The sequence below is a fragment of the Canis lupus genome, chromosome 17 (assembly GCF_011100685.1).
Source record: "Canis lupus familiaris isolate Mischka breed German Shepherd chromosome 17, alternate assembly UU_Cfam_GSD_1.0, whole genome shotgun sequence".
NCBI lineage: Eukaryota > Metazoa > Chordata > Mammalia > Carnivora > Canidae > Canis > Canis lupus.
The window spans coordinates 38,540,097-38,683,871 of NC_049238.1; the positions used below are offsets into that span (position 1 = coordinate 38,540,097).

Below are 143,775 nucleotides of genomic sequence, written 5' to 3' on the forward strand. Positions count from 1 at the left end.
GTTAGCTCTCATGAGCTGGTAAGAGCTGGCCGCCTACTGGGGCTCATGTCTACCCTTCACCTTCACTTTCTGTAGGGGGAAGGGACCCTCAACAATAGCATGGCTGGAGTGCCCACGGAGTGCTTAGGATGGACCAGGCACCATTCAAAGGGCTTTTACATTTTAGAAGTTTAATTCTCACAGCAACTCTGTGTGGTAGGTAGAAATGTGGAAATAGGCATGGGTGAAATCACTAGTCCCAGGTCATACAGCTGACATATAGGAGAGTTGAGATAGGAACTTCACTGGTCTCAATGTCCATAATCTTAAAAGGACACTGTTCTCCAAAACTTCATTGTCTGATACAGCAACCAGAAGCCATGTTGGCTATTTAAACTGAAATTAATTGAAATTACATAAAATTTAAAATTCAGTTCCTCCCTCCTACTAGACACATTTCAAGAGCTTGAATAGTCACATGTTGCTAGTGGATACTGCATTAGACAATACAGATACAATATATTTTCATCATCACAGAAAGTTCTATTAGATAGCACTGCTCTAAATCGACTATGATCACACATATTTGCTTGGATATACAGATGATTTAATGGCCTTTGTTGACTGTAGTAACATAAAAACTCAAAATATGCAGTTTTATGTCTCTTCTGCTCTGAGATAAGCAAATCCATTCACTTATTCATTCATTCAACACACATTAGCTGAGTGCCTACTATGTTCCAGGACCCACGCTAGGTTCTGGGGATAGAAAGATAAATAAAGGGATATGGCGCCTGCCCTCCAGAAGCTCAAAATCTGATGGAGGAGGCAGACAAGTAAAAAGGCAATTATAACGCCATGAGGAGAGTACTCTGGCGGGGAGTTCAAGGATGATGTGAAGGACTCAGACAGGCACCAGCAGAACCTAAGCATTCAGGGAAGGCTTCACAGAAGGGGTGATTTCCTGATTGGATGTTGAAAGATGAATAGGAATGGTCAGGTTTTAGATATTTTAGATAGAATGTCTCAAAATTTGAAAAGAAGCCCAGGAGAACATGGGTCACCCTTAGGGGCCCATAAGTGAGTGGGTTTGAGTGATGTCTAGGATGCAATGGGAGTGACTAGAGCAGAAGGCAGGTGTTCTCAGGTGGTATGCTGAAGGACAGATGTGGGGGAGGGGACAAGGGAAAGAGAAAGAATTTCATTTTGAATTTGCTGAGCATGATGTGCCTGGAGAACATTTGAGAGAGCATCAATATGCAACTGATGAATTATTGAATTCTACATCTGAAACTCATGATGTACTACATGTTGGCTAATTGAATTTAAATTAAAAAAAAAATTTCTGCCTCAAGGTGATTAAACAAAGGGCCTGGCTGGGCTCATGTAGGGAGTGTGTGCAGAGTAAGAGAAGGAACCAAGAATGACCAAGATGAACAAACCCAGCCCCAGGAAATGCCGACATATCAGGGGTAGGAAGAGAAATGGGGTCAGGGAGGAAGATGAAGAAACCACATCAGAGGATCATCCTAAGGAAGTGGTTTCCAGGAATCCAGGGCTGGGAGTGAGAACTGATCAGAGAAGCCAAATAACATATGGACTAAAAGCTACCCACCAGAGTTGACCTTGTACGAGTCATTTTAGAGGAGTTTAGGCAGCCAGCCTGCAGCGGGTTCAGGAAGAAATGGAAAGTGAAGAAAAACAGATAGTAGCTACAAGAGACAAGTTCTTTAAAAAAAGAAAAACTTAGCTGTGAAGATTATGATCAAAGAGTCCTCAGCATGTTTGTGGATGGCACTGAGGAAGGCAGCGGGTGGAGGAATGTTAAGGATCCAGTTTGAAGAGGGCATCACAGGTGAAGCAAGGCCCCGAGGACATCAGAAGGGCAGGGGTCCAGAGCACAGGTGGTGGGTTAGCTCATGCGAGGAAAAGGGCTCACATTCCACTGGTGTGAGGAGGAGGAAAGAAGGTCAAGCACAGACAAGACATGAGTGAATATGGGAAAGGGACTGAGGGCATTGCATCTTCTGGCCTCTGTTCTTCTATGAAGCAGGAGTGAGGTTCGGCTGAAAGCAGAGGACTGGAGGACGGGAGTCAAGGCCTGAAATAGCTAGTGTGCAAAAGGGAGAGACAGTCAACCAGGGGCACATGAAACACTTCCAGGCTGCGCCCAAAGGCGAGCTGAGGTTGGCAAGGAGTCTGTAGAAGTGCCTGTATTCAGAGAGGCACTGTTTTCCCTGGCTGTGCTCAGCATCTCCAGGAGCAGCAGAGGGAAAACAAGACAGCGGAATTAATCCAGGGTTGGGACTCTGCCAGGCAGGAAGGGAGAATAGGTAGGTAGGAAGGAGCACTGATGAACTGGCTTATTTGGAAGGAGGTCAAGACAGAAGGAGGGTGAAACACTAGAGTGTACATGATGTCATCGAGTAATCTGGGGTGGAAAAAAAAAGACAGAGTGGTGAAAAGGTAGGAAGCAATGACCAGAAAGTTAGACATCAAATATGGAGAAATTATGGCCAGAGAGGGTGTTAATGGAGAAACTGGAAAGACATCTGTCGTTGAGTAAATTAAGAATCTGTGAAGCAAGCAGATTAGATGATTTTTGTAACTGCACACTGAAGCCCCAAATTTGAGGCAGAGGGGATGGAAAACAAAACCATGCATATGGGAGGATGACCAGCAGGTGACAAAGAAGGGCAGAGGGTTGGAGGAGGTGTTTTTTTTTTTTTTTTAAAGATTTTATTTATTTATTCATGAGAGACAGAGAGAGAGAGAGGCAGAGACACAGGCAGAGGGAGAAGCAGGCTCCATGCAGGTAGCCCGATGTGGGACTCGATCCCAGGTCCCCAGGATCACGCTCTGGGCCGAAGGCAGCGTCAAACTGCTGAGCCACCTGGGCTGCCCTGGACGAAGTTTTACAGGACAGCAGAAGAGTGATCATTTGAATGTGTGGTTGGGTCCCTGGGAGAATGTTGGTGCCATCTCTAGTCTTGTTAGTAATGAAGGCTTGGAAGACTTGTCAATCTTCCTGTGAAAACTTCTGGAGAAGGGGGTATCCTTGAAGAAGAGCCAAATGCCAGGTATGAGCATTCTGCAAAGAGGTAGCACATTCATAGAGCTTTGGACCAGTTCTGGGCATATTTGCAGAGCCATTGGAGAGGTTAAGAGGGAGGCAGCAGGTAGTTCTGAGGATGAAGGGGGGATGGAGAAACTAACTCTTTAGGCAGAGATGACAAATGGGGCTTGGAGGTAGTAGTTAGAGTTGCGGGGTCCAGGGTGGCATGGAAGTTTTTGGTGACACCCCCAAATGGAGAGCTTTGCTCAAGGATTCTCCTAAAACATTGGTGAAAAATTTAAGACCCCAGAAGATAACAGAACAACTAGACTGGCTGATCCTAAGACCTTCGCTTTTGGGTGGAAACCACAGAACCTCCCAGGACATAATTGCAAGTTGGTCACATCCCCAAGGAGATCCTAACCTAGGCATGCAGAGTCCAGATTAGACATTACTCCTGGTGAAAAAAGCAGAAGCCCCAGGGCATGGGCAGTGAAAGAAATGAAGCAAGGGAAATTATAATTATTCCTTACTAAGAACAGAAATTTACTGGGGGCCTATGATCATGTCTAAGATGATAAAGACCATCCAGGCACATGTAACCAAATAAAACCCCCAAAATCACCTCCTCTGAACTCATGATCATCAGGTATAGGTGTTTCCAAGTTTCTCTCTCAGCTTCACCCCGCTAAGACTTCAATCCTGGTTGGTCAATGGCCAGGAAAATCTCGGTTACTGTCCAAGTCACACCCACATCACAGGGAATCAGGGCTTGGCAGTGGGGGGTGGGGAGCAGGAGACACTCCTGTGTGTTTTAGAAATAGTTTCAGAACACTTGGAATCCAGACCCTAAAATGAAGCCTCAAGTGGCTAAGGGCAAAGCCCTACCTCTTTGTGCATATTCATCTCATTCTCATATTTACTAAGGGGTTTTGATTCTCTGAGTAGAACCTAAATGGCCTGAACATGGCCCCTTCTTCATAACCCCACACTAACCTGAGGAAACTGGGTATCACCAATCCTAGTCACATAAGACCTGAGTATTCCAGACCATGAGTAAGACCAGCAGCCCCAGAGAGACCTGCACAGATAGGTGAGCAGCCACTTGAGATTTCAGGCACCTGCCACCCTCAGCTCAAACGTAATCTCTTCCATGACATCCTTCCCAATGCATCACACATACACACACATGCACATGCGCCACATACCAGACACATGCCCTCCACTGAAGCCCCCATATAGTTTACCATTGCATTTATTAAGCTTGTTTAATTGTTTACATTTTGCTTCCCCCGCTACATTTGAAGCTTCTTTATCCCTAGGGTGTTCCACCCCATAAATATTTGTAGGATAAGTTGGGCTAGGCTGGGCTGGGATAGAGTTCAATTAAGTTGAACTGAGTTTAAATGAATCAAAATGAACTGAGGAACACAGAACAGTGCATTCCCACAGCCACAAGAGTGAACATTATCCGGCCTTCCTCATCAAGGGTCTTCCCCCAAACCCACCAACTCCAACTTCCCCCAAACCCAAATGTCTCCCCAATTCTCCAGCCATGGTGCCCAGCCCACCACCAGACAGGTCCTCATTGCTTCTTATGGAACAGAGCTGGCGCTGGCTCATTGCTGGGCTCGGCCATGACCTGCATGGGCTGGTTGTTCAGGGCAGCCTCACGCATCTTGTGGTACATGAACTCATTCTGGCGGAACATGCGCAGCTCCATCTCCGTCTGCACCCGCATAGCCTGTGGGACACAGACACACCATAAACAGTGATGACAGGCCACTGGGACATACTGGCTTCTGATCTTCCTTGGCTCTTTTCAAAAGGGCAGACAATGGAGCAAATAACTCCTAGTTACTGAGATTCAGCTGTATCCACTGAGAGGACACACGGACACACACTTATACACACTGACACACACACATACTCATCCTCTAGGGGCCTCAATGTCCTGGGACTGGGCTTGGTTTGTTAGGGAGAGGGAGTCAGACCCCTGAGAGAGGAGCTCAAGGGACTGTTCTCAGCAGAGAATGTTTGTTTGCAGGAACTGGATTTGAATCCTGGATCACACACACATAGGTCCCAACTAACATTGTGGGACTTTAGGCCAGTGACAATCCCTTTAGTGCTCAGTTTCCTCACACATAAATGGGTGAGATTCCTTAATACTTCATAACAGACCAGAAAGATCATAGTGTGTGACACCTAGGAAAATCCCCATGCACCCATATTTCTATTCAAGAAATATTTCTCAAGGGCCAGTCATCATTGATGAATTGAGAATACAGCAGTGAATGATATACTAGGCATAAAGTCAGTCTTCTCAGACACTTTATGACAACAAAGTCTGTCCTCTTTCCCTGTACCATACTGCCTGAGTACAGTCCTTTGAACCCTGTCACCCTCAAATAAACAATGCCCTTCAAAGCACAAAGGAAGCCAGCAATTATAAAGAGCATGCTACTTGCTAGGCACTGTTCTGAGTGCTTTTCACACATTAACTCACTGAACCCTTATCACAGCTCTATCCCTTTTCTCCATTTTACTGATAAGGAGACTCAGGCCCACATATTCCGTGTTTGCACTCACACAGCTGGAGAGTAGTGAATCTGGAGTTCAATCCCAGTAGTCTGATTCCAGAGCCTGTGCTCCCCAGCTCCACTCTACAAAGCACATCTAATGTACATGGCTGCACCCACATTGCTGGGTAGGCTTTCTCCATCCATACTTGGAGCATCTCAGACTTCAAACCTCAGCTGTGCCATCCATTCACTATGTGACTATAGACAGGTTACTCCCCTTCCCAGGGCCTTAGTTTGCTCAGATGTAAAACAAGGGGAGTGGACTAAAGCATTTCTGAATTCCCTTCTGGTTCAGTGGGTAATCTGTGGACTTTGCAAAAGCAGAAACTGGAATCCAGCTCCCACCCTTAGAGAGAGCTTAGACCAGAAAAGGAGGCCCAGCTCTGAAATGCTACTTGCCTCTAAGTCCTTGGTGATGGGGTGGGAGGGTCCATGGGTCACCAGGAGAATGGCATAGGCTTTACAGATCATCCCATGCCCCACCTCAATGTTACCAGCATGCCAGTTGGTCAGCCCTGCCCGCATCACGGCCATGCCCAGTTGGGCATTATTGGGGTGGTAGAGCTTCCTGTGAGGACATAGCAAATCATTGTAACAGATAATCCCAACTTTCCTTACATTTGCACAGCATCTGACGACTTACCAAGTACCCTTACTGACTTGGTCCATCTGCTCTCCCACCAGTGCTGAGGCATCTGCAGCCCATGGAGCAGAAACTGAGCCACAGAGAAAGGGAGGAATTACCAAACACTCCCCAGGGTGAGCCTGTGGGAGTGAGACTCTGCCCTGGGCCAGTAAGCCTAGTCATCATGGGCAAAAGAGTCAGAGGACCCTGCAAGATAACAGGAAGCTGGGAGCTCTCGGGAACACCCCAGCCCTCTTCCTGGAAAGCAGAAGTTCAGGGGAATAAAAAGAACTTCAATGTCCTTCTTGGGACAGAACTGTATTCTCATCTCCTTGAGAATAGCTCCTAACAGAGCTTCCTTCTGCATATTGTACAGTTTTCCTGACTTTTATATATGAGTAATGTTCTCTAAAAAAAAAAAAAAAAAAAAAAAAAAGTAAAAAAGAGCCTGCTTGTACCAACTTACTCTTTTGGCCAAAGAGCCAAAGATACAAAGTCACATGCCAATATAGACATGGAAGGCGAAGGGCTTTGCATTTTGTAAGCAAAGATGCCTGACACTTCTTTTATTTATTTTTATTTTATTTTATTTTAATAAAAGAAAGGTTGCAGGATTGCCTGTGCTAACTGCTAGGGGGACATACCTTTCCAAGCCCTTGAAATCAAGGTGGACTTAGCCGTAAGAAAACCCAAAGCATTGGGACACCTGAGTGGCTCAGCGGTTTGGCACCTGCCTTCAGCCCAGGGTGTAATCCTGGGCTCAAGTCCCACATCAGGCTCCCTGCATGGACCCTGCTTGTGTCTCTGCCTCCCTCTCTCTCTGTCTCTCATGAATAAATAAATAAAATCTTAAAAAAAAAAAAAAAGCAGGATGCCTGGGTGGCTCAGCAGTTGGGTGGCTGCCTTCAGCTCAGGTAGTGATCCCAGAGTCCAGGATCAAGTCCCGCATCAGGCTCCTGCAGGGAGCCTGCTTCTCCCTCTGCCTATGTCTCTGCTTCTCTCTCTTTCTGTGTCTCTCATGAGTAAATAAATAAATCTGTAAAACAAGAAAAAGAAAACCAAAAGCAGAAGATGCCATCCAAGTGATAGATGAGCTGGAGGATTTGGGAAAGACCAGGGATGACAGATAGGCTTCATCTCAGGAACCAGCCCTGATGATTTGGTCATTATGCTTGGAGCACTGTGGTAAAAAGGCTCATTTGTAAAGATAAAGAGGACCACGACCAATTCCTGATGCCTGCTGTGGGTTATAGGAGGGAGAGATAGCAGTGTGTGTGCCATCTATTTACTATCCCTGGAATAGACACATTTCCAGGAGACTTCCTGAGACCCAGCATTGCTACCTACATATAGCCGTCCACCATCCTCCTGGCATAGTACGAGGCCTCCTCAAAGGCCTGGAGGTAGGAGAGGACCTCGGAAACAGTGCTCAGCATCCGCAGCGTGTAGAGGTTTGTGTCAGCAAACACTGGCTCCTGCTTCTGCAGGCATTCCCGGCATAATTTCACCACCTGGAGGAGACACAGGACCTGTCCATTACCACTGCACCACAACACGCCCTGCACTCACATAAGGGAGCATCATCACGACACTGGACACTCATTCTTTTAAAGCTGAGGACACTGCTGATAGGGGTGTAAAAGCAGTAGTTTGTGATCTGAAGAGCAAAATGGTCCTATTTCTCTACAGTGTAGGGATGAGGAGGGTAACGGTGTGAGATATGGGTGACATGCCAAAGCGAGGCGTTCTCATCATCAGTCAGTAAGTAGCAGAGAGTTATGAAAGGGAGAGACTGATTGATTGATTCCCACAGCAATGCAATGACATAGGGACTACTAGTACTCCCATTTTGCCAGATAAGGGAACTGAAGCACAGAGAGGGTAAGTGCTTTGCCAAGTCACATAGGTAGTAAAACATGGAGTAAGAATTCAAGCTAAGCAGTCATATTTTATCTTAACCATCAATCCTGTGATTCTCCACCTTAGCCAGGCTCTGGAATTATCTGGAGACCTTTTGCTGTTAAAAAAACAGCAATGTCTGGGCCCTACCCCAGACCAAATGAAACCAAGTATCTGGATGAGGGACCCTGGAATCCATAGTTCAAATAAACCCCTGGGTGGTCCTTATGCATGGTAAGGTTGACAATCATTTCCCAATGGAAGTGTACAAGATGAGCTGGCAGAGAGGTAGGCTCCCAGGAGGATGTTGCATTGGTCCTGGTGAGGAATGAGATGAGCCTGACCCGTGTTAGCTTGGAGTCAGGCTTCCCTGATTGACTCATGTTTACACATAGGCTTAGGTGAGTGAGACCAAAGTGAGATGGTCTCTAGATTTTAGTTGTTCTCTGTTCTCCTCTTCTTCCTTTGCCACTGCCATGGGAAGAAATGCCATACAGTGCCTTCCGTTTCAAATGAGCAGAAGCTAATTTTGCTCTCAGACTCTCCCAGAGCCCCATGTGACAAAATGTGGGCTGGCAATCAATCCATCCTGAAGACAATCCTCTTAAACCCATGGGGCCAGTGTCCAACCTGACACCTGGCCCCGGTACGTTTGAACGGAGGAGGAGAAATGAGAAAGAGGAGAGAAAACAGAGGAATGGAACCAGTGGAGCCCTCCAAATTGCTCCAGCTTCTATGCCATGCCTCTGACATGGGTTTTCCATGTTGTACAATAACACTCTATTGATGTCTCTCCATCTGAGAGAACCCCTGGGAGGCAAGGAGCATGTCTTGTGTTGTCACCCCACTCGGGATTTGAAAATGTGCAATGAATGAGTAAATGAGAAGGATGAAGATAATGGAAAAGCAGATAGAAATAAACATAAATTAATCTCTCACATTGCCCTGCCTTAGTGGCTTCCAAACCCAGCTACAAGCCCGAGTTGTTTTTAAAGAGCTTGGAAACAAAATACTGATTCACAGTCTGTTGCAGATTGGATGAATCACATCTGAGGGGGTGAGATGCAAGACTGTGCATTTCCAACAAGCTACCCAGGTAAATTTGATGCAATGCTCTGCAGGTCAGTGTTTGGCAGTGGGTCTCAACTTTGGGTGCCCACTGAGATCACCTGAGAGTTTTAAAAATCCTAATCTCTGGGTCCACCCCAAGAGATTTTGGTAAAGTTGTCCTGGGTCAGTGTCTGAGCATCAGGATTTTTCGGTGATTCTAATGTATAGCCAGTTGACAACTCCCATTGCTTTGAGAGCCAAGGTTGAATGCTCAGTTAGTAGGAACTGAAAACTGTTACCAGGGTATGCATTCAATTGCAAAAAAGAAACCAATCCACATGCCATCTCCATTTCTCCACCTCTGATGCCAACCTGAGAAATCACAGATCCCCCAGGGACCCCTGTCAGTCTGCCTGGGCTCTCCTCAGACACAGTATCAGTAGGTTGAACAATCACTTGAGAGCACATCTATCTAAGAGGTGCTAAAGGCTTAAGGGCAAGAGGAGTCCAAACCAAGGGATATCCTAAGAAGAACAACCTGCTTGATAGCCTCCCCATCTCCACCCTACCCCATTTCCCCCGCTTACCAGAGAACCTTTCTGCCCTCTTCCCCATCTCATCCCTATGAAAATGAATTCTTACCTCATGGTACAGACCCTCAGAACGAGCCTTGTCTATTTTTTCCAGTGTATCCTTGGAGAATTGTATCATCTCCTTTACCACCTCCTGAGAGGGCTGGGAAAGACAGGGACAGTGATTTAGAGACCTCTTCACAAAGAAACCCATTGCATCTCTGAATAGCTGACATCTTTGACACTCAGTGTCGTGCAAGAGTGATGCCTTCCTCATTCTGAATGTTTCATTTCTGTACATGTTGCTCCAGATCCCTATAGCTTTTGCAGCTCCCTCACCATGCTTCTGACTCATGTGCATTTTTCACTGACCAAGCTCTGGAGCCTTGCTGCCAGCCAGTTGTTTTCTACCTTATGCTTATGTATGGGTTTTTGGACCCCAAGGCAGAATCTAACATTGATCTCTGTGGTATTTTCTCTTGCATTTTGTATTTTCATTCTATCACTCAAAATATTTTCCATTGTTTCTCTTTACTTCAAGTTAACCACATGTTCCTCAGTCACGCTCTTGCATTTTAGTCTTCACTCAATTCACTGATTTAAATACTGACCAACACAGGTCTGGGAACAGAAGCCTATGGCTTGACCAAAAAAAAAAAAAAAAAAATCCTACTCTAGTTTGCCATTGGAGTTCATTAAAGAGGAAACCTATGGCTGTGGGCATTCAGATCCTTCCAAAGTATCTTAGCATCCAGTTCCTATTTCTTTGTCTTGACCAAATTATATCATGAGTTTGTCATCTGTCTCTGAAATCTGGATTTGTTAGGCTTACAGCATTTGCCAGAGCAGTCTAGTTATCTTATTTTTTAAAAAGATTTATTTATTTATTTATTTGGGGAAGAGAGGGGCAAAGAGAGAGAGATAGAGATAGAGATAGAGATAGAGAGAGAGAGAGAGAGAGAGAGTTTTAAGCAGACTCTGCGCTGAGCAAGAAGCCTGATGCAGGCTCCTTGAACTGACCCTGAAATCCTGACCTGAGCCAAAACCAAGAGTCAGATGTCTAAGGTGCCCCTATAGTGATCTTATTTTTTTTAACGAGGTTTTAATATTTCAGGGAAAGAGGTACCTTAATTAAAATGCCCATGAGGACATTATAATTTTGAAGAAAGAGTTCCAGACTTCTCAATGTCCAAAGAAAAATTTATTTGCTATGCTCATCTATATCAGAAATTCTTCTGGAATATTTTTTTTTTTTGCTTAGGCAAATCTGATAAAACTTTTTTCCAAAATGAAAATAACTTTATTATTTATTTGGACCATAAAACTGACATATGGAAGCTGTAAAAAATTAAAATATATGAAAAAAGCATGGAGAAAAAAATAGAAATCCCTGGAATCCACCCAAAGATGAACACAGCATTTTGAGGAACATTTTCCAATGTATATATACAGAAATAATATTGAAAATATTTAACAACTGATATAGGAAAGACACTGACCAATCAGAACAGATACCATAAAGAGCACGTCTTTTATGGCCTTATCAGTATGTGCTGGCTGAACTGCATTCCTGTAGGTGTGCACATGCATGTATGTATAAGCCAATAGCACCAAATATTTCTTCTAACTGGAATAGTACCAGATTTCTGCCTTGAGTTTGTTTTTTTCACTCAGTAAATATAGATATTTTTCCCATATCAATATAAAAATATATCACCACTTTCAATAATTGTAGAGTCTTCCACTGTATAAAGGCCAGAATAATTTATCTAACCAGTTTTCCAGTTTTCCAACTTTTTCACTATAAGGAGTTGAGTTCAGTGGCTCCATTTAGATTTGCCACTGACACTGTTTTGTGAGGTCACCTTCACTGAACTACTGACAAGTAACAGGAGGATGGGTATCTTAAAAATACACTACTTTAAAAATACACTACTCTTAAAAATACACTACTTTAATGGATGGATTCTCTTAAAAATACACTACTTTAATGGATGGATCAGGCTCTTCCCTCAGTCTCTCAGCTGTCCTGAGCCAGTTCTGCAGTGTCCACTTTGCAGTATGAGAGGCTCCTGGCTCCTGGCCAGGATGGCTTGCTTCTGGGTCAGGATCTTCCAAAGAACAAGCCTTATATTTATTCTTCTACCCACCTCACTTACTTCAGCTTCTGCGGAGTTCTTGATAGCCCTACAATTTTGACTATCCTTGTTTCCTTCTGCATTTAGTCTCCCTGGGTCCTTCTGCATATCTACCTATACTTGTCACATGGCCTGACTCCAACAATTGATGCATCCACCACTGCTGTGACTCCTGTTCACAGGCCTCGCTCCGGACCTAACCTTTGTCTTGACCACTGGTTATCATTTGGCCCCAGAGTACTACTTAGTCTTCTGTTAACTCAGACCTTGTCTTGACTTCAGACAAGTCATTTAAGTGCATATTCTCTTTCCTAAACTCATTTGAATCAAGCGCCTAAGTGAGAGAGGGCCCATGTCTCACCTGGTCATAACTGGTAAGACAGAGCTCTGTAACTGGTAATCCAGAGGTATACCACCAATCTGTCAATCCTAGACTTCTGGTGTCATCCATAGTTTGTTGCCCCAAAATTGGCTCATAAAATCACATCTAGCTTATGACCACTAGTCTCTAATTTACTGTAAGTTCCAATATCTTTAAAACTCAAAATTCAGGGGATCCCTGGGTGGCGCAGCGGTTTGGCGCCTGCCTTTGGCCCAGGGCGCGATCCTGGAGACCCAGGATCGAATCCCACATCAGGCTCCCGGTGCATGGAGTCTGCTTCTCCCTCTGCCTATGTCTCTGCCTCTCTCTCTCTCTCTGTGACTATCATAAATAAATAAAAATTAAAAAAAAAATTAAAAAAAAAAATAAAACTCAAAATTCATAGTGAATCTTCTGGAGTAATCAGTAGCTTGCCGGATAGAGTTGGAGAATACCAAGTGATCAGATGTTAATAAAAAGTCTAGTTCAATTTGATATTGTAAGGAAGAGGTGTTACTTCAAGCTTTGGAAGTGAATCAAATTTTTTCAAGGAGGTAACTGCCAAGATTCTCAAAACAACCTGGCTAGAAGGTTGTTAATTACATGTGCAATATGTGATAAAGCTATTCTGAGAAAGGAAATGGGGCTGCTCCATTTGGCTCCACTTTTAAGAGTAAAGGTAGGAGGAAAACATGATCTGCAGATAGGATTTAAGGAACCCTGTAGAGAGAGACTCCCCTCCCTAGAAGCACAAAGTAAACAGAAAACCAGGAAGAAAAGAGTGAGGAGCTGGAGCAGGGGGAAATGCCAGTAGAGGAGGAACCAGAGGACGACTAGAGGAGGAAAGGGAGAAGTCAAAAGAGGGGGAGGAGTCATCCAAAAGGGAGGAGCCACTGGAGGGGGAGGGACTAGAAGAGGAAGAGAAGAGTGAAAGAGGGATGCTGGTGCCCAACCTTGAAACACTAGTAGCTTCCTATTGTGAAAACCAGGGGTAAGGACCGGGGAAAGCAAAAAAAAAAAAAAAAAAAAAAAAAAAAAAAAAAAAATCTCAGCAATCTAAACAAGGAGACTCCAAAGCTATGGTTGAGAGGAATGTTCTACATTTTGGTGTTATTTTCTCATTTTTAAAAATATTTGGTTTTGATTTTTATCCAGGTTATAATATACATTTAACTTTGAAAGGGAGAAAAGAGTCTGGTCTCTTAATTAAAAATAAAGTAGTGGTGGGAACAAGATATGAAACAAATACTCAGGGCCACACATCAGGAAGGTGGACTGGCTGGCTTGCCATAAAACACACGTTATCCCACAGGTTCTAGAAGGTCAGGCTGAGGGTGAACACAGAAGCTTATTCTTTCCTGTCACTCCTATGGTACTGTGCTTGGTGCCCTGCCCAGACATGCCAATATACCTGGAATACCAAACCTTTGATTCTGTGAAAAGAAGGTTGTTCCTACAAAAAAAAAACAAAAAACAAAAAACAAAACCATATTAGGTGCACCTGGTGGCTCACTTGATTAGGCATGTGCTTTTGGCTCAGGTTATGATCCCAGGGTTCTGGGATGGAGCTCTGCATTGGGCTCCCTGCATACTGGGGAGTCTGCTTCTTTCTCTGCCTTGCCCTTCCCATGCCTCCACTTCCCCACCCCAGCTAGTGCTCTCTGTCTCAAATAAATAAATAAAATTCTTTAAAAAAAAAAAAAAAAGCCCATATTAACCCCTGGTTCCCAACTGCCTGGGAAGGGTGACTCTCAACATGTCCACACCAAGCATCATTGATCTGTTGCTTACAGCCTTCCCCTCCTCCTCCTGTTTGTATCAAGCCTGACTATGCTTACACAGGCATGTGTGTGCATGGATCTGTGTGTGTGTGCGTGCGTGTGTGTGTGTGTGTGTGTGTGTATGAGAGAGAGAGAGAGAGGGTGTCCTTTTATTTTTTATAAATGATAGCATACTCAGTGTTATGGGTTGAACTGCACCCTCCCCAAATTCATATGTTGAAGTCCTAACCTCTAGTACCTCAGAATGCAGTCTTATTTGGAACTAGGTCATTGCAGACTTAATCAGTTAAGATAAGGTCATAATGAAGTAGAGTGGGCCCTTAACCCATTACGACTGGTGTCCTTATAAAAAGAATACCAAGTGAAGAAAAAGGGATACACAGAGGGAAGACATGAAAAGGCAGAGAGAAGATGGCCATCTGAGAGCCAGGGAGAAAGGCTGGAGCAGAGCCTCCCCCTCCCCCATAGCCCCCTGAGGGAACTGACCCTGCTGACACCTTGATTTCAGACTCCCAGGCTCCAGAACTATGAGAGTATACTCACACTCCTCAGAGGAAATCAACTCTGCTGACACCTTGATTTCAGACTCTCAGGCTCCAGAACTGTGAGAGAATACATTTCTTTTGTGTAAGCCACCCACTTTGGGGTACTGTGTTATGAAAGCCCAAGTCAACTAATGCACATGGCAATTTTGGCTTCTTAATTCTTTTCCCTCAAGAAGAGAGTTCATTCCATATGTGTACACAAAAATCTGCCTCATAAGTTTTAGTGACTGCAAGGTAATTTAATTTAAATATTTCCCTATTGGTGGTTATTTAGGTTTTATTCAATTGTTCTCGACCATGCTGCAATGTATTTCTTTATACACATGTCTTTGTGCACATATGGAAGTAACTCTGCTAGGTAAATTCTTAGAAGTAGAACTTCTTGGGCAAAGAGTTTAAAAAATGATATATTAAGAATAAAAATAAGTTAGTGGCAGGGTATCTGGGTGGCTCAGTCAGTTAAGCATCTGCCTTGGGCTCAGGTCATGACCCCGGAAGCCCCATGTCTGGCTCCCTGCTCAGTGGGGAGTCTGCTTCTCCCTCTCTTTCTGCCACTCCCACCCCTACTTGTGCTATATCTCTTTCTTCTTCAAATAAATAAATAAAATCTTAAAAGAAATAAGTTAGTGGCAAAAAAAAAAGTCTAGACTGGCCAGAGGATGAACAAAAGAAATGAACCAAGTGGGGAAATAGTATTACCTGAACATTAGCACTAATACCACTGAGTAATGAATTGACAGTAGTCCCACCATCTGTACCTAGAAGTCAGTTTTGCTTGTAGTTTTTCTTTGCTCTAATCAGAGACAAATTTCTGCCCACACACAGGATGCAGAAGTTAATTAAGAAGTATATTTGTGTATTTGTATCTTAAATGCACTGGTGCACTGTGGGTTATAGAGAAGTGCTTGGATAGCCTCCCCAGAGGAGTCCAGCTCCCGGTTAAAAACCTACATGTACAGACCTGACCACAGACAATCACAAAGGCTCTACCTAGCAAGCCTGTGGGGGAAAGCGCCCTCCCAACAGTCTCTGAAGACAGTCCAGTCAAGGACCCAGGTGCTCCCTGCCGCTCATGTTTCTTTGCACAGTTGCATTCCTAGCCAGGGGGTCTTTATTCCTTGGTTTCTTTATTCGAGGCCTTGGTCACCTCAGATAAAGGTCTGAAGTGACCTCCAGAGGCCTCTTTACAAGGGAGGAGGAGGAAAACTTGGAGACTCTCTCTAACTCAGTACTCACTACTTTTCCATGCCTAGCTTTCCCCTCACACCCTCTCCCTCATCCTCCCCACCTCGGGGTCCATGAAAGTGCTGGAACTCTTTGTTCTGAGCCCTTCAGCAGTGAGAAGACCACCACATCTGTGCTGATCCACCTGACCCTTGGGGGAAAGTGGAACAGAAGGAATCCAGGTCTAGCCTTTTGTTTATACCATTGCTGGGCTCTCTCTCAGCTTAGCTGAGCTCCTGACATCGCCCTCTGTAACCCTTCAGCCGCTCAACAGTCTCACCATCAAAGAGTCAACAAGCTACTTAGGAGTGAAGCATACTAACCAATCTCCACATTGCCCCATCTCTACATTACTCATTTCCAGGGGACTAGGAGTACATTTATGATAGCCAGGCAACCAATCCTTTGCCTATCTGGTCTCAATATATGAAATTCTCAGCATTAGCCGCAAAAGGGCAAAGAGAGAAATTAAAATTTACTCAGTGCCTACCCTTTATGCCTCTCCCTTTACATATATCATTTTGTTCAATCCTCATAGCAACCCCTTCTTGTGGACACCATCATTCCTATTTTACAGATGAGAAAACTGAGCAACTTTCCAAAGAAAACTCCTGGCAAGTGGTAGCCCCAGGACACTAGCTGGGGACCTGTCATCAATGCTCTGTCCCCCATCCCATAGCAACTTTCCAACAGGTACAGGCTGGTTCTCTGGGAACTGACAGCCAGGGTGCACTGATTAGCTCTGAAATCCACCCTTGCCGGCTCCTGGAGAAGATGAGTGCAAACAGCCCAGGAGCAGGGCTACGTCTACCTTTGGGTCATCTTTCACCCCCAGGAATAGGTCATCCTTCAGCTTTTTCTGGCAGTGTTCACACGTGCAGTCAAAGTAGTACTGCTTCTTTAGCTGCTTCTTGCGGTCTTCGCTGAGGTTAAGGAAGTCGATATAGGACACTGTCAGCTCCTCTCCTTCTGAGATCTTGCCCAGGGCCCGAAGCTCAATTCTAGAGAGGGTAAAAGAAAGAGTAAGTCAGATCCAGGGCTATCAGAGTGGGGTTTCTGCTCTTCAAGGTGTCAAGGAGTTGCGTCTCAAAGACAACTTCCACCAGCACTCCAAGAAAATTCCTATTCCCCCCAAAAAGGGGAAAGGTGATCTAAAGGATAGTTGTCTGGATAATCCTGCTCTACTCATTGTAAACAAATCTTCTCCATTCAGTTAATTGCTCTGAAATCCAATTCAGCAGATTCCCCAGAGAGGGCTGGGCCTGGTCACAAAGCTATACCTAGCTTCTATGCCTGCAATTACCCCTGTACATTTAGCTACTGATTGCCTGCAACAAAGGAAGGGAGAAACAATAAAGCAAAGATTCAAACAAGAGAAGACTCGATAGTAGTTTTGCTTAGTTTGGAGGCCACTCTCTCATGAGAAGTACATACACTCAGTTGCTCACAATCGTGGCCCGTTCTGAGTCTAACTTTAAGCCCCTGCTCCCCTGTCTTTCAGTCCATTGGTTCTGGCCTACATTATGTCAGGAGACATGCCTGGAGATCACAGAAGCAAATAAACAAAGGCTGGCTCTGTTAGCCTGCTGCGTTGTCCACTTTTGTATTTACTGGGGGACATGGATTTTGGTTAAATGTGGTTAGCAAGAACAGATGGCATTTCCATCCCCTTCCAGCCTAGACCTGACCCTCCCCAATTACCTACAGCACTATCACCTTACCAAGTAAGAGATACAGAAGGTACTGAGGACAAAAGTCCACTGCAAGCTGTCATCCAGCTAAGTCAGACAAGCAGATCGGCCCATGGGCCTCTCAGCCATGCACCCTCCATAGGGAACCCAAGAGCTCCAGAAAACAACCAATGAGCCCAGCAAGCTGGATCCTAAGGTATCCTCTTATATCTCCCCAGGATCTCCTCACTGCCCAGTGGAAAGCCATCACCATAAGAATGAGTGGCACAATGCACAGGGCTGGGGAAAACATCTGCAGACAGATTCTGTTTACCTCCCAGAGAGCCTGAGTCAGACAGCAGGTAAAAGACAGCCCCTTCCATGTGCTCTGAAGTGACAACCAAGCAAGCAACTGTTGAATGGGCAGGGACATGTGTGTCCAAGCATCTGAGGTGACCACTTGAGGCTAAACAGCCTTCTCCCAAATTGGGGTACACTGACATGTCAAATAAATGTGATAATATATATACAAACAATTCATAGAGAGCCTAGCAAAGTCTCAGTGCTTGTTCATATGCCTTTGGGACTTTGTTCTTTTGTTCCCCACCCCAATTTGGGATAGCAGCTGTTACTGCAGTAATAAATGGTGAGAGGGGGTGAAGGGCTGTGTGAATGTCCTCACAGCTCTGCTTAGAATTCTCACAGTCCCAGCTGCAGGGGATCAGCCTCCCCATTTCACAAGGGAGGGCGCTGCCACCCAGAGAGGGGAAGGAATTTCCCTGGAGGTCCCACAGCACTTTGGCAACAATACAGATCAGAAATCAAGTGCCATTCGTGCTTCACCTCATCATACTGCTCTCCCTGGGCTGTCCTCAGTCTGCCTCCCAGGTCTACCATGCTCAAGAAAGGAAAGATCAAAGCCCTTGATTTTAGAGCACTGCCAGTATTCTAAATAGTTCCATGTGAACAACTCCTGGGCCAGTGTTGAGTGTGGATTTTGGCATCTGATCCTTATGGGACAAGTCAGCAGTTCTGCCCCCACCAAACCCTTCTATAGGCACAGCTCCATCATGACATTCAACAGTGAGTCAGTGCCAGCTGAGTTAGGATTTCTAGTAGCTTTGCTTCTCATCATGATTCAGCCAATTCTTGCAAGGTCTCAGAGTATCTCAAATTATTTCAATCATGTTAGAGAATTTTCAAAACCAAATTAATTTGAAGTCACTTAAATATGAAAATATACAAGCCCCATTTTTACCTTAGTTGGAACTCAGGATCAGGGGTGACTTCCACTCCATTCTCCCACTTCCATCTCTAATGCCCTGCAATTCTAGAGTTCAGCTAATTGAGCCACACATAAGCAATTTATTTAAGCATTTCTTGGAGAGATTAGAAATGCAGCCCAGAGTCACAGAGACTTAGAACTAGGAAGGTCCCTAGAGACGTCTCATCTTGACCTCTGCTCTATAGATGTGGAACCAAACACCTAGAAGATGAAGGGAATCATCCAAAGTCATGTGCAATGCAGGTCAACACAGACTCCAATGCACCAACCACTCCTACCCCTGCCTACCCAAAGACCTAACTCCCACACAGAGTTTTGTTCTTAATCCAAAGAGCATTTCAAGTACTTTCAAACCAAGCCTGAGAAAAGACCCATCTGGAGCCATTAATTTGTCATTAAGAAAAGTCAAGGCAAAATCTAACCTAAACCACTAGTTGGCCAGAATCAGTAAACAGAATACTGTGAATAAATATTTATCAAAAATATCACAGTTATGGGTGCTATTTTCAGAAGCCAGTCTGGGTGAGAAGTTGGGAGTTATAAACAAACACAGTCCTTTAGTAGTTCAATAATATCAGCAGTCCTTATTTTTATGATAAGCAGGATTTTGAGGGACAGTGTGGGCTTTGCTAAGGTGATGTGGACTAGAAGGGATCGTCATGCTTTGGAGTTGGGGGAGAGAGAGAAGTAAGGCGTGAAAGATGGGAAAGAAAAGAAGCAAAGAAAGCAAAAGAAAAGCAAAGGCACAGCAGGGAGTGGGTGGGTGAGGAACAAAATGATTCATATATATGCATTTAAAATACAGCATTCAGACAAGATGAGACTCTGGGGTGCGGAAGGACATTACAGCCAGAGAGCAGCCACGGAGTCTCAGGAAGGGGAGGCCCCAGCAAACCAGGCAAGTGAGGGAGATGGGTCAGAGGAGCAGGGATGCTGGCGAGGACTGACCCACCTCATCTGGGTGTGAAACATGGATTTCACTGCCTCATGACTGAAAGACAAAACAGACACCCAAATGGAAATCATTACCATAGGCTCATCAGTACAGCTAAGAGGGAGCACAGCATTCCAGCTGATGCAATCAAAGCTCTGGCCATCCAACCACCTTTTTATCCCAGCCCCTTCCAGTGGGGCTTACTTGACAAGACAGGCTGGTATAGTGGAAAGTGCACTGGATTTGGAATGAGAAGTTCTGGGTTCAAAGGTCCTCTCAGCCTTTCCTGGGCTCAGTGTCCTCAACCTGTACCTGGTAATGGGACTGCCATGAGACAGTGCATTTAAAAGTAGGTGCTAAAAAATGTAATGGAATGCTATTGTTATACCATTAACAAGCACCTTGGCCAAATAAGTGTTGCCTCTTTGATGTCTATCTTGGGGACTATGTGAACTGCGTATGGAGACTGGTTAAGTCACACAGATAGTATAAAAATGTATTGGGGTTAGAATTGGGTTCTTTCCACTATGGCAGGCAGCTAGGCCATGACTGCAAAGTCACCTTCTCTTGCACAACAGCCAAGAAGCCAGGTAAAATGTGGCTGCTCAAAATTAGTGGATGCAAATAAGCCAGAGCAGACGCCAGAAATGATCTGAAGAAAGAGCTCCTAGGTTCCTGTGGCTGTCACACATACCAACAAGGGGAGCCCTGGGTCACCACTGCTTGGAGGAATGGCATCTTGAAAGACCAGCCCCATATGTGGCTGAATTTGATCCTCAGTCATGCCAGTGACCCCAAGAGGGTTAGGAAGGGAAATGCAAATATTGGGGGGAAATGATCATCTTGGTCCCAAATAAACTTCTCTGTCTTCAGTGACTTTCTCACCTGCTTGAGTGCCTGGTGTTATACAGGCCCTTGCTTCCAGAAACAGGAAGGAAAAGGAGAATCAGAGTCCCTTCTAGATTGGGGTTTAGGCTTGATTCCTGACTGAGAACCAGAAACCATGGTCTCTGGTTTCCAGCAAGTTTTTTGGGGAAACCTGCTCATTGTTCATGGCTTGGAGTTAACTTGCATCTGTCATAAAAGCTTGTCTCTTCTCTAAGAGCAAAATAAGTAATATTGCTTAGGCATCGTTCCCCCAATCTCCCCAGCCCTGAGCCATGGAAAAGGAGGGTCTCTTCCTGTTTGCTGACTTCTCCACTTGTGCCCACCCCCAAGACACATGCTTTGTCCTTCTGTCCCCTGATCTGTGCCTTTGGAGTAGGGGGTGGCGGTGGGGTTTGGCCCCTAAGGGGCTTCATCACCCTGGGTCATTTGTTCTCTGGCTTCTGGTTGGAATTTGGCCAATGGGAGGAAATCAGAAGGTTGGAGGAGAGAGAGTTTGGGGTATTTCATCTCCTGGCTCCCTCTCATCCTCGCAATGGTTCCAGCAGTGGCTGCTTTTGCTACTAGTACAGCCAAGCTATTGGATGGGGAGTAGAGAGAGGAACCTCTCCCATGGCTGTACTCTCACCAGCTGCAGAAATAGTACAGTACACCTGCCCGTCTAAGTCTAGAGGTCATAATGGTTATATACTATTGCTAGACTCTGGACACCTCACCATTCTTTGTTAGTTTCTTAAACTTTACCCTTATTTCTGTAGATTGTCCTGTTATTAAATTCTCTTTGAGTAAACTCTGAGTGTGCCTTCTGATTTCTGCTGGGATCTTGACTAATATATGCTCCTGCCAAGCACCTTCTCAGCTGGTGCTGTTCTGTGGTGACCTTTAGATAGATAATCTCAGGCTTCGAGCTTTAAAATAGTAGTCAGAGGTTTACCTAACACATCTAGGCAGCCTCAAGAAATATGCAAAGATTCAGAAATTACCCATGTGGAAGTCTTTGCTATTTTCTTCATTACCTTTCTCCTATCCACAATGACTCTAGAATGAAACTTCCCCGTCAAAATTCATGCTAGTTCGTTCCATAATTTGGTTTAGGCCAAGTGGAGAAAATGCCATAAGGTCTCCCCATCCCCATCACACCATCCTTAGTTAAAGACATACTCACTTGCCATTGTTGAATATGACAGTGCAGTTGGGCCAACAGTCGTGGTTCACCAAGCCCAGGTTGGGGAAGATGCCCACACCCACTGCCTGTAGGCCTCTCTGGTCACTGAGTGTGAAGCCATTGCAGCTAATCTACCCAGAGAAAAAGATGAAAGAGCAAGTTGACACACATAGGTCAGGGACAGAACACCACCTTGGCTGCTGAAAGTTCAAGAAAATATAAGACTCAATCTCATCCTGGAGATGCTTAGAGAGTCTGCAACAAAACAGTTCATCTCCTGTTCTCTAGGTCACTCCAAAGGACCCTCAAGATGAGCACCATACTTGTTAAAATGCAAAGCCACCTCGGAAGTTTTGGGTAGCTGTATTCTACAAAGGCCAAAGACAGAAATGTTGGTTCTGAGGAGTCTCCCCCTTTTCTTGTGTCTGGGTCTCACATGAATCTTCCCCAGTTTCTACCTTGGTTTCTCTCTGTGCCCTGCTCTATTTTACTCTGTGTGTGTAGAGCCGGTGGGTTATATGGCCTGAGCTTGCTGATCCATAGGCATCTACCCCCACCTCTTGGACTCATGGCTACAAGAGGTCCAGCTTTGCTGCTCCAGGACAGCAGTCTCCAAAAGTCCTTCCTCTCTTTCGCTAATGTCCATAGCCCATGACTCCAGGCTCTCCATTATCTTGCCTGCCATATCTGAGAAAAGGAATGGTCTCATTTCCAAAGTGACTGGTGAGCAATAAGGGATGGTGACTGGGTCTTCATTTTCAATATGAACAGGAGAAAAAGTAGAAAATGTCGATAAACAGGAAGGTAAATTTCCATCCAAATCTACCGCTTGGAGATAACAAATAGTTTGTGTGTGGGGATGCCAGCTTCCAATAGGGTAGGAATGACTTTCTAGTAAGCAAGGCCAGAAAGGCAGAAAAAGTATGAAAGGTCTTTACTTTCCCCTGTCCTCTCTAGCCCTTCTCTCAGCCTCCCCTCCCCGCTCCACCTGGCAGCCTCTGAATACTTCTTGGTTGACCAATCCTGCCCCTGCCACATTATGAGGAATCATACCACGCCAAAGATGTGCGAGATGTACTGCATGCTGAACTGCTGGCCCTGGGGTGGCCAGTACTGCAAGAAAGTGTCCACGTCCAGCCGTAGCTCCTTTTGTTCCTCCTCCCCAAAGTGCTCCACGTGGTTCTGCAGGTCATCCACAGCGACCAGGCAGCCCTCTGTGAGCCCGGTGCCCTCTCTCTCCACCCGCCACATGATGCGGGCCGCCAGCCTGTGGAGAGGGGCAGGTTTAGGGAGGTCTCAGTGCATCCATTCATTTGGCAAACACTTGCTAAGGACTTACAGCATGCCAGGCTGAACTATATAGATGGAACTACATAGATGGAATCTCTTTTATCATGGGAGCTTTTTATAGTGGGAGAGACCCAAGTTAAAAAGATAATAATTGAAACCGAGTGTTAAGTGCTATGCAGAGAGTAAAATAGGGTCACATGAGAGAGACTGGCTGGGGGAAGGGAAGCCAAGGTGATCAGGGGAGGTAACACGAAGAGGGAGCACTCAAGCTGAAAATGGAATGAACAGAAGGAGCTGGTTCTGTGCACATAGGGAAGGAGCAGTGAGTACAGAGACCCTGAAGAATGATGGAGAAACAGCAAGGAGACCAAAGTGGCTGCAGCACAGGGAGTGAGGAGTGGAGAGCAAATATAGGTGGAGAGGTGGGAAGGAACCAAGTCACATGGGGTCTATGCGACCATGAAAGGGGTCTGGGGACACTGAGGTGTGACAGCCTGGGTCTTTCCTGATAGTATGGCTCACTGAGATGGGCACTGGTGAAGGAGTCTAACGCCTGGGTTTAAGTCCATTTCCAGTTACTGCATGACCCCGGGCAATTCATTTGAAACTCCCTGAACTTATCCCTAAGAGGGATAATGCACATCCTGTGACATGGTATGTCATGGATGTCCACATCTGTGTGAACTTAATTATAGTCTCAGTGATTTTTTTTAAACACTATTTTTTTAAAATTTATTTATGATAGTCACACACACAGAGAGAGAGAGAGAGAGGCAGAGACACAGGCAGAGGGAGAAGCAGGCTCCATGCACCAGGAACCCGACGTGGGATTCGATCCCGGGTCTCCAGGATCGCGCCCTGGGCCAAAGGCAGGTGCTAAACCGCTGCGCCACCCAGGGATCCCTAGTCTCAGTGATTAAAGAGAGAGGTAGGAAAGATGATCTAGGTGGGGAAACAGTGTAAACCAAGGCTTGGAGGCAGCCAGAGGCTAAGCAGATGCAGGAAACAGGGAGGGGCTGGCCTGGCTGGTGTGGAGGGCTCTGGAGGAGGAGTGGACGCAAGGTGGGACAGGAGGGAGCCCTGGAGAGCACAGGGCATTGAGTGTGAGACAGGGCTGCACTTCACCTTGAGGACAGTGAGGGTCCCCTTGTTAACTGTTAGGCAGCCCATGCCCACAAGATGAAGCCTCTGACTGAGGGACATTTTGGCAACTCTCAGCTACTCGTTGAATTCATGCTGGCCAGGCACCTGCGAGGGGCTGGTGACCCAAGGCAGATCCAGTACCCAAGGGGCTCCCTTGGCAAAGAACAGGCCCACTTCTGCTCCCATTTGGATCACAGAGTTATTTCTGGAAAGATGCCCTGCTGGGGATCCCAGGTGCTTAGGAACCCAGGTATCCCCACAGGACAGCACTGGAGAAAATAAGGCTCAGGTAGGGTGTCTGTTACCTGTAAATATTAGGGAAATGGTCCCAAAGCTCAGAGAGTAAAGAAAAATGGGTAACAGATTTCAACTCAGTATCAGGAGAAACTACCAACTGGGATTATGCAGATAAAGTGAGTGAGCTCCCCATCACGGAAGGTAACGTTTACTTTGGGCTTTAAAAACTAAGTAGGATAATGAAGAGATATCTGCACTCCATGTTTACTCCAGCATGATTCAGAAGAGGTAAGATATGGAAACAACCTAAGTGTCCATGAATGGATGAAAGGATAAAGACGATGTAGTAAAAAACATGTTGGAATATTATTCAGCCATGAGAAAGAAGAAAATCCTGCCACTTAAGACAGCATGGATGGACCTTACTGGGGCATTATACTAGCAAAACAAACCAGACACAGACAAAAACTGCATAGTATCAGCTATATATGGTATCTTGAAAGAAAGATGAAAGAAAGAAAGAAAAAAGAAAGAAAGAAAGAAGAAAGGAAGGAAGGAAGGAAGGAAGGAAGGAAGGAAGGAAGGAAGGAAGGAAGGAAGGAAGGAAGAAAGAAAGAAAGAAAGAAAGAAAGAAAGAAAGAAAGAAAGAAAGAAAGAAAGAAAGAAAGAAAGAAAGAAAGAAAGAAAGAAAGGTCAAATTCATAGAAACAGAGAAAAGTGGCTGCCAGGGTCTGGGGAGTGTAGGAAACAGGGAGAGGCTAGTAAAAGCACCAACTTTCAGCTGTAAGATGAATAAGGTCTGGGGATCTAAGGTAAAACATGGTGACTGTAGCTGGTTAACACTGTATTGTATAATTAAAATCTTCCAAGAGAGTAACACATAAATGTTCTCACTTGAAAAGAAACGGATAAGTATGTCAGGGGATAGATGTGATAATTAACTAGATAGGGGATGTCCTTTCACGATGTACACATATATCAAGTCACCATGATGTACTGTTTAAATATCTTACAATCTGGGACGCCTGAGTGGCTCAGTGGTTGAGCGTCTGCCTTCAGCTTAGGATGTAATCCTGGAATCCTGGGATCGAGTCCTGCATTGGGCTCCTGCATGAGCCTGCTTCTCCCTCTGCCTGTGTCTCTGCCTCTCTCTCTCTCTCTCTCTCTCTCTGTCTATGACTTTCATTAATGAATAAATAAAATCTTTTAAAAAATAAGTAAATATCTTATGATCTTATATGTCAATTATACCTTGATAAAACTGAATGTTTTAAAAATTAAAATAAAGTAAAATTACAAAAGAACTTTTTAAAAAGAAGCAGTTGTTCAACAGATGGAACTAAGGAGGATGGGGAGGCTGGCAAAGCCATTTCACTTTGTGGTTTCTTAAAAATTAATAAGATATGATGATTCCATTCTGTCTTTAACTTTGCACCATACACACCCAGTGAAAATGCTCCCAATTTCACCTTTCTCATCTCCCCTGATCTTCACTTCCTAAGCACAGACCTGTGGCCCTACCTGGTTGTGTCAACACAGATTTCTGGCCATGGCCACCTAGCAACACCACTAACTATTGCAAATGCCTTTCTCATATAATGAGTACAGAGGATGGTGTACAGCACCCAGGGACTAGTAGGATATGGTGACTTGAAAAGCTCTGCCTTTTTTCTTGCTCTTTTTTTCCCCCTTTGCTCCTTTGTTTTGTTTCTTAAATTCCACATATAAGTGAAATCATATTGTATTTATGTTTCTCTAACTTATTTCATTTAGGATAGTATACTATAGGTCTGTCCATGTCATTGCAAACAAGATTTCATTGTTTTCCATGGCTGTGTAATATTCCTTCATATATATTTATATATATAAATATATATATAAATATATATATAAATATATATAAATATATATATAATATATATATAAATATACCACGTCTTCCTTGTCCACTGATCAGTCGATGGACACCTGGGCTGCTGCCATAATTTGATGATTGCAGATACACTGCTGTGTAACTATAGAAAACACACTGATGACTACCAAAGGGGAATGGAAAAAATAGGTGATGGAGATTGAGGAGGGCATTTGTGATGAGCATCAGGTGATGGATGGAATTGCTGAATCACTGTATTGTACCCTTGAAACTAATATTACACTGTATGTTAACTAACTGTAATTTAAATAAAACCTTTTTTTGAAAAAAAACTGTAGTTTTTAAAGGTAGCTGCTGCTATTGAGCTCTAGCTCATTTTGCCAAATCTTCAGATTTTTTTTCAAGAGAAACCAGAAATCCTAATTTTTTAAATGTGGAATTTCCCAATTTTCTAAACATTGGCAAAACAAATTTTTAAAAAAAATTTAAACACTAGGGAACCATTGAGAACATATCTGTAGCCAGCTCCAGCCAGTGGCTATGGACTGGAATGTCTGCTGTACACACCCAGTTCTAGATGAGCTCCCAGATACAGTAGTGTCCCTCTCCAGTCTCTTTGAGACTCTACCCTGATCTGTGCTCAGCCTAGCTTCCTTGGACCTGGAAATGCTTGTCACTAAGGCCTTCCCCGCCTGATTTGGGAATTCTAAGGACCACCCCCGGGGCCCCGCTCTGACCTGATATTCTCATTGGGAACCTTCCCATATCTCTTGATGGCCGAACACTCATTCTTGTGGTTCAGCCAAGCATCCTTCTGGCAGGTGCGGTCACAATAGTGGGCAAACTTGCACTGTCCACAGTGATGGAGCTTCTCCTGCCTCTTGAAGCAGGTATGGCACACAAAGTTAACAAGGCTGGAAATGGAAGGAGAAACAAATGATTGGGGTGGCACAGCAATAAAGGACCACACTAGATATTGGGTCCCTACGTGGGGGACACTATTGCACCCTTCATATAAGCCTTCCAATTTAACTCAGTAAGTATAGATTTATGACCCCTACGCAGTAGGCACTGAGAATACCTAAGCCACCAGAGGAGCGAGTGAACCTACATGAGGACGCTATGAGAGCAGACCCATGGGGTGTTCCTGTAACACACTGGAACAGACACTTGAGAAGCGCAGGAAGTCTTCCAGGCCAAGGGACTGGGTAGAAATTCTTCATGGTCCCCTTGCCAAAAGCCACAGGTCATTGGCTCCATGGCATGGGAGGGAGAACTCTGTGTCACATGACTTTCTCATTCTTGAAATGTTATGTCCCTTTCCCCAAAGAATAAAACTCATAACTATCTACAGTATGATGGAACATGAAACATGATACAGTTTACACAAAATGGGGTCTGCTGCATTGTGATACATGTCACAGTTCTGTGTGTTTTTGCAAGAGTAATAATACGAGATCACTGATGTAAGTGAGGTTATCCACTGTATTCTCCTGGCTCAGGGAGCAAGGGGCAGTGACACAGATCATGCCTGCCCACTCAATGGGAGATGGAGAGAGGCGTACAAAGAGGAGTTTCCTTACCCCATGCTTCCAGCCCTCAGTGTTCTCAAGAGAGAGCTGTGTCTCCCAGCTTAGAGCCGGCTTTCAGGTAGAAGAGGGCATAGGTTAGCATGAAGGAAACGTACTTCAAGACATAACCTGACACCCAGAGTGAGTGAAATGTTGGTATGATGCACAATATACCAATATCTCTGCAGTGTGGGAAAAAGAAATCCTGGCCACTGGAGCAAAGAAATGATGAAAACAAGCTCAGGAGTGTGCACAGAAGCACTGAGATCCCTGGGGGAAAAATGGGGTATGTAAACTCATGCTGGAGTTTACAGTCTAAGGAGGGATCTCAAAAGAAGAAAACGGGATGCCAGAGTGGTTCAGCAGTTGAGTGTCTGCCTTTGGCTCAAGGCGTGATCCCAGGATCCGGGATCGAGTCCTGCATCAGGCTCCCTGCAGAGTGCCTGCTTCTCCCTCTGCCTATGTCTCTGCCTCTCTCTCTCTGTCTCTCATGAATAAATAAATAAAATCTTTTTTAAAAAAGTATAGGAAAACAGGGGCTTTTAAAATCACACAATTCTAGAGCCTGAAGAAAGGACTTTCAATAAAACATACAAGTAAGGAAATCCCTGTGTCCATCGCTGACCATGCCTTTTAAAATTCCCATAGTGAAGAAGAGTACACTGCTTCCAAGAACAGTTAGTCCACTGTTGGCCAGTCCTAATTGTGGCAGATTTCCTCCTTGTGATAGGCTCGAATGTGTCTTCCCGAGAAGCATACTCCTGTCATCTAATTTGGCTCTCTGGATGCTTGTCCTGTGGAATATGTCTGGGCAGGTCAGTGCTTCAAGAATTTGAAGACCATGGCTGTGACTCCCTTTCACTTCTCCTGTCTACATCAAACACTCCCAGTCTCTTCAATAGTCTCATTCTGGTCTCCGATGTACCCACAGAGGGTCCCTACAGCCGAAGGAAGGTGGGTACATCAGGACAATCAAGCAAGATCCAGCAACCAATGCTAGGGCATCAGGCTCAAGAATCAGCCCAAAAGCTAGGCCCTGTAGTCCTAGGACAGCATCAAGAAATGGAGAGACAGAGAGCCAAACTGAGGGCACTACACAGGCTATTGCTGCAAGCTAGGTCCTGGGCTTCCTGAAGTGCAGTGTTCAGTCTCTGGGTGGCTACCTTAACAAACTGCTGTGTCCTCATCTACTGTGAGACACCTTGCTAATAATTTGTTATTAATCATGAAGTGCTGATAGGCATGGAAAGTTAGTAGTTATTTGTAAGTTCAGAGCAAGTTTAAGGTTATCCCCATACTAATGTCTCCTCACTCCCATGCCATCCCTTAAGCTTTCCCAAAGAGAGAGGAAGAGTAGACTTACACTAGCATATTTAGAATTGCAGATTCTGCAGCCCATCATAGCTCTGCCACAGAGGGTATTCCCTGCTTGTGAAGGTCATTTGCCATGAGCGCTCCAGTAGAACAGAACACACGGGCAGGGACCCTGACCATTTAGTGGAATCTCCAAACCCCTAAAAATGGGGAACTATGAATTTCTCACATCCACCTCAAGTCAAGATGGCATTCTCTGGCAGGAATGTGAAAATCATCAGCACAGACTGAACTGCTGAAGAGCTCAAGTAATCTGGATCCCCATGAGGCTCCAAATTCTGTCTCCTGGCCTCTCAAGGGTAGATGAGGGTTCATAGTGCTTTATAATTATGGTGCCCAGAACAGAATATGGTATCCAGGTGTGGTACTATTCACACTTTTTGGATCTGGACTTGTGAATCCCATTTATAAATAAATGGAATTCAAAAATTCACAGTTAAGATCAGGTTACAAATCTAGGCATTAAAACCTCCCAAGTTTTCTTAAAGGTGCTGTAGCCAAGTCAGAGCTTCCCTCCATGTGTCCATATGATGCTGTGTTTTTAAAATACCTTTGAGGCATAACTGACATACATTTCTAAAATCTTTAACTTGATAGACACTGACATATACACATACCTGTGAAACCATCACCATGACCAAGACAGTGAGCCTAAAATTTCTGCGTGACATTGAATTTTTTTTAACCTGAAGTGGGTCTTCCCCTTGAACCCTAGCTGATAGTATTCCAAATGGTCCAGATCATTTTGAACTTTCATTCTGTCATCACTTACATCGGTATGCTGAGGCTTGAGTCATTTGCAAGGCTGAGACCAAGTCTTAGGTTCAGAAGGGGAAGGAGGAGCAGACGCCCACCTCTAGGGTATCAAGCCCCGGACCAGGAATACAAACCCAAGGCAGGAAAGAAAGGGAAATGGTCTAGAGAGAAGAGAGTTAGAAACAAACACAATCAGGGCAGCCCTGGTGGCTCAGCGGTTTAGCGCCGCCTTTAGCCCAGGGGTATGATCCTAGAGACCCAGGATCGAGTTCCATGTCGGGCTCCCTGCATGGAGCCTGCTTCTTCCTCTGTCTGTGTCCCTGCCTCTTTCTCTCTGTGTGTCTATCATAAATAAATAAAATCTTAAAAAAACAAACAAACAAACAAACAAACACGATCATGCTGGCTGTCACTTGTGACTTGTCCTTTAGAGCTCTATGCCTACCTGCTCTAGGGGTGCCCATTAGGGAACCACTCCCTATCGGGACTGCTCTACCATTTTACACCCAAACTAGTAATTTTTAGAATATTCAAGCATAATATCCTCATATTTTTATTTGTACACATATATTCACATTCGTAGACATATTTCATGGGGAAACTGGAATTTGTACCTACCAAATATTACACTTTACTGTTCTCACACTGTATTTCACATTTTAAACAGAACCACAAATTCCAGGTGGTCACCTAGAATAACAGAAGTTTTGCTGCTTCATCTTTATGCGCTCTGCTTATTTCTAATATATTTAAGCTTCAGGAAGAGATAGTAGCACAAGGGCTGAAGACATGAACCACGGCCTGTGCAAGTTCAAGTATTTAAGAATCATAATAATTTGCTTTTGCAACAAACAGGCAGTGGAGGGCACAAGTGTTAGGGGCTAACCATGCAACTGCAACTGAGAGTCCTCTGGATTAACTTCAAGGCAGAATATAATGTTTATTAAGGGATATGTGATTTCAAAATGTGCTAATTTGAAGTTTATGCAACAGCTATTGTTTTGACCTGAGACCAATGTAGATTTTTTTTTCCCCAAGGAAGAGCATTTTATCCCTGACATTGTATAGAATTGCTGGTGTATGGTGATAATAAAAACCAAATCTTTTAGTCAGGTTTTTAAAAATTAGTTTTATTGTTGTTTTTAAATTCTGGGAAGGCAACACCCCCTTACTGTCTGCCCCAGGGATGGACCTCTGGCATTATCCTCTCCTTGGTCCATGTTGTCTATGAAGCTCAAATTTTCTTAGCCTGGCTCAAAGGGAGACTATACATCTATCCTGGAGCCTGCCTCCAGGATCCCATGAACTGACTTAATACACTTCTAATGGGGCCTGATTATAGAATAATCTATGTGCTATGAACTATAGCTATAATATGTCCACAAAAAATTCTAGTGGGAAGGTCCTCATATGAGTCTTCCAAGTTACTAACAACCACTTTGGCCAGAAGAAGATTGGAGATAGAGCTCCTCTGCTGCAGTGTAAAGGCTTCACCCCAGACTGGGTGATGGAGAGACGTCTGCAATCACTATACAATCAATTTTCAGACCTTTAATCAATTCTGCTATCAGTTCAGCAATGTCTCATGAGAGTCTCTGCACTTTGCTCTAATGAATTTTTAGTTGCTTTTCATAAAAAGAAAATGTGATTAATTTGGCATGATTTTTTTTCTTATAGGAACCCATAGTGAGTTCCAGACGCCAGACACTAAACCATACAAACTATTTTCTACAGGCTCACACACTTGTTTTATAATCCACTCTACAATTTTGCTAGGGCCTAGAGTCAAGTTTTAAATCCTGGTGAAAAGCATTGTGAGTTATCTCCTAATTTAGATCTCCTTGGGATGAAGCTGCCCTTTCTCTCCATCACCTCACCTGACAATAAGGCTTAGCCATGAGGCTGGAACTGAGAAGGAAGGAGTGTGTGTTTGAAGCAGACCTGGGCTTCTCGAACCTCAATGTACATACACATCACCAGAGACCTTGTTAAAACTCAGGTTCCAATTCAATAGGTCTGGACTGGGGCCTGAGATTCTGCATTCCTAACAAGTTCCTGGGTGATACTAAGCTGTAACTTTGAGCAACAAGAATGTAGAAATGAGAGCAAACCTGCTCCTTCTAGTGGGATATGCATGAAAAAGTGTCAGGCAGGCAGGAAGGGGAAGTTTAATTTAAAAAAAAAATCCTGTCCCTCTGCTCTCCACCTCCCTTATTGGTGACAGGACAAGGATTATGGAAGATGAAACCTGGAGTCAGAGCTGAGTTCAGCTCCTGATTCCAGTATCTATCAGCTGTGTGATCTCAAGCAAGTACCCTAAACTCTCTGAGCCTTTGTTGCCTTAGGTGAAAATGGGAATAACAACACCTTGATTTTGAAATCTTTCAGACAGATGAATATTACTTTTCAATGAAACATGCTTACTATTTTAAGAAATGTGGGGCACCTGGGTGGCTCAGGAGTTGAGCATCTGCCTTTGGCTCAGGTCGTGATCCTGGGGTTCTGGGATCGAGTCCCACATCAGGCTCCCTGCTCAGTGCAGAGCCTGCTTCTCCCTCTGCCTATGTCTCTGCCTCTCTCTCTGTGTCTCTCATGAATAAATAAATAAAATCTTTAAAAAAAAGAAATTCAAGCAAAAGAAAATACAAAGAAAATCCCACCACTCTCAGAGTGATTTTGAAGATTAAATGAAATGTAAAATAGCCAGCTCAAAGAGCCTTGCACCAGATGAGAGCTCCATAGCTGTCAGCCTGGTCCACCTGCCCATCTGTCACATGGGGAAGTTGGGCCAAGTGATCTCAGAGCTCCTGCTTTCTTCCAGGATCCACTAATTCTCAGGCAGCCACCAGCAAGGAAGACATCCCAGCTAGAGGAGAACCCCTGCAGGAGGGGCAGGTAATTCTCTGACAAAAATACCTCTCTTCCTTCTTACTTCCCCCAGTGAGAAAGAGTATCCAGAAGACAGGAAGTCCTAAACCCACTTTTTGGATTCCAAGAGAAAGGTGCTTCTTCCAGCCAGGCTTAGCCAGGCTTAGCCAGGCTTAGGCAGATGACCTCTGAGAAGTTCCATTTCTCTTTTTCCAGTGCCCACAGAGGATATTAACTCCCACTTTCACAATGCTCTGCAATTTTCAAAGAGATGTTGTATGCAATTCCCCTTTGTTAAACCTTCACAACAACCCTTTAGAATAGTGACCACGGTCCTACCAGGGAAATTATTCTTATAGGGATTCCCTATGTCTGCCACTGCACCCAGAACAGAGGACAGAGGAAGCCATCAAAGCCCACTTTGGGCTCTGCCTCCAGCCCTGAGCATGATTTGCCCTGGCCAGTGGGTCCCCATTAACTCCTTGCTCTGCAGCCCTGCCCTGGGTTATGTCATCTGTCAGAGTCAAGAGGCTGGAAGGGCTGCTGCTGCTTAGCTCCTTGTATGGAAATAATCAGTTACTGGATAGATAAATGCAAAGAGAAGGTGCCTGTAAGGTGGACAAGCCCTCTAAAAATATAGCCAGAAAGGACTGAACCAACACGGGCTTTCTGGACTGCTAAAAAACTCAGTCTGCCAGCAGCTCTCCCCTCAAAAACCCAGGGGAAGGGAGTGTGTCTTTAAGAACACCCCATCCCTCAAGAAAAACCCAGAGGATTTTACAATATTTTAAATTCTGTCTCTCCTTCCTTCCTTGTTCCTTCCACTCTACTTTCCTTTTACAAGTATTTATTGGGCATCTACTATGTGCTGTGCATTGACTTGGTAATTGAGGGCCTTAAAGATAAACACATAAACACATATGGGCAAGATAAGGCATGTCACTCAGGAGTGCAGGTAACTTGCTGCAGGGTTCAAGGAAGGGAGACCAGTGGGGGACTTAAGGAATCTGAGAAGTCAGTTATCTATGGGGAGGAGGCACTGTCTGTACTCAGACAATGTCAAGTTCTTCCATGGAGAAGCTCTGGCTTGAGTCAAAGACATCCATGTTGAGAGGGTGAAGGCACATATAGGAGACAGGAGTAGCTATCTGACAAGATCATAGGATTCACCACACTGGGAAATAATGCTGAAACAATGACCAGACACAGGGGGGACCTGGAATGTTACTCTCAGTAGTATGTCCATATTCTGCAGGCAAAGGGGAGCCACCGAAGGCTTTTGCAGAGAGAAGACACATGCCCAGAGTTGGGAGGCTCATTTTCCTTGTCCCCATGGCATCTACTTAATATTATTTTTACATGGCCCATGTCAACCCTTAAGGGCATCGCTGGATTCATGTTTGTACTACACATAACTTAGCATAAGAAGTTAGGTGATACTGTTTCCTTAGGTCAAAGCTAGGTATTGCCTATTTATAGGGGCATCTCTTCCATATTAAAGTGGTATTCTCAAGATTTCCTCTGCCACAACTCACACGACGAAGTTCACACACCCAACTCACTCCTGTCTGCATTTCCCACCCTCTGGCAGTGAGCATGCCCCATTTCCCATGTTCAAAACACATCTTCAGATGCATAAGACTGAAAATGATATCATTGTGGGGACAACCTGGTATTTGATCTAATTTATATTGAAAAAGCAATTATCTTCAAACTTCTGCAGTTAAGGATTATTTCAAAAAATTTAGCAATACAGCTCATGACAGGTCCTATGACATTTCATGTGTCTTGCCTCTGCAACTTAAAATGCCAGACTAAAGACATATTTCTAAGGGTGCCTGGCTGGCACAGTTGGTAGAGCATGTGACTCTTGATCTCAGGGTTGTGAGTTTAAGCCCCACTTTGGGTGTAGAGTTTACTTAAAAATAAAACAAAATAAAGACATATTTCTAAATCTGCTATGGTTATCCTCAACAACAAGTGCAAATGTTTGACAACTGTAAGTTGAATAATAAACAGTGATTCATTCATTTTCTGAACATCAAGTGTAAATGTTTAACACTGTACCTTGAATAATAAATAGTGATTCATTCATTTTCTGAAGTAACTGTTCAGGAATTTCCCTAATCCCTTTATTAAATGATTTCTATTAATAGCACCAGTTGCCCCCACCACCCACCCACCAGCTGTTATCAGTGTGTATGCCATGCTAATCCTGGTGTTCCCACAAACCCACATAGAATTACCCCAGCTAAAAGCCCAGCTGTCCCCAGTGGACCTGAAGCTCATAACTGCTCCAATTTTCAAAAAAGCCTGGCTAGCATTAATTTCTTCTAAAGTATTCTACTTTTTCTTATGTTCTTATCTTTGTTTTTTCCTACACGTGTATGCATGATCTCCTGGACACTTTCAACTCTTTAAACAGAATCACTTAGGATCCAGTCTAGTTTTTATTTAAAGAAAATTTTTTTTTTTTTGTAAAAGTTCACTATCCTTGATGATTCTTAACATCTTCTGTGATGAGTCGGATTAACATGAAATTCATTTTATCAGTTGTGATAAGCTGAATAACAGCCCCCCAAAATGTCAATATCCTAATCCACAGAACCTGTGAATATTTTACACTACATAGCAAAAGGGACTTTACTTAATTCTTAGATGACGTGAGCTCTAACTAGCACTACCCCCCAAACACATACCCCATTTTGACCAGAAATATGACTCTCTAACTTCTGCTCAAGGTTCTCACCCTTCTGTCAATTAAAAAAAAAGGTTCAGTACCCTTTGTCTTGCAGACAACAGTCCAACAGTTCATTATTTGTAGATAGCTATTAGGAGAAGTTGTTCTCTAATATTATTGTAAAACATGCTTCAAATTCCTATCCTGGTCAAATCTGATTCTATGCCAGATTGGCCCAGAATCCATTTAGTTGTGGCTTTTATGTAAAGATAATGATGATGATGGTGATGGTGATGATGCTATTTTATTCAAAGTGTAATAAATGATACCCCATGGACCTTAGTCTGTAGGTCAACTGGGTTAACCAATTGATTTTTACAGTTTGGAAAAGATGGAGGTTCTATTTCAGAGTACTGGAAGAGTCCTTCCATGACCAACCAGCAAAAAAGATAAGGATCGAATCTTGTTGATGGCCTGAATCACTCTTAAGGCTAAAACCATTTCTCTTCTTCTTCCCCTTAGCATAAAATGAACTAAATAAACTATAAAAAGGAAAGTGAAGGAATGCAATGACAATAAGTAACTAAAATAAAAATAAACTTTAAAAAAAGAAACTTAAGTTTGGATATAATTTTAAAAGATATATGTAGACAGAAAAATGAGTAGTTTTTAAAATGCAAGATATGAAAAATTATAGAAAGTCAAAAGTAACTGAGGACAAGGGGTGCCTGGGTGGTTCAGCTGGTTAAGTATCCAACTCTTGATCTTAGCTTAGGTCTTGATCTCAGGGTTGTGAATTCAAGCCCCACATTGAGCTTCATGTGAGGTATGGAGCCTACTCGATAAGTGAATTAATTAATTAATTAATTAATTAAAAGCAACTGAGGATTAGAAAAGAGTTAAAATCATAAGAGCTAATAAACCAAAATGATGCTGAAGGATTCAAACAGTTTAGAAGTTCTGAGCAGGAAACAACCTTGATATCCAAAATATGGCAGTTGCTAAACTGATGTTTAACAGTCAACAAAAAGAGTACTATATAGTCATTAAAAATGCTTTAGAAGGATAATGGTTTGAAAAGTGGCTCATAATATATTGTAAGGTAAAGAAGTTACACAACAGCCCACTTTTGTGAAAGGAAGAAACGTATACATGAATTAAATTGAACCTAAGATACTGTCAATATACTAAATATATCATTTTTTAACCATTAAAAAACAAATTCTCCCAATTAAACCATGAGCCACAGATTGTACAATACATCATGATTTCAGAGATGCCTAAAATGAAATATGTATCCTAAAATTAATAAAATACATATTGTGTCATATTGCTTTCATTGTAAAATAAACTCCCATCCTCCCCATATTTTAATAAAATATCTTAATTTTAGGGAAGCATTTCCCCATCAAGGTGTACATTAATGTAGTGTTTCTCCCACTACCATCACCATACCTACAAATCATTGGAAAAATATTTTATATGCATCATATTTGCATAAAACAATTGTAAGGAGTCAGTTATACTCCAAAAACAGAACAATCATATAACAGAATAATCAATAACATATGCCAGTATGTTAACAGTAGTTTTCTCTGAATGTTAAGGTTGCAGAGAATTTTTATTTTCTTACTTTGGTTTTTCTATAATTTCTACATTTTTTAAAATAAGCTAAAAAATCTGAACAAGGCAATATCATGAATTCCCAGATTAACCCCACTTCATGTAGAAATAAGCAGGATTACTCAAGTTAAGGTATCATGGGGGCTCATATTCTGTGTTCTCCCCAAAACTGGGCACACTCAGAGTAGAGAGCATGAAGGGTAGCAAGCAGTTTTTTATTTTTTTAAAGATTTATTCATTTATTTATGATAGAGAGAGAGAGAGGCAGAGACACAGGAAGAGGGAGAAGCAGGCTCCATGCCGGGAGCCTGATGTGGGACTCGATCCCAGGACTCCAGGATGGCGCCCTGGGCCAAAGGCAGGTGCCAAACCGCTGAGCCACCCAGGGATCCCTGGTAGCAAGCAATTTTTAAGAATTCATTTACCATCCTTAGGGCTGATGTCACTTGAAAAGATCATGCTCATGAAAGATAGCTCCTTGGTAAATTGACCTTATCCACCTGCTTCACCTTCATCCCTTTCCAGCCCGACCAAAAACCCCATAAGTGATGGCAAATACCTGTTCTTTCAAATACCAGTTTTTAGAAAAAAAATCCTTAGGCTAATTTGGAGTTCAGGAAGGAGTTACCCAATTGATTAGCTATACCTGGCAGGGATTGAGGTAGTGTTACATATTTGCCCAACCTAAAATGATTGTCTCTGTACTCTTGCTCCTTTATCTTTAAGTTTCAAAAAAAGTCACAATTTTCCAATCAGCAAAATTCAAGAGGTTGTCATCAGACTAAGGGCTATATTACAGGGATGCCTGGGTGGCTCAGTGGCTGAGCATCTGCCTTCAGCTTAAGGTGTGAACCCCGGGGTCCTGAGATCAAGCCCCACATCAAGCTCCCTTTGAGGAGCCTGCTTCTCCTTCTGCCTGTGTCTCTGCCTCTCTCTGTGTCTCTCATGAATAAATAAATAAAATATTTTTTAAAGAACTATATTATAAAGGCCTAGATTGTTGCTGTTAATGCTAAACTAAGTCTATCCTAGCAAAGACAATGCAAATTTGCAAGTCAACATTACACACTACAGCATTATATTTTAAAGCTACATGTCACATACATTGTGATCCAATAATTCCATTCCTAGGATACATACCTCATGTATCTGTCCACCAAGAAATAAAAACAAAAATTGCAACCACAGACAGAAGAATGGAAAAATAAACTGTGGTACATACAAACTGACACAGTTGACTCATTTTATTAGTTACACAAAACCATATGCATGAATATTTAACACTGAGTAAAAAAAGCAAGTGGCATAAAGTCAAATATATTATACCTTTGTTTCAAAGATCAAAAAGAAAACACAAAAACTAAATTATATGTTGTTCAGGAATATGTACACATATTACTCAAAAGGCAGGGGAATAATAACATAAAATTCAGGATACTAGTTACCTTTGGAACAAACCCGGGACTGAATAGGGAAAGATAGAGAAGATGCAATGTAATTGCACACTCTAGTTAAATAGGTTTCATGGAATAGTTTCATGGGTGTTCGTTTATTGTTATGCTTCATAATATTCATGTATACTATATATGTCATATATTGTTGGAAAGAATTTTCACTTAATGCAGTGCTCAACTAAAAATAAAATCTTTCCTCATGTTTGTGTTTGGAGGGTAGGGCAGAAAGCCTGGCTTGCAGTAACACGGATTAGAATGTGCCTCTTTTGTGAGTGACTCAATCCTACCTCCCCACTCAGGTTTCTTATCTACAGTGGCTGTGTCTCATGAAGTGGCAAAATGGAAGGACCCGATGGGCAAAGGTTTCCTTTGCTGCCTCTTTAGGCTATCCCAGGTATACCCAAAGAGTAGCCCCCTCATTTTTGCAGTGACAAACTTGGGAAAAATCACTTTTTAAAAGTATCTCTTTTTAATTTTTTTCAGTCAATTTAAAATCACCCCAATTTTTATAATAATAATAATAATAATAATAATAATAATAATTATACAACACTTTGTTAGCACTTTATCTGCAATGTATACTAAATTTGTTTTGTAATCATTCCTTCAAATTAATGATTTACTTACAGTAAGAAAAACATATAAACATCCCAAATATTCAGTCATAAAGAAGTGGTAGGAAAGCAGGCAGCCATTAAATACTATGTTTATGAAGAGGACATAGTAACAAAGAAGTAGCTAAATTATTAAATGTAAAACATCATAGTTTCTGTAATAAAATCCCAGCTGTGTAGTACAAATGAAACCTATGTTTTAAAATAAGCTGGAAGGAAATATACAACAACGTTTAGGGTTAGTACCTTTGTGTGAAAATATATTTTATTTCTTCCTTAGTTTTACTTTTATTTTTTTTATTTACTTATTTTTTTAGTTTTACTTTTAAAATGGAAGGAAAACCCACTCAACTCCAAACGCTCTTAAAAGGGATACTAATTGACTATATCGACTTTTAGGAAACTAGAGACACCAAAGGAAGTATTCTACATAAGGCAATGTGGCAACACAGTGACAGCACCAAGATCATTGTTCAGAGGTTTTGTTTTCTAACTTTTTAGTCTTAATTCTGAATCCCACTGACTCCTTAACTGCACTCACCTCCAGCCACAAAACATACACAAATAAACTAATAAAGTAAGACAAACTCCCTGTTGAAGAGGTATTACTGTCACCTCAGCCCCCTTACATTCCTCAGGTGACCGTCAGCCATATATTCCGTTCACTATCTTCTCCCTGAAGATCCTGGTAGGCAGGAAGAAATGAAAATCTGAATGCTGATCAAATTATCCTTGGAAAGCAGTGCCCATTCTCAGGATGGTGAGTACAGTGAGCCAAGCACAAAGCCTAGATTACTAGAGGCCATCTTGATTCAGACCACATCAATGTCAGGCAGGTCACCCCAACTTTGGGCTCAGAAAATATTCTTACAATTTAATCACTTGGCAAGGTGTTTTGTTTTGTTTGCTTTTTTAAAATAAAGCTTTAACACTAATTTAAAACTTTGGTAGTCAAGTGGGCAGGCATATGGTTGTTATATGGGAATATAAATTTAACAGAGCCACTTTGGAGAGCCTATTAAAATACAAACAGTACACTCTATGACACAATTCCTCTTCTAGCCATATGTCCTGTAGAATAATCACACATGTGTACAAGTAGACATTGTCAAGGATATAACTGCAGAAATGTTTGTTTTAATGAAAAGCTGGAAACCACCAAATGTCTCTCAATAGGGAAGTGGATAAATAAGTTTCCATGTATTTATTGGGTAGAATATCTACAGGAGTTAAAATAGGCAATCCACATAGCATATTGATCAACACAGATAGATCTACATGTGGGTAAAAGAAGTAGATCTTTGAGGATTTAAAAGAATTATCTGTAGACTTATAGTTCTCATAAGGATACATATCAAAAATATGTTTAGTGAAAAGAGCAAGTTCTAGAATGACATCTCAAATATGATGCCACTTCTGTTAAGAAAAAAAGACAAACTACAGCTATACATTGTGATATATGTATATAATAGTGCAAGAACATTCTAGAAGTAAACACATTAAAATCATAACACCTATTACCTCTGAGGAAAGACAGAGAAGATTGGGATTGGCAGAGGAAAAGATAAAAAGGGATTTCAGCCTCTTGGTAATATTCTAATTTTTCAAATGTAAATGGATTTCAGTGTTACTTGTGTATTTGCAATTGTTTTTTTAAAGTCTCAGCAATTACTTTATGCTTTAATATACTGATTATACTCAAGAAGCTAAAAACATGGAGCCTTCTGTAGGAAAATGTTTCCTATAGACCACACCCACCTTTCCATTTCCCTTCCCTCTGCCCTCCCCACACACAGCACACCCACTCAGCCACGTTCCACATTCAATATTCAATGTACTGTGAAAAAAGTGCCCCAAAGCCTTTGCTTATCTTTACAACCCTCCTAGGGACCAGAGTAAATCACATTAACAATGACTCTTTGCAGAAAAAAAAAGATACCAGAAAACAGCTGTCAGAAGTGCCATTTTGTTAAAAATGATCACATGGATTCTATCCCTTTCCCTTAGGATTTTGAGAGCAAAGGATTTCAGAGTTTGGCATGAGCCACACCAACAGAAAAGGTGGCAACACCCCACATTTCATACCTGTCAAAAACTACTGCGGAATAAGCCCGCTCAGCAAAGATGACATCCGCAGCCCAGAACTCCTTAGTGGCCTTCAGACCTCTGCCCTTGCCCTCAGAAGTGAAGACCTCCACGTTCTCCATTCTCCCTATTGTCATCTCAGAGTCCCTCAGGCAGCTCAGTGGATATATCACACTGAGCCAAGTCCCTTGTCCTTGCTATTTCAGCACCTTCAGCATCCCAAAGAGCAAGCCTATAAATGGACAAGCACCTCCCCTTCCCTACCCCCTCAGCTGCTGGGCCCTCACCTCCCCCTCTGCCACATTTCCTGGAGGTGGGAATGGGGCGGAAGAGAGGACAGTGATCTGACAAGGGTCTCATTCATCACCTAGCAAAACTGACAAGGCAGAAATGACCATGGGCTGGTGTGCCTCTCAGATTGGGTCTGAAAACTGAAAAGTTCCTTTGCAAGAAGCAGCTCAGTCCTGGATGGCAGTTGTGCTCAGCTTTAGTTGGAATAGGGAGCACTTGGTCAGTATGGTATTTTTAGCAGCCAGATGCCTCTGTCAATCCAAAGCAGACAGCTGAAATGGTCCAAGAGAAGAGGTGATGCTTGCTGCTCTGGGAACCTTCAGCTGTCAGGCTTCTACTTTCTCAAGTGTGATGGGCCCCTTGTCGCCTTCCCTCTCCTCCACAGGCAGACTGTTTGCAGAATACAGCAGATGCCAAACTGACGCCCTTGGCATATACATAACATTATTATTTAGGCTACCAGGGGCATTTCTCTTCTTCAGTACTACCTGGGGCTCCCACAGCACTCCCACCCAGGGCATGAAGGTCTGGGAGCTCCCTGATGATGCAGGTGTGCTGGATGCAGGCTGTATTTGGAGAAGTGGCAAGCTTTGGCAATGAAAAGCCTCATTTCTATCCTTTTATCAAGTCTCCCTTAAACATGTGTCTGCTGCCAGGAAAATACCAACATGCTCTGTCTTTCCTCTTTCCCAGGAATGAGGGCATTGGAGGGGCAATTCTAAAATGTCCATTGACCTAAATGCCACTGTTCTTTTTCTTTTTTCCTTTTAAGTAAACTCTACACCCAATGTGGAGCTTAGACTCACAACCTGGAGATCAAGAGTCACATGCTCTACTGACTGAGCTAGCCAGGTGCCCCTAAAAGCTACTCTTCTTGATTGCCAGACAGCTGTTACTAAAGTTGAAAAGACAAATACCATATGATTTCACCTACATGTGGAATCTAAAAAGCAAAACAACAAAACAAAGCAGAGACCCACAAATACAGAGAACATACTGGTGGCTGCCAGAGGGGAGAGGGGTGGGAGAATGGGCAAAAGGGGAGTAGGAGATACAGCTTCCAATTGTGGAATGAATATGTCACAGAGATGAAAGGTACAGCACAGGGAATATAGTCAATGATATTGTAATAGCATTGTATGGTAACTGATGGTAGCTACACTTGTGAGCAGAGCATAATGTATAGAGTTGCCAAATCACTACAACGTATGCCTGAAACTAATATAGCATTGCATGTCAACGACTCTTCAATTAAAAAAAATAGAATAAAAAGCAAGCAATTTTTAAAAACAATAAATAAATAAAATAAAATAAAGTTTTGAGAGTGCCCCAAAGAGTAAACATCACATGCTCCCAAAGGGAAAAAAAAAAAAAAGATTAAAAAGGAGCTCTTCCATCTAAGTTAGCTTCAAATGAATACCTGGATTCACACTGCCTGGCAACTCAGGGCCTTGCAGCAACCAGTCTTTTCTCAGGACCCAGTGGCTCAGCCTGGTAGGGATTAGGTTGTTCTCTAGACACTATTCCCCTGGAACAGGTTCAACCCCAGCCAAGGTCAAGAAAGAAATCTAGATGCCCCAAGTCAGAGAGACAGAGGGAGCATCAAGCCTAATGCTTTAGTTATACCTGTGAGTGCCAACCCTATCAGAATAGTATTATATTAGTGTGGTAGATAGAATATGGCCCCCAAAGATGTCCAGGTCCTACTCCCTGGACCTGGGAATACGTTACTTTATATGACAAAAGGAACTTCACAGATGTGATTAAGGAGAGAGAGAGGGAAATTATCTTGGATTGTCCAGGTGGGCCTAATGGAATTGCAAGAATCCTTGTAAGAGAATGGCAGGGGCCAGAGACAGAGAAGGAGATATAACAATGGAAGCAAGAGGATCAGAGTCAGAGAAATATTTGAAGATACTATATTGCTGGCTTTGAAGATGGAGGGATAAGCCATGAGCCGAGAAATACAGGTGGTCTCTAGAAACTGGAAAAGACAAGGGAACAGCTTCTCCCCCTAGAAGCTCTAGAAGAACAGCCCGATCACACCTTGATTTAAACTCTGTGAACCCCATTTCTGGCTTTTGACCACCAACCTGTAAGATAATAAATTTATGTTATTTTAAGCTACTAGGTAACTTGTTATGGCAACAATAGAAAGCAAGCATATAAAATATCACATCTCTTTTGCTACTCTGAAATGAAATGGCATATATAATATGATTTACTAGCTCTTATGCCTAAAAAATATAAATTACTAACCTGTAGTCGGAATGTTTGTGTCTCACTTCTCTCCACCCCCATTCTAAATTTCAAATTGTTGAAGTCTAAGGTAATGGGGCTTCAGTCACAAACATGGTGCCCTTATAAATATAAGAAGCTCCAGAGAAGTCCCTAGGCCCTTCTGTATGTGAGGACTACAAACGATCTGGAAGAGAGTCCTCACTCAACCGTGCTGGTGCCCTGATCTCAGACTTCCAGCTTCCAGAACTGTAAGATATAAATTTCTGTTGTTTATAAGCTACCCAGTCTATGGTATTTTGTTATTGTAGCCCAAATGGACTAAACCATTTACCTAACCTAATAAGGGAGAAATATAATCAAAGTTAGCTTATAATAAAATAATATATATTCATGGTAAATTAAATATGTCAATAAGCTCATTTTGTATATGCATGGGCACAGCTGCACTAGAAAACAGTGGTCAGGGCAGCCCAGGTGGCTCAGCAGTTTAGCATTGCCTTCAGCCCAGGGCCTGACCCTGGAGACCCAGAATCGAGTCCCACATTGGGCTCCCTTCATGGAGCCTGCTTCTCCCTCTGCCTGTGTCTCTGCCTCTCTCTCTATCATGAATAAATAAATAAAATCTTAAAAAAAAAAAGAAGAAGAAGAAAGAAAGAAAGAAGAAAGAAAAAGAAAGAAAGAAAGAAAGAAAGAAAGAAAGAAAGAAAGAAAGAAAGAAAGAAAGAAAAAAGAAAGAAAGAAAGAAAGAAAACAGTGGTCAGATGTGTGGACCTCCCCCATAGAATCACTGTCATAGTGAGAGCTAAAAATGTAGGTTGATTTTGGGGACACAAACACCACACAGGGCACTGTTGTTTGTGACATGATTTTTCTGAAATGTTGAATGACTCTAAGTCAAGTTCTGAATGAAAGAAAAGTATAATCCTTCAGTTAACAAGAGGCTGCATTCCTGGAAAATTTAGCAAATATTAAAAAGACTCTATGATTACATATAAAACAGAATTCTAGACTCTGATAATTATAAACAAAGTTTCACCTATCTAGGATGTACATCTGTGTATTTGAGGTTGTGAGGGTCAGGCAAAGAATCTTCAATGTATAAGGCTTCCCCGGATAACTTGCATCTTTGGCAGGATCAATGAGATAGATAATGTTGGCTCTAGTTATTAGGCTGGTGACAGGGAAGGGGGCACATAGTCCTATTCCGCTGCTTATCAACCTAAATCCTATATAAAAATTTTTGCCCACCTGTCCCCTTCCAGTTCTCCCCCCACCCCATGGGATCTAAACCTTTCTTTGTGTCCTCAGTCCTGCCCACAATATGCCAGTAGCACTGTATAACCAGAAGTTTTCCCCTGCACACATTTCTAAAATGCTGCCTAAGTGGTGGAACTGCTTTCATGACAACTGTTGGTCTTCATCAACAGGAAAAACCCATCTAGAGTTTTGGGTTTTTTTTTTTAAGAGTTTATTTATTAATTTGAAAGAGAGGGTGAGCAGGCGAGAGATAAAGAGAGAGAGAGAGAGAGCACAAGCAGGGGAAAGGGGGAGAAGAGGAACAGATGCCCCACTGAGCAGGGAGCCCAATATGGGGCTCAATCCCAGGACCCTGGGATCATGACCTGAACAGAAGGCAGACACTTAACCGACTGAGCCACCCAGGAGCACCCCCTCATCTAGAGTTTTGGAAGACATCTTATTGCCCTACTGGAGATGTTTAGCAGAAAAGATTCAGGTAGAACATAAGAGTTTTCTTCAATACCATATATTGAGGTATGGAAAAAACAGATTTATTTTATGTTTCCTAAGAGATCAAACTTGGGGGGAGAGTAGACATACTATGCGACAGTGTGGTATGGTGGCTAAGATCACAGACTTGAGCTTCACAGACCTTTAAAGTCATGTTTCTGTGGAGCTGTTTTCTACTCCAAGAAAATGGAAACATTTAACACTGTTAACTATTTTATTTTATTTTATTTTATTTTTTATAATAAATTTATTTTTTATTGGTGTTCAATTTACCAACATACAGAATAACACCCAGTGCTCATCCCATCAAGTGCCCCCCTCAGTGCCCGTCACCCATTCACCCCCACCCCCCGCCCTCCTCCCCTTCCACAACCCCTAGTTCGTTTCCCAGAGTTAGGAGTCTTTATGTTCTGTCTCCCTTTCTGATATTTCCCACACATTTCTTCTCCCTTCTCTTATATTCCCTTTCACTATTATTTATATTCCCCAAATGAATGAGAACATACACTGTTTGTCCTTCTCCGATTGACTTACTTCACTCAGCATAATACCCTCCAGTTCTAACCATGTCGAAGCAAATGGTGGGTTTTTGCCATTTCTAATGGCTGAGTAATATTCCATTGTATACATAGACCACAGCTTCTTTATCCATTCATCTTTCGATGGACACCGAGGCTCCTTCCACAGTTTGGCTATTGTTGTTAACAATTTTAATAGCCATCCAGTCTCTTTCCTTCATATGTCTGGATAAAGAAGGGTAGTGTGAAAGGGAGGGAAAATGGGACAGCTCAAGCCAGAGGACTCCCAGTCTGGGAGAGAGATCTGAGCTGGGAGATTTCAGAAAAGAGTTATGACAGAAATATGGTTCTATTTACCTCTATTTCAGCTGAACTTCCCTTGCACCGCAAACCACACTTTTGTGCCAAGAGTGTCACTATGGCCACCAAACACTCCCACACCCTAAAAAAGGTGTGGGGAAGCTTGCAGAAGATACTGGGCCAGAGTAATGTCAGGTCCTGTCATGCACCTTAAGGGTTAGAGAAGGTGACATGAAGAAGCCTACTATGGAGGCTGTTTTGGAGTTTTAAGTATATCAATACTTGGGCTTCAAGTATCCTCTTAATATCAGCTCCATTTTATTAACCCGCATCTTGGGTAGGAGCTGCTCCCATATCCCAAGTTGCAGCCCCCAAATCTTTAGCCTGTATTCACACTGTATCTCTCCTGAGCCTCTGAGCAAATAATCTCAGAGGCCTTGAGAGTGGTTGCATTTCCTTCAGGATATGCTGCAATAGAAAGAATATGTACAAATAAGTGTGAAGGTGGAGACATAAATGAAACCCAGACGAATGGTTTTGAAACATTAGGACAGTTTGCATGCCTGCATTAGCATGGCAGTGGCTCATCTACCATACTGTACAGGAAAACTCCAATCATCACCCCTTCTATCGCAGACTCCCTTGCTGGGCCACACACCTACAAAGGTCTACCATCTAGTGGCTAATCAAGAGAACTTCAAGATTTATTCAGTAAAAGAACAGCCCCTGACCACTGGATTCTACCTCCTTTGTACCGGTGCTAAGGTTCATTTCCTCCAGGGGTCAACCAGTTTTCTTTGAGATCTTGAACTAAGTATGGTTTGTACCTTCTTTAATAGTTGGGGGGAAATGTCAAAAGAAGAATATGTTGTGACACATGAAAATTATGTGAAAGCTACATTTCAGTGACTATAAATTTTATTAAATAAGAGCCATACGAGGGGGCACCTGGCTGGATCAGTGGGTGGAGAATGGGACTCTTGATCTCGGGGAAGTGAGTTCAAGCTCCACATGGAGAGTAGAGCCTACTTAAAAAAAAAAAAAAAAAGCTATTCTCGTCTGTTTACATATTTTCTATGGTTGCTTTCACACTATAACAGCAGAGTTGAATACTTGCAACAAAGACCATATGGCCCACAATGCTGAAAATATTTACTATCTGGCCTTTTACAGACACTGTTTGCCAATGCCTGCTTTAAACTAATAATAACTTAATGCCTAGCAACATTAAATAAGCCAGGCACTGCTCACTGCTTTCAGGTGAATTCACTGGCTGATTCATTAATTTGTTTCATAATCACTATGAGTGACAGAATCAAAGAAAAAGTTCTTGTGCACATCTACCACTCACATTCCAGACAGGGACAGGTTTCCTCTGTAATAGTCCCTTATTATCTTGTATAACTACCTCATTGGCAAAACTTTACACTCTCTAGCCTCTGTGTTCTTAATAAAATAGCATGCTTGCTTCCATCGCTTTTCTTTGGCTCCTAGAAATCCCTGGCTACAAACTGCTTTCTTCCCAAGAATTCCTAAATTTGCTCATTCCACATGCATTTATCGGCATATGTATCAGGCACTGTGCTCAGTGCCCCAAAACAAAGATGAATGAAATGTGGGCCCTGTGTTTAAGAGACTGACCAGAGACAATTATGGAAGAGCAAGTAAGGATGGTGAGAAGATATAGGAAGCAAAGGGGAAGGGATATCCAGGGCAGCCTGAGGAGCCAGGGAAGGTTTCAGAGAAGTAGCTAACAGAAGGCAGAAAGAGAAGCAGAGTTGCAGGTGACCATTTCAGTCCCATGGACATAGCAGCACAAGCAGAGATGTGGAGGTAAAGAAATAGCACTATGTACAGACAACAATAGGTTGGGTATTGTAGGAGCTTCAGAAGCACACATATTATATCTCTGTTTGTCATTCGAGCACCAGACTATAGCCTTTGTCCCAGTGTTTCATATACATTTGAAAGTTTTTTAAACTATAAATGATTGAATGTCTTAATTGTGCTTTATTAACATTACCTCGTTTTTCATAATAACTTTCGAAGTGGGTATTACTGAGGCCCCTAGTTAAAAAACAGCAGCATCTCCTAAGTATAAACCCCAGAGAAACTCTCACATGTGTGCATAAAATGACTACATAAGAACATGAGAGCGGTACTATCTATAAAAGCAAAAACTGGAAGCAAACTCGACGTCTATCAATAGGAGAATGGCCAGCTTGTGGTGTAGTCATGCAATGAAATGTTATAGAGCTGTGAAGGTGAATGAATTAGATCCTCACACCTCAGCATACCTTAGATATCAAAACATAATGATAAGTGAAAAAAGTAAGCTGCAGGTGAATAAACATATGTATAGTAACATTTACATAAAGTTTTACATCATGCAAAGCAAGATTTCATGTTATTTAGAGATACATAGATATGTAACAAAAGTATTAGGAAACGAATAGGAAAGAGAAATGCTGAATCCAGGATACAATTTACTTCTGGAGGGAGGAGGAGGTCATTAGAAGTAGAGAGAAAACATTCAGAAGAGGAAGTAGCATATGCAACAGTTTGGTGTTTATAGGAATCAGTAAAGGTTTAATGTTGCTAAATCATAACGTGAAAGCAAGGTGGGGAGGTGACAGCAGTAGGAAGATCATGAGATCAAGGTGCCCAGAAGCCTAGTAGTGCTGTTTGACTTTCTCCAATAGACAATGGAAAGTCAGGAATGACTTCTAGATAGAATGCTTTGGCAATAGTATGAAGAGCAGATGGGACTGGTGAAGTCAGAAGGGTAAGTTAGGCATCTTTTGCCATGGTTCTAACAAGAGATGATGATCACCTGAAACTCGGCGAGGGCAGTGTGACAGGAGAGTCTGTCTACTCAAGAGAAACTTTTGCGCCATGTACTAGGAGACATGCCCACCAACAGGAAAATGGGTGGAATATTGGACAGCCCTGAAACAAATAAATAACACCTATATGCAACAGCTTGGCTGATCCTCCAAATGTTGAGAGAAACGAGTTCCAGGAGACTGCATAGAGGAAGCTATCAATCTTATGAAATTCAAAATAAACTTTCTTTAGCCACACGTGTATGTGATAAAGACACATATATGAAAGGAAATGAGGACTACAAACCAGGGTCGTGGTTTCTTCGGGAGATGGGGAATGAGATGAGGTGCGAAGGAGGGGAGACAAGAGTCATTTACGGACCAATGACCACAACGTATCACGACCAAGGCTTTTGCTCACCCTAACCCTGCACGTTGAAGACCCTAACAAAGGAACGACAGATAAAGATGATGTATTTCTCAGATACTTTGGAGGAAGAATCCAGAGGCTTCCAGACGTTTTCCCAGTCGGTTTTTAGATTCACTAACCGCATGCGAGCGGCCACACGCGCTCTCCCTTCCCTCCAACGACGAGGAGACAGCCCCCCGCCCCCGCCGAAGAAAGCGGGAACCACCGGCGCGAGCCACGGTGAGAGCGGAGCCCCGAAGGAGGAGGAGCGAAGGGGGCGGGGCCAGAAGGGGCGGGGCCCGAGGGGGGGCGGGGCCACAGGGCCTCTCTGGACGCGGGGCGGCCCGCGCAAGCGCAATCGCGCGCCTTCCCGCTATGGCGCCGGCGCCGTCCAGTCAGCCGCGGGTGGTGGCGGAGACTTCCCCTCAGGAAGCCCGGTCTCCGCCTCCTCCTCTCACTCCGCCTGCTCGGCGGCGGAGGCGGCGGTGGCGGCAGCTGCTGTCCCTACCTCTCCGCCATCTGCACCCCGGCCTGTCCCCCGGCCGGCGGCGTTAGCGGGGAGGGGGAACAGTAGTTGTAGACGCCCGCCCCTGCCTCAGAGAAGGTGAGTTCCCGCCCCGGCGGCGGGGGCGGCCCGGGCTTCAGCCCCTCAACTCCGCGGCCCGGTGACGGCTGGGCGCGCCCCGAGTGTGCGCCATGGCCGACGGGGTCCGGGCGGGCGTCCACTCGCCTCCCTCAGCCCCGCCGACCCGCCGGAACGTGGCGCCACGGCTCCCAGGCGGAGCGTGGAGCGTGGAGCGTGGAGCGTGCAGGGGCCTGGGACGCCGAGGCCGGAGCGGGCAGAGGCGGAAGTGCGGCCCTGGAGTGTCAGGGACGGGGAAGCGGGACTGGTGAGGAAACTCCGAGATGAGGCGAGGAAGGGCCGCAGACGTGCGGGCGAGGAGCCTCGGCTGAGGGCACTTCCACCTCCGGGAAAGTAGGTGTTGAGGCAGGAGTGGAGTTAGGACCTCGCCGAGCCGGGGAGTAGGCGGGGAGCCCAGCCCTGCGGGGGGGCGCCCGCCCGCGCGGAGAGAAGCGCGCAGAGGGTTTTGAGACGCCCCGTGGGAGAGTCTTCCTAGGCTTTTTGAGGGTAGCACCCTGTAGAGCAAGGTCCTCAGATTTTTTAGGCCTCTCTCGATAGCGGCCTGAGCTCAGTACGGATCTGCCAGTGTCCAAGATAGCAAAGCGGACGTGAGGGAGAGCGGTGAAAAACAAGTCCCTGAAGCTCCCGGCAGCAGGGGAAAGCGCTGAGCTCCGTCCGGGTTCGCGCGGAGCTGACTGGGAGTTTTAAAGGGAAAATGAGGGACCGGAGGAGAGGTGGGGTTCAAGAAGAGTCAGGGAGGTGAGGAATTACAAAAGCTGGTTCCTTGGGGATGGTGTCGGGCGGCTGGCAAGTAAGGAAGTTAGGGTTCTGCCCTCCCACCACCACGGGGAGACCCAGGCCTAACCTTCCCGAAGATTACACCTCAAAAGGAACGGCCGGCCTTCCGGTGTCTGAGAGGGACTCTTCGGAGTTGTAGGAGGTACACATCATCTCAGACACCGGAAGGATTCACAGTCCAAAGCCATTTTGAGTTAAACACTCAAAAATAGAGATCAGGGGCCTGTCATCAAATGTTGGTTCTGAAAACAGTACATTTATTTTTTTTTTTAAAGATTTTATTTATTCATTCATAAGAATACACGGAGAGGAGAGAGCGAGAGAAAGAGAGGCAGAGACACAGGCAGAAGGAGAAGCAGGCTCCATGCAGGGAGCCCAACGTGGGACTCGATCCGCGGTCCCCAAGGTCAGGCCCTGGGCTGACTGCAGCGCTAAACCGCTGAGCCACCCGGGCTGCCCAACAGTACATTTATTTTGACAGCCCTGAGCTTTTTCTAGCAGGAGCTCCAAAGGGGATTGGGTCATCCCAGGATTCCGCCTTAAGCTGTTGGAGACCTGTTAAAATTGGGGCAAGGGGTTTGGAAGAGGTGGTTTCTGGCCAGGGTTTTCACAGTTATCACCAACACGTTACCCCTTAACACAAAAAGTTATTTCTGAATCATCTCAAACATTGTTTGAGTTCTTACAAGTCCTATATACCTATCAACAGCCTGTAAGGAGGTAAGGCTGTAAAGACAGTTTTGGAAATGATTTTAGGTGGTGGAGCTTGATCACATTGCACATCTCAAGTAAAACATTTAACCATCTTCAGTCTCGTAATTTTTAGTATGCTGTGTTGCCTCATGTTGCTTTCTGTCTCCAGAGCAAAAGACGGTGGAAGCCAAAATATTGTAGAATAATTTAGGTTCCTCTTTTCTGGAGAGAGACATCAATAAATATAATAACTTCTTGAAAATAATTTCATTTTTACCCTCTTTCATGATTATATTCTATTTTTCTGTGCTATTCCATAATTTACATACTTCACTTTGGAGGAATGGCAAAGTAGTTTTTTAAAAAAAGTGCATACATTTCTTAAAACATTTTTGTAAGCACCTTACAAAAATTTCATACACTAAAAATGGAATTAGAAAGTCATTGCAACCAAATGATGTTCTATTCAAGGTCTCTTAATGAAAGCAACCTTTGGAAGACTAGATTTAGGGTCCTTAGTCAGCCTAGGTTATCGTTCTGAGGAAAAAAATTTGGATTTATTTGTTTTCATACCAAACTTACTGCCCCTCACCAGATAAGCCTGAGCCGTTTATAGGTTTTGAGACTACAATTCAGTTTGGCTCTCATAGCCAGATCACAGGAAGATTTGGAAACAGTTTCTCATAGAAAAACAGTTTGCCAGATAACATTTTGTGTGTGTGTATGATGACTTTGAATGTGTGTGATTACTTAGGACTTTATACAGTGTCAGTTCACACAATGCTAGCAGTAACCTTTCTATACAACTTCAAGGTGGTATAATGAGAATGCTGGAATAGGGATCTAACAAGTAGTAGGTTCTAGTTAGTGCTAGTTTGTCCACTAGCTATATGACCTGAGAAAAGTCCCCAATTTTTCTTTCAAACTCAAAGTCCCAAATTTATTTTTTGAGATTTGTCATCTGTGGGGAGGGGGAATTGGATTACCCCAGTTGAGTGGTTCTCAATCAGGGGTCTTTTTGCAACCCCACCCCAGAGGACATTTGGCAATGTCTGGAGACATTTTTGATTTCCACCACCGGGCAAGAAGGGGCGTGGTGAGCACAGGTGCTACTTGGCATCTATATGATACAGGGTAGAGATGCTGGCAAACATCCCAAAATGGACAGGGCAGCCTCACTCCCACCCCAACAAATGATTTTCCTACCCAAGATGTCAGTGTCAAGGTTGATCTCTGCACCAACCGAACTTTAAGGTCCTTGACAGCATTGAAATTGTGAACTAACTTGACAGTTCTACATTGATATTCTTTCCATGGATTGGCTGTGTAGAACAGCAGTTCATAAAACATGAAACTTCCAACTGTAATGGCTATCAGGTGACAAAGAGTGATTAAGTCTCTGAGTTAAGACTGAGACCATTCACTAGGATTTGAAAAACAAAATATAATTCTTTACCTAAAAAATTACCTTTTGTCTCTTTATTTTGAGTAAATATCCTCATTAACTGTTCAGTTAACTGCTACCTAACAAATGGTCACTATTTGGTATATTATAGTATTTAAAACAATGGTGGGAGTCCATATATTTTTAGTTGAGATATTTGTAAAAGCCCTAAATAATTGCCGGTCAAAATAGTACATAAGAAGAGGGGGGGAAATGTTACTTGTTACTTATCCGGTTTTTTTTTTTTTTTTTTTTCTTTTTCTTAAACGACTTTTGCAAAAGGTATGTAAGAATTATCATGCATCTAGTTACTAAAATTCCAGTCACTCAAGATCCTGATAGGACTATTAACTGATTTGAAGAACATCTTCTAATCCATTTTCACCTATAGCTCCTCTAAGAGGAGCTCTTCTGATTTGGACTTGATAATGAACAGATGTAAGGATTAAATATTGGCAAACAGGAAATATATATAAGGTGTAAGATTACAAACCGGAAATTGAGAAATTAGACTTCCATCACAGAAACCTAAAGAAATACCACTTAACCAGACTTCTATGAAAAGAAATATACATAAATTTATGGTGAAGGTGTCATAAGAATTTCCAGGACACTTTGTAATTCATTCAGTGAGGTTTCTCAATATTTTTGACACTCAAAAAAAATTTTCACTCAGTAATGATATTCCTGAGGGATTAGTAAAAACAAAGCCACAACAGACAATTCTTGCTTATTTGCTTCTCTTAAAAAAAAAAAAAAAAAATTAAATGGGCTCAGTTTTAGAATAAAGGATATTTTTGACTCCTCATGGAATCATTAACCCATTTACATAGCAATTGCCTAAAAATGTTTTCCTTTGTTTTCATGATATTAAGCAGAGATTTAGATCAAATGACAGAAAAATCTAGCTAATAGCTAACATGTTAACATTTATTCAGAAAACATTGAGTTTCTGCTATATACCAGGTACTCTGCTCAGTACTAAGGACATACAAATGAATTAGGCACAGCCCTTTTAAAGAGCTTAGTATTAATGTTAGTGAAATTAGGAAAAAAAGTGGAGAAAATTCAGGGTTTTTTTAAACCTAAGAAAAGTTTATTTCTCTCTCAAATTACAGTAAAGCTGAATGCTCCAGAGCTGGTTTGGCTGCTTTGCCATTCCTGACACACAACTCTATCTCTGAGTCTGAAATGGCTGCAGAGGAAATGTAGGATAGTGGTGTAAGGCAGTCAAATTCTCCGTAGTGGGGTGAGGAGAAGACCCATTAATTGACAACCTCTAAAATTGGTAAGAAGCAGCAGGGTGAATGCATTAGAGAAAATGCAGCTGTAAATGCGTATTAGCCAGGACTCCTGAAATAATCAGGAGTAGTTCATTGTTTTTTGTAAATTTGTGCTCTGCCCAAGACCTATTTGCCACATGCACACCAGAGCACATTATGTTGTAAATCTAATGTTGACAGCTGGATAGAATGGTTGAGGAGGAAGATGTCTGGAGAGACATTAATGATTATTTGTTTCAGATTTGTTGCCTTTATTAGCTGTCAATATGTGAAAATATTAACTAAGCATGTTAAAACAAGTAATAAGATTTACATTACTAACTTCATCAAGTATATGTTAGGGCATGAGCAATGGGGCATGAGCATCCCTTCTTACAGACCTATTCACATTTACTAACCCTTTGGAAGGAATGGAATGCATTTGGTGGCATCCTGATGTAGGATGTCTGCCTGAGTCCAAGTAAAATTAACTTCACAAGCAGAATCCTTGAGCTAGCTAGCCATTGATGTTCAGACTTAGAGACATAAATGTTAAATGTCTATAAATGTGAAGTACTCCCAATTAATGATTTTCTTAATTATTTTGTATTTTATCATTGGAAATATGCCATGGTAGTAAATAAACCCTTAATTATTTTTGTGATTTGTTGTATTAGTGTGAAATAGCTAGAGCTTAGCAAACTCCTAGATCAGATACTAATCTCATTTCCTAAAAAGGCAAGGTTAATAACCAAAATAGCTAAGAGTATTTTTTATGGTAACAGGTACAGGGATGCATTTCTATTACAATTAGATCTCTAGGGACACCTGGGTGGCTCAGCGGTTAAGCGTCTCCCTTTGGCTCCAGGTGTGATCCTGGAGTCCCCTGATCGACTTCCACATCAAGCTTCCTACATGAAGCCTGCTTCTCCCTCTGCCTATGTCTCTCTCATGAATAAATGAATAAAATCTTAAAAAAAAAAATCTCTAAAAAACAGGTAAAAAGAAAGAAAAACATGCAAAGATAACAACTACAAAAGATAGCAAAGGTAAGACAGAATCCATTACCTAGTGTCCTAAAACTTAATGCGATTCTCTGCTTATCTTTCCTGAGATTATAATAATGTTAAAAGATTGCAAAACTCAAGAGCAGGAACAAGGAAGGATATCCATTCTTACCACTTCTATTCAGTATCCTGCCGAAGGTCCTAGCCAGTACAGTCAGACAAGAAAAGCAAAAGGAGTTCAGATTGGAGAGAAAGAAGTAACACTGTCTTTATTTGCAGATGATATGATCATATATGTAGGAAACAGCAAGGAATCTAGGAAAAGGCTACTAGAATAAGTTTAACAAGGAAGTAAAATACAAGGTCCATATACAAAATAAAAGGTATTTCTGAATGTTAGCAACAAACAAGTTTAGATTTTAAAAAATACTATTTACTAATACATTAAGAAAAAATACTTTTAGATAGTTTTAATCGAATTCATCTCTGAGAGAAAGATGCAAATAATGGAAAAATACAAGATGTCTCCTAATACTTCTTAGTGAATTAGATTTAAAAGTATAAGATGATGCCATTTATTTGGTGTATTTTTTAAGGGGGAAGAATCGAACTAAAAGTAACCAAATCAACATCCTAATCCTAATTTTGCCCATTTTTCTCTTCAGAAATATTTAATAAACATTTTTTAAGATCTTCATGCTGTATGAGGTTTAAATGCCATGGCACAACACAAATGATGTGGGGCATAAAATTTTTTAATAAGATTTTTCACTTAAAATCAGTTGATTTATTCACCAAACCTGAGACTTATTAAGAACATTTTATATAGTGCCAAAGTTCAGGTTTTACAATTTCTAAATGAGTGGGTGGAATGGAACAAGTTCTCTCTTGACAGTTCTAGAATTAAAGTAGAGCGGTTCTTAGTTTTTTATTAAGATATGAAGCTCTATTTGGCAGTTTTGAATTATGAGTAATTCATATTACTCATGTGTTTCATATTTAACACAATAGTTGATGTATGGTGTTTTAACTTCCACAATGGCTTTCCATGTTTTTACTGAAATAAAGACCAAGCCTCCAGCTATTGAATAACCTACATAGTTTCATTTCTCTGAAATAAAAGATACCATATTCTTGCTTTTTTCACTATGATATATTTCCTAGAGGTAAATGAGCAAGTAAATAGCATTATGAGTGTTCATCTATAAGTTTGTGGTATATGTGCAGTATAAATAGGAAGTTTTCAGAATTTTGTTAGATTTTTTTCCAAAAATATTAGAAATGAGTTTTGGTCAAGACAAACTGTTTCTTGCTTAGGACCTTGTACCAGCCTATAAATAGTAAAATTAGCTAGTATCTTAGGTCTGCTTGATACTCCATACTCCTATGAGTATTAAAATATACATGACACACATTAACAAGATATAAACTGAAATCTTCAAAAAATTGGTTCAAAATCGGCAATCATAAAAGACAATATTGACTGATCAAGTCTAACTTTTAGCTTTCATTTTAATTTTATTTTTAAGATTTACTTATTTTAGAGAGAGAAGGGGAGAGGGAGAGAAAATCCCAGGCAGCAGGGAGACTGTCTCGGGGCCTGATCTCATGACCCCGAGATCATGACCTGAGCCATTATCAAGAATCAGACACTGGACTAAGCCACCCAAGTGCCCCTCAGCTTTCATTTTTAAAAAGTCCCTCTGAAACATGAGTTAGCTTGAAATAAAAATTATTAGGTACTCCTGTCAGGCACCCCTGCTCTGTTTACATATAACCTTTCCTTTATTTGGCTTTCTGTAGTTACTAGAATGCTTGGGAGAACATTTCACTATGTCAGTTAAATAAATGAAATCCTAAATAACAATGAAAGTAGCTCATTCATTCAGCACTTACCATGGGCCATATACCGTTCTAAGCATTTTACATGTATTCATTTCCTTAAGGCTCACAACTCTTTTGAGGTGTATGTTATATCCCTATTTTAAAGATGAGGAACTTAAGGCACAGAGAGGTTGAGAAATTTAACCGAGCCTACACAGCTAATAAGTGCCAGAACTGACTCCAGAGTCCCTATGTCTGGCTCCTAGGAGCAGTGAGATAAGTGACATAATATACCGGCAGTAGTTCTGCATAAGTGAATTGGCCTTTGTTAGGTGAACAATCTTTCTGGAAACAAAGCCAACATTTAACAATCCAGTTTAACAAATTAAGGTAAAATTATTCCTTTCCAAAAATATCTGTTACAGATCTTTAAGCTCCTCTGATACACTTTATTGAGATACACTGTACTTAAAATATACACATACTTAAAGTATACAAGGCAGTAAGTTTTTGACAGGTATATACTCCCACACAACCATTTGTAAACAATAAATGCCAGATATTTCCATCAACAACAAAAGCTTTCTCAGGCCTCTTTATAATCAATCCCTCCCTCTACCTCTGTCCCCAACAACCACTAATCTACTTTCTATTACTATAGATTAGTTTATATGTCTAGGACTTTTTACAAATATAGAATCATGCTCTTGTGTCTTGCAGGAAGCATGGTTTTGAGATCATCCACATTGTGTGCATATTTTTGTTTCTTTTTGTTGCTGAATAATTCTATTATATAGATACACCATGTTTTGTTTATCCATTAGCCTATTGGCAGACCTTAGGGTTGTTTCAGTTTGGGGCTATTATAAATCTGCAATGAATACTCATGTACAGGTCTTTGCAGAGATGTATCTTTTCATTTCTCTTGGGCTAATACAAGTGAAATGGCTGGGTCATATGGTAGATGTTTAAATTTTTTTTTTTTTAAGATTTTATTCACTAGAGACACATAGAGACACAGGCAGAGGGAGAAGCAGGGTCCATGTAGGGAGCCTGATGCGGGACTCAATCCCGATCCTGAACTCCAGGATCACACCCTGGGCTGAAGGCAGGCGCTAAACCACTGAGCCACCCAGGGATCCCCTGTTTAATGTTTAAAGAAAGTATCAAACTGCTTTGTAAAGCTGTACTATTTTAAATTCTAACTAATTGTTCAATATCCTTACCAACTTCTGGTATTATCAATCCTATTAATTTTAATCATTTCCAGTGATGATGTTAGGGTTTTAAATTGCATATATATTTTTTTGAGGTGTCCAGATATTTTGCCCATGTTAATATGGATTTGTCTTATCGAGTCATAAGAGTTCTTTATATATTCTAGATATAAGTCCTTTGTCTGATATGTGAGATGGGAATATTTTTCTCCTGTTTTATGGCTTGCTTTTCATTTTAACTTTAGAGCCATATGTAATTAAGTTATATACCTTAAAACAACTCAAGTAATTTAGAGAGATACTATATATAATAGAGAAACATTTTAAAATATTCATCATCCTTTCTAAAATGTTTTTGATTAACAGTTCTTAAACTCATAATTTTTTTTAGATTTATTCATTTGAGAGAGAGAGAGAGAGAGAGCATGAGCAGGAGTGGGGGGAATTGGCAGAGAGAGAGGAAGAAGTAGGCTCCCCACTGAGCAGGCAGCTGGACACAGGCCTCCATCCCTGGACCCTAGGATCATGACCTGGGCTGGAGGCAGACACCTAACCAACTGAGCCATCCCGGCATCCTGAACTCATAATATTTTTAAGCAAACTTTTTTTTACTCTATATACTGGTAACTGAAAATTAAGCTTAATTTGAAGATACCCTGTAGAACCTTTAAATCAACTTTTTATGGAGTTTTTAGTTACAGAGTAATGTTACTTGCAGAAATTAATACAGATGTGTGCAGAGAGCAAAATGTTAAATGTCTCTTACTCCTTTCCTAAACCCATTTCCCAAGCCCCATTAAGTTTAGTGTATATCTTTTCTGATTTTTTTCCTGTGGGTATTGGATACAAGATTAGACTGTCAAATCAGACTAACACATATCAGTAATATTACCTAGTATCAAGGTTTACTACATATTTCAAGGATACAAGCAATCAGACAACTCTAAAGAAGCAGAGATATTTAGAACATGAAAGATGGCTCCTCAAACTATGTTTTCCTACGTTAGTCATGCATCTCTGACCCAAAATAATAGATGAGGTTTCTAAGTGAGGGTCACCTCACACAAAGTATTTAAATTATGAATCATCTTCATTTATGTAATATTCCTTGGAGTGCTTTGCCTCATAGGTCCTGAATTTATTTACTATAGATAATCCTTAATCAGAGACGTCTTGCTAAGGGTATGTCAAAGATAAATTCCCCTTCTCCTAGCTAATAGCATTCATTGGTCTTTTAGTCAGGGGTCCAGAAGTCACCTGCCTTCTTCCCTCACCCCTCCCCGCCCCCAGAAAGGAAGTTAATGGACTGCAGCCTAGCTACTTTGACTCCTTTACAATATACATATATGAATATATTTAGTTTTTGGTTCTGTATGTTGAGTGTTTTTATATTAAAATTGGGTCTTAGATTGATCAGTAGATGGGTAAATAGGTAGATAGATAGACTTCTACATCATTTTTCCCCATTAATATATCATGGACATTTCTCCATGACAGTATATGTGGTTCCAACGCATTCATTTAAATGGCTGCATAGGGGGACACCTGGGTGCCTCAGCAGTTGAGCATCTGCTTTTGGCTCAGGGCGTGATCCCGGAGTCCCGGGATCGAGTTGTGCATCAGGCTTCTGCATGGAGCCTGCTTCTCCCTCTGCCTATGTCTCTGCCTCTCTGTCTGTGTCTCTGGTGAACAAATAAAATCTTAAAAAAAATAAAATAAATGGCTGCATAGAAAGTACAATTTTGATGTTCCATGATTGGTATCAGAAAAGATATACACTCATACTGGTAACCCAGTAACTTCTCTTTCAAAATGGTATTTTCTGGACTAAATAAAACTATATTACCATATTAAAGACTAGAGGCTTCCTAAATGTTTTCATACTGAAATTTCATTGTAATTAGCAAAAAAGCTAGTATATAGCCTTGAAACCTCTCAGGAAGTTAAGATTTGAGATGATATATGAAATGATATCTATTTAAAGTTTGAAAATATTATCTTAGGGCACCTGGGTGGCTCATTCGGTTAAGCATCTGCCTTCAGCTCAGGTCATGATCCCGGGTTGGAGCCCCACATCAGGCTCTTTGTTCAGCAGGAAGCCTGCTTCTCCCTCTCCCTCTGCCTGCTGTTCTCCTTGCTTGTACTCTCTCTTTCTCTGTCAATAAATAAATCTTAAAAAAATATATTACCTTAAATATTTAATATAATCTTCTATCTTATCTCCCTTTATTTTATTCATAGATACCATGTTGAATGAATAAATATTGAACTTTTACAGATACCCTTTGTAAAAGGCATACGGGGAGTAGTGATATAGTTTGAATTGCAAAGGATTTGACATTATGAGGTGGGTTGAAACTAGAGATCTTCTAGATCATAGGATTATTTCTACTGAAGCTGATACTTTGACTTGTGAGTGAGCAAAACTCTATTCCTAAACTCTTCATCTAGACTAAATATATTAAAAATCGTGAATACTATCTGCAAATTTAGAGGTGGAGATTTGGGATCACTTTGTTCTAAAACAAAACATTTATTATTCTGGGGTAAAATACATGCTCAGAGAGTTAGCCTAACTTTCAGACTTACAGGAAGTGAAATAATAAGAAATTGGAGATGGATTTCTGACATGATGGATCTATGTTGATAGTAAAATTCTAAACTTTGAACTATTTAATGTAATTAAATATAATTAAATTATAACAAGATTGTACTTGGTTTCAGATGACTGGGAATGGAGTATTACACAGAAATCGATTTGGGGATCTCTGCATCGTGTTTTTTAGCTTGCTGATTGTTGCACAGTTTCACCATGTGGGGAAAGTTCATGCTAGAAAACTGAAGCAATTAATGGGTGACTATGATCAGATTTCTTCACCAAGTTCTCAGCCTGATACAAGTAAGTTCCATTCACCTCTTTATTGATCTGTGCATGACCTGTGGGCTGTGGGAACTGACTTTTTTCATTTAGCATGCCTTCAGGGTTTATCCATGTTGTATCATGTATCAGCACTTCATTCCTTTTTATTGCCGAGTAATATTCCATTGTATGAATATACTGCATTTTATGCATTCAGCAGTTCATGGATATTGAGTTGTTTCTACCTCTTAGCTGTTATGAATATTGCTGCTGTGCACATTTCTGTACAAGTTTTTGTGTGAGCATAGGTTTTCAGTTCTCTTGGGTATGTACCTAGGAGTGAAATTGTTGGGTCATGCAGTAACACTTTTTATGTTTTGAGGAATTGCCGTACTGTTTTCTTTTTTCCGGTGGTTATTCATAAAATTATTAATCAAAACAGCAAAAGTAGATTTACAAAACAGCAAAAGTAGATTCACATAGCAATAACAAAACAGGAAGGAAATGAAATGCTTAAGAGACATCTTGAAAAGTCTCAAAGGAATACAGAGTAGGCTAAAAATCTACTATGGTTGCATAACAGGTTGTATTCATTCCTGCATTTTTCTCAGTAAGTTCTTCCTTATATTTGCCTTTCTCTTTTCCAACTTGTCAAGATTTGGCTTTGCATTCAAGAATTTTATTCTGATCTTTGTCCAGTTTTAGCCTGGTGATAACCATCTTGCTTGGGTGAGTGTCCACATGGACAGTTGTGCCATTAGCCTTCTCACGTTGTACTCACTTGGTATAGATGACCTATTTCTTTTTGTATGACTGGACTGCCTGGCTAATTTGCTAACCTTTATAGTGTCCTTGAACTGCCTGGACCCCATCATCCCTGCAGATGGGCCTGGAGTAGATGTTGTACTTTTCCCACAGCTCCTTAGAAAGTAGGAAGAACGTGATCTTCCTGCGCATGTGCAGGGGAGATTTAAGTGGCATTTGGGGGTTTTTGCTACCATCTGAAGTCACAAAAGGGTGGAACTTCATGGTGACTGTCTACCTGGCTCTGGGTAGGCTCAGACCTGTGTGCACAGGGCCAGAAGCCCTTGCTATTTCTCAAAATAGCTGCACATTTTATCTCCCCACAAGCAACGAATGAAGTTACCAACTTTTCCACATCCTTGCCAACACTTAATATCATCTACCTCTTTTTTATTATAGCCATCTTTGTGGGCATGAAGTATAAAAGTTTTTTAAACATAAAAGTAGAGAAAATAGTGTAATGAACCTTCATATACCCATTATCCAGTTTCAACAATTATCAATGTCTTTTTAATCTTGTTAGTGACTTTGTAAAAATAGCTTTATCGAGGTACAGTTAATGTATAATAAACTATGTATTTAAAATACATATTTTGATGGGTTTTGACAGACGTATATATATCTTCAAGTGATCAGTGTACAAAACATGCATCCAGACCTCAAAAAGTGCCCTTTATAATCATCCCACCCACCCCTTCCTGCTTCATCCCCAAGCAAAAACTATTACTATACATTAGTTTGCATTTTCTAGAGTTTTATGGAATTGAATCATATATTATATACTCTTTCTGTCAGGCTTCTTTCACTCAGCATAATTATTTTGAGATTCATCCATGTTGTTGACTGTATCAATGATCCATTCCTTTTTATTGCTGATATATTTCATTGTATGTAATATCACTATTTGATTTCAATAGTGAAATAGTGAAATTGATATTTCAATATCACTATTTGATTGTTCCATTTACCTGTTGATCATCATTTTGGTTTTTTCCCTTTCTGGGACTATTATAAATAAAATTACTGTGGACATTCATGTATCAGTCTTTGTATGGACATATATTTCCTTTTCTTTTGGGAGAAATATCTAGGAATGGAATAACTAGATCATACTTAGTGGTTGTACCATTTTACATCCCTAACAAGCAATTTATGAGAATTCTAATTGTTCCATATCCTCACCAACACCACTGAGGTCTTTTGATCTCAGTCACCGTAGTGAATGTTCCTGTTCATAGTAGTGTCTCATTGTGGTTTTTAATGGACATTGACTCCATGACTAATGGTATCTTCTCATGTGTTCATTGGCCATTTGTGTGGATTCTTTTCTGAAGTGTCTGTTTAAATCTTTTGCCTATATTTAATCAAATATTTGTTACATTATTCTGTTAGAATTTTTATATATTTAAGTTGAATAGGAGCTAAATTTTCTGACTCGCCAACTGAGGCTTCATTTAGACTTTATTATTAATCTCAAATTTCCAGAAAAGATAGCTGATTATTAGTGACCCTGGAGTGCTATTATCAGGTTTTTTTCTTTCAATTAAAGGGGAGAAATGTTCTCTTCTACATGGGTTATGCTGCCTCCTAATTTTGGGAGACAGAGTGTATCACCAAAAATATCTAGGGCATTGTCGTCTTGTAGTGTATTTTCTACTATATTTGCACTTACGCAGGATTTGAGGGAGGGGAAATCAGGAATAGTGCTGCCTCCACCAAAATTATCAAACAAGCCAACAAAAAACTAGCCTATTGGCTCTATATTCCTCCTGAAACTTTGCTCTGCATCAGTCCGACCCTCTCTCAGCTTTCACCTCTATTTCCTCCCTTAACGCTCCCACCAGTACTTTAATAGAGAACAAACCAGAAGACTTCTAGAATGCTTTTTTCACCAATCAGAACTAACAGAATGAAATCCAAGCCCTTTACGGAAGGTACAGAACTCTGTTCCCTCATCTTCCCTCATGCCCCGTACTAAAGAGTAGTTTCATTTCATAGCTGAATTTCTAATTTCCAGCATTCCCAAACTATTTTGTAAATATCCTTTTATTAAGTCTTAGAGTACTCTAGTCAGGTAAGTATGTGTTTATTTTATTTTGTTTGAGTAAACCGAAGATTTTAAAGATTAAATTACCCCTCTGTGGTCTATTACTTTTCTTAGAAAACAATATACAAGAAACTGATTAAATCAGAACTTTAGAAATCATATGAGCATGTGATCAGGCCATCTGTCAGGGATGTGTAGTTCTTATCCATACATCCCTATATGCCTTATATTTTTAGCCATACAACAGAACCCTATATGCCATCTCCCTTCTGCCTTCTTCATCCCATCTCTGAGAAAGATAGAGTTATTTGTGAGTAGCCCAGGAGATATTTAACTATCCTAATGCACCTTTTTGACATATAATGTCATGATATTTAACTTTTATGCTGAATTAGGTTTTAATTCGTTTGGGCTTCTTTGTTTTGTTTTTTTGACACTCTCTTCAAGAGCTTAGAAAATATTCAGAATGAAATAATCTAGTAAGAAGAGTTTTCTCCCATCTTCTCTACAGAGAATCCCTTGTCAACCCAATGAAGCATTCAAAGAAGACCTATGACTCTTTTCAAGATGAACTTGAAGATTATATCAAAGTGCAGAAAGCTAGAGGCTTAGAGCCAAAGACTTGTTTCAGAAAGTTGAGAGAGGACTGTTGGGAAACTTGTAGGTACAAAGAGGCTGATTACAGACCAAGGTATAGAATGTTTGATCGAAGACTCTCATCTGAAACTGTGCAGACCTACCCAAGATCATGCACTAGTTCACAAAAAGTGGAAAACCGGTTACCTCAGTGGCTACCAGCTCATGCCAGCAGGCTAAGACTTGGCTCCCTGAGCTACTGTCAGTTCACCAGGGACTGTTTCTCAGAAACACCAGCACCCCTGAACGTTAGTCAGCAAGAGTATAACTGTAGCTCATACAGCATAGAATCTGGAGTTCACAAGCACCTCTCCTCAGAAAACAGTGCCAGTCATAAACAGCTACCTCAGAAGGGGAAAAGGCACCCAGAGGAAGGCAGAAAAAAACCAGAGGAGGAACAGCCCAAGCATAAGAGAAAAAAAGGTTGTGAGGAACCAGATTTAGACAAACACAAGAACTTCCAAAGAAACAAAACACAGATGGAAACAGTCAGGGTCAATACAGAAAAGCTTAAGAATCGAAAGGAGAAAAAAAGTCGAGATGTAGCCTCTAAGAAAGAGGAACGGAAGCGTAGGAAAGAGAAAAAGGAACAAGGTAAAGAGAAGACAGAGGAGGAAATGCTTTGGGACCAGTCTATCCTGGGATTTTGAAGCTCTTGAGTTGGTTCTCCCAAGGTTAAATTGAAAAAACAGTTGAGGAGCTTGGTTTTATGACGTTTGTGTTCAGATTGATTATTTCATGTGAACAGGTACCTTAACTTCTTTAAGTCTAACGACAGGCCAGGGGAACGGAACGTACTTAATACGCTTACTCTCCAACATGGAAATTACTTTTCTTCATTTTCTAAAAGCATCCTTACATTTTTCTTATGTAATATAATTTCCCTTAATGAGAGTGCCTCTGCTTTTACTCATGAAATTGCTATAGAAGTATTTTTCCCTTGGGAGGTCATTTATTTTAAATTGGAGAATTAATAGGCTTTGCAGAATCTATTTCTTGATTGGGTTTGTTTTAGTTTTGGATAGGGTATTTTTATATTCATTAGTTTTCTCTGTGACACAATTTAGACTGACTTTTTAAAATCTAACTTGCAGTGTATTTTCTAGTGGAAAATAAAATACATTAAATAATAATAATCTGAGGTTACATATAGTTTTAAAATTTTCAAAGAGTCTTGATACAAAATCAGTTTATATTCTGGAAATATTTATAATAAAGTGTTCTAATTTCTGCATTTTGTTGTTCTGTGTCAATGATCTGTTCCCATTCAACAATTTTTTTTTTTTTGAAAGAGAAATAGCTGAGCAATGTGTACCTAAGAGGCAAGATATTTTGGGTAGGTCACACTTTACAGTTGTAAAAATTCTTTACTATACCTTGCTTATTCATATTTAAACCCACTTTTAATCATAGAAATCTGTTAATGACCACAGTTTTTTCCAAATAGATGAAATTGAAGAGAGAGGAATTTATAAGTAATAAAATGCTAGTAGATTATTCTTTTGTAACCAGTGTTGTCATTCTGATAATCCCCTTTTTTATGGAAAGCATATCAAGTTTTTGAGCATCAATACCTTGTAGAATAAATAATGGCCTGAGAATCCCAGAATTCTAGTCTCAGTTATGCCACCAGTATGTGACCTAGAGAGAGTCACTTAACTTCATTTTTCTCATTATCAAATATGACTGGATGGATTGACCTCTAAAATGTCTTGGATAACAAAATTCTGTGATACGAAAACTCTCTTTGTATTCACAACGCTGTGCTTACACATCCATTTTAATTTTAACATTAGGATTAATTTGTTAAAGCCACTTTTAGCTATATGCTTAAAGATACGTAATATATATATTACGTATATATGTTAAAATATAATAAATATATAATATTTATTTTAATAATAATATAATAAAATATACAAATATATGTATTCCCCACACACACCCCCAACCTATCCCCTTGCATGTAACCAGTCTCCCTACCCTTACTGGGCTGCTGCCTTACTCAGCCCTGACCCTTCTCTAGGTCACCACCTTGCCTAGTCTCCTACCTCCCTGGGCCCCAAATAGCAAAGAAGGAAAGAAGAAGTGAAGGGAGGGAGAGAGGGTAGATGGCCCATTTTATTTTATTATTTTATTTTAAAGATTTTATTTATTCATGAGTGATACACAGAGAGAGGCAGAGACACAGGCAGAGAGAGAAGCCGGTTCCTCACAGGGAGCCCAATGTGGGACTTGATCCCAGAACCCTGGGATCATGCCCTGAGCCAAAAGCAGATGCTCAAACACTAAGCCACCCAGGCGTCCCGACCCAATTTATTTTAAACTAATGACCACAAACCTCCAATCCATTGAGTTTCCATATTAAGTTTCCACTCAAAGATACCATTTTTATACTCTTCTCTCTCCTCAAACCTTTCTCTTCCTTGTGCCTCCCATATAGGCGTCCTTTCTCAGCTGATGACCTCACTTCACACTTTAGTGAGAAAATAGAAGCTTTCAGAGGGGGACTTAACTCATTGTTGTACCACCAGATTTATAAACTTACCTCAAGGACTCTACTCTGTCTTCTGTCCTGCTACAACAAAGGTGTCCTGCTCTTACTAAAGACAAGTCTCCCCTCTGGGCACCTGGGTGGCTCAGTGGTTGAGCATCTGCCTTTGGCTCAGGGTGTGATCCTAGGGTCCTGGGATTGAGTTACTCAACAGGTTCCCCACAGGTAGCCTGCTTCTCCCTCTGCGTATGTCTCTACCTTTCTCTCTGTCTCTCATGAATAAATAAATAAAATAGTTTAAAAAAAAAAGGAAAAGAAAAAAAAGACAAGTCTTCCCTCATGCACTGGATTCTACACCCTTTCACCTTCTCAAGATCTTCATCTCTCCAGTACCATGAATCTCTTCCCCCTTAACTGGATTATTCCATTAGTATGCAAACATGCTTCTATTTCCCCTCTACAAAAAACAAAAACAACTCCCTTGACCCCTATATCCTCTTTTAGCTACCTTCTTTCTCTTTCACATGAAAACTGTCTATACCAGCTATCTACACTTCCTCACCTCTCATTCTCTCCTCCACCTGTTCCATCTAATTTTTATCCCTCTCCCTTCTCTGAAGCTGTTCTTGTCGGTCAAGGTCTCCAATGACTTCCTTGTTGTCAAATCCAATGGATAGTTTTTATTTGTATTCAGTCCAGCCTCTCAGAACTCCCATCTGATTGTTCAGTCCCTCTCTCTTGAAATGCTCTTCCCTTAGGCTCATAGCACCACATTCTCCTGATTTTCCTTACCTCCATAGTTCCTCCTTCTCATGGGTTCCTCCTTCTCATACTGGTTCCTCCTCCACCTACCTCTAAACGCATCACCATGTATGGTGCATCAGGAGCCAATCCTAGACCACCAGTCGGTAACCACACATCCTAAGTGATCTTATCCAGACCCATGGCTTTAAACTAACCTGTATGTTGTGGTAGACTACATGTTCCCCACCCCCAAAATTCCTATGTTGGAATCTAATCCCCTGTGTCATGGTATATGGAGGTAGGGTCTTTAGGAGGTAATTAGGTCATGAGGGTAGAGCCCTCATGGATGGGATTAATGTCTTTGTAAGAAGGCAAGAGAGGTAGCTCAGGCACCTAGTCTATAGTAATTTATTATAGTAGCCCAAAGTGTCTAAGACGACCTCTAAATTTCTATCTAGATTTTCTCCCTGAGTTCTAGACTCATATCGAGCTGCACTTGATATTTACACTTAGCAACTCTAAAGAGTACTTGCTTCCCTTATCACCAGTCATTCCTACCAACCTCCTCTCCACCCAGTTTCTCCATCTCTGTGAATAATAACACCAACTCAATTGTTCAAGGCTTCCTCTCCTACATGAGACCCATCAGTCATTCCTCTTGGTTCTATCATCAAATTCTCTCTCCTGTTGTCCAATTCTCTGCATCTTCATTGACACCATCCTGTCCCAAACCATCATTTTATCCTGTACCTCTCTTGTATTCTTTTTATTTCCAAAATGATTTTTTTTATTTTTTTTTTTTTTAAATTTTTTTTATTTATTTATGATAGTCACAGAGAGAGAGAGAGAGAGAGGCAGAGACACAGGCAGAGGGAGAAGCAGGCTCCATGCACTGGGAGCCTGATGTGGGATTCGATCCCGGGTCTCCAGGATCACGCCCTGGGCCAAAGGCAGGCGCCAAACCGCTGCGCCACCCAGGGATCCCGATTTTTTTTTTTTCTTTTGCTAATTTTTTCCTGTGTCTGTCAGGGTCATTGGTTTGTAACCAGGACTGGCTCAAATTTGATGTTCAATGAATATTTCTGACTGAAAAATAGAATAATTTTTTTAAACTGTATTACATTTTATTTTCCCTAGAATTAGAACTTTTTTTTTTTCAGTTGTATAGTTGTCTGGCCATTTTATTGCAGAGCTGTTTTTCTGGTTGATGCACTCTGCATCAGAACAGATAAATCTAAAAAGAACTGCAAAACTGGAATAACTCATCACAGGTTCTGAGTTGGTGAGTGTAAACCTGAAACAGAGGCACCCGGAGATCAACTGCTATTATGGTCATCTCCACCCTGAGGATTTCAGAAATATCCAGCAACTATTTCCTTTAAAAGGACGAAACTTTGCCTTAAAACAAAAGAAAACAAAAAAACCTGCTAGATTGAGAAACTAAATTGATCAGGGAAATAACATTAGGAGTAAGAAGAAGAGAAGGTTCAAATAGGGAGCAGGGAAAGGTCCTACATGAAACAAAACCCAGAAACTACTATCACAGCAAAATACGACATCTAAGGTTCTCACCTTGGCAGGGTAGACCTGGAGGCCAAAATAGGAAATACAGCAGACTTTTCTGAAGCAGTTTAGCCCTGAGAGGCAGAGAAGTAACCATGTTTGGCACCCTTCACAGTAAAAAAGAGGTATGAGCTATGAAGCTGGGAAAGGTACCCCAAGCCATTCCTTTCTCAGAAATGTCCTTCCAGTAGTCAAGGTTAACACATTTTGCTTAAATTTTGGAAAAGAGAAGAATGTGATCTAGCCACACATAAGGTAATTACAAGAGAAAAATGAACTGTAAAATATTTTGTCAGGAAGATACCAGAAAAATGCAGACACAAAACAGATGAAAACTGACCTAACACTTCAAAAAGGGCTGAAATAAGACAATAATGAAAGCTTTGAGAAAAGTGCATCAATCAGAAAAATAGCTCTGCAATAAAGTGGCCAGACAACTATACAACTGAAAAAATATATATAATTCTAGGGAAAATAAAATGTAATACAGTTAAAAATAATTCTATTTTTCAGTCAGAAATATTCATTGAACATCAATGACCTGGTTACAAAACAATGACCCTGACAGACACAGGAAAAAAATTAGCAAAAGAAAAAAAAATCATTTTGGAAATAAACGGAATACAAGACAGTATAGACAACAGAGAAAAAATAAAAGGTAAAAGGGAGGATAATGAAAATAATGCAACAAAAGTAAAATAATACAAAAGACTTGCAAGAAATTGATAAAGATAAAAAGTAAGCAAAGGAAACTCCAACAGACTTGGAGTCTCTAAAGCAGAAAACAAGCAATGAAGCAGAACAAACACTTAAAACTGTTTATTGGGTATAATTTGTGTTTATTAATGGCAATATGTATATACATTTGCAAAACAGTTGCGGGTGTGCATGCAAAAGGTTGTTGACTTGTTTAGGCAATGCATGGAGTGTTCTGGATTCTCAGACTCTGGGCAATAACCCCCAAGACAGTTTTGAACTTTCAGATCTAACAAACTTGGTTTTGAACTCCAGTTGGATAGTTACAAGCTATGTATGGTACATTCTTTGTTGGGGCAAATGGCAGCAATAATTCTTTCTCCCTGTATTATCCTTGAGTTAGTTCCTTCCCATGCTACTGGGCTTGGCCATGGGATTTGTTTTGACCAATGGGAGAATAGCAAATATGATGCAAGCTAGATTTGGAAAGTGCCTGTGCTTGCCTCTCATGCTACTTTTGGAACTCAGCCACCTTTTACAAGCCCTGTTGAATCATGACAGACTCGTGGCCATGTCTCCATCACCCAGCTGACATTGAACTAACTCCTCCTCCTCCTCTTCACCAGATACCAGGCACCTAGGCCTTCCAACCCCCACTGAGCCAGGCTGGCCAGCTCACAAAATTGTAAGAAATAAATGTTTGCTGTTTTAAATCATAAGTTGTTGGCTGGTATGTGATGCTGCAAAAAACTGATTTATACACTACGTGATTTTAGATGAGTTTCTTAACTGGCGATAAGACAAGTATACCCCCCTGCATGGCTATTTTGAGGATTAAATAAGAAGATATATGCAAAGAGCAGGGCACAACATAAATACTTAACATAATAAAAACAATCTCTACAGGCTGGAATGAGGGCAGCCCTCAGGCTGGGGCACACTGGTTTAGTACTTTGTAAGCAGTCCTCACACCTCGGATGCCAGAGGGAAAGCATATGAAAGAACTGGAAGGAAGAAGGGACAGTAGTGGCTAAGATATGAAGGTGTGTGCTTCAGGTCACAACTCTAGTCACGGAAGAGAGGGAGTGCACTCTAGGCTTTTCCCTGGCACCCACCCCCATGCTACTGCCCCAGAAACAATGGATGCAAGGGCACTCAGCAGTTCAGCTGGCTCCTCCGGGAGCATAAAGTATGGACCTCCATGGACAGGAAACAAACCAAAGAGAAGGACAACCCTCATAGGCAACATGGATATCCAAATGTATCTTGGATTGCCTGAGACCAGACTCCCTGTTAACAGTGCATGCTAACTGGGCCCATTTGGCTTTGTTTTACAACTCATCCCTGTAGCTACCATAAAGGAAACTGCCATTGTTCGCGCCATTTTACATGGAAGAGAGCAAGACTCTAAGAATCACTCTAATTTGTCCAGGGATACACTGGAACCCAGCCCTATCTCCTTCCAGTTTTGAGGTTTGAATCCTAGACCTTTAGGGAACTGGAGGAGGCGTGGTGGATGGGGGTACCTGGAAGATGAGTACTAGCTGGACTTCAGAGGATCTAGGGGCTTCCTAGAAGGGCCAAGAGTGAGGAAACAGGTTACCATAGACCTTGAAGGAAAGGAGGGAGTCACCTCAGTGTGTATGAGAGACTGCAGAGGATGTGAGGGCAAGGAAGGCCTGGGAAGGCCTTGAAAATTGAAGTCATAGTCTGATGGGAAAGGGGTGATGTGCTGTTTCTAGGCAGAAAAAGAGTGCCTTGGACTAAGTAGTCTTGAAGGTTTCCCTCCAAATGAGGAGAATGGAGCCAAGCACCATGAAATTTCACATTTTATTATGAGCTGTCCATCAAAAGATGCTACCAAGAGAAGAAAAACATAAGGCAGAGTGGGAGATCTCACAACTGTAGAACCAGCAAAGGGCTCATTGGCAGAATATAGGGAAAATGCAAGCAGAAAAATGTCCAAGAGACCTCCACCAGAATTTCACAAGAGAAAATCCAGAAAGCCGGTAGATAGTAAGAAAGGTACTCAATATTCTTGGAAACTAGGAAATTCCTGGGGTTTTTTGTTTGTTTGTTTGTTTGGTTGGTTGGTTGGTTGGTTTGGTTTGGCTTTTCTTATTCCAAATTTCACTTTGTCAAAGAAACCTTGACAATTAGATACAGAATTAAGGTCTGATAATTCCAAGCATTAGACAGAATGGGAAGCACTCAAACACTTCTAGGGAGAGGATTGCAATTAGTAGAACCTCTTTCAAAAAATATTTGGTGTTACTGTGTTTTATAATGCTGAATATGCAACGTTGTGTTTCACAGAAATTCCGCTGTTCAGCAAACAGCCTCTAGAAATGCAGACTTATGGATATCAGAAGATGTATACCTGAATATTCATGACAGCAGTGTTTAAAATGGCCCTAGATTAGAAACATTTGTGAGCCCACAAAAGGATAAATGATCTGTGATTATGTATTTTGTTAATAGAATGGTGGGGCCCCTGGCTAAGTGGTTGAGCATCTGCCTTTGCTCAGGTTGTGATCCTGGGGTCCTGGGATCAAGCCCACAGCAGGCTCCTTTTGGGGAGTTTGCTTCTCCCTCTGCCTATGTGTCTGTCTCTCTCTTTGTGTGTCTCATGAATAAATAAAATCTTAAAAAAAAAAAAAAGAATGGAATACCAGACAACCTAAAAAGGAACACAATGTGGTAAAATTCAGAAGTGTGTTGAATAAAGAAGTGCATACTGTATGATTCGGCTTATGTAAAGTTCAAACAAAAGAACTAAACTATCATATTTTGCAATGTCTATTCAAGTGATAAGCTATACAGAAGGATGAGATTACCACAGAGGTCAAGCTCTTGCCCCACAGTTAAGATGTGGAGGGGAAGGAGTCAGACTTCTGGGGTGTGGGCAGTGTTCTATTTACTGACCTGAATGTGGTTTGGTGGATATTTCCTTTGTCATAAATCATCGTGCTTTATATTTTTGTTTTGTGCACATTTCTGCATGTGTGCCTCATTTTACCATGTAATGGTGTATTTAATTTAATTTAAATTTTTTTTCAAAATAAGCTTCAAACAAGATATACTAGTGTTGATTAGGTTAGAGACAGATTGCATTTCAAGGTAATGCACTTGGGTGGCTTGGGTGTTCCTTAATCACTTTAAAAACTGTGATGGGATTTGTTTCTCCTGATAGCCTGGATCTGTAGGATGATGAAGTCCAAAACCCAAAACCCTGAGACAAAGGAAGGGGCGTGGCTTGCTGCTTCCCCGCTCCTAGGAACCTGGTTGAGAAGTCAGCAATGAGGAAGTTGGGACTCTTCTCCTGGAGCTCAGAGTAGAACTTCCATCTTCCATGCTAGGGCTTCTTATTTCCTCTTTGAGATTCTAGCTCGGTGGCCTCTGCTCTCAGTAGGACCACAGGACTTCTCCTTACACGACCTCAAAGACTTGTAAGCTTGAGGAGGTAAGGGTTCCATCTGTTTGTGGAAATTTCAGTAAGCTAGTACATTGCAGGTAAGAGATAAACCAAACATGTGGGTCTTTTGCTCTGTTTGGTGTCATTTGGAGCACTAGTTGGGAGGGAAGGTGGCTGAGGAGTGAACCTCAGAGGAGGGTGGTGGGAAGGGCCAGCCCAGGCAGGTAGGACTTCTTGGATCTGGGCTTCCTACTGGGCCCATACATGGAGGATGAAGTGTCAGGGGAGGTCGGGGCCTCTCCTCACTCACGTATTCATTGTCTGGACTAAGTATCAACTACATGTCAAACACACTTTGATATGGTAAGGAACTTCTATTCAAGTATTGGAGATAGAAAATAGACCAAATATCCAACTTAAGTTGTATTTAGATCCTTGCTACTCAAAGTGTAGCCTGGGTACAAAGCAGCATCAGCATCATCTGGGAGTTTGGTAGAATGTCAGCCCCCAACCCCCCACCCCGCCTGATCCCAGACCAGTGACTCAGAATCAACATTTTAATAATCTCAAAACATGGTGTTAGATCATGGAAAGTGCCAGGGGGAAAAACAAATGGGGAAGGAGCATAGAGTGTCCCAGAGGTTGAGAGGGTCAGTCAAAGCTGTGCGAAGGTGACATTCTAACTAGGGCAAGAAGGAGGAGTCTTGAGAAGGAGCTAAGTACCGTAAAGAGCTTTGTAGGCTTCTGAAGGAGGACAAAGGCCCTGAGGACAAGGTGTGCCTGCCTGTTCCCCTCCAGCCTGGAAAAGGGTGTGGCTTCCAGGGAGGAGCTATGGGAATGCTGTCAGAAACCAGAAACCTCCCATCAGTGGGACAACCAGTGGTGTCTGGGCTTTTGGGCACTTGGGGATTTGGGCTTCCTTCTGTGTGAGGGAGGACAGGACATCTGATGGACTTTGAGGGAAAGGGTGACTTTAAGCAGGATGACGTAAAGGATTATTCTGGCTGCTGGGAAGCTCTAGGAAGAGCAAGCTCCCCAAACGTCCTGTAAGTTCCCTTGGAGAGGCTCAGACTAGAATTGCCTGGGTCTGGGGCTGATAGCCTTACACAGAAGGAAATGCCTCAGGGAACTGGATTTCACCTGGATGTTATTTTGCCAGTTCAGCTTTCTACTCTATGGTGTAACCCTGTTTGTCTTAATATACAGCACCCCAACTAAGAAAACAAAGCCAGAGGGGCAGAGACGAGGCAGAGAAGTAGGCAGGGCTGTGACAAGCTAGCAGAGCATGGAGAAAAGTAGAAGTTGAGGTAAGGGAGCAGAGTTCCATGGCCTGAGGAAACGTGTCTCTTACAGAGAGGCTGGCGTCTGGGAAAAAGGGGGTATAGTTGTGGCTGGTACTTGGAGACTGAGGAATCAGTACAGGCCAGCAGCGGGGGACCTGGGGTCTTACAAGGAACTATTTTAAAACAATAGGAAACATAGGGGGTTTGATAGAGAAGGCATAATCAGTCTGACTTTAAAAACAACAAAAAAAAAAAATGAAAAAAGTATGTAATTCCTCTGGCTGCTTCCTGGAGCACGACTCAAGAGTTTGTTAAAGTGGAAGCTGATTTGTAGTGCAGGTGAGAGAAGACTGGGCTTGAACAGGGAGGGGACAGTGAGGATGGAAGGCAGGCAGTACATTGCAGGGGTGTTTTTCATAGGTAAAATAGGCCAGACTTGATGGATCTCACGGTACAGACATCTGCCAACAGCTGAGTCTTTTGTAAGCAGGGCCTACTTCACTCTGCTCAGTGTGCCTTCCCCCTGCCCACATGCCCTCCATCAGCCTTCCAGGACACAGCCGGGACCTCTCCTCTCCCAGCCAGCACTTGTCTCGGCTCTTTTGCATATTGAGGGGGCGGGGTATGTCAGCCATCACACAAGACTGTCAGCTTCCCCAGGGCAGAGGCCATGCCTGTTGAGTTCACATACTTGCCCAATACCAGGCATACCACCTGGCTCAGGGTGTATGCTCCACTGAGCATGCGTCCCAGCTGGGCAGCGATCAGTAGCACACCTCACACCACAGGGGACACTATATAGGAGGAAGCAGAGATCCTGAAAGCATAAGACAATGATACAAGTCAACCCATGGGTAAGCAACCAACCCAGCTGCAAATCAAATCCATGTCTGCCTGCAGTTGTGACCTGCCCAAAGGCACTCATACCAGAAGTGAAACCCAGCCCTGGCCCAGCACCTGTGGGCCAAGTCCTCCCAGGGCATGGACGCCCTAGAGCATATACTCTGGCACCTTCCTCTTTTAGGGTAGGCACCCTGCGCTCTTCACCACCATCCCGTACTAACAGATCCTTTGCCGGTGGAGCATTCACTCTTCCTTATTCTTCCATCTTGAGGAGGGGACCTGAGACCTGAGGCCTCTCTGAAGTTATTTCATTTTGCCAGGATCCAGAATTGATTTAAGAACCTCTACAAAGGTCTCAGTTTAGGTGAGACATAAATTTTCTTTCTTTCTTCTTTCTTTCTTTCTTTCTTTCTTTCTTTCTTTCTTTCTTTCTTTCTTTCTTTCTTTCTTCTTTCTTTTCTTTCTTCTTCTTTCTCTCTTTTTTAAATCACGGTCCACACCTGTTCTGTCATGGCAAGAACCCTTCCTCAAAATGACCCTTTGTGCACTGAAATAGGAAATGGGCCTAAATACATTGTTTGGGATGAAAAGCTGAGTCGAGAACCAGAATGTGCCATCTGACTTCACACCTGTTGGATCAGAGTTTAGATAAAAGTCTGCAGGAATACAGTAGTTATTCCTAGAAGGGGAAACCAGGGAAAACTGATTTTACAGTGTATAATTGTCACTGTGATTTTTTAAAAATTGTTTTAGGGGTTATTGTGGGGTTTTTTTTTTTGTTTTACTTTTAGCACAAACAGGTATTTATTTTGATTAAATGGAAAGACAAAATAAGGTAGAACTGATAAAAGTTCTCCAAACTTTTAGAGTTCTCCAAACTTTTAGACCACCAGTAGCCCATTGGATGTTGCCACATCATTCCAACAACCCCTGGGAGTATTAATCATTAACAGCCAATGACCGGCTGCTCTGTACCCAGCACCGTTCCAAGCCCTTCATTTGTAATTACTCTTTAAACCTCACAACACCTATAAGGTTGGTACCAATATTAGAGCAGTTAAGTGAATAGGTTCTGGACCCTCTCTCTCTGATTCAGACCTTGGCTCTTCCCCTTCCTAGTCGTGTGACCTTAAGTTATTTGAACTCCAACTCAAGTTTCCTCATTTGTAAAAAAGAAATCAGGGATCCCTGGGTGGCACAGCGGTTTAGTGCCTGCCTTTGGCCCAGGGCGCGATCCTGGAGACCCGGGATCGAGTCCCACGTCGGGCTCCCGGTGCGTGGAGCCTGCTTCTCCCTCTGCCTATGTCTCTGCCTCTCTCTCTCTCTCTGTGTGACTATCATAAATAAAAATTAAAATTAAAAAAAAATCATGATAGGTCCAGGTTTTACCACAATTTATAGCATCTTCCTTTTCTTCCATCCAGCTATGAAGTTATGTGTGTGTGTGTGTGTGTGTGTGTGTGTGTGTGTGTGTGTGAGAGAGAGAGAGAGAGAGAGAGAGAGAGAGAATGCTTGAGGACCCCTATTATTTCTTGGTGCATAAGCACAGGGACAAGCCAGTTCTATCTTTATAGAACTTATGAATGATTTTAGTTTCAGTTAGTTGCTTGATATCTTTTTGTTTTCTTAGAAATAACTTGATGTTTTTTCAATACACAACTAATAGCATTTATGCCAAAAAATCATAACAATTAAGAAAGACTAACATCCATAATGCCCAAACCTAGGCATAACCACTGGTAAATTTTACACATCAATTTTATATTTCTAATCCTTGGATTTATAGTGTTTTAGGACTTGTTTTCTTAGTCTGTTACATTTTATGATTCTCAGCCTATGTCAAAAATATGCAGTTTCAATATCAATGGCTACATTGTATTTATAGTATATGAACATAATATAATCTCCACTAGAAATTTGAGAGCCTAGTCTTTTCCAATGACAAAAGAACGTATTTATAGCAAAATGATACATTTAATAAACTTTTTCTTCCATCTTCCCTAGCAGAGATTCATCTATAGTCAACATAATGGAAAATTCTAAGATTTATGACTCTTTTCAACATGAACTTGAGGACTATGTTAGAAAGCAGAAAGCCAGAGGGTTACAACCAGAGGTTTGCTTTAGAAAGATGACAGAGGACTCTGCATACAGAGAAAGGAGCCACACTGCACCCAAACCTCTAATGCTGGAGCAGAGACCCTTCTTCAGGAGGTCCCATGCATTTTCCAGTTCCCATGAAAGGCAGAGAACGATGGAAAATCAGTTACCCCCATGGTTCAAATTTCATCACTCCAGACAAAGACTGGAGTCTCTAAACCACTGTCAGGAAAAACATGACCATTTCTTCAAGAATCTGTGGCTTCCAAACCCTGTGCAAGGAAAGACCCCCATCCCTCAGGCTGCACAACACAGAAAAGATACCAGCCACCTCTGGGAGCAGGGTCCCACCAGAGCCCATCAGGCTGGAGATCAAGAAGGCCGGAGGCGAAGGTCCAGGGAGGAGGGGAGAGAAGGACGCAGCAAGGAGGGGCAGGTTGAGGGGAAGACAAAGCATCATGAGGATGGAGATTCCCACAAAGAGAGCAAGAAGGCCAGGGTGCAGCCAGTCAGCACAGAGAAGCCGAAACACAGAAGGAAGCGCCACCAAGATACCACAAAGGAGGGAAGAAGGTCTCAGAGAGAGAAGAAGCAACCTGGCAAAGAAAGCACGCCGGAGAGGGACCTGTGGGATGAAGCTATCCTCGGCAGTTGTTACTGATTTTGGAGGATTTGGGGCCCTGATATAAAATGATGTGGAGATGTTGGAAAGGCTGGATTAAATGACATTGAAGCAATTCAATGGCCACCACTTCAAAAAAAAAATAAAATTTGATCCCCACCTCAGATTCTGTTCAAATGTAAAACACAAATGGTTTCAATGATGTCAGTATAAAAACTAAAATGTAAAACTATTAGGAGAAAAGATAGGAGAGGGGCTTTTAATTTGGGACTGTGAATGGCCTTCCTGAATGAGACACATTAGTCAGGGTCCATAAAGATGAAAAAATAATAAATGTAATTGCAGAGACATTTAAAATCTATAGAACTGAATGTCTTTTTGTAAATTCTTCTGAGAACAAATTAAAAGACAAACATTGTATATATGTGCAGAACAACACCTCCAGAAAGATACACTGAACTGTTGGCTCTGGGGGCAAAAAACCAAGTGGGTAGGGGACAGAGGTGGCAGGTAGACTAAATTTTCAAAGTGTTCACTTATTTTTGTTTTGAATTTGGTAATATTTGTAACCTTTTATTTTTTAAAAAATATTTTTAAAAAATTTTAAGGAATCAGGGCGCCTGGGTGGCTCAGTTGTTGAGCATCTGCCTTCAGCTCAGGGCGTGATCCCGGGGTCCTGGGATCGAATCCCACGTTGGGCTCCCCAGAGGGAGCCTGATTCTCTCTCTCTATGTCTCTGCCTCCCTCTCTGTCTTTCATGAATAAGAAAATAAAATCTTTAAAAAAAAATTTTAAGGAATCTCTCACAACCCTGGGATCAAGAGTCGCCTGCCCACTCCACCCACTGAGCCAGCCAGGTGCCCCAAGATTATTACCACTTAAATAAGCAAATATTTTTTACGGCAAGCAACACACTGGGAAAAAAACATTTGCAGCACTCTATATTAATATCTTTGTGTCAGTTATCAAATTATTGCTTCTTAGCTCCAAAGAGCTTCTTTGCCCCTCTGTGCAACTGGACAGAGAAACTGGTCTCCTTTGCCAGCTGGCTTGATGTTATTCTCAGCCAGTAGAGGGCGCTGGAGGGACACCATAAACTGGGACAGGAGGGCCTTCCTTTTCCCAAGGTTGCTGGTTTTCCCATAGCAGCAAGTCCTTGCCTCTGTGTGTGTGATGTACGGGCAGTCCAAGCCCTGTGACAAATTTTTGGTCCCTATTGAACTGTGTGATCAATGTGTTCCGTATTCTCTCTGCAGAGGTCCAAATCTCAGGCATGTGGGGGAACTCCTAAGTTTCTCACTTTCTTCCATGTTCACCTCCCTCAAAGGGTCAAGGGTGGGCAAACGGCAGCTTGCAGTCCAAATCTAGATGCCTTCCGGCTTCTGTACTGCCCCCCATTTAAGAATAGTTCTTACATTTGAACCCCAACCAAGCAAAATGTTATCCCAACAAAATGGATCATTCCCATTCTTCTCATTAAAGAACTTTATTCCAAAGCTGGTACTCACTTACTATTCTATTTTTATTTTTTTTAAATAATTTTTAAAAGATTTTATTTATTTGAGAGAGAACATGTGAGTGCAAGTGCAAATGGGGGAGGGGCTGAGGAAGAGGGAGAGAATCTTAAGCAGACTCCACCCTGAGCCCAGAATCCCAGACAGGGCTCCATCTCATGACCCTGAGATCATGACCTGAGCCAAAATCAAGAGTCAGACACTTAACTGACTGAGCCACCCCGGCACCCCTACTATATTTTTATCAATAAAATATTGTGGAGATTTGTATTCTATATTATTATACATGATATTACACAAAGCCTAAAATATTTACTACCTGACCTTTTACAGAAAAAGTTTGCAATCCTTGCCTCAGAGACTTCTTGTACCACTTTTGGTAGTTAACAACATTTTGTTTACATTTTTTCCTATTTAATTTTCTCTTTAAATTACTGGAATGGGGGATGCCCGATTGAATGTCTGCTTGAATGGTTGAATGTTGCCTTTGGTTGAATGTTTGCCTTTGGCTCAGGGCATGATCCTGGGGTCCTAGAATTGAGTTCTGCTTTGGGCTTCCTGCAGGGAGACTGCTTCTCCCTCTGCCTCTCTCTGTGTCTCTCATGAATAAATGAATAAAATTTTTTTTAAATAAATAAAATCTTGATTTAATTAATTAATTACTGGAATGGTTTGTGTTCTGATTGAGCCCTAACTGATACAGCCCTAATAGACAAATAGCATCTACCAATTAATAAGAAAATATACAACTCAACAGGAAAGTAGGCATTTACCTATAGATTTAGTTAACAAATATTAAATATTGTTTCAGGTACTAAGATAAAGCAGAAAATGAAATATAGATGAGAAACACAGACAGAGAGAAGAAAGGAAGGCTTTGTTGATGTATAAAATGGAACTCGTTTCTGGGCTTGGGTCATAATGAGCAAGTAACTCACCAAGATGTAGGCCTGGAAGGACTTTGAGGATCTTGGAGGTTGTGGGAGTAATTGTTTGCTGATTGACACCATCCGACAGTTGTTGAACATTGGCATCCCTAATCCCCATCTACAAAATGCCAGTAGCTCCTTCTCCCTACCTAAATGTTGAGACAATCAACACAGGCCCCCTCCCAGAGGTTGCTCTTCATTCTGAGAAAGCCTGGCTTAGCCTCTGGAAGCTCAACTGACAGTTTAAAATCAGATCCTTGATTCCCTTTGTCCCCAGTGACAACCCAGTTATGTAGGCAAGAAGCAAGGCTGGTACCTTATCCCCATTTATCAGATGAGGAAATCAAGGCTAGGGGACTGGAAGAACCAGGAAATTATTCTAATCAAGATGCTCTGAGACCTGACCCACTGTTCTTTACACTCACCTTTGTTTCCAAATGTTACTTTAAAAATCAATCGGTCTACCACATTAATAGAACAAAGGGAAAAAAGCCTCAATTGAACAGAAAAAGCATTTGACGAAATCCAATAGCCATTCACGGTAAAAACAAAACAAAACAAAACAAAACAAAAAACCTCAGAAAACTAACAATAAATGGGACTTCCTTAACATGATAAAATACACTTATGAAAGACCATAGCTAACATATTCAATGACAGAAGACTAACAACTTTTCTAAGAACAGCAATGAGATACAGATACCTACCCTCATTGCTCCTATTCAATATTACATTGCTAGTTTTACCAGAACAATTAGAGAAGAAAGAGAAAGGCATCCAAATTGGAAAGAAAAAAGTATAACTATCTATACTCTCAGATGGCATGATCCTATATATAGAAAAATCTCAATCCACAAAAAAAAAAAAAAAAAAAAAAGACTAAACCTGCTAAAGCTAATAAAATCAGCAAAGTTGCAACCTGCAGGGTACAAGAGCAACACATAAAAATCAGTTGTGTTTCTGTACCCTAGCAATGAACAATCTAAAAAGGAAAATGCTTTTAAATTTCATTTATAATAGAATCCCCCCCCCAAAAAAAAAATACCGGAGAATAAATTTAACCAGAAGGTCAAAGATTGTACATTGAAAACTAAAAGACATATTGCTGATGGAAATTAAAGAAGATTCAAAGAAATGGAAAGACATCCTGTGTTTATGGATCGTAAAACTTAATATTGTTAAGATGGCAATACTATCCAGAGCAATCTACAAATTAAGTGCAATCCCATCAAAATACCAATAGGCTTTTTTGCAGAAATGACAATTTGTATGAAAATATAAGGGGCCCCAGCTAGGTAAAACAACATTTAAAAAAAAGAACAAAGTTGAACAACTCACACTTCCCAATTTTTTTTTTCACACTTCTGATTTTAAAACTTATTACAAAGCTACCTGTAGTAGTCAGGGTCCTCTAGAGATACTAAATTAATGTTAGACATCTTTTCATGTGCTTATTGGCCATTCATATCTCTCTTTTGTGTGTCTATTCAAATTCTTTACTCATTTTAAAAATTGGGTTGTCTTTGCTATTGAGTTATAAGAGCTCTTTATATATTTCAGATCCTAGAGCCACACACACACACACACACAAACACACACATGATTTATTTTAAGGTATTGGTTTATGCAATTATGGAGGCTGGGAAGTCCCATGAAATACTATCTGCAAGTTGGATACCAAGGAAAGCAGAGGGTGTTGTTTGAAGGCCTAAGAGCCTAGGGGCCAGTGATGTGAATTCCAGTCCAAGTTCAAAGGCCTGAGAATCAGGAGTGTGTGAGGGCAAGAGAAGACAGATGTCCTAGCTAGGCATACAGGCAGAGGGAGGACAAATCTAACTTTCCTCCATCCTTTTGTTTAATTCAGGCCCTCAGTGAATTGGAGGGTAGTCATCCATATTGGGAAATCTACTTTACTCAGTAAAGTGTATTTCACTCAGTACACCAGTTCAAATACTAATCTCTTCCAGAGACAACCTCACAGATACACCCAGAAATAAAGTTTAATCAGATATCTGGGTATTCGTTGCCTAGCCAGGTTGACATAAAATTGAGCATCCCATTACATCAATCAAAATAGTGTGCTGCTGGCATAAAGATAGACATATAGATCAGTGGAACAGAATTGAGAATCTAGAACTAAGTCCGTACATTTATGGTCAATTGACCTTCAACAAGGTTGCAAAGAATTCAATGGGAAAAGAAGAGTCTCTTCTTGATGCCAAGACAACTTGCAAAAGAGTGAGGTTGAATTCCTACTTCACACCATATACAAAAACAAACTCAAAATGGATCAACTGAAATATAAAAGCTAAAATTATAAAACTCTTAGGAGAAAACATCAAAGTAAATATTGGATTTAGCAATGGATTCTGAGATGTGACACCAAAAGCATGAGGAACAAAAGAAAAATACATAAGTTGAGCTTCATCAAAATTAAAGTTTTATGTGTTAAAGGACATTAAAAGTGAAAAGACAACCAACAGTACAAGAGAAAATATTTGCAAATCATATATCAAAGGCTCTAGTATCCAAAATATATAAAGAGCTCTTATAACTCAAGAAAAAAAGACAACCCAATTATTTTTTTTTAAGTTTTTTTAAAAATTTTTATTTCTTTATGATAGTCACAGAGAGAGAGAGAGAGAGAGGCAGAGACATAGGCAGAGGGAGAAGCAGGCTCCATGCACTGGGAGCCCGACGTGGGATTCGATCCCGGGTCTCCAGGATCGCGCCCTGGGCCAAAGGCAGGCGCTAAACTGCTGCGCCACCCAGGGATCCCCCAATTCTTAAAATGAGTAAAGAATTTGAATAGACATACAAAGAAGAGATATAAACGGCCAATAAGCTCATGAAAAAATGTCTAACATTAATCATTCTGGAAATGCAAATCAAAACCACAATGAGATATCATATCAAAGCCACTAGGATGGATATATATTTTTTTAAAAGTAACAAGTGTTGGTGAAGATGTGGGAAATTAGAGCCCACATACATTATTGGTGGGAATGTAAAATGTAACAGCTCCTATGGAAAACAGTTGGGCAGCTCCTCAAAAAGTTAAACATAGAAATACCATACAACTAAGCAATGACACTCCTAGGCATATGCCCAAAAGAACTGAAAACAAGTACTCAAATACATATTCGTACAAGAATGTTTATGGCAGCCTTATTCACAATAGCCAAAGGTAGAAATAACCAAAGTGTCCATTAACAGATGAATCCATAAACAAGTCCTCTTATGCACATGCAACAGAATATTACTCAGCTATAAGAAGAAATGAAGTACTGATGCTACAGCATGGATGAATCTCAAAAATGTTATGCTAAGTGAAGGAAACCAGATACAAAAGGCCACATGTTATATGATTCCATTTATATGAGATGTCCAGAATAGGTAAATCCACAGAGATGAATTGAAGATTTGTGGAAAAGGGACAATAGAAGGTGACTACATACTTGGTACAGGGATTGCTTCGGGGGAGATGAAAATGTTTTAGAACTAGACAGAGGTAGGTAGTGTTTGCATTACAATCTGAATGTACTACCACTGGATTGTACACTTTAAAATGGTTAATTCTATGTTATGTGAATTTCACTTCAATTAAGAAGAAAAAAAAAAGCTCACTAGTGTGGGTCTCCCCAGGGCTGTCTGCCCTGTGTGTACTCAGCCTCACACTTGCTCACAGGAACAAGGAAACTGTTGAGGGAGACTCAGGCCTCTGGCTGAGCTGTAGGAGCAGCCCTTCCTCCCTTGCAAATGTGAGCCCTTGAAGGCAAGGCCTGGGTCTTTTTTTTTTTTTTTAATTAGTTTCAGAGTAGAAATTAGTGATTCATCAGTTACATATAACACCCAGTGCTCATGGCATCACGTGCCTTCCTTAATGCCCATCACCCAGCTACCCCATCCCCCACTCACATTTCCAGCAACCCTCAATATCTAGAGAACCCTCGAGTTCCCTAGAGTTCAAAATCTCTTATAGTTTGCCCTCCCTCTCAATTTTCATCTTATTTTGTTTTTCTTTCCCTTCCCCTATGTTCATCTTTTTTTTTTTTCCCTATGTTCATCTGTTTTGTTTCTTAAATTCCACATATGAGTGAGATCATACAGTATTTGTTTTTCTCTGATTGACTTATTTCACTTAGCATAATATCCTCTAGTTCCATCCACATCATTGCAAGTGGCAAGATTTCATTCTTTTTGATGCTAACATTCTTTAGTGTATATATATATATATATATATATATATATATATATGTATATATGTATATATTTATACACACACAACACATCTTTTTTATCTATTCATCTGTCAGTAGACATCTAGGCTCTTTTCTATTGTGAACATTGCTGCTATAAACATTGGGGCGCATGTGCATCACTTTGTTTGTATCCTTTGGATAAATACCTAGTAGTGCAATTGCTGAGTGGTGGGGTAGCTCTATTTTTAACTTTTTTGAGGAATCTCCATACTGTTCTCCGGAGTGGCTGCCCCAGTTTGCATTACCATGAACGGTGTAAGAGGGTTCCCCTTTCTGCATCCTTGCCAACATCTGCTATTTCCTGAGTTGTTAATTTTAGCCATCCTGACCAATGTGAGTTAGTATATCTCATTGTGGTTTTGATCTGTATTTATTTCCCCGATGCTGAGTGATGCTAAGCATTTTTTCATGTGTCTGTTTCTGTTGGCTGTTTGTATTTCTTCTCTGGGGAAATGTCTGTTCATGTCTTCTGAGGTCAAAGCCTGGGCCTTGGTCACTCTATACCCCACTGAGCCTGAAGGCCTCTGGAAAAGAAGAAAAGTTTAAAAAAAAAAAAAAAAGCAGAGAGAAGAGGAGGAAGAGAAAAGAGTGACCAGAATTAGGGTCCAGCTCCACCCTTCACGTCTGTGGGACCTTGAGTATCCGGACTTTTCTGAGCCTCAGTCGCCTCAGCTGTCTTGGGGAGTCATGACCCGCCCAAGGCAGGAGGCGATCGTGCAATTGCTTGGCTGCAGGACGGCGGTGTCACCTCCTCACTGGAAAGCAAGAGATCCCAGCGGGCTCTTTAGAAACGCACCAAAGACTTTTGAAATACCGGGAGGATGAAGCGGAGACCTTGCCAGCCTCACACCAGACTCCCTCCCCTACCCAGCTCGGTCCGTCCTCCCCGCCCCCCCCCCCCCCCCCCCCCCCCCCCGCCACAACCAACCCACCCCAGCGGCCCCGCCCCGTCCCGCTCCCCACCCACCGGCAGCCAGGACTGTCTGAGCAGAGTCCCGCCGGGACCTGGCTCCCAGGCCTGCCGAGATGCAGCCGGGGCTCTGGCTCCTCCTGGCTGCGCAGCTCGCAGGTAAGACGCCGAGACGCGCGGGGCGCGCGGGGCGGGTGGTCTGCTCTGGACCCGGGAAGGGCTGTCCCGGTAGGATGAAGAGCCCAGAGGCCAGGACTGTGGGGACCCTCGAGAGGCAGGAGGCGGCGTGGCAGGCAGAGACCCTGAGGGTGGAAAAGAAATCCACCCCCCGAATTCATTACTTCAGGAATCCCTGGAGCCCCAGGATTGAGGCTACTTGCCCCAAAAGCCTGGAGGGGGGGGGAAGAGAGAAGAGAGGGAGGTAGGGGGATAGGATTTAAGAAGGAAGAAAAGAGAAAGGAGAAGGAGGAATAGAGAGGAAGGAAAAAACGCCCTCGTCTAGGGTTCCTACAGGGATGTGACCCCAGGAAGATTCCAGAGGCTCTGTTCTGGCCTTGGTGTCCCACGCTTGGCCCAGGGTCCGTAGACACATTTTTAGTACTTCCAGGGGTACAATCTGCTGAACACCAGTCTACTGCCAGTTCTGGGACAGGTAGGACAGAGTATTGTCTGGGGGTTCCCCGTTTCGCCAGTACTCCCTGGCTTGTGTGTGCGCTGCGTGGTGTGGCCCCCAGAACAAGCCCATTCCATTTGGAATGTTGCAAATGGGCATCTCCACCAGCTCTCTCACAAGCCCAATCAGACTGCCTTTTGGAGGCACCCCAAACGGCCCCCTAACCTGTGGCTGATTGCTCTCTTACCCCAAAAGCCCAAAGCTGGCCATCCTGCCAAAGGTGGCAAGGTTTGTCAGCCTCCTGCTCTGCCCCAGTGAGCTCAACCATATCTCAAGTAGAAGCTAGTGGAGGCTCTTCAAAGCTAGTGGTTATTGCTGATCATTTTAGAAACAGCAGGTCCCTCTGAGAATGGAATCACGTGAGGTCACCTGGGTAGCAAGGCCTGGCTCTGTGTCTGGCACATTGATGGGGCTTAGCCACGGCCCGGTGGCACAACAGGGACACAACAGAGAGACCAGGCCGTGTCGCAGCTTGCAAGTCTGCATGTCAGGACACAGGACACAGGGGAACATACACAAAAAGCCCAGGGTCCTTTGGGGTCCCTTTGTCCCTTAAGAAGACACTTCCGGGCTTTCTTGGAAGAACTTCAGGAGTCTATGTATTTGCAGATTCATAGATTCATTTGCAGATTCACTATGTGCACAGGGGAACATGACAGCAATTCAGGAGAGGATCACAGGTCTCCTCGATTCATGAAGCGGGTCAAAGCTCAGGTTCTGGGGTCCCAGACCTTAGTTTGAATCAGGATCCACCACATTCAGGCTGTGTGACCTTGAGCATGCTCTTAACTTCCTTGAGCCTCTGTTTCCTCATGTGTAAAATGGGTGTAAAACAAGATCTGGTGAGGATTAAGTGACATAATGCTGGGCACAGTTCAGTAAAGATAGGCATCACGGTTTCTTATTATCTTCCCCAAGATGCCAATGACCCCCAAGCAGTGAAGAACCTCTGCTCTGCTGAAAAGACAGTATGGGGTTTAGGGAGAAAAGAGCAGGGCCAGTAGGCACTTGGGCACTAGGTACCATTTCATTCTTGATGCACGCAGAAGCTCGGAGTGGTGTGTGAGTGGAGTCAAGAAGCTTACATTTGTGGCCTGCGATGGGGCCATGAAGCCTGAGATACAAGCATTGGCAGGATTGTGACTCTAGGCCACAACCTCAATAGGCCAGCTCCCCTTGGGTAAACACACACACACACACACACACACACACACACACACACACACACATCCTCTGGCCTCCTCTGCCCACCCAAGTCTGTGCCCTCCCATTCCTTGCTGCTCCTGGGTCTCTGCCTGGGTTTGTAGGATCTCCCTCTGCCCCACAGCTAAAATGGAAGGCTCACCAGGCCAGATTCTGTTTGTTGGACTTGGCTGTGAAGGACCCGTTCAGATCTTTCCTAAGATGTCATCTGCTGCCTATAACAACCCCTGTTGAATGAGACACTTAGACAATGATTTACCCATGTGGAGTATTTTACAGTTTGCAGTAGGTTTTCTTGGACATTCTAACCCTCAGAGGCAAGCAAGACAATGACCCCAAACTGCACTTCTCTTAAAGAGCAGAGACAGACTAGTTAGTTGACTTCCTGCAATCCCACTGCAGATAGTGGGCAGAACCTGGGTTCAAGGCCAGGTCTCGGAGTTCTGGTCTAGTTCTCCACGAACTATACCCTACTTGCCAGTGCTTCCCATCTTGAGATGAAAATGAAACCCCAGTGGTGCTGCTTCTGGGGTGTCTGCCCTTCGCCTTGGGAATGGGGACCCAGTGACCTATTACTTGCTAGGCTGAGGGGTGACAGGCTATAGTTGCACCTATGGCAATAGTGAGTTTCTCTTGCTTGATGACCCAGTTGTCATCACTGTCCAGAAAGGGTGGCTGGTCCTCTTTAAGACTGGCCAGCCCAGCGCTGGGCGCTGCCTCTGGTTCAGGGCTCCTCTGGGCTGCCTGAGTCTCCTTTACCCACTTTGAGCCTGTTGATGATCTGTATACAGATGGCAGCAGGACAAGGTGAAAGGCAACCAGCTTTGACTTCAGACTTTGAATCTTTGAGTAAGGTCACTTACAAGCTGTTGGTGGGACTTTGAACAAGTAACTTCATGCCTTGGTATCTTCATCTGTGTAATGGGGATAAAAAAATCCCCAAATAAATTTGAGATTGGATTAAGATAATTTATGCAGAGTCAGGCATATAAGCAAGCAATCGATAAATGGCCGCTCTTTCCCCATCCCCTCTGTCAAACTGACCGTAGGAGACACCTGCCTTGCAGATGGTCTCCGGGGAGGTGGGGCGCTTGAACTCTGAGTCCATGAGCCATCAGCTGCGGTTAGCACAGTCCCTGGACCCTGGAACTGGGCAGATTCTTCCACAACTTTCCTTTCGATGCTTGACTCTGACTCAGAGGGAAAACGCGTTGATGATATCTGCTCCTTCTGCTTTTTGTAGCTCTCCGTGGCAGCTCAGTACTCCAGCAGGTCCCTGTGTCCATAATGGTTCAGACCAACCAAATGGTGACAATGTCTTGTGAAGTCAGAACCTCCCCCACCAGCACTCGTATCTACTGGCTGAGACAACGCCAGGCTCCCAGCCCGGACAGTCACCACGAGTTTCTGGCCTTCTGGGATCCCAAAAAAGGGATTGTGTATGACCAAATGGCGGAGCAAGAGAAGCTAACTGTGTTTCCGGGAACAACTCGGTCCATTCTCAATCTCACAAGACTGAATCCTACAGACAGTGGCGTCTACTTCTGCATGACCATTGGGAACCCCCAGCTGACTTTCGGGAAGGGAACTCGGCTGACTGTGGGTAAGAATCTAGCTCAGTGATATCGAGGAGCATGGAGCACCTACTGCGTGCTGGGTGTGTGCCTGGCACTGGAGCTGCCTCCACTCTCAGCGAGCCCCCCTCTACAGGAGCAGATGCCAGCCAGGAGCAATAGTGCTGTAGCTAGAAGGAACAGACTTATCCGGGGCCAAGCACATGCAAGTGTTTCAGTAGGCATTTTACTTCCTGCTGCCATCTACCCTGGGAGGTAGGAAACCGACTCCTATTGCAGATAAGGTGATTAGAAGCATTAATGCTTCTTCTGGGGACAAGGCAGTGCTGTCCTTCAGCTACATCAGCCCTACCTGAGGCTCTACCTAGATGGGGCTTCGTTCCCTGACCTGACAGTGGCCTCAGAAATTCCCACCAAGTGTGCACATCAGAAAAGAATGTCCTCACTGCCTGGACATCCCCAGAGAAAGCATTTCTAGGGCCAGCAGTTGTCCTTATGTTCTGAATGGGGTGCTATGGCTCAAACCTACTCCCAGAGGTACAGGGAGTAAGGAGAATAGAGCCCAGGCCTGGCTGCAAATCCTGCTGTGTATTCACTGTGTGCATTTGCATCGGTCCCTCTCCTCCCTGGGCTTCAGTTTTGCCATCTGTATCATGTGGCTGCTGTTGGCCTCCATGACCCCCTCGAACCCTGAGAAGCTGCAGCTCTGGCAGTTAAGTCAGTGTGCCTAATAGAAATATATTATAAGCCACAGATGTGATTTAAAAATATCTAATACCACATTATAAAAAGAAACAAGTGGGATTAATTTAAATACTGTATTTTTAACCCAATGTATCAACAATATCATCATTTTAACTTATAATCAATATAAAGATTATTACAGAAATATCTCACATTCCCTTTTCGTACTAAGTGTTCAAAACACACCTTGAGTCAGACTGGTCAGTAGCACACATGGCAAGTGGCTGCACCCTTGGACAGTGAGGATTAAGCTCTGGGAGGTGTGAAGGAATCATGGTAGAAATTCTCACAGGCCTGCACCTGGCTTTAGCTCCCTCCCCAAGGTAGCCAATGGCGGGCCCATTCCCTGTGCTCCTCTGGGGGTCCTGCCTTTACCTCCTGCCTGGGTTATCTCAGGCTGGGTGCTGAAGAATGACACCCCCCCCCTCAGGAACTAGACCACTCAGCAGGGGAAGATGCAGGGATGGCTGGGACAGCAGCACAATCGGGAAGACAGAAACAGAGTGAGGTTGCTGTCTGTCACATCTCACCAGCTTTGGGTCCTCGGTGGGTCAGGAGGCAGGGGTTGGGGGTGAGATGTCTGGGCGAGAAGCTGAGACATCCTCAGCAGGATGTCGCCTATTCCTGTACTGAAAATTGGGCTTTGGGTGGGGGGAGTTGGGGTTTTGATTTGGTTTATTGTTTTTGTCTCTACAAGCCCCACATTTTCCCACTCATGAGATTTTGGGGTCTGAGAAAGGTAGATGATGAAATAAACAAAACTGATTTCTAGAAGTTTTCCTTCTACCTACACCACCACCCACTCACTCCTGGCTTTGTTATTTCCAAAACTCCCCTCACACTGCGCAGCTCCCTGAGAACAGCAGGACCCTTCCCAAAGAATGTGCTTGCAACTGCATCACCTCCTCAAAGACAGGGTGTCCAGAGCCACACCCTGCCCCTCCCACCAGAGGTCAGTGCCTATTGAAGGAGGAAGCTCAGGTGGTAAAGGAAGCATCTAGGGAAAGACAAGGCCTTTAGGAGGCCGCTTAGCCACACCATGGACTCAAAAGTTCTATCCTTTTCGAAGAGAAGTGGGACGATTTGAACAGGGAGCAGGGGTAGTCGGGAGGAATCAAGGGGACCCAGCTCTGGAGAAGAGAAAATTAAAATGAAACAAGTCACCTCGCAAACCCCTCATCAGACCCAGACCACCGAGCCCAGCCAAGACACTAAGGTCCTATAGAGCTGGCTCCCTTGCAGGCTTCCCACTGATCAGCCAAGAGACCTCTGTGCCTTGTGTATAAAGCAAAAGGCACTCTCTCGGGCCATGAGGAGGAAAGGAGAAAACAATACTGGGTCCCCCTGAGCAGAGGGCCAGGCTCCCACAGTCTGTGAGAACACCATACTGAGTGTCTTTTTCTATTTTATACTCCTTTCCCTCAGCGTTCCAGTGGCCAAGGGCCTTGACCCAATGTACCTAACATTTGTCAAAAAGCATTTGCCCCTGAGGCAGTGTGGTGTCATGAGAGCCTAGAATCAGTCTCTCGGCTCAGATCCTGGTAGTCCTGTTAAAGGCTTCCTGAACTTCAGACAAGCTATTTCAGTTCTCTGAGCCTAGGCCACCTTAGGGATAAAATGGGGTACTAGCACCCGTCCCCAAATTGTTGGGTTAAATAAACTTAATTTGAAGTGCTTGGCTGGCGAGGGTCCGAAATGTCCACTTTTTTTTTCTTTTTTTTTTTAGATTTTGTATTTATTCATTCATGACAGACACAGAGAGAGAGAGAGAGGCAGAGACACAGGCAGAGGGAGAAGCAGGCTCCACGCAGGGAGCCCAACACGGGACTCCATCCTGGGTCCCCAGAATCATGCCCTTGGCTGAAGGCGGTGCTAAACCGCTGAGCCACCGGGCTGCCCCGAAATGTCCGCTTTTTATGTGCAAGATGCCAGCTCCGAAATGACCATTTTGCCAGAGTGCCCCTCCCTGTCTCCCTGACACTAGAGTTTAAATTTATGGTGTCACCATCACTCTCTCACCATTTTGCAGAAAATCATTGTAGTGAAACATCTTTGCTCAACACACACAGAAAAGTGTTGGATTCAGCAGCACCCAGCGCTCCTAACATTCCTAGCACCTCCAAGCCTCAAGCGTCTCCCTTTGCTCTGTGTGCTTGTCCCACTTCCCTGCCCCAACACATCAGAATGTGACACTGGATTAGAATGAAAGAGAGGAGTGACCCACCCAGGAGTCAGGAGAGGGGTCGGAGGGCCCAGGCGGGGGCTTTGCACTATGGGGCCTCGGGGCCAGCCCCTCACATGGCTGGTGTTCATCTTTGAAATAAAAGGTTGAGACTAGAGGTCCTTGCAGATCTGATAGTAAATGATTTGTAAAGGCACTTGAGAAGGAAAGAAAATCCCCACTGCAAGCTGCATGGTATTGGACCTACGGTAAAGAGCACCCACCTCCTTTCTATGAGCTTTCTCCCACCACTTAGAAATTGGCAGATTGGGATCCCTGGGTGGCGCAGCAGTTTGGCGCCTGCCTTTGGCCCAGGGCGCGATCCTGGAGACCCGGGATCGAATCCCACATCGGGCTCCCTGTGCATGGAGCCTGCTTCTCCCTCTGCCTGTGTCTCTCTGCTTCTCTCTCTCTCTGTGACTATCATGAATAAATAAATAAAATCTTTAAAAAAAAAAAAAAGAAATTGGCAGATTGGCTGAGGGGTTGGTCTTCTCAAGGGTTTGGGGACTCTGGCTTCAGCTCAAGGTGTTCGGCCAGGGGGAGCCATGTCCACTGCACAATTTCCTGGGCATGCTGTCCCCTTTAATTCTCATGACAACCCCAAGCAGGAACTGAGAGTCATTTTTATTTCAGCAGATGTGGAAACTGAGGCACAGAAAAGTGATAGGCCCAAGTCACACAGTGGTTAATCAGGGCTGCTGGGGCTCTGTTCAGGACCACATGGGTGCAGAGCCCCTCTATTTCCTGGACGCCAAAACAACCCCCTGCCCATGCCCTCAGATAGGTATGAGAGTTGAGGAAACACCTAGAAAGTTCTATTGCTCTGTAACCTTGGAGCCCTGCAGCAACCCAGGGAGCAATCATAGGGCCTTTAGTACCTGGATGGAAAACATGAGATTTTAACTTTTGTCTGGAAATCTACACACTGTTTACCTGGCTAAGAAATGTGTCTTACTTGCTTCCTGTAGTTGATGTCCTTCCCACCACAGCCCAGCCCACCAGGAAGACCACACCCAAGAAGAGAAGTGTGCCGGTTCCCCATCCAAGTGACCCAAAAGGGTGAGTTCTCCCATCCTCCTGGACCCTCAGAAGCATAGCAGGATGTCTTCCTTCCCTCCCTCCTTCCATTCTTCCTTCCATTCTTCATCCTTCCTTCCTTCCTTCCTTCCATCCTTCCTTCCATCTATTCTCTCTTCTGTCCATCCTTTGCTCCATCCATCCTTTCATCCAACCTTCCTTCCTTCCATCCTTCCATCCTGAACATCCTTTCTTCCACCTTTCTATCCTTCTTTCCTTCCTTCAGCCCTTCCCATGTGTGGACTCCAGCCTGTTTCTCTGGCAAGCTGGGGCCAGAAAGGAAGTTGAGGGTGACCACAGTGCTGCTGTTCAACAGCTCACAGTCTAGTGGGGGACACGCTCACACAAATCATCACAAGGCGAAACCTACAGGAAGATATGTCCACCCAAAAACCTGCACACCAGTGTTCTTAGCAGCATTATTTATAATCACCCGAAAGTAGAAACAACTCAAAAGTCCACCAACTAATGAAAAGATCCACTAAATATGGAACATCCATACAATGGAATATTATTTGCCCATAAAAACAGTGAATTACTGATATGAGCTACAATATGGATGAACCTTGAAAATATTACACAGTGAAAGAAGCCAGACACAAAAGATCATGTATTATGTGAGCCCATTGGTAAGAAATGTCCAGAATATGATATTTCATAGAGATAGAAAGTAGATTCATGGTTGCCTAAAACAGGGGTGGAGGGGGTTAGAAAGGAATGGGGAGTGATTGTTAAGAGATGCAGTATTTTTAGAGGGGGTGAGATGAAAATATTCTAAAACTAGATTGTGGTGATTGTTAGTTGCACAATTCTGTGCATATACTAAAAACCATTCAATTATGTAGTTGGAGCAGGTGACAAGCCACCACATTAGAGCTGACTTATGCTACCTGGGGTTGTTTGGTCTTAAATACTTAAAGTAACAGAGAGAGCCTTAGGAGAGGCATATAATGGGATTCAGGGGATGAGAGCAGGAAGCTACCCCATGAGGTCACAGTAAAAAAAGATAATCAGAACCCATATGCCATAGGGCAAAGTCTTAGGGACCATAAAAGTGGAGATAGAATGACCTCATTTGATAAAGTATGTATGCCCCACAACTTTGCCTATAGGATTTCAGGTAGGTTGCAACAAAAAAACAACACAAAAGGCAAATACAACAGGGCCCTTAAGGTGAGGGTGCCAAAACTGATCTGTGCTGTGGCCCTAGAGAAGCAGCAAAGCCAGCTGCACCAAAGACCATACTCCTAATAACATGGCACAAAACCCCTGTCCCCCATAGTGATATAAAGAAACAACCCCCAGGCTCCAGGCTTCAAAGCCTTCATCCCAATGTTAAGTTAGAGAAGAAATCTGCTCTGTTCAATCTTCTGTAAGGACTACTGAACAATAGTGAATTCACTAACACTTTTATAAGTGATGAAGACGAAGGTCTTTGAAGTTCTTACATTATTTCTTATATCGACCCTCAGTAAAATCCCAGGGCAAAAATGCAAATCCAATTATTAATAGGTCAGTAAGAATAGCCAGGATGTGTGTGAAAGTGGCCAAGTGGGGGGGGGCTGGGGGGAGAAATAAGGGGAGGTTGCTTTGGGGGTGGGGGCCATGGGACAGTGTACCCTAGTGGTAAGTCAGCCAAGCATAGGTCTGAACCCCTGTCTACCACCCACGCCTATACTATGTGACCTTGGGCAGGTGATTCAGCATCTCTGAACCTGTTTCCTCATCTGTAAAATAGGGATGTTTGCCTGGCTGAAGGGAAGGCATGACTAAAAGAGGTGGCATACATAAGACACCTTGGGGGGCACCCAGATAGAGCTCAAAGGTGTTGTCATGAATGAAACTGTATGGCCACCCTAGAGAAGAACCAGCTCCCTAAGGCTTAGGGCTGTCCCTTGAGATGACACTGAGAGGTGCAGGATGGGGTGGAGGGGTGGAAATAATAATAATTGGGGAATTGAAGTGAAATGTCATGTTGAACCAACTACACTGGCCAAAACAAAACACTCTGATAATATCGAGGGCCAGCAAGGTGCACAACCGGTGGTTAGGAATGAAAAAATCAGTGCAGCTTTTTTGGGAAGGCACTTCACGGTGTCTATTACAACTTCAAATGGACAGTCTATGGTTTGGTGGTTCCTGTTTTCTGTATCTGCCTCAGGCAGGCTCCCACATTAGGAAAAATGTACCAGGATGTTCTCTGCAGAGTGATTTGTAAAAGTAAAACCTAGGAAACAAAAATACCCATCTGATGGCTAAATAATCCACGGTATGTCCATACTTCAAATGTCACTCTGCTAGAAAAAGTGTGCTGACACATTTTTTTAAACAATTTTATTTATTATTTATTTATTTATTTTAGAGACAGGCAGGAGAAGGGGCAGAGTGAGAGGGAGAGAGTCTCAAGCAGATTCTGTGCTGAGTGTGGAGCCCAATTCCGGTCTCGATGTCAGGATCCTGAGATCACGACCAGAGATGAAACCAAAAGTCACCACCCAGGCTCCCTTGATATATTTAAGTGAGGGAAAAAATGGTTTGCAAAACAATTTGTATAATATGCAGCTACTGTATGCTTAGAAAAACCTATATGTGTCTGTGTAAATTATGTATGTGTAAATGCACAGAGAAAGGTCCCAAATTAACCATGGCATTTTTTTCCTGTGAAGGAGCTAGCATGCCAAGGAACACTCTCACCATATACTTGAATCCTTTATGATGAAAATATATTCAGCTATCTCTTGTGTAATTAAAATAAAAGTTTTAAAAATAAATCGTAAAAATCTCATTACTAGGCATGAAAATTATCTCCTTTGAACACAAGCAGCTCCTGAGTTTAATTAATTTTTAAAATGATGGTGTGGGACATAAGATTTTCTATGTAAAATTATCTCAATGTGTATAAACTATCCAGAGAAAAAAGAGATGAGAAAAGTATGCAAACGATGGGAGTTCCAGGTGATTTTTCGGTCTTTGTATTTTTATATGCATGACTCAGATGTTCGGTTTGTGCATCTTTTCCAGCCCCATCCTGTGGCCCCCTCACCCTCAGCCTCCTGGTGGCGGGAGTCCTGGTTCTACTGGTGTCCTTGGGTGTGGCCATCCACCTACACCGTAAGTTGTGTTCTCTTGGGCCACCATGGTGACTCCTTTTGCTGTTGGAGGTGTCGGTGAGAGTCCTTCCTTCTCCAGGGAAGCAGGCCAGATGGCAATCTGGTGGAAGTTTACACCCACCCCCACCCCATGCTAGCTGCAGAGGTGATTCTTGGACAGAGGCCTTGCCGCTGGGATCAGAGACCATCCTGGCTCTGGAGTCAGATAAACCTGGGTTTGAATCCAGCTCCACTATTTGCAGATCTAGTGACCTCGGGCACATGCCCTGATCTCTCTGAGCCTCAGCCGTCCCATCCAGGAGTGGCAATGTTCCCCACCTCCCAGGGTTGCTGTTTGTAAAGTCCCACCCAGAGGGCCCATTGTGGGGTATGAGCTCTGGAAGTGGGAACTCCCATGGGTGGTCAGTATGGAAGCAGTACACAGAGACATTGCAGTGGAATTTGGGTTATGTTCCCAGAAGCTTGAGCTGCTCTCCTCTGTGACGCTGCAGGGAGACTGTAGGTGACAGCCTCCCTCAGCCACTCTGGAGTTGAGATCATCTGCTTGGGCTCCCAGGCTTCATAAGAAAGGGCGGGGGGAGCTTCAGGAGAGGCTGGCATGGCTGCCCAAGAGCCCTGGGCTCTACCCCTGGCTCTTCTGCTTACCTGTGCCACCACAAGCAAGTCACTGACCCTCTCTGGGTTTCTATAAGATAGGAGATGGTGGCTCACAGGGGCATGGACAAGATAAGTGGCTCTTTTGTATAGGTCACAGATCCCTTTAAACTTATGAGAGCAATTATAGATCCTCTCCTGAAAGAAATGTGTCAAGAGCACGTTTTTGCATAAAATTGCCATTCACAAAAGGATCCATTTGTCCCCGTTAAAGTTCCGTGCTCTACAAACTTTTTTGATCAAAGATCTCATTAGTAAGAAATTTTTAAATTATGAACCCCAACTGCAAATAGATCTCATTAGTAAAAAATTGTTAAATTATAAACTCGAACTGCAATTAGGTATACTTATTTCATATGTTAAGTATGTTATTAAATGTAATAAAGGATGATATAGACCTGTAAATAGACATGCTCACACTTCCTTCCCACATCCCAATGGGAAACATTGCACATGCCCTGAATGCACACGCCCTAGCTTGAGACCCCCTGACTGCACACCTCTCATTCCTGACCTGCTGTGAAGGACAAACTGGCATGTTTAAGGACATAGGAGTAGATTAACTGAGTTCAAATTCTGACTTTACTTCTTACTAGCTGCATGACCTTGGGGGCAAGTTATTCAGTACCACGCATGCTCTGTGACTCAGTTTCCCCATTTACCAAATAGAGGTAATAAGAGTAAGAGTAGTAGTCATAGGTTTGCCGTGGGTTTTAAGGGAGTTAACATTGGAAAACAGCCTGGCACCAGGGAAGTGGTCTGAGGTGCTGGCTGCCCCCCACTCCGGCCCCTGTCATCTCCCTCTTTGCTTTCTGGGGCTTGTCAGCGGCCCACAGCCCATGCGAACCCGCATTCTTGTTTTCTTCTTCCAGGCCTGCGGAGGAGAGCCCGGCTTCGCCTCCTACAACAGTAAGTGCTTGGGGCCTCAGAAAAGTGCCTGTGACGTGGCCCTGGGTGGGGTCCCTGGCTTCCTCAGCCCCTGCTGCAGCCACAGCCTCCCCTACAGGGAGCCAAAACCAGACACCACCTGCAAACAATTTTAGACTGAATAAATAGATGGAGCGATAGAGTTCAGGAGGAGAGATCGTCTAAACAAACAAAAATACTGATTAGTCATTCAAGTGTATTTCCGGCACAGAAAGACTTAGTTCTTAGCTCTCTTTATGATCACAATCAACTCTTGCAAGCATAGGATACACTAGGATACCCCAAATTCTTTCCACCTAGCATTTCATTTGACTTGGTCCCAAACAACATAGAAGGGTTACTTTTACAGACCAGCTGAAAGACTTGCTCAAGCATCTGGGATCATAAAGAACCTAATTGGATTGGAAGATGAGTCAGTTCCCTGCTGGTGTGGGGTGTTGGGCTGCCTTGGTCCTGGCCTCCACCCTGCACCCCACCTGGGCCCCAGGAGTTGGCAGATCAAAAGGCTGAATCACATAGACATGGGAGCTAAAAAGCACTGGCTCTCTGGGCCCACTGAGCTGTGTGAGCACAGACACCCAGAGGCCCTGGGAGGCCAGTGGCCACGGGCTGCTCCCAGCCTCAGGGACTTCCAGGCCTCAGTAGGGCCACAGGCAGTGTTATTGGATCGCTTTTTCTTCCTCGAAATACTCTTTCACGTCTACCTAGCTCATTAATGGCAATCCCCTCCATCTAGAGGTATTTGGGAAAAAAAGAAAGCCTATCATGCCTCTAGATGGAAGAGAGCAACATGGCCTTGTACTCAAGATGTCTGGCTCCAGCTGTGGGTTTGAATCTTGTCTGCCACTCACCAGCCATGTGACTGCGAGTCACTTCACCCCTCTGAGCCTCTGATTCCTCATCGGTCAAATAGGAAAACAGGACCAACCTCATGGCTCTTGTGAGGACTTATGGATATTACTGGGATAATACTCATGAAGTGCTCAGCCCTGGGATGCCTGGGTGGCTCAGTCTGTTGAGCATCTGCCTTTGGCTCAGGTCATGATCCAGAGTCCTGGGATCAAGCTCCCTCTTAGAACTCCCTGCTCAGTGAGAAGTCTGCTTCTCCCTCTCTCTCTTCTGCCTCTCCTCCTGCTCATTCTCTCTCTCTCTCTCTCTCTCTCTCTCTCTCTCTCTCTTTCAAAAATAAATAAATAAAAATCTTTGGTCCCATGGAGTCAAAACACAAACTCATGTCACTTACGAAAGTCAACTCTACAAGCCCAAACAACCAAGATGAAAATGTATTTCTAAATACTTAAAAATTTAATCTCCATATAAACTCTGTATTATATTCTCTACATTATTATATACATTATATTTGTATATATATTTGCTTGATTATTTGATAGTCACTGAGACATGCCTGCTGTATTTTATGGGCGATTTTCAATGATAATTTTGATGTTGTACAGTTTTCACAATTTTATGGGCTGGAATTTAGAAATTATCCTCTACCTAAGAGATAGTAACCTGAGTGTATTCATCTGAGCTTAGATCTGCAGAATGTCCTGTCTAGTATCTTCCCCATGGTGACCTCTAATGGAGAATGAGTCCCCATTGAGGCACTGCTCCCACTCACCCCATCATTTTAACTTGTTCCCCCAGTAATTTGATGCCAGTTTTAGGGAACCTCATGCTTTGGCAAACCCAGGGGTTCTGAGGATCCACTGAAGTGGGGAAGGCACTGGGGGATGGTCATGGGGGGCCGTGAACTCCCTCATCCTCTGCTCACAGTACCACTGTCATCGGCCACCTGTAGTTACATTCCCCTGTGAGATATCATTTGAACAAGAGGGTTTGCAGCTTTAAAAAAGTTTGGAAACCACCTCTAGGTTTACTACTGTAATCCAGGTGTGGGCAAAAGAGTCCATGGGCCTCACAGATCAGCTATGCCAAACGCCAGTTGCAATTTGGGGCAGAGACTCCCCAGCCCGTAACTGAACCTAGAAAATCTTCCCATCAACCAGCCACCTTCTTCTGACCCCTTAATGTACATTTGTGAATAGCTTATCTTAGAAGGTACTTCAGGAAGTAACACTATTCAAAGCTAGAGTTCTTTGGGCTTTGTTTTTTGAGCTTCTTCTATTTTTTTAATGAGTAAGTTGGGCCCTTAAAACATACTAACAGAAAACTCCTGGCCCTGGGCTCCTTACTGGAAGTGGAGCCCTGCATCCTTCCTTTGTCATTTGTCTTTGTTACAGGAAATTCATATCATTTCCCTGAAAATAAATGGTGTCTCGATTTGCTGTTGTTTTTAGGTTTTATAAATGAGGAAAGAAATATGCTTTTGGTGTCCTGCTACAAAAATATGTTGGTCAGTAACAAGAAAGATCTGGAAAAATGAGAGAGAAGGACCACGCTCAACTCACTCAATGTGGAAATTTCACAGACCTGCTGAAGTTGCCTGCTTTTAATTGCTGCGAGTTCTTTCCGTGGGCCTCTTGCATAGGAGCAACTTGTTAGTTGGTCCTAGGAAGTCTCAGAAAGAAAGCTTCAGGGCCCCAGGGCACTTCCTGCAACTTAGGAGCACACTGGAGGAGTGAGTCAGAAATGCCACCATGACACCAGTTCCAGCTCCCATAGTCCCCCTGGGCTGGGCCAAGGACCTATGTGTTGGCCGTCCAGCCACCGTCTCGCAAGTTGCTTTGCCCCGGTAGGGCAGTGACTTGGAGTCCTGAGTCTCTCATGGGATGGAGCTGGGCTGGCTCCTCCTTGATCTTCCCAGGCTGGGGCTGACTACCTTTACTGGGAACCTCAAACACCAGACCTAGCTTGGAAATGCGTTTTCTGTGAAGGACTAGCCTGACTCCCATAGTTATTTCAGTCTTCGGGGACGTTTTCTGCAGCTGGGAAATTGTGGCTTTGAGAATGGAAAGTCATTTTATCTCCTATTAGGAAGTTCTCCGGCTTTCATTTCTGCCCTCCCATGGCTTGTATATTTCTTCTCTCCCTTTCTGTTCTTTTTATGAAAATGTCTTGGTTGTAAAAATAAAGTCCTGAAGAAAAGATGCAAATGGCTCCTGTGATGTAAAAGCACAAAGCCCATCTGTACAGCAAAGATGTTGATGCTCAGCTGAAAAGAAATAACAAGGATAAAATGTGCCTGTCCTCATTTGCCCCCACAACACGTTGTCATCTGTGTTGTAGGCACAGAGAGAGTCTGAGAGGTTGGGAAGCGCCCAAAGCACCCAGAGCCAGGCTGGGGCCCCAGGGGCTGACCTCCTATGGCCACTCCATGCCACCTTCACTAGCACCTGTTCAGTTCTACAGAGTGGAACCCGATGGACATCTAGCCACAGACTGGTGACCTTATCCTAAAGAGAAGGTGAGGGGCATAAGATTCTCTCTCTTGGCTTTGACAGGGACAGAAAATGCAAGGGGAAAACACTGAGCTGGAAGAGGGAGTTGAGATGAAGATCTTGTGCCTTCTGAAAAACCCCGGGGATCTGCTCTTAGCTCCCCGCCCAGGGCTTTTGCAGTATAAGAGTTTCTGAGCCAAAAATGAGTGCAGCCTTAGGCTCTGTTGACAGAAGCACCATGCACAGGCCAACAGAAAACAGAGCCTCACCTGCTTTTCCTGGCCACCTCGGAGGTCCATTTGAAGAAGGGCAATGGTAAACTAGGTTCTGCTCAGAGGCCTCTGGCAGCCACAGAAACCAGGAAAGGGAAGATGGCTCAAGGGGAGGGGGCAGTGTGGCCCTCTCACAGTATCTGAGATGCTGCCCGTGGAGTGAAGGGCACAGGACTAGGTATGGTGAGTGGGAATTAGAAGGGTGTAGATGCAGGAGGTGCTTGAGAAATAAACGCCCCCTATCCATCAGCTCTGAGGACGACAGGACAGGCTGCCTCCCAGGGCCCTGGAGAGGGGAGAAAGGAACCAGGGTGGCCTGGGCCCGACTCCTCTAGGGTTCACATCTAAGGTGGGCTTCTTGGGGCATCTGGGCAGCTCAGTGGTTGAGCGTCTGCCTTTGGCTCAGGTCATGATCCTAAGGTCCTGGGATCAAGTCCCACATCAGGCTCCCCTCAGAGAGCCTGCTTCTCCCTCTGCCTATGTCTCTGCCTCTCTCTCTGTGTCTCTCATGAATTAATACATTAAAAAAAAACTTTAAAAAATAATAATAAGTAAAAAATAAGGTGGGCTTCTTGCTCTTAGACATCTCATTTAGTCATAAGAGACTAAAGCCCAGATGTGCGGCCTGCCTTTCCCGAAGGCTCACACCCAGTCCACAGCGGAAATAAGAACAGGCCTTCTAGGTCTCTCAACCCACTTCAAGCTCTGCTATATAACAGCATCTCCCCATTGCTATCCTTGCAATTGTGTTTAGTTGTCTGCAAACTCGCATGGGGTGAGGTTGGGGGACCAGGGCCGGGGAAGGTGGGAGAGGGGGATACACTCTGTCTTTTCTGTGCAGCAGGCACCTGCTATGGCTTGATCTACACAGAGAGCTGGAGCAGGCTTGGCTGCCAACAGCAGGGGCTGCGGTGAAGAGGTCTGCACTCAGCACCTGACTTTTGTTTTGAAAAAGGAACTGAGCATTTTTGGAGGTCCGTTACAGCAAAATATTTTTTAAAATGTTTTTTAATCTAGCTATCTTTTGACTAGCAATTCCACCTCCAGGCAATTATCTTTAAAACACACACACACACACACACACACACACACACATCTCAAAGTTACATGCACAAAGAAATACACATCAGATTGTTTCTCATAGTGCTGCTTATTAGCTAGAAGTTGGAAACCATCCAAATGTCCATCAGAAAAAAGCCAGTTAGATCAGTTGTGGTACAAGGGACTCCAAACAACTGTTAAGGAATGAGCTAGATCCATACATGTGGGCATCAAATCATGGCCACTACATCTTTTACATATTTTAACATCTGATTGATTATCCTTGTTTTAAATGCAATATATGGCCACTGTTAAAATTCAAGCACAGATAAAAACAGGCAAAGTAAATATATGTCCAAGTCAAGATATGTTACCCTATTGCAGGGGTGATCAGTAGGAGGAATTATGAAGTTTAGGGATTGGCATGTCCTGCTTCCCCATCTGGGAACTGCTCCTGTGGGTGTGTTCAGTCCATGGAAAGTCACTGAGCTGTACACCCATGATATGCCAACTTTCATATGTACATATATAGATACAGATTATACTCCAATAAAGAGATATTTTGAATATCCAAGTACCAAGCATTGCAGAGATATGTAAAATTAATATTGAAAGTTTCTTGTCCTTCCAGGTTTTTCCCACATGTATTGGTTTAAACAGATATTGAAATCTTATCAAATGTAATATGTAATACATTAGATATAGAATATAAAAAATTGAATCTTATTATTCTGAAAATTTGATTTTTTTCTCTAATAATATATCAATGCTTCTGATCATATTTGTGTATGCATAGAAAAAGATCCAGAAGGATGTACTCCAAGCTGTTAATGGTAGTTAAGTGAGGAATTTCCACTTCTGCATTGTACAAATGTGCAGTTTGTGTCATGCAAATTTTTACAACAATCATGTGTGACTTTTATAATGGGGCTTTAAAAGTTTGGAAAAAAAGAAACAGCCTCTTTTTAAAAAGAGGCTCTGATCATCGTAATGTTAAAAAACTGGAATCCGCTTAAATAGCTATCAATGAGAGATTTGTTCATGAGTCATGATTTTTAAAAATCCGTGCAATGGAAATCATGTGACACATTGGAGGCTGCAGGACAGCACAGCCTAAGTCCACCGGTCATGCCAACTTGGGCAAGCCCCTGTAACACCTGTGGGCTTCGATTCCCTCCTTTGCAATGGGAGCAGCAATAGTCTCACTCTGTTTTGCTGTGGGGCTTGCAGATAGCAGGGTCTGGGGACAGTGCTGCTTCCCCGGCCAGCCTTCCTCTCAGCAGGAAGCAAGGGTAGAGAATTCTGGGCGCCAGCCTGCAGGTGCGGCCCCCAGCAGCATGAGTTCAAAGGAGGAAGGGGGCTTCTACACCACCCCCTCCCTTTCATCCTTAGTCATCCTCCCACCTGCCCCCCCCGCCCCCCGCAACTTGTGTCTCTACCTGTAGGAAGTGGGCAACTTGTTTTCACAAAGTGATCCCCAGCCCTATGTGGGCTGCGAAGCTGATCTGAATCTACCACCCAGTCAAAGGGAAAGAGAGAAAGAGCCCTGTCTTCGGAGGTCTTTCCAGGGGTGGAGGGCGAAAGAGATTTCCTCCATCATCTCTTGGGAAACCTCCTCAGATGCGTCACTGACACTCCTTGGTGACTGTGAGTCACTGGTTCCTGGAGTCCCGTGCTGCATAACTCAGTGCCTTGGCCCAAACAGAAGGAAGCCATATCCACCACCACCATCCACCCACATCGGTTTGGGATGCACAGACGTATGCCTGACCCGTGTGGTTGCTGTCATGCCGAAAGCCGAAGTGCTGAAAAAGGACTCTATTCCTGCACGGTGTCATTGGCTCTCCTGGATCCTGCTTGCTCCCATTCATTTACTGCCTTTTATGCTCAAGTACCCATCTGAGGTTAGCTTGGGCATCTGAATTTGAACAAAAAATATCTACTTTTCTTTTCATGTATTTGTAATTGCAAACCATCTCCCATCCTGGCCCCTTTGACAAGTGAGCTAATCACCTGCCCCTTCTCTGCACTTTGTGCTCCTCTTCCTCAGGCTTCTCAATGCCAGCTCAAATGTATTTATTTGCTGCTCAGTTCTGGGACTGGGGGAACCAGGACAGACACAGCCTGGCCCCCAGATCCCTCCTTACTGACCAGTCCCTGATCTCCTGTCCTACCACCGGCATATACAGACAGCATTCCCCATCCGCGCGGTCAGAATCTGTATGAATAAATGAGAGAAGCAAGGAGCTCACTTGCCGAGCTAGGAGACAGCCTGCCCTGGCACCCCGTCGGTCCTGTGTGCCAGCTCCCCAGCCCAGCCCTCCCCTGCCCACCCCGAGGCTGTGAGGACTCAACTTCTCAGGGTTTGCTTTGGCAGGTACAATCAACAAACCCCTTGGAGAACATACGCTCAACAAACTAGTTATTAACTGAGCACCTATAGAGCTCTTGGTGCTCACAATGGGTTTAGCACAGACTCTATCCCTAACTCCATACATTCACACCTTCATGTGGGGCTGGGACACAGACACAGGCCTGGGCACTTGTGTGACTCCAAGAGTGAGTGCCCTCGGTCGCCTGCCCTAGAGCCAGCCCTGGTCAGACGGTAAACAGGTGCACAGTTAAGTACCCAGATGATGTTAACCCAAGCAAAAGGCATGAATTGTCACCTCACACAAAATTGTGCTCTGCAGATGGAGGGGTATGAGGCCTTTCACAATAGATTTTGTGGAGGTCTCTGCGGTTGGGTGGGGACAAAGCTAAGAAGGGAAGATTTGAAGTGTTGGTGGGGAGGCGGAGGCCCATCTTCCCCAACACACCCCTCCGCAGCACCCCTTCAGCATCCTGTGGGCCGAAAGCTGGCTGCTTGCTAGACCTGCTGTCTAGGTCTAGCCTAGGGCCAGCTTTTGGCCTACTGGATGTTGATGGGGCCAGGCCAGGCAAAAGGGAGGCCGTGACTCCTATTCCTCTACCTTCACTCAATCCCAGGCTTCTGCTATGCTTGGGGAGCCTAGGTGGCCTAGGGAACAGACAGCAATGGGAGGCTCACCCAGCACAAAAGATAGGACTGGCCTGAGACGTCCCAGCCTCTGGGTGGGCAGGGCAGGACAAGGTGGGGTGTGAGCTGCACCTTCCTTCTACTCCATCATTGTCCCCACAGCCACGCTAACACATCTGGGTTGGGAAAGGGACAGAAGGGCAACTTCCACAAGGCAAGTAGGCCTTTGCAGAAGCCCTTTCCTGGACGGCACTCAGAGTCCACCTGGCCAGAAACTCAGCGTCCCATCTCTCACGGCCCACCTTGAGGTGTTGGGGATAAAGGAGGTGGAGAAGGAAGGAGTGATGGGCCTCAGAGAGGGGCCAGTGTTTGTCCAACAGGTCTTAACATCCTATCTGGCACCTGCGGAGCTTATCAATGGAAGAGGGATAACGCTATTGGGATTTAATCTGTGTCACTTCAGAGGGAGTGTGCTCCTGCGTGGGGTGGGTAAGGTGGGGTGGGGATGTTTGTCTCGTAAACTATTTCCGATTATTGTGCCATACAGGGCCTTTCAGTGGCTGTCCCACGGTGGAGCCTGGACAGACCCTGCTGATGTTCACTCAAAACCTCCTTACCCTCTTCCCTGCCCTGCCATTAGCATCCAAATACATTAAGACCCTTGAGTGTGCCTGCGTGTTTAAGAGAGGACAGTTCGTTCACATGGTCTCATCTCTCCCTCCGTGATCTCTACATCAAAGTTTCATCTTCAGAGAATGAGTGGTGACTCAGTCAAGGTTAAGAATACATTTTCCAGGAAAATGGAAATCTGTCATTTGCAGACAAATGTCACTGGGTGGGTGAAAATGTAAAAGAGTGATAGTGCTCACTGCTGGAGAGGACATGGACAAGGGCTCTCACAGGAGTGGCTGCTGGTATCATGAGACACTACAGCTGTTTTCCTTTTGGAAAAACAGTTTGGTAATATCTAGCAATGTTGAATATAAATCACATACTCTGCCTCAGCAATCCAGGGAATATGTCCCTATAAAGAAAAAGCATTACTGCGTAGGAATAAGTATATAGAAATGATTCTTTTTTTCTTATCTTTTCTTTCTTTCTTTCTTTCTTTCTTTCTTTCTTTCTTTCTTTCTTTCTTTCTTTCTTTCTTTCTTCTTTCAGATTTTATTTATTCATGAGAGACACACAGAAAGAGAAGCAGAGACACAGGCAAAGGGAGAAGCAGGCTCCTTGTGGGGAGCCCGAGGCAGAACTCAATCCCAAGACTCCGGGGTCACAACCTGAGCCAAAGGCAGAAGCTCAACCACTGAGTCACCCAGGCACCCCAGAGATGATTCTTTTGATTTCATTTAGGACAAATAAGAACTGGAAACAACCCCGAGTTCATCCATAGGGAATTACTAAGTAAAATGTGATCTATACATGCCCTAAAATAAGATTGCCATCAAAAGAATGACTTGAGAATGATTTGGTCAGATTGCCAGGAATCTTTAAGGAGGAAATGTAGGATGCAGGGAAGAATTTAAAATATGATCCTATTTTTGTAAAGCAAGTAATCACCTGCAGGAAACCGTGTACCTGTCTAAAGTTGAGGGTACACAGCCACATGAATGGGCAGATGCCACTGTGGAAGGAGACCCAACTGCCTGCCAATACTGGGCATGAGCACTAAAAAGCAAATGTTCCCCTAGAAAAGAAACTAGTTTTACTGAAGTCATGAGAAATTGAAGCAAAAGAATTCCTCCTTTTATTTTAACTTGACTGTTAAAGTTCTATTTTATAATCCATTGGAAAGCACCTAAGAATCAATATTTTTATTTATTCTTGCACTCCCTAATTTCAAAAAGGATTTGGGGCAGGTTACAAATCTACACACGCAAACAGAACACTACAAAAGGGTGAAATAGCAATGGAAGGAAGAGTGGGGATGAAACAGTGGCATGCCAGTGGCGACGGCACCTGATAGCATTCAACACGTTTCCCACTCAAGTCGAGTTGTCCCCTAGTACATCAAGACTTAATGGTACTGTAGCCTTCATCTTACTTGATGCGTTATCATCGCTTTCTAGTTTTAGTTTTCCAGTCACTCCAGGTACTTTATTTTCTCCTCTATATCTGCTTAAAATTACCATTCACCACCCCAAAGACACTGTGTTGCTCTGGCTGTGGGTTCGTGGTGTAAACACCCAGGCTGCTCAGCAGGACAGTTATATGAGAGAGCGCAGTTTCCCCTCGTTTAAACTTTTTTTTTTCACAGTAGAATTTGTACAGTAGCTAAACATATTGTCAGTTTCTATATTTAAAAAGATGGCATTTCAGGACATCTGGGTGGCTCAGCGGTTGAGCGCCTGCCTTCGGTCCAGGTGTGATCCTGGAGTTCAGGGATCAAGTCCCACATCGGTCTCCCTGAGGGGAGCCTGCTTCTCCTTCTGCCTGTGTCTCTGCTTCTATCTCTCTGTGTCTCTCATGAATAAATAAATAAAATCTTTAAAAAAAAAAAAAAGATGCCCCGGTGGCTCAGCGGTTTAGCACCTGCCTTCAGCCCAGGGCCTGATCTTGGAATCCCGGGATCGAGTCCCGTGTTGGGCTCCCTGCATGGAGCCTGCTTCTCCCTCTGCCTGTGTCTCTGCCCCCGCTCCCATGTGTGTGTGTGTGTCTCTCATGAATAAATAAATAAATAAATTATTTTTTTAAAAAAAGATGGCATTTCAAGCTTAGGTACAATGAAGTTATTGAGTTACTAAGAAATGACCCTATGGATCTTTTTATTTATTTGCTTGTCATTTAATTATTTTGGGCAGCCCAGGTGGCTCAGCAGTTTAGCGCCGCCTTCAGCCCAGGGCCTGATCCTGGAGCCCTGGGATCAAGTCCCAAGTCAGGTTCCCTGCATGGAGCCTGCTTCTCCCTCTGCCTGTGTCTCTGCTTCTCTCTCTCTCCTTCTCTCTCATGAATAAATGAACAAAAAATTTAAAATTTTTATTTAAAAGCCTAAGAACGGTACTTCCTTCTCCTCCCCAAACTCTTGTTTTTTAATTTCTTTTCAGGGTCCCAGAACTTGGCTGGCTTCTCAAAGTGTCTGAATCCGAGCTGCTGGTCTTCAGTTTTTCCTGGGACTCCCTCCTGCCCCCCACCCAGAGAAGGGGAGCTTTGGTTTTCCCATAAGCTTCATTACTGGTCACCTAGGTTCTGAATTCTGGATTCCTGCATCCTCACAGTGATGTCCTGTGTATCCCATCCTTAAATCCCAGCAGAGGGAAAAATTTCAGAGATGGAGGAATGTGATTCACCCATCTTTTCGGAATCAAGAAGGTTTTCTTTCTCAAAGGCAAGAGAACCCCAATAGGGTTCTCAGCTACCTGACCCATACTGGCCAATTCACAATTACTGATTCCAGTAATTAAGATGAAGTGAAATGAGAATGGAGCCCATCAGAATATTTGGAGTACATGATACCAGTGGCATTCACATACAAGAGGAAAGACTGGGTTACATAATAAAGTGCTGAGATCACTGGTTCACTGTTTGAAAAAAATGAAGTTTTTGCCCTTCACATCTTACATGGAAAGACAAGTCCAAGTGTCTTAAATAAGTGAATATTTTTAAAAACATACTGAAAGCAAGAAACCAGAAGATGAGTCATTTTATGAATAATAAACTCTAATAAAAATTAAATATGAACTTGTTTCTAAGATAGTTTGGAGTTGTTTAAACAACAAATCTTAAAAAGGAATGCATTTTTTAAAAAGGCATTAGACCAGACTATACCAGAATACATTATTTCAGAGAGATGAGAATGCTGACAAATGGTGCCACCATTACCAAGGGCAATTTGGTAGCAGGTATCAAGAGCCCAGAGTTGTGTATGTTTTTTTGTTTGTTTGTTTTGTTTTGTTTTGTTTTGTTTTTAATTTTAAGTAATCCCTTCACCCAACATGGGGCTCAAACTCATGACCCTGAGATCAAGAGCTGCGTGCTCTTCCAACAGAGCCAGCCTGGCACCCTAGTTATGTATGTTTTTGATGCAGCAATTTCACTTCTATGAATCTATCATGAAAAGGTTACCGTGATTATGCACAGGATTATAACAGCAATCCCTTTATTGTGCACATATTGAAAACATGCTAAAAATCTAAGTATCCACCACTGAAATAAATAAGAATACATCCATACAGTGTATGAGAGCCATTAACATCGTGGTGTGCAACAATGCTTGACAACTGGAAAGATAGGGCAGCCTGGTTGGCTCAGCAGTTTGGCACCGCCTTCAGCCCAGGGCCTGATCCTGGGGACCCGGGATCGAGTCCCACATCTGGCTCCCTGCGTGGGGCCTGCTTCTCCCTCTGCTTGTGCCTCTCTCTCTCTCTGCCTCTCTCTCTCTCTTTCTCTCTCTGTCTCTCATGAATAAATAAATAAATAAATCTTTAAATAAATAAAAAATAAAAAATAAAAATCAGGTTATAAAACATTAGATGTTATATGAACCCAGAAGAGGAGAGGAATTATCTGTGTTTTAGAAGCATGCATTAGAAAGAGTAGATGCCATAGTGTTAGCTCTGACTGTTGCACGAATTGGGGGAGGGGGCAACTCACAGGTGACTTTTACCTTCTTGTCCGTGCAAGTGGATTACTCACATCTGTGTATTACATGTATAGCCAGACAAAACTATATAGCAATTTCAATTTTGGAAGTTTCAAATTGGGAATTGAATACATATACATATATACATATTTATATGAAAATATATAATGGCATGAAAGGAATTACTTTTTTAAAAAGATTTATTTATTTATTTATTCATGAGAGACACAGAGAGAGAGAGAGAGAGAGAGAAGCAGAGGGAGAAACAGGCTCCATGCAGGGAGCCCAACGTGGGACTCGATCCCGGGTCCCCAGGATCATGCCCTGGGCTGAAGGCAGGCGCTAAACCGCTGAGCCACCCAGGGATCCCCAGGAATTACTATTTTTAAAAAGTTATGGGGGCACCTGGGTGGCTCAGTCAGTTAAGCATCTGACTCTTGGTTTGGGGTCAGGTCATGATCTCAGGGTCCTGGGATTGAGCCCCAAGTTGGGCTCCCTGCTCAGCACAGAATCTGCTTGGGATTCTCTCTCTCCCCCAGCTCTGCCCCTCTCTTCCACTCATGCTGTCTCTCTCTAAAATAAAATTAAAATTAAAATTAAAAGTTATGAAATATTAGAGCAACTAGTGTGACCCCATTTTTAAGAGAATGTGAATCTGGAAGTTGATACAGTAGGAGCTGCTGGTGTATCTTTGGTTAGGACTACAAGAGTATTTTCTTTTCCTCTCTTCTTTGCTCTACTGTTGCTTAGATTTTCTCTGTAAAGAAAACTGAGGGGTGCCTGGGTGGCTCTGTGGTTTGGCACATGCCCTCAGCCCAGGGTGTGATCCTGGGGTCCCAGGATCGAGTCCCACATCGGGCTCCCTGCATGGAGCCTGCTTTGCCCTCCACCTATGTCTCTACCTCTCTCTCTCTCTGTGTGTGTGTGTGTGTGTCTCTCATGAATGAATGAATAAAATCTTAAAAAAAAAAAAGACAACTGATTTTGATCATGAGAAAATAATGTATTGAAGGCTATAACTGTGTAAAATATACTTGAACAGAACTTTCCACTTCCACATTGGCTCCAAATAACACTGGCTCATCATCTCCAGTTGTTATGGGGGTTTCACTCTGAGTCCAGGGCCACAAGAAAAAGGGAATCTTCCCTTCAGAGGCGGGCTCAGCAAGAGCATGTCCTGTCCCCCCCACCCCACCCCAACCTATGGGGATGAAAGAAAGAGTAATTTAATCTTGGGTCCTGCACAAGCTCACCTAGTCTTATCACAACATGAAGGCTGCATAATAGTTGTCCTGTGGGTTCTCTTGCTACTCTGGTTGTGGCTGAAGCAGCAGTAAGCTGCAATTAAAATTTAAAAATCTTGGTGACTGGTAAAATCTGATCCTTTAAAATTTAGACCTCTATGTTGGGAAAATAACTATCTAATTCAGCCTCCAAAATAATATTTGAGGGCCCTTTGTGACAGCCCTGCCAAGTGCTTGTCCTGCCCACATTTAAATATCTCTGTGACATGGAACTCACATTCTCTAATTCTACCACAAAGTGTTTTTCTCAAAGGAAGTCCTTGCAAGCTTCCAAGAACCCCTCTAAAGCAAGTGTGCTCAATAGCTTACATTCGACTGCAGTTCTGAATCACTAATGCACCATGATGAGCTCTTTGCTGCCACAAAATTCACACTGATATCCACATGTGACCATTTCCATGGCCAATTCCCAGTTGTCACTCCATCCCTTTCTAGTCCACTCAAGGAAACCTACTTCAATACAAGGGAGCAAGTGACTATATTTTATAGGAATAGCCTTGAACTCTATTTTAAAGAAGTGGGTATTTCTAATTGCTACACTTCACACCCAGCAGTGACAAAGTAAGGTACCCATATAGAGAAGGTTAAGAAGACAAGCTGAGGTTCTTTTCAGGTGACAGGGTTCAGACAAGTTCCTGGGTAATCTGCTTTCCCAGAAATGTCTGTTGGTGCCCCCTGGCCTAGAACCAATGCAGATTTTAATGGTATTATTATGATCAGCGGTTTCTGTTTCCTCTTCATGTACAAACCCACAGATATCAAAGATTTTCAGAATATTTCATTGTTTGCAAGAAAGTCATATTCTACTCTAGTCACTATTCTTGTTTTTTTTTTGTTTTTTATGTTTATTGGAAGGAGCAATTTGGCTTTATAACTCCAACACCCTACCACACACAGCAGGGGATGTGTAGCCGGCTAACCAAGGGGGCAGGTGTGACTTGCCTTCATTCCCATGGCCCAAATGGACTCCTCTGACAACAAGGGGCAGAGCTAAGAAGACATCACAGGCCCTGGTGTTGCCAGAACAGCGCTCCCCCACAAGACCACACTTCCTTTCTGTCTTTCAAGGGTACATCAATATAACATAAATGAGACTTTCTAAAAAAAAAAAAAAAAAAACGCCTAAAAACGCAGGTGTCTAAGTCTGCTTGGTCTACAGATTTATCAAAGCTTGGAGGAGCTCTCTTGGATGTTTTCCTTCAAAACTCCAGCGTTGGTGTCCATGCATTCAGGTATGTGCTTCCATTCGAGGCTGCATTGTGCCTGATGTCCCTTCCTTGAGGACAAGGTCTGCAGATGCTCTCTGTGATGTGTCTTTGGGAATGGCTGGCAGACTCGTGCTGAGTCACACAGCCTGATAGGGTCAGGTAATGGCAATAAAGGGATGGATCAATGGGCTGGAGGTGAGCCACTAGGAAGGGAGTGGCCTCTTCTGGGAAGCTCCTTCACCTCTGGTTATGGTCTGCTGACCACATGGACTTGGAAGTGGCAGGCGAGAATGGGTTCACAGCACTTTTCCTCTCCTGTGCCACTGCTTCCATGTAAATTTTCTGTCAGTTTCCTCCTAGAGATGTCTGGCCCCCAGGGAATCAACCAATAGGAGGCTGAGTTGGCTTGAACCCAGGCTCCCAGGGCTGGAGTCTCTCTCAGAGCCTCAGGACATCCACCTGGCACAGGGCTCTTCCCACTTGGGATGCGCTGAGTGACACCTGCCAGGGCAGCGGTTCTCTGACTCTGATGTGATCACAGCAACCGCAAGCCAGCCACAAGCCTCTGTTTTTGCGTGCCTGGCGTTTGCTGTGACAGTTACAGACTCTGGGGCTGTGCTTCAATATGGGGTCAGATTGAAATGTGCAAAGAATCCCTGAATGTGGGACTCTTTCCCAAAGGAGTTAAAGTGAATAGGCCAAGGAGAGGCTGGAAAAGAACTGATGCAGGTTGTCACCCTCCCCCCAAAAGCAGGGGGAGTCGGGCAGAACAACTGTCACCCCAGGTCCCACCTGCACACCTGTCCTTTTATGTGGGGATGCTATGTAGGGCAGCCCCTCCCTGCCCCAGCAGTGCCTCCCACCCCCCAACCCTACCCCACTGCTTGGGGCTAAAAGAATAAGCTCATTTACAGACACAGATGCAGTGGCATCCCGGTTCTGTCCCTGGCCTCCTCGGCCTGCCCACCCGGCCCGCCTTAGGCACCGGGGAGGGGCAAAACTGAGGGCCCAAGGAAACTACTCAGACCTTGGAAACCCAGTCTGGAGACTAGTCCTCAGAACTATTACCCTCAGTGTTATTGGCACTATTTAATAGCATTATTTATGTATTTCAGAAATATCAAAAACAACCTAAATGATTGATAATAAGAGGCCATTTTAATAAACTGTGGTCCAGTTACTTGGTAGACGATTATTCAAAGCTCAGAAATGGAGGTCGTAAAGATTTTGTGAGAGACTCTGAGAATGTTCATGCAAATAATAAGGGAAAAGCACGGGACGCCTGGGTGGCTCAGCGTTTGGGCATCTGCCTTTAGCTCAGGGCGTGATCCCAGGATCTGGGATCGAGTCCCACATTGGGCTCCCTGCATGGAGCCTGCTTCTTCCTCTGCCTGTGTCTCTGCCTCTCTCTCTCTCTCTCTCTCTCTCTCTCTGTCTCTCATGAGTAAATAAATAAAATCTAAAAAAATAAATAAATATAAAAATAAGGGAAAAGCAGGACATTGCATTTGCAGGAAATAAGCTCAACATGAGGCTCAGGAAAGAAGCACAAGAAAGTACATTCGAGCGTGCTCTGGAGAGACTAGAATCTTCTTGTCATCTTCTGTGGTGGGCTCTGCTCCCCCCTTGGCTCCTGCCTCTCCCCGCGGGCCTCTCTCTCTCTCTCTCTCTTCCCTGGGCCCAGGGGAGCCATGGAAAGCCCTTCCTGAGGCTCCTAGGAGGGAATGATCGGCTGGGGGATGGGGTCGGACACTCTTGTCTTCCTATTTGCTCATTCGGCGGCAAGTTCATTCTTCATTCACTCACTCGCTCTTTGACCTTGGGCAGGTGGCTTCTTGCCCTGGAGCCTCAGTTTTCACTTGTACAAACTGGAGATAACAATAGCCCTCCAGACCCTGTACACACAGCCGACCAGCGGTGAACAAAGACCCAGGACCAAGGGTAGAGCCAGGGGTGGGCCACGTCCACTTGGCTGCCTGCGGCGTAGGGAGAGGCTGCAGTGATCACAGTGTCTGAGGCACCAGGAATCTGGGGCTTCTTGGGGTGCCTGGCCCAGGAGGTCATGTGGGGAAGGAGAGTGGCCGTCAGTGCCCAGCACGAGGCCTTGGCAGGTTGGCTGTGTGCTCCCTTCTATCGTCTCGGGGTGGAGGTATCCCCTGACAGCTCCCTGCTGCACCTAGAAAACAGGTGCCACAGGCCCCCTGCACGTGGGTGTGCACACACGTGCGCGTGCACACACACAGACACTGCAGAAGGCCCCTCCCTCCTCAGGCTCTGTGCCCTCTCCTTCCGTCTGGACCCCCAGGGCTCCTCCTCAGCCTTCCTCCCCTGCCATTCCCTCATTCATCCAGAAGGTCCCCTGTGTGCCGGTGCCCCCTCCTCACACTCTGCAGCTCCTTCCTCCCTGTTTCCCCTGTTGTCTCTGCCCCACCACGCTGCCAGCCTCCGAGGGCACGTGTGTCTCTGGAGCATTGCTTAACCCCCCGCCCAACACAATACATATTAAATAAATGACCAAATAAACATTATGTCTAAAATGAAAACAAATCAGGGTCTTGGTCCTTATCCTCAAAGGGCTTTTTTTTTTTTTAAGATTTTATTTTTTATTCATGAGAGACACACACAGAGAGAGAGAGAGAGAGAGAGGCAGAGACACAGATAGAGGGAGAAGCAGGCTCTGCCCTGGGCAGGGAGCCTGATGTGGGACTCGATCCCAGGACTCCAGGGATCAGACCTGAGCCAAAGGTAGACACTCAACCACTGAGCCACCCAGGCATCCTCCTCAAAGTGCTTTAAAAGTGGTGGTAGGAAAAAGACAAATATTGTCTGATTCACCTTTGGTGAGGTGCCTGGGCAAATCCACAGAGACAGACGGGAGCACAGTGGATGCCAGGGTTCAGGGGGAGGGGGTAAGGAGGAGCCAGTGTTTCATGGGGACAGAGTTTCAGTTTGGGAAAATGAAAAAGTTCTGGAGACGGGCAGTGGTGATGGTGGCACAGCATTTTGAATGTACTTACGGCCACCAAACCAGACACCTGAAAATGGTTAACTCAATATTATATATCTTTTGCCACAATTTAAACATTTAAAAATTAATTACGGAGAAAGATATAAACATAGTAAACACTTGGAGAATGATAAGACAACATCAGAATAAATGGCACAGATAGTATCAGGCAAGGAGTGACACACATTTCTCAGTCTGGCCCCTAAAAAGAAAAATGTCCAGCCCTGCAGGCAGTGTCGGAGGCGGAGTGCGGCTTTGCACCAAGCATCATTACCCCCAGAAAGGAAGTGAGCTCTTTTTAAGCTTTTCATTTGTAAAAGTAATAGAACTGCAGTACTATACGTTACAGAAATTTGAAATTAGAAAGAAGAGCAAGAGAAAGGAATCTTGATGCATTTTCTTCTAATGTTTTTAAGGTATTACTTACATAGTTGTAATTGCATGGAATATATGTTTTTATAGAGTCCACTGTTTTTATAAAGTCTTTCATAATTATAATGCTTTGCAATTCTAATGTGTAAAATTGCTTTGGATGGATTATCATACCTTACTTAAATAATCTGCTACTTCTAAACATTTCAGTTTTTTCCAACATTTACTTATTGTACCAAATTGAAGATTATATCTACTAGAGAAACGTTCCAGACTGGAATTACTGAGCATATGGGTATAAACATTTGATAGCTTTAAATTGTTTTCCAGGACACCAGCATGTACCAGTTTTACCTCACTTTCACCCACAACATGTATCACCTTTTTTTTTTCCTGCCGGGTTATAGGTGGGAAATATTTTTTCAGCATTGTATGATAATTTTGTATTGGAAGACTCCTACATTTTTTTAAGACTTTCTTTTTTAGAGCAACTTTAAGTTCACAGCAAAATTGAAAGGAAGGTACAGGGATTTCCCATATACCTCCTGCCCCAACATGTGCACAGCTTCCCCCATGATCGACAGTCCCCACCAGAATGCTATGTTTGTTACAACCGATGAACCTCCACTGGCACATCATTATCACTCGAAGTCCATCGTTTCCATTTGGGTTCACTCTTGGTGTACATACTATGTGTTTGAGCAAATGTGTGATGTCATGTCTCCACCATTACAGCATCATGCAGAGCAGTTCGCTGTCCTCAAATCCTCTGGGCTGCACCTGCTCATCCTTCCCTGCCCCCCTCACCCTTGGAAATTATTACTCTTTATCATCTCTGCAGTTTTGCCTTTTTTGAATGTTACATAATTGGACTCAGGCAGTATGCGACCTTTTCAGATGGGCTTCTTTCACTAAGTAATGTGCATTTAAGGTTTCTCCATGCCTTTCCATGGTTTGATAGCTCATTTCTTTTTAGTGCTGAATTATATTGCATTGCCAACACATTCCATAGCTTATTTATCCATTTGCCTACTGAAAGACATCTTGGTTGCTTCCAAGATCTGGCAAAGCTACTATAAATATCTGTGCAGGTGTTTGTGTAGATATGTTTTCAACTCCTTTGGGTAAATACCAGGGCATGGGAGTATGTTTAGTTTTGTAAGAAACTGTCAAATTGTCTTCCAAAGTGGTTGTGCCATTTTGAACTCCCACCAGCAATGGCTGAGAGTTCCTGTTGCTCTACATCCTTATCAGCATCGGGTGTGTCAGTGATCTGGATTTTGGCCAGTCTACTTGGTCTGTAGTGGTATCTGCATATATCCTTGATGACCTATGATGTGGAGTATTATTCCCTATGCTTATTTGTCATCTGTCTATGTTCTTTGGTGAGGTGTTAGCTAAGATTTGGGCCCATTTTTTAATTGAGTCATTTGCTTTTTTATTATTGAATTTTAAGAGGGCTTTGTATATTTTGGATAACAGCCTTTTATCAGAGTTGTCTTTTGCAAATATTTTCTCCCAGACCATGGCTGGTCTAACCCCTCTCTTGACATTGTCTTAGCAGAGCAGAAGTGTTTAATTGTGATGAAGTCCAGCTTATCAATTATTCCTTTCACACTTTAGAACACTTTAGAATCACACTTTAGAATAATGTAGCATTTTAAAACTCTGTGTTTCCCAGGTGAACTATCTTTCCTTGTAGTACACAGACCTGTTTTCTGTGTTAGATAGCTAAAGTATAGAGCTTATGCTGTTTACAGGGTAGGAACTTAACACCCCAGATAGGGTCCCTAGTTCATCTCCACCATTCCTGGGTGCAAATCAGGGCAGGCTGTTTGGAACCAGTACTCTAAGACAGTGCCACACAGAATTGTCCAGGGACACAGGCAGAGAGACTGCAACCAGGGCTGTTGGGAAGAAACTCCTCACCAAAGCCATGGCAGACCTGTGAGCAGTGCCACGACTCCACCAGCTCTCCAGAAAGAGAGAGGAGCGGGGCTGGAAAAGGCCAAAGGATAAAGAAGGTGGGACAGGATGGAGCTAAGGAATTAAACAGTGGGAAGGCAAGAGTGCAGTGGGCAGAGCAAGAGTGCAACCCCACCAAGAGGACTCTCCCTTCAGGGAGGATTGATGACTGTGGGGGCTTTCCCCTCAACTGTTGCAGGGTCTTGCTAAAAGTGGAACTGTAATTTTCCAAGGGCTCTGAAGGGGTTTGCCCTGTGAGAGAAGATGTTCCACTTCAGTGAGGGTCCACACGGGCTTATAAACAATCCCTCCACCTGCTTTCTGCTGCAGTGTCCCCAACACATCCAGCATCCCAGCATGGGCCAGGGCATGAAGGAGCCTTTGTGTCTCAGCTTAAGTGTGCCTGACAGGACGAGACCCCATCTGCTTCCTCAGCACCAGACAAACAAGAATAGTAAAATCCCCTCTGCAGAGTGCTTCCCAGGTGCCAGCACAGTGCTGTGAGGTGCGTTCCTTTTCTTGCTTACTCTCCTGATAGACTAACAGGGGGGATGGTAGTCACTAACCCCTTTAACAGGTTAGGAAACTAAGGCCCAGAGAGGCTCAGAAGCATGATTGAAATCACACAGCGTTACTACATCTGAGAGCTAGGATTCAACCCCGGGCAGCCTGACTCCAACGACTTACCTGCTCCCCACGCTTGCTAGACATAGAGAGTTGTTTCTCTAGACTTTGAGGAATAGAAAGCCTGTGAGTTTGGAGAAATGCTTGGGGAAAAACGTGTGTAACCTGATAAAAAGTCTGAGTTTGGGAATTATTTGAGAAGAAAAAAAAATTAAGCTGGCCCTTTCAAATCAGGTAAACCCAGCTATGCAGAATGGTTCGGGAGAAGAGGCTCGGCTCAGGGGGTTGGTGAATCTGGACCCCGAGTGACAGACAGCGTGACTCAATGGTTAGGGCAAAGGCTGGCATCCAGCAGGCCTGGGCTGCCTATGTGATCCCAGGCAAGTGACCCAAGCTACTGTTTTTCCCAGTTTGATGAGATATAATTGCTATACAACATTATTAATTTCAGGTGTACGACATAATGATTTGATATTTGTGTGTATTATGAAATGATCAGCATGGCAAGTCTAGTTAACATCATCATCTCACGTAATTATAAATTATTTTCTTATGATGAGAACTTTTAAGATCTATTCTCTTAACAACTTTCAAACATACAAAATAGTATTGTTAATTATAGCTGCCATGATGTACAGTATATTCCCAGAATTTATTTATCTTAAAATTCAAAGTTTGTGTCTTTTGATATATGGCTTTGTACCTTTTGATAATAAATAGAAAAAAACACTTCTAACCATTTTTCCCACCTCATACAGTATTTGTCTCTCTCTGTTTGACTTATTTCACTTAGCTTAATGTCTTCAAGTTTCATCCATGTTGTCACAAATGGCAGGATTTCCTTCTTTTAAATGGCGGAGTGTTTCAGATATATATATATATATATATATATATATATATATATATATATATATATAATCCATTTATCCAATGTCATTCATCCATTGACACTTCAGCTGTTTCCATTATCTTGGCTTTTTTTTTTTTTTTTTTTAGATTTTATTTATTTATTCATGAGAGACACACATAGAGAGAGGCAGAGACACAGGCAGAGAGAAGCAGGCTCCATGCAGGGAGCCCGATGTGGGATTCGATCCTGGGACTCCGGGACCACACTCTGAGCCGAAGGCAGCCATTCAACCATTGATCCACCCAGGAGTCCCCTATTTTTAATTTTTTGAGGAATCATTATATTGTTATCCATAATGGCTTCACCAATTTACATTCCCACCAATAGTACACAAGGGTTCCCTTTGCTCGAAATCTTCATTAGCATTTTTATCTTTTGTCTTTTTGATGATAGCCATTCTAACAAGTATGAGGTAATATTTCATTGTTTTTTATTTGCATTTCCCTAATGATTAGTGATGTTGAACACCTTTTCATGTGACTATTGGCCATCCAAACGTCTTCTTTGGGAAAACGTCTATTCAATTTCCCTACCCATTTTTAAGTGGAATTTTTTTTTTTATATTGAGTTGTGTGAGTTCTGTATATTTTCTGGATATTAGTCCCTTTCCAGATAGATGACTTGCCTGGCTATTTTTGAATAGCCTAAATTTTACCCTCACTCAAAGCCAGCAAGGCTGTTTCATTAACCTTGAAAATTCTAGTACTTTAAACAGTGTCTCGAACGCTGCAGATACTCATCATATGTTAGTCTATTAGCCTTCTAAGGGGGACAGAATATTTGACTATTTTGTTTTAAATTATTAAATATTTCAAATATAAAGAAAAACACTGAAAGTCATATAACAGATACCCAGATACCCACTGTCAGATTTACACAATTTAACATTTCATCAAATTTTCTTCAGTTATTTCAAGATGTAAAATGTTAATACTTACTTCACCTCATTCCAGCCTCCACTACCACTCACCACCAGAGTATCCTCATCCTGAGTTTGTGGGTTCCACCTGGTCCAAATCAGGTTTTTATATTTTTGTACTTACAATACTTTTATTATGTAAGTATGTATTTATAAATAATGATAATAAGAAATAATACAGAGCATTATTCTGCATGTGATTTTATTTTTTATAAATGATGTCAGACTGTACACACACTAGAAATTTGTTTACTTTATTGAATGGCACATTTCTGAGATTTACCTGTGTTGATGTCTATGATCTAGTTTGCTCACTTTGTTATTTATCACCATTTATTTATCTATTCCTTTATTATTCAGTATTTAAGTTTTTTCCAATTTTTATTACAAATTTCCAGTTTCTATTCTTTGTTACCTCCATGACCATTCTTATACTTCAAAATTTCTCTGCGTGATGAACCTAAAAGCAGAAGTGCTAGGGTTGGAAAGGGAGGGTGAGTTGGGGGTAATGGTGAGTAGCTTCATTTTTGCTAGATATTGCTGAATCGCTTCCAAAGTGGATGTACCAATTTGTATTCCCATCAACACTGCATAAGAGTTCTTCAGCCAAATACTCATGCTTGGTATTTTAGTCTTGTTAATTTTTGCTAATCTGGGTATAAAGTGATATCAGTTGGTTTAATTTGCATTCCCCTTATTCACTTAAAGTTTAGTGTCTTTTTATATAGATACGTTTGGTTCATGTACTTTGCTCATTTTTAATTGAGTTACGTGTCTTTATTTTCTTATTTTGTAATAGTCTGATATAGTATGGATCATGATCCTCTGTTGCTTCGATGTATTAAAAATATATTTTCTTTCTTTTTTTTTTAAAGATTTTATTTATTTTTTCTTGAGAGAGACACAGAGAGGCAGAGACATAGGCAGAGGGAAAAGCAGGCTCCATGCAGGGAGCCTGATGCAGGACTCAATCCCAGGACCCCAGGACCTGAGCCAAAGGCAGATACGCAACCACTGAGCCCCACTGAGCCACCCAGCCATCACTTAAAAGCGTGAGGATGTCCCTTGCATGTACACACCCTTTACACCCTTGATTCCAGATGTCAGGGAACTAAACTGCAGGTCACACACTAGTGAAATTCACCTTGATTAAACCACAGGGATAAAACCCAAGGTGATGCCCTAAAGGGAAGTGTAAAACCCTCACCCTACTTTCCCAAAGGAGATGACCTTGCTTACTTTGGGGGCATAATTGTAACAAGTGATTCTGTGTGATTTCTGCCTTCTGAGGGGAATTCAGAAGAAACAGAAATAGCATTTTCTGGTGTTGGGTCCTAAGTTAAATGAGGGTGGATCTTCTTGTGCCCCTAGGCTTGTGGAGTTCTACAATCCTGGCTCCTTCTATGTAAATTGACACACCTTTGAACTGGTTAAGGGAGTCACAGAGTAAACCTTCCTCCTCCTTAGCAAATAACTAACAGATTGTTGCCAATTTGGAGCATGTATTGAGCCCTCTTGTCCTTTCAGGACTTTCAGGGGAAGGAAGGCATTTCAGTAATCCCTGTCTCATGATGCCTGTCTCCAAAGTACAGCCATGTTGTGACCTCACCAAAGCTGCTTGGCCTCAGGACCCCTGAAAATCAGGCGCAAGAAGTGTAGGTCCATTGAGTGGATCTTTCACATTTTCATCAGATTCCCTCCCTCTCCCATAAGGGTACCCCACCCCACCCCAAATCTTAGATGGATTAACTCCACCCTAGTGAGCTGTGACCCCAGTCCTTGTGACCTACAGAGTATCCACCTTCAGTAAATTTGCCCAAAGTCCTAGAGGCAGCGCTGGAATTGGCAAGTGCTTAGGAACATCTCTGCTCCTGAATCTCTGGCCCAGGATCACCAAGGGTATCCAAATGCTGAGGTTAGAGAAAGTTTCTTACATGAGGTGACCTCCTTCTGAGGAAAACACTTTTCATCTCCTTTCATTTTTTAAAAAATAAAAGATTTTTATTTATTCATGAGAGACATAGAGAGAGAGAGAGGCAGAGACACAGGCAGAGGGAGAAGCAGGCTCCATGCAGGGAGCCCGATGCAGGACTCAATTCTGGGACTCTAGGATCACTGGAGTGATTACTGGACTGGGTGGAAGGCAGGCACTAAACCGCTGAGCCACCCAAGGATCCCCTCCTTTCATTTTTTTAAAGTTTAATAAAAATCTTATGAATATAATTTTGTCAGAAAAACTAATAGTTTGCTACTAGTCACAAATAAGTGTTTCCCAAATCCACCATCAATTGGCATAATACCACAGTATTTCCTGTGCATTTATAGACACACACACACACGTAATTTTTGTGTAAGAGTCATAATGTATATATCATTCTGCAACTCATTTTCCAATTAATCTATGTTAGAATTTGTTTTATTCCAGAACATATAAATATGTTGACTTACTTAAAATTGTTACGTGGTATTCCTTTAGGTCAGTGAACCATGATTTAAATTACCACTGCTTCATTGATGAACAGTGGGGTTTCTCCAAAAATTCACTCTATGGACAGTGCTGCACAAATATTTTAATAACTGCCTCATTGTGTATAGTGGTGAGGAAGCACATTTTGCTGGACACATAGCCAGTCATGATGTTGCTCAGACACATGCTGGAAAAACATTAAGAAACAGTTATTTATATAGATTCCTCAGGGACAAGATATACCAACAGTTACAAATATGATAGATATTGATCCAACCATATCAATAATCACTTTCAATGGGAATGGTCTAAATACACCAACTAAAAGACAGATTGTCAGGATATAAAAAACAAGATCCAACCAAATGTCTACAAGAAGTCTAAAGGTAAAGACTCAGATGAGTTGCAAAAGGATCGGGAAAACTGTATTGTGCAAATACTTATCAAAAGAAAGTTGTTGGGCTGCCTGGGTAGCTCAGTCAGTTAAATATCTGCCTTTGGGTCCATGATCCCAGGGTCCCTGCTCCCTGCTCAGCAGGGAGTCCCTCTCCCTCTGCCCCTCCCCACCACTTGTGCACATGCTTTCTCTCTCTCAAATAAATAAATACAACTTTAAAAATAATTTAAAAGAAAGCTGTTTCTTTTGTAGTTATATTAATTTCAGATGGGGCAGTCTATAGAACAAGAAAAATTATCAGGATTAAAAAGGGGCATTTACATAATGTTAAAGATGTTGGTTCTCTAAGACTTAACAATCTAACAAGTATGCACCTAACAGAGCATCAAAATACGTGAGACAAAAACTGGCCTGACTGCAGAGACAGATCCCCTATCATTGTTGGATATTTCAAACTTTTCTCTAAGTAATTGATAGATCCAGCAGGCAGAAAATCAGTAATGAGTATTACTAAGGAGTCCTGGATGCAGTACTATTAACAAACTTGATTTAGTTGACATTTATAGAATATTCCATCAAACAACAGCAGAATAATATTTTTCCCAAGGTCACATAGAATATTTACCAAAACAGACCCACATTGTGGGCCATAACATACACCTTAACAAATTTAAAAGAATAGAAATAATACAAAGCATGGTCTCAAATTACAATGAAATTAAACTATAAGTCAGTAACAGAAACATCTTTGGAAAATTCCTAAATATTTGGAGATTAAACAACATACTTCTTAATAACACAGGGGTCAAAGAATAAACCTCAAGAGAAATTTAAAGATATTTTTTAATGAAATGAAAATGAAAATACAACTTATCAAAATGTGTGGGATGCAGCAAAAGCAGTGCTTTGAGGGAAATTTACAGTATTAAATGGCTGTATTAAAAAGGAAGGAAGATCTAAAATCAATAATGTAAGCTTCCAACTTAAGAAATGAGAGGAAGAAGAGCAATTTAAGGCTAAGACAAGCAGAAGAAAAGAAATAAAAATGAGAGCAGAAATCAATGAAATGGAAAGGAGGGAAACAATAGAGAAAATCAATAAAGCTAAAAGCTGGTCCAATAAAATTGATAAATCGCTAGTCAGGCTAACCAAGAAAGAAAGGGAGAAGACACTCATTACTAATATCAGAAATGAAAGAAGGGTCATCTTTATTGATCAGATGGACAGTAAAAGAATACTGAAAGTATTCTATAAATGGATGGGGCCACCTGTGTATGACAGACTAGGCCGTTCCTTATCTCCTCAGTCCTGGAAAAAGCAAGACTCCAGCTTCCTACACCTAACTTTCCCCTCCCTCTCCACCAAACTCCCTTTATCTTAGGAACAATGAAACAGGAATCCATCAATATCAGGAAAATCATGTCATCTCACTGGGCATCACTTTCCCCCATATTTCAAGCTCAATTACCCTGAAATCTCACCACTCTAGACAAATTTTTTTAAAGCACACATCCACACACACACACACACACACACACACACACACACACCTCAGTTGTATAAGCTTGAGGCTCTACAGCACCCCACCAGCTTTGTGTGCCCCACTGAAAGTTCTGCTGAGCAGGGGCAGCAGAGGGAGAAGCAGTCAGGGAATATTCGTGGTATCTGGTTTGATGGGCTAGATTTTTTTCTTTTTCAATAAAGAGTTTTGCGATATTTGAATAAACACAAGCATAATTCCTAGAATGTAAGATTTGACGTGACAAGTCAGAAAACAGAAGCACAAGAACAAACAATCCACATACAACAAAGAAAATTCTATGATCATTAGATCTGGAGGGGGAAAAAGTCAACTTCAATAAAAATCAAAGCAAATTTGTTGAAGTTTCCCATTTCTTACCTCAAAAATACTACTGCCCTGCTTCTGTTTCTGTTCTTTTTATACCTGCGGTGGACCAGAGTTCAATGAAGCAAGCACTCCCATGTGATAGCCAACAGCGTGCATTTGTCAAGTCCTTAGGAAACCAGTTAGGCTTTCACCATTTGCCTCCAAAAATCCAGACCAAGAAAATAATTTAAAATCCAAAAGATGGGATGCCTGGGTGGCTCGGCAGTTGAGCGTCTACCTTCGGCTCAGGGCGTGATCCTGGAGTTCCAGGATCGAGTCCTACATCGGGCTTCCTGCATGGAGCCTGCTTCTCCCTCTGCCTCCGTCTCTGCCTCTCTCTGTGTGTCTCTCATGAATAAATAAATAAAATCTAAAAAAATAAAAATAAAATAAAAAAATCCAAAAGATACATATGCCAATTGTTTACATATTAAAACAGCCACGTGATTTTCACACTTCACAATATCACTTTAAAATATGGAAATAAAATGGTAAGAGATACAAACATCCAGTTATAAGATAAATAAGTTCTGGGGATATAATGTACAGCATCGTGAATATAATCAACAATACTGTATTGTATGTTTGAAAGTTGCTAAGAGTAAGTCTTAAATGTTCTCAACTCACACACAGGGAAAAAAATGTAACTGATGGATGTGTCAACTCTTCTTAGTGTGATAACCATTTCACAATACATACATATGTCAAATCATACTGTACACCTTAAACTTATACAATGTGATATGTCAATTATTTCTCAATAAAGGTGGAAAACATTTAATAAATACATAAAATACATAAAGTGCAAACTGTTAGAAATATAAAGAGGAAATGGTAAATCCACAAACATACTTTGAAAATTTACAGTTCTTGCAGAAATCAGCAGATCAAGTAGATAAAAGTAAAGGAAACAGTAAGTATGGATAATATATTTTACTAAGCTTGATCTAACATATAGAATTTTGTACTCATTCATTCAACACTATGCCTAGGGTTATTTACAAAATCAACCATCAATCAAAAGTTCAAAATATTCCAGAAAGCTTAAGAGGCCACATTCTCAGACCACAGGACAATAAAACCAAAAACAAATGGGGAAAAATCGATCCACTTAAAAAAGCGTTAGCCTCTTTCAAGAACTCTAGGGGTAATTAAGAGATAAACATTGAAATTGCATACTATTTAGAAAAAATAAGTAACTTTTGAAAAGAAATTGCATACTATTTAGAAATCACTGTATCCTAATGAAAAGGTAGACACAACCTAAGTGTCCAACTAATTAGGGACGAATAGGTCAAAATATGAGCAGACTATTACGCGGGTATCAGGTGAGATTCATGACGAACATGTTATAAAAGAAACGAACATGATATAAGAATTTTTAAAAGCAGGCTGGAAACCTGAATGGAAAATACGATGACACTGACGGAAAAAAAAAAAATTAAAAATACATCAGCACAGGCTTAGAATAAAAAAGGCCAAAAAACAATACCAGGGATCCCTGGGTGCCGCAGCGGTTTGGTGCTGCCTGCAGCCTGGGGTGTGATCCTGGAGACACAGGATTGAGTCCCACGTCGGGCTCCCGGTGCATGGAGCCTGCTTCTCCCTCTGCCTGTGCCTCTGCCTCTCTCTGTGTGACTATCATAAATAAGTAAAAATTAAAAAAAAAAAACAATATCAGAGAAACTAATTGAGGGTGATTATAGTTCTATATTGGCACCATGCGTGATTATGTTTCCTTTTCCATTTTCTATTTTCCAAACTATTTTTAGCCAAAGGGGGGCGGGGGGAAAGACGGCAAAACTTTTTAGGTTAAATTTTGATTGTGTATACGTCGGTCGGAGGCAGAGAGAAATTGAGGGATCTGCAGAGTCCCAGGTTCAGGGCAGCACCCCCTGCCCCCTGGGTGTCCTGGGCTCAGGATCCGTGTGAATGACCAACACCGAGGATCGGAGCCCCAAGGAAGGGCCGGGCCGGGCTGCGCCCCAGCACGGCCGAGCCGGCGACCGGGAGCCCAGCGCGGAACGAAATCCGCGAAAAGGCCAAAGCAACGCCGACGCCCGGCTCCGCGGCGCCCCGAGGCTCCGCTCCCCCGCGCGCCCGCGGGAGGCCGGGGGCCGGATGCTCCACCTGCCGGCCGCGGTCCCCGAGCCCCCCCCCCCCCCCCGCGCCCTGCACCGACCCCGGACCCCCGCTCGGAGCCCGCGCGCCCGCCGAGCCGTCCCCGCCAGGGCGCCCCACACCGCGACCCGGTCACCCCCGGCCAGGCCTCCCGCTGCGGGAACCGCCCAGGACCTCCGGTCCGGCCCGCGGGATCCTCAGCCTGTCCCTCTCGGGGATGGAGAATTGGGAGAAATCCTAGCCGGGCGCAAAGCAGAGGAGTTCTCAGACTGAGCATTCCTCCCCACCGTCGGGGCGCTGACATTCTGGAAGAGTCTGCCGGGGCTCTCACCTCGCGCAACCCTGAGCCAGAAACTGCGTCCTCAACCAGTCATTGGATCCCCTGTAAACCTGCAAACGCCGCCCTCCACCCCACCCCACTCCCCAGGAGTAATCCCGGTCCCCAAAGAAAAGTGGGGCTCTAAGGAGCCTGCAGGAGGACCTGGGAGCCGGGGGGGCCAAGGGCACGGGCGGGGGCTGCAGCCGGGCACCTGGGGCTTGGGGCGCGCTGGGAGGGAATCGCACTTGCTTCAGTTTGCGGTGCGGTCCCGCGGGCCTGGACTGAGGACCTCCCTCCCCGCTCACAGGGTCGAAGCTAGAGCAACATCGCCCCCTGCCGGGCAGAGCGGCGCCGTAGCTTTCCGTCCCCGGGGGCGCGGAGGCCTCTCGGGAGGGAGCCCGGGTGTCCTGGGCGGTTGTACGGGTGGGCGCGGCCCTCCTGAGTCACTAGTAGTAAAATGCTTCCCCTCGGGGAACTGCTATCATGGAAATCTGTTGCGGTGGGTCTTTCCTGAGTTCATTTCCAACTCTGGATTCTAGATCCCTCCTCTCTCCTTCCTGGGCCAGAGGCCCCGAGGCGCTCCTTCCTCTTTCCATCCCCACCCCGCTTTGGCAGTTTCTGCCTCTGTGTTCTGCGCTGAGCTCTGTGTCCCTACCGGTGCAGGGACATAAAACCAGGACCCGACCTTCTATTTTTTTTTGGGGGGGGGGGGGCGGGGGGGACTTTTTAAATTCCATTCATTAACATAGAGTATATTAGCAGTTTCAGAGGTAGAGTTCAGTTATTCATCAGTTGCACACAATACCCCAGTGATCATTAATTACATCAGGTGCCCTCCTTCATGTCCATCACCCAGTTACCCCACCCCACCCACCTCCCCTCCAGGGATCCTCAGTTTGTTTCCTGCACTTGAGTCTCTTATGGTTTGTCTTCCTGTCTGATTTTGTCTTGTTTTATTTCTCTCTCTCTTCCCCTATGATCCTGTTTTGTTTCTTAAATTCCACATAAGACTGAGAGCATATAGTTGTCTTTCTCTGATTGACTCATTTCACTCATTTCTCAGAAAGACTCATGTCTTTGCAAATGGCAAGATTTATTTTTCTGATGGCTGAGTAGTATTCCATTTGTGTGTGTGTGTCTGTACGCATGTGATATACATATATATATATATATATATATGTATATCACATTTTCTTTGATCCATTCATCTGTCAGTGGACACCTAGGCTCTTTTCATATTTTGGCTATTGTGGACATTGCTGCTATCAACATTGGGGTGCAGGTGCCCCTTCAGATCACTTCCTTTCTATCCTTTGGGTAAATCCTAGTAGTGCAATTACTGGGTTGGTAGGGTAGCTCTATTTTTAACTTTTTGAGGAACCTCTATACTGTTTTCCAGAGTGGCTGTACCAGCTTGCATTCCCACCAGCAGTGTAAAAGGGTTCGTTTTTCTCTGCATTCTCGCCAACATTTATTGTTTCCTGACTTGTTCATTTTAGCCATTCTGACTAGTGTGAGGTGGTGTCTCATTGTAGTTTTGATCTTTGATCTGATGCCCAGTGACGTGGAGCATTTTTCCTGTGTCTGTTGACCGTGTGTATGTCTTCTCTGGGGTAATATCTATTCATGTCTTCTGCCCATTTCTTGACTAGATTATTTGGTTTTGGGGTGTTGAGTTTGATAAGTTATTTATATATCTTGGATACTAACCCTTAATCTGATAAGACATTTGCAAATATCTTCTCCCATTCTGTAGGTTGTCTTTTGGTTTTGTTGACTGTTTCCTTTGCCGTGCAAAAGCTTTTTATCTTGATGAAGTCCAAATAGTTCATTTTCGCTTTTGTTTCCCTTGCCTCTGGAGACCTGTCTAGCAAGAAGTTGCTGTGGCCAAGGTCAAAGAGGTTCTTGCCTGTATTCTCCTCTAGGATTTTGATGGATTCCTGATTCACATTTAGGTCTTTCATCCATTTGGGGTTTATTTTTGTGTATGGTGTAAGAAAATGAGGGCCTGACTTTCTTTAGGGCCACTCTTTCCTGGGGTAAGAGTGGGAAGTGTGCTGGCTGTGTCTGTTAAGGACACCCAGAAAAATGAATTTTGTGAGAAATGGATGGGAGGGATTCAGGCTCTGGATCAACCAGGATGCATATTTTAGACTTCTGCCAAGGCTGGCCCAGAAAATGGTGCTGAAAGAGCAACTGAGAAGGGAAGGAGAACTTTTTGAACTCCTTCCGATGGCCCCACCTCCCCTCCATCGATTTTCCCTCAAGGGAGCTGGCTGGTGCTGGCTCCCCAAACACTGCACTGCATCCAGCCACTATGCCTTCAGCCTGGCTCCCCAGCCCTGCACTTGCACCTCCTTTAAGCCTGGGTTCAAGCACAGCTGCACAGGTTGCCCTCCCCCCCCATCGCCCTCCCCCAACCTCCCTCCACCCCGGCTAAGTGTGGCGACTTGGGCTGGGCTCCTGTCCTCACTGCGCCCACCACATCCTGGCAACCCCCACCTGGTGTCATGTGTTTCCTTGCCTGTCCCCACTGCTGGCGTGTCTCTCAGCAGGGGGACCTGCAGAACTAGAAGCAGTGCCCTGAAGCAGGACACCCACCGTGAAGCACATCCCACTGGCACCCCAGCTCCTTGTAGCTCCTCTCCACTGCACCACCGCCTGGGGGGGGGGGGTCATGGAAACATTCTCCCCAGAACAGAGTCCTATTTCCCTGGCTCTGCCTCTGGGGGCCTGTAGCAACATTCCTGATGGCCAGTACACCTCCGTGTCTGAAGGGGGGAGAGGTAGCTCATCTCTCTCATTCCTGCTAAACTGAGAAGGTGCAAACCATCCTCAGAAACCCTCTAACCTCCTTCATCCCATCACTGCCAAGACAGATAGATGGAGTGGAAGCTGGGGGACAGAAGGAGGAGGGAGGCAGGGAGGAGAAAAGCCCTGGGGCTTCTCAGTCTTTTCTTTCCTTCCCAAGCTTGACCTTTTCTGCCTTTCTCTCCCTGCACTCAAGACTCCCATCTTCTTCTTCCCAGAGAGGATTTCTTACTGGGGCAGGGTGCTGCAGCCTGCCCTGTCTGCACTGGGGCATTGGTGGTGAGCTCTGGAAACTATGACCCTCCTCTCCTGCAATGTTTCCATTGCTGTGTCGTCCCACTTCCACGGCTCACCCCACAGGTACCTGAAGAGAAGCACTAAGATCCCCCCAGAACGTGGCATGGGGGGGCTTCCTGCCGTCAAGGTCACAGTTAAAAGACTTGAGAGTGAAAGCTTTAGGGTTGAGTTGAGGTTACTTATGGATCCTCCACCAGCATCCAAACAAAGAATGAAACATCTTGTATAAAAAGTAAAATTTCCACTGACTCTTTGACGTTTATTTTGGATGTACTGTATCAGGACAACAAATTGTAGAAAGAAAGGAAGGAAGAGAGAGAAGAGAAGGAGGGAGGGAGGAAGACAAAGGGAAGGAGGAATGGGAAATGAGCATTTTTATAGGTTTATTTTGGTACTGGGTGTTTTTTTGCCAGAGCCTCAACTGTGAGGTACAGCAGGACTCACAACAGCCCAGAAACAAAAAGAGGAGCTGAAGCCTCATTTATTGTGGATATCAGTACTGCACAATTGGTCAGAAAGAAGTCAGGTTCTCTAAGCGCCAAAAAAATGTGTATTTTAAGTGTTTAACAGAACAGCTGGCAAAGAATACAGACAGGCACTCTGCAGAAGAGGTTAGCCCAATGGCCAACATGTGACAACACACCCACTCTCAACTTCAATTAGGGAGATACAAGTTTAAATAACAAGATACCAATTTACATCTCTCAGAGTGACAGAACTGAAAAGACTTATAAAACTAAGAATTATAAAGCATGTGGGTAAATGGAAATGCATCTACAGCTGGAGTGAGGATAAACCGGTACCCTCACTTTGGAGAGAAATTTGCCAACAGCTGTGGAAGTTGAATAAAAGCTCAAGCTCCAAGTCACTGCTCTCAAGGACAACATCCTCTTGAAGCCTTTCCTCTTCCAAGCTGACACCCTAGAGAAAATCTTGTACCTAGACTGTAGGAGATATTTACCAGGATGTTCACTGTAGCATTGTTTATAATGGCAAAAACTAGAAATAGCCTTAAAGATCCATTAACAGACAAACAGTGGTAGTTCTCATTACATATTGCTCTTGTATCCACCCCCCCCAAATATGAAAGACTGTGTACTCCTTCACTTGTTTTTAAGTTTTTATTGTGGTAAAATACATATAATGTAATATTTACCATCTTCACCACTTAGTGGTATTAAATACATTCACATTGTTGTACAAACATTACCACCATCTATCTCCAGAGCTCTTATTTTGCAAAACTGAAACTCTGCACCTATTAAATAATAACACTCCATCCCCCTCACCCTCAACTCCTGGCAACTACCAATCTAGTTTCTCTCTCTCTCTCTCTCTCTCTCTCTCTCTCTCTCTTTTTAAAGATTTTATTTATTTATTCATGAGAGACACAGAGAGAGGCAGAGACACGCAGAGGGATAAGGAGGCTCACAGGCTCCCCGTGGAGAGCCTGATGGGGGACTCAATCCCAGGACCCTGGGATTGCGACCTGAGCCGAAGGCAGATGCTCAACTGCCCAGCCATGAGGTGCCCCACAGTACTGGTCTTTTTGTGACTGGCTTATTTCATTCAGCATAAGGTTCTCAGGGTTCATCCATATTGTAGTATATGTCAAATTTTCCTTCTTTTTAAAAGTTGAATAATAATCCATTGTGTGGATATACCACATTTGCTTTTCCTTTCATCTGTCCGGGGGACAGCTAGGTCACTTCCACAGTGTAGCTATTGTGACTAATGCTGCTATGAACATAGGTATACTCCTTCACTCAGCTTTAACTTCATGTCAAACATTTTCATCATAAGTGGTTGTAAAATATATAATTTCCAGTGTGTTGTAAATGTTGATGTTTTAAGATAAAACCTCTACATCGCTGTTTCTGATAGGTTATAAATAAGTAATATATCAATTTTATTTCAACCATCATTTGTTTTTACAAGCAAGAATATAAAATAAAAATAAATAAAAGCAAGAACATTTTCTTCAACTTTTGGAAATTTTTCGTCATCCCTTTTCCCCCCTCTAATTTATGAATTCTACCCATCTTCTTTTTTTTTAAGATTTTATTTATTTATTCATGAGAGACACAGAGAGAGAGAGAGAGGCTGAGACATAGGCAGAGAAAGAAGCAGGCTCCATGCAGGGAGCCCGATGCAGGACTCGATCCCGGGTCTCCAGGATCAGGCCCTGGACTGAAGCGGCGCTAAACCGCTGAACCACCCGGGATGCCCTCTACCCATTTTCTTGAATAGAAGTTTATTCTAATGTAGTATGTTTTTATGCTTGAAGATCTTTTATTGATCATACTTCTCTGCCAGAAAAGCGTATAAACTGAAATTTTAATTTCCTATAACCATGAATTTTTAAGTATTAAAATTTTATTTAGATTATGCCATCTTTATTGAAAATTAAGTGTTAAATATAAAAGTAGCCTTTGGTGATAGTGATATTGCAAGATGCTACCTTAGGCGGATATTGGGTAAAGAGTATATGAGATCTCTATATTATTTATTATTAACTGCAGCATCAACCTACAATTATTTCAAAATAAGAATTTTTATTAAAAATATAACTTTGAGGGGAAAATACAGCTCTTAAAGAGATGGATATGATCCAGTTAGTTAATGAACCCATTGGAAATGATTACTTATTGCTAAAATAAGACAAGGTACAACACCAATTATTTTCCTACTTTTGGGGAGATTTTTTCATATAAAAAATCTTGTTCCCTATAAATAAATCGTTGGCTTTGTAATAGTACAGTTGCTAAATCTTTTAACTTTTTTCCAAAAAAAAAAAATTTTTTTTTTACAAAACATAAAGCCACGTAGTGAGCTACCATCAGAAAGTCATCTTAAGGATCTATTACTAGTTGCGTATTCATTTGCTAGGGCTGCTTAACAAAGTACCACAAACTAGGTGTCTCAACAACAGAAATGTATTGTCTCACAGTTCTAGAAGTCCAAGACAGGGGCTGAGTTCATCTCCTGTGAGGGCTGTGAGGAAGAAACTGCTCTGTCTCTCTCCTCTAGCTTCTGGTGAGTTGCCAGCCATCTTTGAGTTTCTTGGCTTGTAGAAGCATCACCCGGATCTCTGCCTTTATTTTTTACCTGACATTCTTCCACAGCATGTGTCTGTGTCCAAATTTCCCCTTTTAATAAGGACACCAGTTATACTGGATTTCAATCAACCCTAATGACCTCATTTAAACTTGACTTTACCTTTGATAAAACCCAATCTCCAAGTAAGGTTACTTTCTGAGGGTACCGGGGGTTCCAATTTCAAAATATGATTTTCAGGAAGACACACACAATTCAACACATAAGAGTTGCCAATTCTAGTAGGTCTTTTTTCAATTGTGTTGAAAGCAAAGACTTGGGAACCACTGACCTGTGAGTGGATTGATTACCATCCTTAGAGTTATTCACATCTCAGTTTCTGGAAACCGACTAAAATAGGCTTTACCAATGTCTATTCAGTAGCTATGAATTGTACCACTCTTATCTCACCTAGAAGCAATTGCCTTCACACTAATGAACTTAGAAGAGGTTGGGGACATAGAAATATTTTTAATTTCAATATAAATCTGCCAAAATAATATTTTAATTAAATGTTTTTATTTTATCATAGACTTTAAGCTTTGTTTTCATCAAAATTTCAGAGCTAAGGATTTACCTAATTTGATTTGTTGCAAATAAAAATGCCGCCAACTAACCTCATTGGCAAAGTCAGTCTTTAATACCAAAGCAGTTAGCAAATCAGACTTTGTGTTAAAAGAGAAAGTGTGGTTCCTTTTGCAATACTAATGAACATGCTAGGAACAAGTGCACATCCCATAACAACTGTCTGGCCTCTGCATTGAGGCTCTAGAGAGAGGTGAGTAAAATGATGAGGCCCAGGGGTTGGCCACAAGATACTCTAGCTCCAGCATTTCTCCCAGACACCCTCTTTGTCAGGATCTCGGGGACATTCCTCAGGAGAAATGCTTATTCATAACTAAGGGAATGGACACAAAATGAAAAATATCTGGGTGTTTCCCCTTTGATTGTTGTCCCAGAGAGCTTTGCACCTCCCGGGCATTGCACCACAGTAATGTACAGAATGGTAGCAGGTCTGCCTTTTTGTTTTAAAGCAAGAGAAGAGCAATTATGAAAGGGGAGATGGGGAAAGAGGATTGGCACGAAGACTAGACACAGACATTTATTTGCTCCTGGGCAGATCCATTTTAGGAAAGAGAACCAAAAATTGAAGACCTGGGAAATGAGCCCCTTAAAATACAGTGTATCCCAAAGACAGCCAGCCTCCTTGTCCCCCCAAGGGTATGAATACTCTGGTTTGAGGACCACTGAACTGTGGAATATTCACAAGATAATACTACTATACAACATTTAAAATAAATAAATCTGTATGTGTCACCACAACTCAAACTCAAAGACATACAATATGACAATGTTTCTATATATTGAAACATTCTCCAGAAAAAGTAGGAGTGGCACAATTTAGGTGGAATTGACAGGTATTTGTCATTGAGATAAAGCAAGGCTCTGTTAGCTCTAGGACTCAGAGGCCTTTCTAGGCCCAAACAAGCTAACTCCTTCCAAGGAGACAGTATTGTCTTCACAGTCCGGGATTGGCAAGAGGAGGCAGCAGGCCATTGATTCCAAGTTGTCCCTGCAGTCAGGGTCTTAGGAGCTGCGGTCCAGAGCCCTGATTCAATTCATACCACTGCTCTGCCTGGTTATATGTTCCGAATGTCTTCAATTCATGTAAATTAAGATTCTTGTATTTCCATGTTTTAAGAACAAACACTTCAAGAAAAACAAAGACTTGCTTAATTTGGCACAAAAATTGGTTACTCTCATCTCTTTCTGGATGTTTTTAAAAATAAGGGACTTGCTTGACAGATTGCAGTGGTTCCCATGCCTTCCTGCCATCCCACCTGAGTGCTGCAACTTGGGGGAGGGGAGCTTACCTGGCAGTGAGGGGCAGGCCCCACCCAGCCCTCTGCACAGCTGGCCCTACTGCAAGCAAGCATCTCCAGAATTTTCACAAACTCTGTCTGCTCTCCTGTGTGCTGGGAGGCGGATGTCGTTGTGGTTGCATTGAGAATCCACCACATTCTGTAAAAAATATCATTGGGGTCACAAAGCCTCCTTGGTAGGTTTCATGTGTTGCCTTGGCATCCCCCGCACCCTTTGTCATGCTCTGTACAAAGGGACTGCCACCCCCCATGGCTGACACTTTTCTTAGCTGAAAGGCTGGAAGGTCTCCAAGTCAGCTGCAGCTCTCTTTCAGGAGACCAAGATGGCCTGCCTGCACATGGCTGTTTCCTTGTCACCCTCATTCATGTGAGTTAAGGGATAGCACTGTGTCTATACAGCCACACACACACACACACACACACACACACACACACATCTATATGCCAGGGGATGCCGGGCATGAGTCACAGTCATAACCATCATTACAAAGGGTTTTCCTTCCCCAGCATCCCTCATCTTCCATTTGTATGTTTGTAACATGTACTGAGCAAGTCCTCAACAATACAGATACATTGTTATCTACTAGAGCTCACATAATGTTCATTAACAGGAAAACTAAATTATGGAACATCGATATAAAATACATGTGTTGATGTGAAAAGCTTTTCTTCTTTTGCTATTAGCTAAGAAAGGAAGGTTACAGAAAAAGACATGCAGGGTACAATCTCATGTGTCTAAAATGTTGTATAGGTGGCTGGGTGGCTGTTGGTTGAGCCTTCTGTCTCTTGATTTCCGGCTCAGGTCATGGTCGTGGGGTCCTGATTTCCGGCTCAGGTCATGGTCGTGGGGTCCCCAAGTAGCAACAGTGTGAGGCGTGTTCCTCACGGGATTCCAAGTGGGAAGGCTCAGGCACCCCGAGGAAATGGGAGGAGGGCATTCACCCTGGGCAGTTTCAGGATAGCAACAGGCTAAAAGGAAGGGGATATGAGGTGGTGCAGCCTGAGAGGGAAAACTCGATGTTGCAGGCTTTCCCCGGGGCTTCACACAGGTCCCCGCCAGGCGCCCGGTGTGCAAGTCCCCAAGTCAAGCCCTAAGTGGGGCTCCAGGCTCAGTGGGGTGTCTGCTTAGGATTCTATCTCTCCTTCTCCCTCAGCCCCTCCCCCTGCTCATGCTTTCTCTCCTTCTTTCCCTAAGATAAATAAATAAAATTTTATATTTAAAAAAACTAAAACTAATTCAAAGGGATATATGCACCCCTATTTTTAAAAAAGATTTATTTATTCATGAGAGACACACACAAAGAGAGAGAGGCAGAGACACAGGCAGAGGGAAAAGGAGGCTCCTTGAAGGGAGCCCGACGCGGGACTGGATCCTGGATTCTGGGATCAGGCCCTGAGCTGAAGGCAGATGCTCAACCACTGAGCCACCCAGGTGTCCCACACTCCTATGTTTAGAGTAGTATTATCAACAATATCTAAATTATGGAAGCAGCCCAAATGCCCATCAATAGATGAATAGATAAAAAAGATGTGGTGTATATATAATGGAATATTATTCAGCCATAAAAAAGAATGAAATCTTTCCATTTGCAATGACTTGGATGGAGCTAAAGAATACCACATGTTTCACTCATATTTGGAATTTAAGAAACAAAACAAACAAGCAAAGCAAAAAGAGAGAAAGCAAGAAACAGACTTAACTATAGAGAATATACTGGTGGTTATCAGAGGGAAGGTGGGGGTGGGGATGGACAAAATAGGCGATGGGAATTAAGGAGGGCACTTACCATGAGCACAGGGTGATATATCCAAGTGCTGAATCACTATATTGTACACCCGAAACTAAGATAACACTGTATGCTAACTCCACTGGAATTAAAAGAGAATATGCTAAATATTCCCCATAGGCTTAAGCACCTTGGATGATTTGAGAAGCGTAGAGGGGACACTTTGAAATCAAAGTAATAGTAATGATTTTTTAAAAAAAGAAAAAAAAAAAGCCCATCCAACACTTCGGTTCTACAAACACAGCTCAGCCCAAGCTATGATATAACATGGTGGGGAAAGGTGTCTGCAACACAGCCTTCACCATGCAAAACCCACAGGTGGGGCAGACACAGGGAACAGATAATGTCACGTGGACCCTGGAATCAAGTAGCAACAGTGTGAGGCGTGTTCATCACGGGATTCCAAGTGGGAAGGCTCAGGCACCCCGAGGACATGGGAGGAGGGCATCCACCGGGGCTGGAAGGTTTCAGGATAGCAACAGGCTAAAAGGAAGGGGATATGAGGTGGCGCAGCCTGAGAGGGAAAACTCGTTGTTGCAGGCTTTCCCCCGGGCTTCACACAGGTCCCCGCCAGGCGCCCGGTGTGCAAGTCCCCAAGTCTCCCCCTGCTCAACGCTCAGTTCCCATCTTGCTGGAGACCCTGTGCGTGACTACACGGGTCGTGGACACTGCTTCCCGCTCACTCTCCCCTTCACCTCTCCTAACTTCGCTTAATCCTGTCTCTGCCGCTCCCACGAGGGAGCCTTTTCCAGGGGTCACTTGCAAGCCCTTTTCTTCATCAGGAGGCCCGCGGGTCCCCACCACCCCCAGCTTCCTGCAAGTCTGCTTCCACCGCCCAGATCGCGGACCCCAGCCTCCTCCCTGGGCTGAAAGGTGGCAACCACGAGACTACTCCGCAGGGCTTCGGGTGACATTACTTCCTCCGATCGCAAAATCTGGCTCCTAGGCCGGCTGAAGGGCGCGACTCCCGTCCGCCCCACCCCGCCCAGCCCCGCCCCGCCCCGTCCCGCCGGCTCCAGCGCGTGTCCGCGGAGCGCGCCATGGCCTCTCGGGTGACCGCCCTGCTCCTGCCGCTGGCCCTGCTGCTCCGTGAGTTTGCGCCCCTCGGGGAGGGCGGGGGGCGGGACGGACCGGGAGCGCGGGGCTCCGGGCTCAGCCTCGCGCCTGCCGCCCCGCAGGTGCCGCGGCGGCCAGCGGGCCCAGCCGGTTCCGCATGACGCCGCCGAAGGTGGTGGGACAGCTGCACGCGCAGGTGGAGCTGCAGTGCCAGGTGCTGCTGTCCACCGCGGCGCCGGGCTGCTCGTGGCTCTACCAGAGGAATGAGCCAGCCGCCCGCCCCGTCTTCCTCATGTACATCTCCCAGAGCCGGGCCAAGCCGGCCGAGGGCCTGGACACCAAGCACATCTCCGGCCAGAAGAAGACCGACAGCACCTACAGCCTCACCCTGAGCCGCTTCCGCAAGGAGGACGAGGGCTACTATTTCTGCTCTGTCCTGAGCAACTCCATTCTGTACTTCAGCCCCTTCGTGCCGGTCTTCCTGCCAGGTCCGGGCGCCGGGGACGCGGCTCCTTTGCGTGTGGGGTTTAGGGCTCACCTCCACTTTGTTCACACGGACGCCCCTCTTTCTAGCCTCTTAGCGCCCTGGCGCGGGGGGCGGGGGGCGCTACTTAACACTGCTTGCATTTCGCAGACAGGGAAACTGAGGCTAAGGTGCGACGGGGTGGGGACTGGAGATGCTTTCTTAGGTCCGAAGGGCCCGGCCTCCAGTTTGGGCGCCTGTCTGCTTGCCTCCTGGGAGGGCTTCTGAAATTCTGTGAGCCGGCGTTTGCTCGCCAGTGAAACGCGGGTCAGCCCGAGCCCACGGGCTCGCAGGCTGCACCCTGGAGAACGGCTGGGGACGGGGAGCGGCTCCCGCGGGGCAGCAGGCGGCCGCGCGCACCGCGACGGGCTGAGCGCGAATCCTGGGGGTCGCCGAGCCATCCCCGCTCCCCGAGCGCAGAGGTCAGCGCGGGTGGAGGAGGGGCCCCCTTGGCCGGAGGCGCGAAGCAGTGGGAAGGGTGAGCGTCCAAGTCCTCCGCCCGATTCCAACCACGGTTTCCCCCCGCAGTCAAGCCCCCCACTACGCCGGCGCCGCGGCCACCCACGCGGGCGCCCACCAACGCGTCCAAGCCGGTGTCTCCGCGCGGGGAGACCTGCCGGCCTGCGGCGGGCAGCGCAGGTGAGACGGGCTCCGGGGAGAACCGCGGGGAGAGCCCCCTGCCGGGGCCAGCCCTGATCCTGGAGGCAGCGCCCAAAGCTGTCCGGATGGTGGGGAAACCGAGACCCGCCCGAGCTGGTGGTGTGGGTTGGAGGATGCTGGGCCGGCTCCTAATGTCAGCGTCTTCCGTGGCTTCAGTGAAAACAAGTGGGTTAGACTTCGCCTGTGAAATCTACATCTGGGCACCCCTGGCTGGGACCTGCGCCGTCCTTCTCCTGTCACTGGTCATCACCATCATCTGCAACCACAGTAAGCCCCTAGGGACGCGCGCGAGTTGGGGGAAGCAGTCAGCTCCACTCCCTCCTCTTGTGCTTCTTGCTCCAGGAAGCCCTGCCCGACAGAGGATGGCCATTTCAGGGACCCAGCTGCCCTGTAGGGTCAGGCACAGCCCATTTCTCTCCTGGAGACTGAGCTCGAGAAACCTCCTCCTCTTCCTCTTTCCACTCTCTGGGAGGTTTTCAGGAAGACAGAGTCCTTATCCCAAGAGCAGCAGCGGGTGTATTGAGTTGGCCTAGGGCGCAGGGAGTGCATAGATTCTGGCTTACTACAAACACCCTCAGGAGAAGGTGCCCCAGTGGCCCTGGGACTAGAGCCTAGGAAGACTGGGTCAGAACCATGACCGGTTGAGATTTACCCTGGGCCACCTCCCGGTGAACCCTTTACTACTTTGGGTCCCACTGTGGGTGACTATACTAACCCATCTTAACCCGCATCTGTATTTGCAATGCTTTTAAAATTGATGAGAAGAGGGTTGGAAAAGAGGCTCTTACCAAGCTCTCAAGAGTTATAATCCTAAAGAAATAGGAAAAGGGAAGGAAGAACTCTATTTGGGGACTATTGCTTGTGGTAAGGCAGTCACTTTACCCCTTCTTTTTCTTATCAGGGAACAGAAGACGTGTTTGCAAATGTCCCAGGTGAGTCTTTTATAACCTGTTCCTTCCCCTCTGGGCAGACCTATGCACAGGTCCTAGCTTCCCAGGAAGCAGTTGGTGGGAACCTTTCCCAGAGACAGGCCATGGCAGTGGAATTCTGGGAGCAAGGAGTCAGCATAGTTCTTGAGCAAAGAGAGGCACAAGGCTGGCAAGCTGAGGAAAATAGAGGCACAGTTTGCACTGTTGGGGAGAGCCGTGTGACTTGGGTAAATCTCCATCTTTTCTGGCCTAGCACCAAAGATCCTGTCTGAAGGATTCCCCCCAATTAATCCTAGTTCTTCAAAAGAACTGAGGTCTCTTTATCTGGATGATTCCAGCTGGGTTTTGTTGTTTTCTTAAGAAAACTCCCCCCCCCCCATTTGCTTATTCTAGATTTTTGAGAGACCAATGTTTTGAGAGAGAGCCAATCTTTTATTGGGGAACCAAATAAACAATGGCCTAAGCTCCTAATCTCCCTGTGCCAATGTAGGGCCTTGATTTAACACCAAAGCTCCAGAGGCAGGAGCAGTTAGCTATCTGGCAGCTCAAGTAACTCTCCCATCCAATTCCAGCCCATGGTCATTCTGAAATGATCAAGAAAAAAAATTAAAAAACCAAAGACCAGTGCCTGGAAGAGAGGTCTCAATTTCTTCTGTCCTTGGAACTTAGGCCGAGGCAGCCCTTTGCTAACGTCTAACTAGCCCCACTCCAGCCCTGCACCATGATGGGAGTTACACTCAGGATCTCTCTTCTCTGCACAGCAATCCCATGTGATAGATATCATGGTCACATATCACAGATTAGCAGGTCAGATCAGGAAACCTACCCCAGGCAGTAGAGACATGATGACTCTCAGATTATCAAAATAATATAACATTTGATAAAAGTCTACAGAGTACCTGTTCCTTGTTTTATACGTATTTCTTTCTAAATTTCAAGTTTCATAACAATCCTTCAAGTAGTTACCATTTTTCAGATGAGGAAACTGAGGGTTAGGACATTTAGTGACTTGTTCAAGGCCACACTACCTGCAAATAGCAGAAATGCAACTTCCATCCAAAGCTCAGGCTTCTTCCTGCAATTGGGTTTGGGGGATGAGAATGTTTAAGGATGATCAGTTCCTTTCAGCAGATGAAAATATTTCAAATTTTATACCTATGGTTTGCATTTCGCACTCCTTGAGATTTCTCTTCAGGAATCCAAGATCAATATCTCATATGATGTTATTTTTTTAATATATCATTATTTTTAACAGCTGAAAATGTAATGACTTTCCAATGTCTGTATTATAAATGGCATAACAAGGGGATAAAGACCCTTTAAAAACCGAGAAAGATTTTTAACATTTACAAGTATTTGGGGTGCAGTTGGGAGCTTTTAGGAGAATCTCCCCATGTCTCTATCTTTTCTGAAAATTCTCAGTTTGAAATGAACTGAGAACAAAACCCTGCCCTAGAATACAAAGCTATACAGAGTAAACATATCTGAGGGATCCCTATGCCTGAGTTAACATACTCAGTGATGCCTGAGGGCAGCTTAGCTTCCAGAGGTTTGGAGGACGGTGTGCATAGACATGACGTTCATGATGAATTAGCCCATTTAGGAGGTGCTAGGCCAGTCCTGAATTAACACATGTTTTTAGGGTCACATCAAATTTGGGTTTTCTGTGTTAGATAAAGTAGCTCTGTTTCACCGATGGTGGTGGTTTGCTCACATCCTCCCTGGGGTTGAGAATCAACTCAACTGATGACTTTGGTTATCAGCTCTTCTCACCTCCATGGGTGCCCCTGACAAGGCTCCCAGAAACTAGATTAACTGGGTTCAGAACCTGCTCTATCACCTCCCAGTTAGGTGACCCTAGGCAAGTTCTCACTCTTTCCCAATGCTCCCCATCCTCAGGCTGCTGTGACAAATTTGCACAAATTTGCCAAAGATGGCAAATGTAAAGCTCTCGACAGGGTTGCTGACATCATTCACCCAGTCCCCTGCTGATGTTCCAGGGACAAGTGCTCAGACCTTGTAGGGGCTGGGAGGCTAGGGTGGGTAGAGAGGCATGGATGGATGCAGTAGCACACTGCGGGGGCTCTTGTTGCAATAATGGTTAGTTGCCTGCCTCTCTTTCAGGCCCGTGGTCAGACCAGGAGGCAAGCCCAGTCCTTCAGAGAAATATGTCTAACATGGAGATGGATCCTGTGTGGCAGCCACTACAAGACCAAATAGAATTCTTTTTATGAGAACAGCAACAGTCCCTCCCTTTTGGTTTTTCCGGACTTCTTCTTTTCTTATGTATCCATTCTCATTATTACTTTTGTGGGGGTTGGGGGGGGAAGGTGACTTTTTCTTTATGTGTTTTCCTTAGTTGACCCAAAACAAGACTGTACATCTACAGTACACCACAAGCATTACAATACCATTGTGTGCATGCATTGGGGTAAAGGGCAGACAGGCCAGAGCTACCATGAGCCATGTTCTCAGAATTTGGTGGTTAGAGCTGGTGATGGGGGGCAGGGGCCAGCGGCGGGGGTGCTCAGCATGACTCAGTCCAAACCTCTTCAGTTGACATCCATGGATG

General features: G+C 43.4%; 5 protein-coding genes, 1 long non-coding RNA gene and 1 pseudogene across 11 annotated transcripts in view; 4 read left to right on the forward strand and 3 right to left on the reverse strand.

Moving 5' to 3' along the window:
• Positions 1 to 4,271: 4,271 nt before the first annotated feature.
• On the reverse strand, positions 4,272 to 41,537 carry SMYD1 (SET and MYND domain containing 1). Of its 2 annotated transcripts, XM_038561514.1 has the most exons (10): positions 41,322 to 41,537; positions 27,034 to 27,210; positions 22,807 to 23,020; positions 21,754 to 21,884; positions 19,722 to 19,760; positions 16,626 to 16,815; positions 9,836 to 9,928; positions 7,592 to 7,755; positions 6,019 to 6,187; positions 4,272 to 4,778 (listed from the first exon to the last, which is right to left on the reverse strand). In XM_038561514.1, the coding sequence occupies exons 1-10, from the start codon at positions 41,456 to 41,458 to the stop codon at positions 4,620 to 4,622; spliced, it is 1,473 nt and encodes a 490-aa protein (XP_038417442.1). In that variant the 5' UTR covers positions 41,459 to 41,537; the 3' UTR covers positions 4,272 to 4,619. The 2 variants fall into 2 exon arrangements, with proteins under 2 accessions (XP_038417442.1, XP_038417443.1); XM_038561515.1 differs by lacking the exon at positions 19,722 to 19,760.
• An 8,475-nt stretch (positions 41,538 to 50,012) lies between these two features.
• Positions 50,013 to 66,102, forward strand: KRCC1 (lysine rich coiled-coil 1). 3 transcript variants are annotated; one of them, XM_038561516.1, is made up of 3 exons: positions 50,013 to 50,258; positions 61,246 to 61,420; positions 64,744 to 66,102. In XM_038561516.1, the coding sequence occupies exon 3, from the start codon at positions 64,763 to 64,765 to the stop codon at positions 65,516 to 65,518; it is 756 nt and encodes a 251-aa protein (XP_038417444.1). In that variant the 5' UTR covers positions 50,013 to 50,258; positions 61,246 to 61,420; positions 64,744 to 64,762; the 3' UTR covers positions 65,519 to 66,102. The 3 variants fall into 3 exon arrangements, with proteins under 3 accessions (XP_038417444.1, XP_038417445.1, XP_038417446.1); XM_038561517.1 differs by having other exon boundaries at positions 61,308 to 61,420; XM_038561518.1 differs by lacking the exons at positions 50,013 to 50,258; positions 61,246 to 61,420 and adding an exon at positions 64,119 to 64,259.
• LOC119869794 lies at positions 61,937 to 62,410 on the reverse strand (annotated as a pseudogene).
• Positions 66,103 to 73,583: 7,481 nt separating the features above from the next.
• Positions 73,584 to 78,991, forward strand: LOC111090401 (zinc finger matrin-type protein 1-like). 3 transcript variants are annotated; one of them, XM_038561520.1, is made up of 2 exons: positions 73,584 to 73,828; positions 77,911 to 78,991. In XM_038561520.1, the coding sequence occupies exon 2, from the start codon at positions 77,936 to 77,938 to the stop codon at positions 78,665 to 78,667; it is 732 nt and encodes a 243-aa protein (XP_038417448.1). In that variant the 5' UTR covers positions 73,584 to 73,828; positions 77,911 to 77,935; the 3' UTR covers positions 78,668 to 78,991. The 3 variants fall into 3 exon arrangements, with proteins under 3 accessions (XP_038417448.1, XP_038417447.1, XP_038417449.1); XM_038561519.1 differs by having other exon boundaries at positions 77,914 to 78,991; XM_038561521.1 differs by lacking the exon at positions 73,584 to 73,828 and adding an exon at positions 76,084 to 76,270 and having other exon boundaries at positions 77,914 to 78,991.
• A 7,276-nt stretch (positions 78,992 to 86,267) lies between these two features.
• On the forward strand, positions 86,268 to 101,480 carry CD8B (CD8b molecule). Its single transcript, XM_038561522.1, is given in 7 exon segments — positions 86,268 to 86,402; positions 89,363 to 89,722; positions 93,630 to 93,685; positions 93,687 to 93,720; positions 96,760 to 96,849; positions 98,375 to 98,411; positions 100,730 to 101,480. Coding segments are annotated over 7 exon segments (633 nt in total). The 5' UTR covers positions 86,268 to 86,359; the 3' UTR covers positions 100,743 to 101,480.
• Positions 101,481 to 133,378: 31,898 nt separating this feature from the next.
• LOC111090626 overlaps positions 133,379 to 143,775 on the reverse strand; it is a 10,638-nt gene continuing 241 nt past the window's right edge. Inside the window, exons 1-3 of the long non-coding RNA XR_005372457.1 lie at positions 142,232 to 143,775; positions 136,240 to 136,387; positions 133,379 to 136,075 (exon numbers count right to left, since the gene is read on the reverse strand). The exon at positions 142,232 to 143,775 is cut by the window's right edge and continues 241 nt beyond it. This is a non-coding gene — a long non-coding RNA (uncharacterized LOC111090626). The remainder of the gene's footprint in view (positions 136,076 to 136,239; positions 136,388 to 142,231) is intronic.
• Positions 139,040 to 143,527, forward strand: CD8A (CD8a molecule). The gene is made up of 6 exons (NM_001002935.2): positions 139,040 to 139,124; positions 139,214 to 139,579; positions 140,143 to 140,253; positions 140,431 to 140,541; positions 141,176 to 141,206; positions 143,328 to 143,527. Exons 1-6 carry the CDS (start codon positions 139,076 to 139,078, stop codon positions 143,377 to 143,379), a joined length of 720 nt encoding a protein of 239 aa, NP_001002935.1. The 5' UTR covers positions 139,040 to 139,075; the 3' UTR covers positions 143,380 to 143,527.

Coding starts and splice junctions, on each gene's coding strand:
- SMYD1 (XM_038561514.1), bottom strand. CDS start 41,458: ATGACAATAGGGAGAATGGAGAACGTGGAGGTCTTCACTTCTGAGGGC. Junction 23,021..27,033: donor GTTCCCAATGAGAATATCAG/GTCAGAGCGGGG, acceptor CCCTCTCCACAG/GCTGGCGGCCCGCATCATGT. Junction 6,188..7,591: donor AGGATGGTGGACGGCTATAT/GTAGGTAGCAAT, acceptor ATGTCCTCACAG/GAAGCTCTACCACCCCAATA.
- KRCC1 (XM_038561516.1), top strand. CDS start 64,763: ATGAAGCATTCAAAGAAGACCTATGACTCTTTTCAAGATGAACTTGAA.
- LOC111090401 (XM_038561520.1), top strand. CDS start 77,936: ATGGAAAATTCTAAGATTTATGACTCTTTTCAACATGAACTTGAGGAC.
- CD8A (NM_001002935.2), top strand. CDS start 139,076: ATGGCCTCTCGGGTGACCGCCCTGCTCCTGCCGCTGGCCCTGCTGCTC. Junction 139,125..139,213: donor GCCGCTGGCCCTGCTGCTCC/GTGAGTTTGCGC, acceptor GCCGCCCCGCAG/GTGCCGCGGCGGCCAGCGGG. Junction 140,542..141,175: donor CACCATCATCTGCAACCACA/GTAAGCCCCTAG, acceptor TTTTCTTATCAG/GGAACAGAAGACGTGTTTGC.